The sequence below is a fragment of the Eretmochelys imbricata genome, chromosome 6 (assembly GCF_965152235.1).
Source record: "Eretmochelys imbricata isolate rEreImb1 chromosome 6, rEreImb1.hap1, whole genome shotgun sequence".
Taxonomy (NCBI): domain Eukaryota; kingdom Metazoa; phylum Chordata; order Testudines; family Cheloniidae; genus Eretmochelys; species Eretmochelys imbricata.
Genome location: NC_135577.1, coordinates 69,580,483 through 69,724,661, shown reverse-complemented (window position 1 = coordinate 69,724,661; position 144,179 = coordinate 69,580,483). Strand labels below are relative to the sequence as shown.

At 42.9% G+C, this 144,179-nt stretch overlaps 3 protein-coding genes across 8 annotated transcripts; 1 reads left to right on the top strand and 2 right to left on the bottom strand.

Moving 5' to 3' along the window:
- Positions 1–17,341: 17,341 nt before the first annotated feature.
- On the bottom strand, positions 17,342–50,439 carry VPS39 (VPS39 subunit of HOPS complex). Its single transcript, XM_077818836.1, has 25 exons — positions 50,246–50,439; positions 45,967–46,032; positions 44,397–44,461; positions 43,508–43,550; positions 42,460–42,554; positions 40,193–40,291; positions 39,295–39,387; positions 37,783–37,966; positions 37,053–37,173; positions 34,974–35,094; positions 34,425–34,554; positions 33,279–33,421; positions 32,278–32,421; positions 31,465–31,606; positions 30,994–31,080; positions 29,030–29,103; positions 28,208–28,306; positions 27,783–27,900; positions 26,478–26,606; positions 25,766–25,868; positions 23,198–23,243; positions 22,435–22,584; positions 21,243–21,377; positions 20,853–20,944; positions 17,342–19,581 (listed from the first exon to the last, which is right to left on the bottom strand). The coding sequence occupies exons 1-25, from the start codon at positions 50,316–50,318 to the stop codon at positions 19,506–19,508; spliced, it is 2,628 nt and encodes an 875-aa protein (XP_077674962.1). The 5' UTR covers positions 50,319–50,439; the 3' UTR covers positions 17,342–19,505.
- Positions 50,440–58,871: 8,432 nt separating this feature from the next.
- TMEM87A (transmembrane protein 87A) lies at positions 58,872–88,284 on the bottom strand. 2 transcript variants are annotated; one of them, XM_077818834.1, is made up of 20 exons: positions 88,081–88,284; positions 86,977–87,037; positions 84,499–84,596; positions 83,060–83,176; positions 80,936–80,989; positions 80,774–80,827; positions 79,585–79,720; positions 78,646–78,707; positions 76,435–76,618; positions 74,515–74,614; positions 73,043–73,136; positions 71,649–71,717; positions 70,280–70,388; positions 68,424–68,482; positions 68,021–68,124; positions 67,497–67,567; positions 65,205–65,266; positions 63,887–63,939; positions 62,186–62,216; positions 58,872–60,093 (listed from the first exon to the last, which is right to left on the bottom strand). In XM_077818834.1, the coding sequence occupies exons 1-20, from the start codon at positions 88,204–88,206 to the stop codon at positions 60,052–60,054; spliced, it is 1,686 nt and encodes a 561-aa protein (XP_077674960.1). In that variant the 5' UTR covers positions 88,207–88,284; the 3' UTR covers positions 58,872–60,051. The 2 variants fall into 2 exon arrangements, with proteins under 2 accessions (XP_077674960.1, XP_077674959.1); XM_077818833.1 differs by having other exon boundaries at positions 63,887–63,942; positions 88,081–88,283.
- Positions 88,285–90,010: 1,726 nt separating this feature from the next.
- On the top strand, positions 90,011–143,734 carry GANC (glucosidase alpha, neutral C). 5 transcript variants are annotated; one of them, XM_077818829.1, is made up of 24 exons: positions 90,011–90,133; positions 94,576–94,638; positions 96,236–96,344; positions 97,882–98,009; positions 98,572–98,754; positions 100,660–100,708; positions 105,317–105,383; positions 107,904–108,000; positions 109,624–109,804; positions 110,454–110,607; positions 112,148–112,383; positions 116,496–116,622; positions 118,780–118,859; positions 119,980–120,123; positions 120,556–120,652; positions 120,992–121,093; positions 121,601–121,844; positions 123,979–124,043; positions 128,286–128,362; positions 135,356–135,430; positions 136,265–136,378; positions 137,117–137,229; positions 138,144–138,256; positions 139,720–143,734. In XM_077818829.1, exons 1-24 carry the CDS (start codon positions 90,105–90,107, stop codon positions 139,827–139,829), a joined length of 2,757 nt encoding a protein of 918 aa, XP_077674955.1. In that variant the 5' UTR covers positions 90,011–90,104; the 3' UTR covers positions 139,830–143,734. The 5 variants fall into 5 exon arrangements, 4 of the variants coding, with proteins under 4 accessions (XP_077674955.1, XP_077674956.1, XP_077674957.1 ...); XM_077818830.1 differs by lacking the exon at positions 98,572–98,754; XM_077818831.1 differs by lacking the exons at positions 96,236–96,344; positions 97,882–98,009; positions 98,572–98,754.
- Positions 143,735–144,179: the final 445 nt, after the last annotated feature.

Genomic DNA, 144,179 nt, shown 5'->3' with positions numbered 1-144,179 from the left:
CCAGATTTCACGGTCCATGACGCATTTTTCATGGCTGGGAATTTCGTAGGGCCCTAGCAAAGAATGAAACTGTCATTTTAGGCCTTGTCTAGGACAGAAAACTTGCTAACTAGAAAATGAAAAATCAACCTAATTACACCCCAATATAGACACATTTAAACCAGCTGAAATGGTGTTGAAACAGACTTAGTTTGACATGGTAAGCTGAGTTTCTCAGGCACCAAGCCAACAAAGGGACAGGAAAGAGGCATTCTTTCCCAGTTGATCATCACGACCTGCACTTACAACTGGTATTTTATTGCAAGGGCATCTATTTTTGTTTAAATGACAAAGTTTGCTTTTTCCTTACCCATCCACCTCTCCTCTCCAGGAATTTTATTAAAGTGCTTTTATATTTCCATAGCCCCTTTCACTCAGAAAGATCCCAACAGGCTATAGAAAATTGAACATGTGCAGAGGGATCATTGAGGGACTAACATCTGGGGGAATACCCAGAGCCGTCACAGCCTGTCCCATAACCTTGGGGTACCTTTGTGCTGTGCATCTATGGCTCAGAGCAAGGGCATTAGAACATTCCCAAAAGTGGGTGTGGACTGAGGCCCCCACTCCGAAGCTCTGCCCCTCCTCTTTCCCCCAAGACCCGGACCCTGGCCAAGCCGGAAGCCATAACAGGGCCAGGGAGTCTGCCCCTTCCCCCAACCAGAGTGAGATGGGGGCCAAAAGCAGCCCCGTGCCCGTGTCCCCACCCCCAGCCTCCCTGCCCAGAGCAGATGGAGGGACCCACTCCCCACGTGGCTCTCCCCGACCTGGCTCTGGCCAGGGGCAAGGTCTCGGAGCTGCAGCCCGGCCAGAAGAGCTGTGCAGGGTTGGGCAGCTATGGGGAGCTGCAGCGATCCCTCCACCTGCCCACAGCGCAGGGGGCCCAATGAGCGCAGCTCCCAGGCCCTGCCCAGGGCAGGTGGATGGTCTGCAGCTCCGCACAGCAGCCCACATGGCTCTTACCATGGCTGGGCTGCAGCTCCGAGGCACCGGAGCCAGGTCAGCGCAAGCCATGAGGGCAGCTGTGGGGAGCTGGTGCGGAGTCACGGACCATCCACCTCCACCTGCTGTAGACCAGGAGCCCGGGGGGCTGGGACATGGGCTGGGGGACGTGCAGCTCCCACAACTGCCCTGGCTGCCTGGCCAGGGGGTGGAGCCATAGGGGTAAAGAGGTGGGGAAGGGAGTGGGGTCCACCCCGGCGAAAAGGTGATGGGCCAGGCTCGTCCATTTTCAAAAAGTGGGAGGGTCCTGGGCCCCCCCATTCCAGCACCACTGGCTCAGAGCCCTGACACCAGTAGCCTGCCCCCAAGGATAGGTCTCACCCTGGGTCTCAGAAGCCTACTTGTTCATTGCAGGGTGACACCAACAGCCCTCCCAATCCAAAGTCTCCCCAAATCTGTCCTCACTAAATACTTAGCTACCAGACACTGACTTTTCCACTCTGGTTCCTCATCCCAAAGGAGGGAGACTAACCCCTACTCATCAGTTTACTTTGGCCCCCACACTCCAGACAGTTTGCACACCAGAGTCCTGCACAGGGTAAAAATAAACAAAGTTTATTTAATAGAAAACACATATTCAAAGATGAAATATAAAGGAAAAGCAAACAGAAAAGTTACACAAAAAACAAATATACAGATGTAACCTCAGGTTTTACACTTCTATATTAGATAAAATCCCAAATCTCATACTAGTTATCTATTGTCTTTAGACATTTTCCCAGCATACCACCTAGCTGCAGGGGGGATCCAGCATTTCATGGATGGCTGTCCCTCAGAACTTGTCTACACTTAATGCTGCTTCAGTGTAGACATTACCTAGACCGATGGGCGGAGGGGGTGGGGGGAGAAGGGTTCTCCCCTCAGCACAGCTACCAAGAGGAGGTAGCTAGGTGGATGGAAGAATTCTTCCGTCAACCCTGCGCTGTAGGGGTCGACTTAATTTCCTAGTGTAGACCAGCCCTTAGTTTCTGGATGCTCTTCAGTTCAAAACCTTAACCATGTAAAAGCATTTGAGGTGGGGGGGAGCAGGGGGAGTTGTTAAGTCACTATAGATACTCAACGTGGGGTAAACTCCGTCCTTTCTTAGGCCAGTGGCTCTCAACCTTTCCAGACTACTGTACCCCTTTTAGTAGTTTGATTTGTCTTGCATACCCACAAGTTTCACCTCACTTAAAAACTACTTGCTTACAAAAATCAGACCTAAAAATGCAAAGTGTCACAGCGCACTATGACTGAAAAATTGCTCACTTCCTCATTTTTACCATATAATTATAAAATAAATCAATTGGAATATAAATGTTGTACTTACATTTCAGTGTATCATATATGGAAGCAGTATAAACAAGTCATTCTCCATATGAAATTTTAGTTTGAACTGACTTTGCTAGGGCTTTTCATGTAGCTTGTTGTAAAACTAGGCAAATATCTCGATGCGATGACTGGTGCCTCCCCATACTTGGGGAGCACCAGCTAAAGGGGAGGACACATGACCTCCTCACATCTCCTCCCTGCCCCACCCCCAGCCCAGGGCCCCAGTGCTCTCCCCGCCCCCCATTACCTGCTAGGGGGGGCTCTGTCCTCCTGCTGCGCCAGCTCCCCCTCAGCACATTCAGCTGCTCTCCCCGGTAGCGAAGCCCGGGCAGGGAGAGGAACGGAGCTAATCCTGGTTGCTGCTCTGTGCAGTGTGGCCAACTACCTGGGAGAGAGCCTGGTTGGGGAGGAACGGCGGCAGCCGCCTGCTCCCTGCCTGGGCTCGACTTCTGGGGACAAGAACCAAACGTACTGAGGGGGCTCCAGCTCACTCAACCTTTGTCCCCAGAAGCTGAGCATGGTCGGGGGCAGCCTGCCGCTGCCGCCGCCGCCACCACCACCACCAGGCGCTCTTCCAGGCAGCTGCTGTGCTGTACTAGGCAGCACCCCAGCAGCTCAAAGAAGCTCTGGCCCCACCCTTCTGCTCCCCAACCCCAGACCAGCTTCTCAGGGGCACATTTGACCTTGCATACCCCCCGATACGTTGCCTTAAGATGTATCCCCTTGACGATCTCTGCTTTACTGCAGGGGTACATGTACCTCCTGGTTGAGAACCACTGTCTCAGGCCTTGTCTATAGCACAAAATTAAGTAATTACTGCAATTTTTCATGTCCACACTAGCACCTTCTGTTGGAGTGCATCCTCGCCAGGAGCGCTTCCACTGACTGAAGGGGGGCACTGTGCGGCACTGACAGCTGGAGCCTCCCCACCCCAGGGCTGGCAGCCTGAAGGCCCAGCGCCACCTCCCAGTGAAGGACTGAGCGGGGGAGCACCTGGCTGCCTCTCACTGAGGGATTGGGAGTGTGTGTGGGGAGCGGGGGGGGAGGGGGGGGAAGGAGAGGCAATCCCTGACCAGGAGGCGGCAATAGCAAGATACCTTCCATAATGGTCACATCCTGTGGAAAGTGTGGGGACAGGAATGATTATCAGCCCCCCCCCCACAGTGCTCGCTCTCCCCAAGAGCCACATGCCCAGTGTACAGCAGGGTCCAGGAAGAGTGATTTACCCTGTGGCTCCTCACCATTTTGGGGGTCTTGTGGCTCATGGGTGTTTGCCTGGGGTCAGCCAGTTAGTGACAGGTGTGTGAATACTGGCTGAGTTTTAAATCACTGAATCAGTGTTGTGTGTATTGCAAACAATACTGCTTCTGTAAAATGTTGCATTTAAAAACTTCACAGAGATGACCTTGGGAGCCTAGCCTCTCTCTTTGTTATAGGTGGCTGAATGGCGAGGCAGAATTAGAAAGTGGCCAAGAAGAACTAAGGAGGACTTTCTGCGTGATGTTATGATGCACTTTGCCTCCGAGAAACAAGAATTGAAGGAGTGGCAAGACAGTGAGAAGAGGGACAAAAAGGAGAACGGGGCTCTCCAGAAAGAAGCCATGGAGCAGGTCTTAAAGGATATGGAGCACCAAGAAGACAGGTCGAGGCGATATTAGCACTGCAAACTGAGCAGCTCCACGCCCGCCCTCCCTCCCCTGCAACTGCTGTCACAAAACTCTTTCCCATTCGCCCCCCCAGACACCACCAACACGCTCCTGGCTTCAGTCTGTACCCGTGACATTCCACTCCTCCCTGCACTGCGGACTCCCACTACCCACTGCACTCAACACCCATCCCTCTGCAGTTTGGCCTCGTTGAAGTACAGTACCCACTGCATTGTAGTCCAAAGGAAAAGGTTGGATATGATCCCTGGACATACACAAATCTTTAGCCGTCCCGGGACCCCTCCTCCTCCTGCTGGGACCTTCCCTTCCCCCATCGCCCTTGCTGCTGCTAGGTTTTTTTTGTTTTTATTTGACTCTTTCCTCCGGTTGTCTTTAATTAAAAGAATTGTGTTGGTTTGAAAGCAATCTTTATTCTATTAACTGAAAGCTAAGAGCCCTGCAAAGCAACATACAAATTATGTTAAACCCCCTTATTGCATTATGTGCACCAATCACCTCCTAACAATACAAGCACTGCAATCCTGACGTAGCAACAAATATTAGTGGCTTTCAGCTTCAAATTGCTTCCTCACGGCATCCTTTAGCCCTGTGCTGTGCCCCTCTAATAGCCCTGGTCTCTGGCTGTTTGAACTCAGGATCCAGGCGCTGAGCCTCTGCGGTCCAGCCCTGAGTCAAGCTTTCACCCTTCCTTTCACAAATATTATGGAGTGTACAGCACACAGCTATAAGCATAGGAATATTGTCATGAGCCAGGTCCAGCTTCCCATAGAGGCAGCACCAGTGGGCTTTTAAACTGCCAAAAGCACACTCAACAGTCATTCTGCACTTGCTCAGCCTGTTGTTGAACTGCTCCTTGCTGCTGTCAAGTTGCCCCATGTATGGATTCATAAGCCACGGCATTAAGGGGTAGGCAGGGTCTCCCAGGATCACAATGGGCATTTCAACTTCCCCTATGGTGATTTTCTGGTCTGGGAAAAAAAGTCCCTGCTTGCAGCTTCCTGAACAGGCCAGTTTTCCAAAAGATGTGTGCATCATGCGCCTTTCCGGATCAGCCTGTGTTAATGTCTGTGAAATGTCCATGGTGATCCACAAGCACCTGGAGAACCATTGAGAAATACCCCTTGCGATTAATGTACTCAGTGACTAAATGGTCTGGTGACAGAATTGGAATATGCATCCCATCTATCAGGAATGTCCAGTTACTCCCCAATTAGGGAAGCCTATTTGTGCAAAGTCATTTATGTCATGCACGTTGCCCAGAGTCACGGTCTGTTGGAGCAGGATGCGATTAATGGGCCCTGCGCACTTCCGTCAACATAAGTCCAACGGTAGACTTTCCCACTTCAAACTAATTAGCGACCAATCGGCAGCAGTCTGGAGTAGCCAGCTTCCACAATGCAATCGCCACGTGCTTCTCCAGTAGCAGGGCAGCTCTCATTCTCGTGTCCTTGCACCACAGGGCTGGGGCAAGCTCATCACACAGTGCCATGAACGTGGCTTTCCTCATCCAAAAGTTCTGCAGCCATTGCTCGTTATCCCAGATGTCCATCATGACGTGATCCCACCACTGAGTGCCTGTTTTCCAAGCCCAAAAGCAGCGTTCCACTGTGGTCAGCACCTCCGTGAATGCCATAAGCAATCTCGTGTCATAACTACTGCACATGGCAAGATCAATGTCGCACTCCTTGTTAGGGGGCTTATTCCTTCACCCACTTACTTCCCTGGTCCTTCTCGCATGAACAGAGAGCAACAATACCCGAAGTCCAAAGGTGCAAACAATTCGATGTTTATTGGGGTGAACTTCCAGCAAGCATGATTCCAGTTTCCTTCCTTAGTATCCTCCTTCCCAGCTCTGACACCACAGAGCCTTACACCTGTGTCCCTGTTCCCATTCCTACCCTTAGCCAAACATGATTCCAACTTCCTTACTCCCATTCCCTGTTCCCATTTCCCCCTTTAGCAAAACACGATTCCAATTTTCTTACCCCCATTCCCCTGTTCCCATCTCACACACCCACATGCCCATGCCCACCTACTTCCTGATTGACTGCAGACTATATAGTAAAACTTGAGTTCTGCTTTGCTATACCTTAACCAATCATTTTCCTGAAATTTAACTAACCAATCCTAACATATTGTAACATGATTATGTACCCAATTATATCCCACCACCTTAATTAGTTTACACCCAGCAAAATTAATTATACAGCAGACAGGAACAATCACAGAACCAGACAGAGATTATACAGACAAACAATAGCAAAGTGGGAACTATAATGACAAGACAATACAGAAGTGAGGATTTCACATCCCAGCTATTGATAAGCGAGTTCTTGCCAGACAGGATGCTATCAAACTAAGTTTCCTTTTACATTTTCTAGGCACTTCCCTTTCTCTGGAGGTGATAGGAATACAATCCTGTCCTGATAGTGCCTAACAGCCCAATAGCACCTTATTTCAATGTGACTAGTTTGGAATGTGAGGATGTGACTGTTCGCTTCCCAGCTTATGGCTGCCTCTGCTGCTTAGCCAAAGGCCTTAGCCTAAGAACAGGGCCTCAGACTGTCACAGTAAGAGAAGGCCCTTACACCAGCAGACAGTGATTTTGATTCTTTCTTTTATACCTCTATAATTAGCCAAGTGATAAGAATACACCTAAATTCTTAGAGTATAGGCCTTTACAGACAGGCCTGAATATCTGTATCCTAACACTCCTCTTGCCTCTGTAGTTTAAGGAATAACTCCACTGCCACTCATGACGTGTTGGTCAGAGTGAGCAGCGTACTGGTCAACAGTTCAGAATCCATTCCTGCAGACCGAAGAGGCAGAGCACGCAGTAAACAAACCATTGAAAGACGGCGCCAAATGTGGACGGAAGCACACGGATTGCTGGGATGCAAAGCAATGCATCACGGGTCATTGGAACAGGACCCAGGATGCCCCACAACCCCCTCTGCCTTCCCACAAGTCTTAGCAGCAGAAGAGAAACAAGTGCTCTGAGGGATAGCTGCCCAGAGTGCACCACTCTGAATACCATTGCAAGAGCCGCAACTGTGAACACGCTATTGCGCAGGCAGCTGACAGTGTGAATACACAACAGTGGTTTCCCCTCAGCGCTCTCTGAGCGGTGCTGTAACTCTGCCAGTGTGGACATGCCCTTACATTGGTGGGAGCATCACTAGATACTCACAGTTGGGTGGACATAAGCTTGTCTACACCGGAGATAATCTAACTCTGTAGTATAGATGGGTCATTACTTTTCCAAAATGGTTTTGGTTTTTTTCAGTTTCAAATTGTTTCAATGTCTTTCAATTAACTCCAATGGTCCATCAGTGTCTTTTCCTGGTCTGTACAATATGTGGGTACTTGAAGCTAGTTTTGTGTAAACAACTGGCTTGGGAGGTAGCTCTGCCTGACTGCTTCCCTGCCCAGCTGGGTGATGATGCTAAAGTTGCACCACAGATACAATTTTCTATACATACCCACCCCCGCATTCATAACCATAGTCTGCAGACATAGCTCATGACTATCAAGTTCAGAACATTACCATCTTTCACAAAAGACCTTACTCTACACATTTTAAACTACAGTAATACAGTATGCAGTTGGTTTAACAGCTCATTTGGGAGGGCGGGGGAGAAGTCTGAACCTTTTCTTCTCTTGTAGCATATGGACCCGATTGTCACTGGGACCATCTATAGAGTTTCACAGAATACCAGGGTTGGAAGGGACCTCAGGAGACCACCTAGTTTGCACAGCAGAGACCAGCTTGGGGAAAAAATAAACACAAAGTTTATGTGATAGAAAAACCACAGATTCAAAAAGATGAAATAGTAAGGGAAAGCAAACAGAAAAGTGACACAGAAAACACAAAAATGCAACCTCCAGTTTTACTCTTTCGCATTAGATAAAATCTCTTTTCTAATATTAGTTATCAATTGCCTTTCAACAATTTCTCAGCGAACACCCTAACTATAGGAGGGATGGCAGTGTTCATGGACAGCCTTCTGTTGTCCCCCAAGCTCTAGATAAGAGACTTAAGTCCCCAGTCTGCTTTAAAAGACTTTTTTTTCCTGTTCATTCCCCCCCGCCCCTCAGTCCATGGTGACTCATGGTTATTCAGAGTGGGGAAATTGTCTTTCCATTAATCTAATGATCCATCCTTGTCTTTTCCTTGGCTGGACAATAGGTAGTTATTTGAAGTCAGTTTTGTGTAAACACCTGGCTTGGGAGGTTCCCCTCTCCATTTGACTCCTCACAGCCCTTCTGTGAGGTGTAGTTGAAGTTCTTGTATAGATTATGAACACAGTTTTCTACAACACAAATATACAGATTCATAACCACAGTCTGTATCCATATCTCATTACTCAGACTTCAAGGCCAGAAGGGACCATCATGATCATCTAGTCTGACTTCCGGCATGTTACAGGCCACTCTGGCAATAGGCCCATATCCTCTGGCTGAGTTACTGAAGTTCTCAAATCTTGATTTAAAGACTTAAAGGTAAACAAAATCCACCATTTACTCTAGTTCAAACCAGCAAGTTACCCATGTGCCCTGTACTGCAGAGGAAAGCGAAACCCCCCTCAGGGTGTCTGCCAATCTGACCTGGTGGAAAATTCCTTCCTGACGCTAAATATGGTGATTAGTTGGATTCTGAGCATGTGAGAGAGACCCACCAGCCAGATAGCTGGGAAAGAATTCTCTGTAGGAACTCAGACCCCTCCCTCTCTAGTATTCCATCTCCAGTCATTGGAGATATTTGCTAATAGCAGTCACAGATGGGCCACACACCATTGTAGGTAATATCATACCATCCCCTCCATAAACTCGTCAAGCTGAGTCTTGAAACAAGTTAGGGTTTTTGCCCCCACGATTCCCCTTGGAAGCCATACCATCAAGTTCAGAACATTACAAATTTTCATAAAAGACCTTACTCAATACACTTTTATAATACAGTACCACCATATGCAATCAGCTGGGCTAACTTCTCATTTTGGGGGTTTAAACCTGCTCTTCCCATGGGGTGTCACACCCCTCTTATGAGTTTGGTGCTGGAGTTTTGGCCACTGGCCATAACATAAGCTTCACCTTTGCCCCTCCTTTCTAGGTAAGATGTCAGATACCTTGTTCTCCTGCCACAATACGTTTAATCTCTGTATCATACTCCGGCAAAGCTATGCTTCAGCATAGCAATCTGGAGTTGGTTCCTTTTGTTCTATGGAGCCATACGAATGGCAAATGGTCTGTTAACACCATGAACTAGTTATTGAATAGGTAGCATCTGGGTTGTTTTACAGTCCACACCATAGCATAACACTTTTTCTGTGACAGAGTAATTCTGTTCAGTGAGAGACAGTTGATCAGAAATGGCATGGGATATTTCCTGTTGTCCTCTAGTTTGCATCAGTATGGCTCTGAGACCCATGGTGGATGCACCAGTGCAGAATTTAAACATTTTCCTAAAATCTGAACTGGTCAAAATGGATTTCTTTGATAAAACTTGTTTCATTGTATCAAACTCTTTAGACAGGTGTCTGACCAGAGCACTTTTTCTGGCACAGACTAGTGATAGCAACAATATCACTGAAACCTCCCACAACATTTTCAATAATAGTTAGCCAGACCTGTAAAAGAGTGGACTTATTTTTTTAGTTGTAGGAACAGGTCAATGCACAATATATCCACTTTCAAGGGATATAGGTGGATTTGGCCCCCAGGTAAGGAAACCTTGCTATCCCCACAGTAGGCTGACACATTTACTGTGGGCATGTCTACACAGCAAACAAAACAAAAAATGCAGCAGCAAGTCCCAGACCCCAAGTGAACTGACTCAGGCTCGCGCTTTGCGGTTAAAAATAGCAGTAGAGATGTTTCCACTCAGGCTAGAGCCTGGGCTCTGAAACCTGGTGAGAAGGGTGGGTCTCAGAGGCTGGGTTGCAGCCCGAGTAGCAATGTCTATACTGCTAGTTTTAGTCCTGTAGCATGAGCACTATGCGTCAATTGACCTGGACTAGGACTCGCTAGCATCAAATTTATGTACTTTGCAGTGCAGATGCATGTAGTGAGGGCTGCCTCCCTACAAAACCTTCCTCACATGTGTTTAGTGTTCCTCCCAGGAGTCGCTAAATATAGCAATATCATCTATGTAGCTGAAAGCAAAGTCGTGGAACCCATGTAATACCCGATTAACCAGGCTCTGGAATGCAGCACCTGTATTAATTAATTCAAAGAATAGCACTGTGGCACAGAGGCCCATTGGTGGTTCACTACCCTGTGTCAGCAACTCTTGTCAGGCCTGATGCACTCCCTACAACTAACATGCTGTAATGATATATACTCAACAGGTGGCATGTAAAGTATATCCCCGGAAAACTAACAACTCACCCATCATTAATATTATTGCATGGTATATGTACAGGTAACATTCAAAATTACAAACATTCTGAAATTATTTTCCTAAAATGTGGGACAAGCAGGATATAAGGTACCCTATCCTAGGCAAAGAATGTGGTTGTGCCTGCTGGAGTCACTGTGCAAAAACTAACTGGGTGGTGAAAGCCAGGGTGTGACCTGCATGCTTGTAGGCTGGCTGCTGGTGTCAGTGTAATGAGTCACAGTGGTATAGCATTTAGAGCACCCACAGTTACAGGGCAGGTTCAACCTCTTACTGGTCTGCGTTGAACTCCAAAGAATCATGCGTACCTTTAATTCAAAAAGTCTAAAATCAGTAATGAATGCAGACTTCTTCCGTGACTCAGTGTCCAAAGGAATTTTCTAGTATCCCTTGGTTAAATCCACAGTAGTTAGATACACTTAGCAGAGCTAAACATTTAATATACCTCCACACAAGGCATAGGGTAAGTAACTGAACTATAAGAGCATTACGTTTTCTATAATCCACACACACACACTTATGGTACGGTCAATGTTCCCTCTAATTTTTGATAGGCCATGTGCGCAAAAAATTTCTTCTGTGCAAATTTTTGACAGGCCGTGTGTGCAAAAAATTTCTTCTGTGCAAGTTGTGCTTCTGTGAAAATTTTTGTGCACGCAGTGTTTTGCCAGGTGGCCAAGGTTTAGGATCTGTGTGCAAACGCACACGCGCACAGCTTAGAGGGAACAGCGGGTACGGTCTTCCTTGGGGACTAGGACAACTGGGGAAACCCAAGTGCTGTATGACTGCTACAATTCTATGTCTAGCATGCTTTCTTTGCACCTCCCCCTTGATCCATTCCCTCATTGTCCTTGGTGTTCTGTAAACCCTGTTAGTTACTGGGTGTACCTTATTGGTATCAATGTGATGCTCTCTCAAGTGAATTTGTTAGAAAACATCCTTTTTTGGCTTTGTAACACAGCCATGACTTCCTTATTAGTGGGGTTAACTCTTCACTTACATTAATCCTCTCTAAAGAGGCGTCCCCCCTATTCTCAGAAATTAAGTCTAGGAGAGGTGATACGTTGTGGTCCTCACCTGCACAGCATAGCATGTTCACCACAGCCTCCCTGTTATGGTAAGCTTTCAATCTGTTAATACATACCCTTTGGGGTGGGTCTTGACCGTAGCGTTTCTGTACTTTGTAAGTGACTTCATTTCATCTATCACCTCAAAGAGACCCTCCCATGAGTTCTACATTTTAATGCTTTTTTACAGGGGTTCATACCAGAACCACATCACCTACATCAAAGACTCTCTCACTAAGCTTTTTGTACAGACTTTCTCCAAGGTGATGCTGTTCAATATCTCTGCCCTGAACTTAGATACAAATTCAGTCACTGGTTCCCCATCTGTGTCAATGTTACCTTCTCACAAATCTCTGACCAGATCTAGGGGGCTTCTCACCTTCCTTCTATATAAGAAGTCAAATGGGGCAAACCCTGTCAATTCTTAGGGTACTTTTTTGTAAGCAAACAATAGGTAGAGCAGTAGCACATCCCAGTCCCTTGCCTTCCTGTATACATTATTAGCACGGACAAAGTGGGTTTCAACTAGGTCATTTGTTTCTGGATGATATGAGACAGGCTTTAATGGATTTACCCCACCCCTTTTCCACAATTGAGAGTATATGTGGGACATGAAATACTGTCAGATTGTGGGTCAAATTTCTTTTGGAAAACCAGCCTAGTAAATATGTGAAGGACTTGCACAGTTGCCACTGTTTCTGCTTCTATATTAGCTAGGGCTGCTGCCTCTGGGTATCCGGTAGCAAAGTTAACTACCGGCAATATATATTTTTCCTGTTTTTGGATGGCTTAGGGACTGGACCAGTAATGGCCATTGCAAGCCTATGGAATGCTTCTCCAGTTACAGGTAACAGTTGCCATGAGGTTTTATAAAGACCTGTAGCCTTTTTCCGCTTTTGGCACACGACAGGTCTTAGAGCAAGGTTGCACAACTTAGGGCCTGTGGGCCGCACAGACCGCACCAGAGCAGCGCAGAAGCCCACAGCCTGTTCAGCAAAAATATTAACTGCCGATTCATTAGCATTTTGTCATGTTTACATCATTTTAGTTTACACAAGTGTGTAAACAGACAATACTATACATAGGTTGTTTCTATCTAAATACATACAAAACAAGTTGAATTTAGAATATAAACTAATACAGGTGACTTTAAATCTTATTACAATATGTAGAATCTGTTTGGCCCACACACGCTTGTGCTTAGGTTTATGAGGCTCTTCTGTGTAATACGGTTGGGCACCATGGTCAGAGTATCCCTTTATTTCTAGATTTAAACCATGCCAAAAAACAACGTTTTCGGAAGCCTTTCAAATGTCCTCTATACTCCTGGATGTCCAGCAAATGGACCAGGGGTGGCCAACCTGGGGCTCCGGAGCCGCATGCGGCTCTTCAGAAGTTAATATGCGGCTCCTTGAATAGGCACCGACTCCGGGGCTGGAGCTACAGGTGCCAACTTTCCAATGTGCCGGGGGGGAGGGGGGCTGGCTCACTGCTCAAACCCTAGCTCTGCCACAAGCCCTGCCCCCACTCCACCCCTTCCCGCCCCCTCCCCTGAGCCTGCCATGCCCTCGCTCTTCCCCCCACCCTGAGCCTCCTGCACACCATGAAACAGCTGATCAGCAGGTGTGGGGAGGGAGGGGGAGGCACTGATCAGCAGGGCTGCCTGTGGGCGGGAAGCGCTGGGAGCAGGGGCGGGGGGCGGAAGTTAATGGGGGGCTGCTGACGTATTACTGTGGCTCTTTGGCAACGTACATTGGTAAATTCTGGCTCTCTCTCAGGCTCAGGTTGGCCACCCCTGAAATGGGCAATCATGGGCTAAACACAATAATGCTGCCCTGTATTTACCACTCACCAAGAACTGTTTGGTGTGCAGTAAACACAGGGTCCCTGTTCTTAATCACTGGGGCTTCCCTATATATCCTACTCACTTCCATAAAATACCCACCCCTATTCTCCTTTGTAGGGGCACTGCTGTGAACTGGTTTCCTAATGCACTCCCTAGGGAAGGGTCTGTGTCCCGATCTTTAACAAACACTACTCGTCTCTGGCCGATCTGGAGACTCCATTCCCTGCAATGCAGGCAAAGCATCCTTCCCTGTTCCCTCTCTCTTCCTCATCTGGGGTAGGCAAAGGAGATTCTGGGGTGCACACTTTCCCACTGCAGGGTACCACATCACTAAGTTTAGGCACAGATGTGATATAATTTCTAATCAAAACATCTGCAGGAATACCATCCCAATCATATTTCACCCCCTCCCACTGCAGCTCTAAGTGAGCAAATTTATGCCACTTCTCAGGCATACCTCTGAAAGTGGTGCAAAATATTTCCACCATCCATTTCATCAGATTCAGGTCCTGGAATACCTTAAACTCATCAGCTGAGGCCAATGGTAGATGGCTTCACAGTCTCACAAGGGAGGAGACAGCTATTCCAACAGGGTTTGGCTGCTCTTCTCCTGGTAGCTGTTTCTCTTCACTTCTCCTGCCTCTGAAGTATTTGTGACTAGACCAACACACTTATCTGAAGTAGCTTGACTTTGTTTTGAGGAACTGACCTAGCCATGGAAACAGTAGAAGCAGACTTCCTGTGTCATACCAATAAAATAAAAACCAGCAGGATCTTATTAAAGGGGATAAGACAAAATGTCACATTTACTATGAATACAAAAAGAATCATAGTAGGCAGTCAGTTATAGCTATAACATTTCATTCAGTTTCATATTCATTCACATGTTCATTCACACACACACACAGGTTCTGCATCTGCTGTATAGTTACCAGTCCTGAATGTAGCTTGAGTTCGTGGCTTGGGTTCATAGCTTGTGGCGGCTAACTAGCCAGGAAACCGGGCACAAGGAAGAGCTGGGTCTCTGTTGGGCATGCACCAATGCCCTTCCATGTTGGCAGCAGAATGTTCCCCTCCAAAATCTTCCATTTCACCCATCCTTTTTGTAGGCTTTAGTTTGAATCCAGAGTCTATAGGTCTTGCTGCGTCACGTTGCCTCTGGGTTCAGTGTGATTGATCACCCGTCAATTGCAGACATGACTTTCAGCCTAGGACCTGGCTTTGATGTTTCTTCAATTGTACTTTTGTTCTTCTCTTTTTAGGGTGGACTGTTCTTGCTTTGTCAGGGCTGTTGTCTGCACCTTCAGCCGTAGGTGTTTACACTTTATTTCATCAGGACAGGCTGGTGCTGGAGGTTGATTCCATCATCCATACATACCTCATTCACACATCTAAACTAAACTAATAAGATTACAGCAGGGTTTTGCAAAAATGAAGGTTGCAGGAAGCTTTTACAAAATGGAGTTTGGGACAAGTTAAAATGGAGTTTGAGTTACAATATGGACTGGCAAACAGTGTAAGGAATGGCAAACAAACAGTGAACAGAAGTTCCAATACAGACAAGTATAATGAATGACAAACAGTGAGCAGAAGTTACAATGTTGAAACAGTGTAAGTTTCCACGATTTAAGCAGCAATTGGATTGCAAGTGAAACTCAATTAGCCAGTTATTGGGGTACCTGGTTTTATGAACGAATGTAGTTTCATTCATAAAACTTTACTTATGAAGTTATATTAATAAAGTGAACAATTAAAAACAATTTCATTGATCAGTTCTACACCTGGAGTACCGTTATACATCCCAGGAGGTCCAGTAATACCACAGCATGAATGGGCCAGAGTAGTGGGGTGGGAGCATATGGTGGTCCCTATGAAATCCAGGCCTCTTATCCCACATGAACTCTCTCCTAGAAACACTCCCTGACTCCCAACACGGGGTTGGTAGACACATAGAAGTTTCTCTGCTGTGTTCAGCAGAAGAGGACGAAAGAGTATACATCCCCCAAGGGAGGGGCAGCCCTATCAGCGATACTCTGTTTTTGTATTGGGGAGCTTGGTAGAGGGACACCTCTCTAGCCTGGCGTGCTGGTGACTCCAAGGCTGGTGCTTTGAAAATCAACTCTGTTTTCCCTTAGAGGTGACTCCAGTATCAGGCCTATCAAAAAGTCCTTCACCACAGGATAAGGTTTCAGTGCCAAGATAATATGAAGGCAGAAGATACCACAGAGCAGTCAGTACTTGGACCACAATACACACACACAGTGCAGAGGAGTCAGTACCAAGGGCAGTGTGATCAGCAAATTTAGAAAGTACTACGTAAACTGCCTTGGCTGTCAGTCCTGAACTTTTCAGGCTTATAGCCCTTAGATGTATGAGCCTGAGACAAGTTACGCAGGTGACGACCCTTCTGTCTCTTGCTTGCATCTGGGCTCATCTTTGGCTTGGTGCTCTTTTCCACTGGTCAGACAGACACCAATATAATGGTGGATAAATAGGACCTGAGTGGATACAGAATGGGAGCTTGGAGTGGAATCACAGCTCTCTAAGAGACGGACCCGATGACTGAGTCCTGGTTGTAGCTCTCCTCTGAGTCTGAGGAAGTTTGCATCTGCTTCTCTAGGAGGAAAAGTTTCAGCCTCAAGTCCCTTGCTCTCTGGTATGCCTGAAGAAAATGCAAGATGGAACATCTTTCCGGGACATTCTCGGAGACAAAGCAAGCGGCTTTGTGTCTATATTTCTGGCTTTGCCACAGATGGGCATCAAAGCATATAGAAGAGGCAGGTCTTAACTCCTAGCTACTTAGTGTCTGCCATGATTCTAGAATACCTGTACAGAAGGGGTCTAGGTTAACTAAAAACTTATCTATGTACAGTATATGAAATATATATAAACATTTGCCAGGCACAAAAAAGAACTGCATTAACTACACTGCCGCCAAGTATACTAACTACATTATACAAGGGTAAGTAAATTGGCAGTATGCAAAGTAGACACTTTTACTGATTCCGGCACTAAGACGGAACCAGTAGAGGCAAATGAGGCACATTCGGACCCATTCTGCCTTTACGTGGTGGTGCATGAGGGCATTTAGGGTACAGGTTGGCTACAGACACTGCTGGCCAAAAGAATCCAATCTCATGTGCCTGAGGCACGTGTAAACCAAGAGTGAAATCTATGTGGACAGGCATGTGTAGTAGTAAGATTACAAGGGACGCTGGCAAGTTTAAGTACCAGCATGCTCAACTTTACACAAAACATGGAGAGACAGAAAAATTTCTCAGAACACATTTCTTTTACATTTGCTGACAGGACTTAAATGTATTTTTCTCTCCCAATGCCTTTACATATGTTCACCTGTAAAAACATTATGCCACAGAAATATTGTCTATTTCATGTAAAAAAAATAGCATCATACAAACAATGTTAAGGTAGAGAGGGGAAGAATAGTCTTGGAGCTAGGGCACTGGAATGGGGAAGTTCGTAGACTGGGGTCCTATCTATTTCTGGCTCTCCCAGAAATTTCTTGTGGGACCCTGGAAAATATCAGCTTTAACCTATGTTCCCAAACTGTTTTGTAGACCTCAGCAAGAGCTAAAAACAAAGTCTTGCTCAAAGAAAATCACGTCAGGAATTAAGTTATGAATGTCTGACATTAGTAAATGCCACTTGAATGGGAGCAACTTTCAAAGCATAATTAAAAAAAAACAAAGGATAGGAAATATGGAGCTTTAAAACATTAAAGTGAATAGTAGACCCTCATAGCTCTCTAGATAGTGCTCAAGTTTCAGGAACCAACACGCAAGAAGGGCCTTAGCCCAGGTTTTTAAAAACAGGATAGCGCCACCTGCATTATTTTCAGTAACATGAAATGACTTCTGAAGACTAACAGGTAAATAGGAATAATACCGGGATCTCAACCTTGTGTTACTGACCCTTAGAAGACCAAAGGAAAGAAATATGTAAATCCAGAGCAGCTCAGCTAGCTACTATCATCCACACAATAAAATGAACAGACTGGTTCACAATATTTATTATTACAATATATTGCTTTAAACAAAACTTCCATATGGTTAGTAAATCCAAACCATAGTACGAGGACAGCAGAACTGCAGCGCAAACCACACCTCTGCAAATGTATGCAAAAAAGCCGAACAAAGGCACGTAAGCGTCACCATGATAGAAGAGTAAACTACAGACCCCAACTGTGGGAGTGCAGATTTACAGGCAGCAGATAGTCTGATTTACCCATCCTCCTTACCAATACCAGAAAGGTCTCGTCTTCTGTATGCAAAAACTGTAGGGCCTTGATAGATACCCTTCTTTCACTGTCAGCTCCCAAACATCTTCCTCTTGTACCTGAACTAGTACATAAACACGATACAGAATATGTGCAAATTGAACACAAGCATGAATTAGGTTCTCTTGTTCAAATAGAAGGTTAAAAAAGTAAGTCCAACTCCCCTAACCTCTACAGAAAGGCACCACCAGCAGTATTACCCAAGACATCCAAGGTTAGTGGCAACCATGGCCTTGAAACAAAAAACAGATGGCAGAAGGAGTAGGCTATATGACCACAGTATGGTATTTGCAGAGTTTGAAGGTGAGGTAGGATCAGTTATATCCTACAGAAGACCTGTTGCTAAAAGTGTTTTTAAAAAAGGGACTTAAATAAACATGTAAACAGTGGAATTCAATGACATTGTGGGCAGATGGGTTTTTGTTTTTAAAATTTATTTTCTCAACTCCTTGTTTGGGGAGTAGAATAGATTTTAAAGGAAAATGTGTATGATAATTGTGTGCCATGCTCCATATCATTTAATACTTAATTTTAGAAGTATGGCTAAACCGGGATGTTATTACCCACATTCAATTACGCTGAACCATGTGCTACTGCTGACTTTGTTCACTGCTGCTCAGATTCTTTGTACAGTAAGTGAACATGCAAGTACCCTTATATCAACTTTGCTATAGAGTAAAGTTCATGGAAAAATAAGAAAAATATTACAGACTATGAAGTATACTGCATCCAGTTTTGTGTATTTTGAATCCTCACGCCAAAGTAAAAATTTAAAAAAACAAAACAAAAAACCACCAACCTGGGCAGAAGGGAGTTGATCTAATACCCTCAGAGACATCGAAATGCAGTCTATATTTTACTTTAATGCTGGAGAGAGAACTATAGACCGAAGAGCTATTTACATGCATAGGGATCTCAAATGTTCTCTAGAAGCTCAAGCAAGAGATACATTTCAGTCCCTGTCAAAAATGTTACTTTCAGGGGGTGCTCTTTTTGGTACAAGTGCAAGTGATAACTTCCCTTCTTCAGATAGTCATTGCTGCTTCTCAAAAGCATCCACTCATGTTGGAAGTGACTGTACACAGTGCAAACAGTGTGTGAGCTAATTCATATTTACATACCTCTAAAGTCAAAAAGGGAAAAATAAATGCTTACCACTGAAGCCTACTGTGTATGGCTAACTCCTGTGGAACTTCTGTATATCAGAAGATGAGTTGATAAGCACTCTAGGCATCAAAGATAAAAGTTCCTTTGTTCAACATCTAGTTATTCCCAACATTGGGAGAAAGGTGAAGTCAGACAATTGTTCAAGTATTAAGCACAAGAGCCTCATCCTCTTGCTTGCTCTCCCTCCCCCACCCCCTCACGCACACAACTTGGTGGATAAAAGTAGATTTCAATACAATGTTAATACAGTTGCAGTGACTTTTCAAGGATTTTACCTTTTGAGGAATATTAGAGTGAGCCACAAACAAGGTCAGATCAGGAAGTTTTTACCTTAATAGAAAATATTTACTTTAAAACATGCCCTCATTGGTAAACACCACAGAAGTGTTCAGAAACTAGCCTGCAAGGTTTGGAGCACAATACTAGCTCATTGCTGGTCAATTTCCATTCTTCCTCATCTTGGTGTGTTAAGAGGTATATATAGTTGCCAGCAATTTAACAGTTAAAAGTGTCAATTTTCAAATAAGTCAGTACTGCCAAGTTGCAGGTAGAGTCAGTCCAGAGACATGCTGGGTACAAGCTATTTATAACACGTTCCTAGCAACATGCCTCAAAACTTCAGATCATCAACTTTTCCTAAACAAGTCTTCACTTCTGTATTTCATGTGAGTGTTGTGGCTAGTGCAGTCCGTCTAATATATGGCACCATGTTTCAGGTATCTGCCGTACTGACTTCTTTGGAGCAGAAGTAGTGCACAACTACTGCATTAGGGTATCGGGCAAATGCACTGTGAAGAAACAGAATAGCATACAAGATCAAATGTCAGTATAATCAATACCCAGTTTTCCCTGTTCACTATACAAGCTTGATTTTTGTTACAGACAGAAAAGTGACTACATAAAACTGCTACTTTCTTAATGAAGAGAATTCCTGACTGAGTTTCAATTATAGCATCAGTTTTATTGGAGATGCCCCAAGCAAAGAACTCAGCTGGACTTTGCAGCATCGTGACTCAAAAATGAAGTACACAGTATATACTAACCCTACCTTCACCCAGTACTTCAAGATCATACTTAACAGGGAAAACTGAATCAATGCACACCAATAATTCAGTGCTCTAAGAGACAGTGACTGTATTCATTAAAGCAGCAAGCAGAGAGAGATCTATTCCCCACTAGATTCTGAGTATCAGTCATGTCTTAAGAGGGGATTAATCCCACCACCAGTAACAGCAGCTAAAAGTTGTTAGGTGATATAAGATTTAGTTTGGAGCTGATGCACTGAAAGGGGTGAGGGAAGGGAACGTCAAAATCTCTGCTTCACATCAGACTGATTTCTTCCTGAAAACTCCAGGGATGAAAATGGTGAGAGGAGAATAATTATTGGAAGTTTTGACACCAAACCATTGCTGCTGCTCAGATGCATTAATGTGATTGGCACATAAGGTGCAGGTTGATTTGGGAGCACAAGGTAGCCATCACCACACTTAAGGTTTCAGATTTACAAAGCCTTTATATATTATATACATTATACTTTCAAAACTGAGAGACCACCTATAAAAATGTATATAAAGAAGCCATGTGCAATCCTAACGAGGGCCACTCCACATGGACCAAACTGTGCTGTGTTTACAAAGAGCTTTCCGATTCCAGGATGCAAAACTACTTTTTATAGTGATCTTCATCCACTCTGTACAGAGTTCTGAGCTCTGCAGTCAACATCTTAGGTGATATCAGCATATCAACTACTTGCTCCATCAATCTTGGAAGAAAAGCCCCATGAAACTTGAAATTGTTTTATTGTGTCTGTGCTGGAGGCTTGAAAAGCCAAGAGAAGTTATTTTTGCACTTCATTTTTTTTTTTTTTTTTTGTTATAGGCATCAAGAGGTTAGCCTCTCTGCTAAGATTACAGTTTCCAATTCATTGTACACTTCTGAAAGTTCTCCCTCAGTTGTCGGCTCCTGGATTTACATATCCTTACTTCTCTGCAAGAATAAGCCAGACTAATTTGTTTTTGTACCACAAGCCTCTTTAGGAAGAATGCTCTGTATTACTCACCTATTTCCTATCTTCTTTTTACACACAGTGCACACTTTTTCCTCTGTGATGATACACTTCACCTGCTGATGCAAAATTCTCTCCTCCTGAACCTGTAGGAGAATGGAAACATGATAAGCAGTGCAATGCTACACCTCAGCCATCTTTCTAGTCTGAACAAACAGAAGAATAGTATTTTTAATTACCTTTAGTTTCCCACTATCCTGAAATGCAAGAGTTATGATTCGCTGATTAGTGTGCATTTAGTAATCTTGGCTATGCTACAATACCATCTAGAGCACAAGTTTCCTGTACTGGTAATGAAGAGCTCACATTTTTACAGTCTTTCCATTTAACAGAACTTTTGAAAATCCACTCTGATAAACGAGGATAAAAGAGGTGGATACAAACCCTCAGGAATTCTGCATGAAGAAGATTTTTTAGTACTTGGTTGAATCGCTTCTTCTGGGCATTTTCTTCAAGGACTTTTTCTAGGAAGATTCGAATCTCACTAATTTGAGTATTTGCTGGGAGCAGGTTTATAGCCTAGAAGCGACAAGGACAAGTTGTAAGAAAGACGAAGGGGTATGGAAGGAAAACAAAAAGCAATGGGATTGAGACATTCATTTTCATCCGGTTTCAGAGCGGTAGCCATGTTAGTCTGTGTCAGCAAAAAGAACGAGGAGTACTTGTGGCACCTTAGAGACTAACAAATTTATTTAAGCATAAGCTTTCATGGGCTAAAACCCACTTCATCGGATGCATGCAGTGGAAAATACAGAAGGAAGATAGAGATACACATACATACACAGGGAGAGGGAGAACATGAAAAAATGAGTATTGCCATACCCACTATAACGAGAGTGATCAGTTAAGGTGAGCTATTATCAGCAGAAGAAAAAAACCTTTTGTAGTGATAATCAGGATGGCCCATTTCCAACAGTTGACAAGAAGGTGTGAACAGTAGGGGGAAAAAATAAGCATGGGGAAATAGTTTTACTTTGTGTAATGACCCTTCCACTCCCAGTCTTTATTCAAGCCTAATTTAATGGTGTCCAGTTTGCAAATTAATTCCAATTCGACTGTTTCTCATTGGAGTCTGTTTTTGAAGTTTTTTTGTTGAAGAATTGCCACTCTGAAGCCTGTAATTGAGTGACCAGGGAGACTGAAGTGTTCTCTGACTGGTTTTTGAATGTTTTGTTACTGTTACTCACACCTTCTTGTGCACGGTTGGAAATGGGCCATCCTGATTATCACTAGAAAAGGTTTTTTTTCTCCTGCTGATAATAGCTCACCTTAACTGATCACTCTCGTTATAGTGGGTATGGCAATACTCATTTTTTCATGTTCTCCCTCTCCCTGTGTATGTATGTGTATCTCTATCTTCCTTCTGTATTTTCCACTGCATGCATCCGATGAAGTGGGTTTTAGCCCATGAAAGCTTATGCTTAAATAAATTTGTTAGTCTAAGCTGCCACAAGTACTCCTCGTTCATTTTTGTCGAGATACTTTTAGGATCTGCTCCCAGAGCCTACCCTTAACTCCAGTGTTTTTCACTGTAATTCAAGATATAGCAACTATCCATATGGTAAGGATTCCTTACCTTAGTAGTATCTAATTTGCTGTGGTGCAATTCTAAAACCTGCAGGGCAGCCTGGAGATTGGCTTGAGGCTCCAACAGCTCCATCTTGATTGGCCCCAGGCAATGTACACTAGGTGGGGATAGATACATCCGGAGTAGAGACAGATACACCTGTTTCACACAAACACAATAAAGACTGAAGCATAACAAAAACAGACACCACTGAACTCTAACCGCTACAGGGCTAACTCTGCAATACACCATGGCACTGACAAGTAGGGATTTTGATATAGACTTAAAATCTATTAGCCTTAAGCAGCTTGTCTCCTGAACAAGTTTGTGCATTGATTAATTTTCAAGCCTTCAGCACAGAACAAATTTTAGATATTAAAATTTGCACCTCCTTTCTCTACAGCTCTGCTACATGTATTCAGACTCATCTGTTGTCTTAAGTAGCAAGTTTTACTACTTTTTATTCTGGTTAGCAGCAACAAGATAGCCCAGAGGGACACAGCTGGATTCTATTCCTACTTGTAAAACAGAACTGTTGGCCAACGAAAAAGTTCAGTCATTTCCTACAACCCAGCAACATTCCAAACAGGAGAGAAGTTGTGAAAAATGTACGACAAGTTCCTCAATAGTAGAAGATGATACAGAGGACCCTGCCCCCTGAGAAGTTCTGAGCAACCATAGGTCTCCTTTAAATTTGCTATATATGGAGACAATAGTTTAATTCATGTATCACTCACATGAGCAACAAGAATATGGACATAAAGCTACTCACATCTTTGTTGCCATCTTTGCTTCTGTCATAGTGTTTATGGCAGTACCTACAACAGACGTGAAATGAATGAAATGTGAGATTGTCTTTGTCATAAATATAAAGGGAAGGGTAAACCCCTTTAAAATCCCTCCTGGCCAGAAGAAAAATCCTCTCACCTGTAAAGGTTTAAGAAGCTAAAGGTAACCTCGCTAGCTCCTGACCAAAATGACCAATGAGGAGACAAGATACTTTCAAAAGCTGGGAGGAGGGAGAAAAACAAAGGGTCTGTGTGTCTGTTGGTATGTTGCTTTTGCTGGGGATAGAACAGGAATGGAGTCTTAGAACTTTTAGTAAGTAATCTAGCTAGGTATGCGTTAGATTATGATTTCTTTAAATGGCTGAGAAAAGACTTGTGCTGAATAGAATAACTATTTCTGTCTGTGTGTCTTTTTTGTAACTTAAGGTTTGCCTAGAGGGATTCTCTATGTTTTGAATCTAATTACCCTGTAAGGTATCTACCATCCTGATTTTACAGAGGTGATTCCTTTACTTCTATTTCTATTAAAAGTCTTCTTGTAAGAAAACTGAATGCTTTTTCATTGTTCTCAGATCCAAGGGTTTGGGTCTGTGGTCACCTATGCAAATCGGTGAGGATTTTTACCAAACCTTTCCCAGGAAGTGGGGTGCAAGGGTTGGGTGGATTTTGGGGGGAAAGACATGTCCAAACTATGTTTCCCAGTAAACCCAGTTAGAGTTTGGTGGTGGCAGTGGATATTCCAAGGACAAAGGATAAAATTAATTTGTACCTTGGGGAAGTTTTAACCTAAGCTGGTAAAAGTAAGCTAAGAAGGTTTTCATGCAGGTCCCCACATCTGTACCCTAGAGTTCAGAGTGGAGGAGGAACCTTGACAGTCTTGTAAATCAATAAATCCACACAAGCAATAAGTATTAAGTTTGGACAGCCTCAGCAATACAGAATATGTACTAAAAGTAGAGCAGAGCATTTACAAGGGGCACTTTTCATTCTCAACTATGTGATACTGGTGAAAAGGGGAGTTTTTAAATGGTATTTTTAAAAATACCTGTCTCAATCCAAGATATTTAAATTTGAAATAGCATTGAGTTCTGGGGTGTAAACAAAAACAAACAAAAAAATCTGAGAAACTTATCTTAGGTTGACTATCAATGCAGCCAAAGAAATAAATGGATAAATCCTGGGGTAACAGGCCAATGAATGGTAACAGACTTTAAAATATAAGAAAGAGGTGCCCGATCAGCACACAGCAGGGTGAATGCCTCCCAATAGGCGTTACCTGAAGAGGTATGCACAAAGTTAGGGTTTAACAGCCCCCATGTCTAGCTACAAAGAAACCCTTGGAAGCACACCTGCCAATATCTAGGTGCTGGTTAGTTGTACTTTCACCCAAATGCTTTGAATTTGTTAAAAAATACAGGGAGGAATCAGCCATAGACTCCACTTAGTAGGAGCAGCTGCAGAAGCAGACAAAGCAGGGACTACTGCACGGGGGTGAGGGAGAGGGTAAAATGTGGCCCTAGCTGGGCCATCCCTTCCATAGCACCATCTGGACTCAAATGGGGACCTCCCCGTCACCAGGAGACCCCAGGGAAAAACTGCAGAGGAACTGCAAGGAACTCCAGCCACAGGAGCAACTGCAAAAGCAGCCAAGGCAGGGACCTTCAGTCATTCAGAGACCTTTCCACAGTTTTGACTGAAATTTCTCTGCCATGTGCTGATTGCCTCCCACTTCCCAGTCTCAGTTTCACTTCTTACCCTCTCGTCCCCTGCCATGTTCCCCTCACCGCCTTCCCTTTTCTTTTTATGCAACTTATCCGCCCCTCCCGACTAACCCCTCTCCTGCCTGCTGCCAAAAAACCAGAGCCATTATAGCAGTGCTTCCTCTGTTTGTGTTGTACCCTTTCCCCTAGCGTCTGTCTTGTCTATTTAGATTGTAAGATCAGAGCAAGAACTGTTCGCTGTTCTGTCTTTGTGAAGTGCTAGCACAATGGGGCCTAACTCTCATTTGTTTCATAGGCTCCATCATGACAAACATGTTGTTTAACTACCACCAACTTCTAATGGAAAAGAATCTCCTTGCTAACACAGTTCCTTCTAATTAAGGAAGAATATTGCAGTAGAAGATTAATATGTAATAATAGGGCACAAGCTAAGAGACAACAGGAAGTGCTTATATTACAGGGTGAAAAACTAAAAAAGCCAGGCAGTGACTGCTCTGCTATTTAAGACTAATTGGAGCCCAAGTAAAGAAACAGGCTTGAGGCACTGACAAATGCAACAGCATGGGAAGGCCAAGCCCCAAGAAACGTGGAGATGCTAGCTGTGATCAGAAGAGTTATTCATGCATCATGCACACAGGGAGAATCCCAACCAACAAGCGTGGCAGGTATGAGAGATCAAAAAGTCTACAATACCTATCATGTTCTAAGTGCACATATAACATTTAACAACCCCACCCCACCCACAGAGACATGAAGCATCAATGGTTGGAGAGAAGCTATTTTAAAAAACAACCTTGAAAAAAAATGGACATGGAGGGAGAAGAGGCTTACATTTCAGCCATTTTGGTATCCTTCAGAATGTGGACATAAATAATGAGGGCTTGTTCATGCTTCCCCATACGACCCAACAGCAAGGCACGTTCTTCTAGTAGACCTAGAGGGGATCATCATAAAAGTAATAATCAGTGCCTGCCACAGAAAAGGGAAAATTCAAGCTCCACTACAACAACAGACCAAGGAACTGGAAGAGATGGGAACAGGAGTGAAAAGCAGGAGAAAAGTATAAATTGCGGCATGAACAGAAGATCAGACATGACTAACTCGATGACCCATCGGTGGCATCCAACCACATCAAAACACTATCACTTTACCGGATCCTGAACTATTTTTGCCAGTACCCCCACCACCTTTTTTACTGAACATGCTTGGGATGCACGTAGGATGCTTCAAGGGCCATTGTTGGTCTGCAGCAACTGAAGTTCATCTACAGGTTACAGTATAAATTTAAAAGAGAAGTCAGTCAGCAGCTCATCTTATCCCACCACAGACCCAGAGAGGAATTTCACTGTACCACTCACAAAGCCCAAACAGCCAGCACTGGTGTATACAACAATGATTGGCAACAACTGACCTAATAGTTCTTTTCCATTTCTAGTTACTATAATTTTATAAACAGGAAGGAGAGCACAGAAAGATGTTGCTGTGCAACATGAAACTAAATAGGTCTCAAGCTGAAGGAAGCTAGAGCATGACTAGCACTCACCATCAAAGGGGAAATCACTGATGAGCCTACTAGGTTCATAGCAGCTAGAAATCTCAAGAAAACAGAGCAGCTTTCTCCGATACTCCCCCAGCTCCCCTTCCTCCTCTCCAGCAGGCACTGGAATTTTATCTGTGAGGGGGAGAAAGCTGTCAGAGTTAGTATCATGTGGGTTCTCCCACAGTAACAAAGGGAACAGGGAGACAGAACATTTTCACCAAACTATTTTGCAAGAAGTCAAATGTTGTTTACAATACCCCATGCACTGCAGACCATGTGCAATAAAAGATGCATGAATAACTCTTAAGGAGTTGAAGACGATGGTCTCCTTTTTTAGGCCACTTGATAATGAAGCAGATAAGACTAACTCTAGATAAGACTAGTAATGAAATTGAAAACCTCTCTTTCCCAAACCACAGAATTCAGGAAGCCTAGTCTCAACTCCACATAACCATGACAAAAAAAGTTTCTTGTTGCTACCCTAGAATTTCCTTTAACCCATGAAACTATAAGCTCTATATAAGTTCACCACTATTGTACTCCCTTCATCCTACATTAGAAGCATGCTGTGCTCTTTTCTCTAGTAAGTGCACTAGCAAAGAGAACCTACAATTTAAATAATTGATGACATGAATAATGGAGTGGACAATTTATTTATAAAATCTGTGGATAACGCCAACATGGGAGGGGTTGCAAGCATTTTGGAGGACAGGACTGGAATTCAAAAGGACCTGGATAAATTGTAGAATTGGTCCCACACTTTAAGAATGATGTGGATAAATAAGAGAGAGTCCAGAGGAGAGCAACAAAAATGATAAAAGGCTTAGAAAACCTGACCTGTGAGGAAAGCTTAAAAACCTGGGCATGTTGAGTCTTGAGAAAAGCAGACAGAGCCTGAAAACAGTCATCAGGTATGTTAAGGTCTGTTATAAAAAGAGGATGATGATAACTGTTCCCCATGTCCACTGAAGGCAGGACAAGAAGTAACAGGCTTAATTAGGAATGCTTTTAGCTGTAATAATAGTTAAGCACTGAAACAGGGTTTTAAAAAAAAAAAAAAAAAAGAGGCTGTGGAATCCCTGTCTTTGCAGGTTTTAAAAACAGGTTAGACAAACACCTGTCCGGGATGATCTAGGTATACATGATCCTGCCTCAGCAAAGAGGATGGACCAGAGGACGGGTTGAGGTCCATTTCACCCCTACATTTCCAAGAGACTTCTAAGACAACATCTAACCAGTGTGCTCTGCAATCTCCCCTTCCTGTATCACTGCCTGTTGCAAGGCAAGGCAGATCATGGTTAGAAGTACCTGCAGGGAAGGAGCAGAGATATTCCTTCATTAATCCTTGCACCTTCTCACAGTACAGCTGGATCAGACAATTGTGGAATTCTGAGCCTGTCTCCTCCCAAACATGGATGATGTGTTCCTGTGAATAAACACACAGTTCAAGAGCTCATCAAAGAGAAAAAAAAGCTTCCTCTTCCTTCAGAAAGCGAGTCCGTGCAGTCTAGCAACAGTTCCACACTTCTCTCCACTGACCACCACTTAGGAATGCCAAAAATGGCTCCTGAGTCTGACTCGCTTCCACCTCCTAACAACTGTATATTTTGTTTATTTCACCTCATGCTGAACTTAGTATTCTTTACAAAATTTCAGATTCTAACACTCAAGAGCAGAGGCTTAATAAATACATATGTTAAATTAGCAGCACTGTTTTCAATGTAAGTTCTTACCAGGTAAGGGATAGCCAGGCTTTTAAAGCTTTCTATCAAGAAGTTGAGTACTTTGTCTCGAGGCAGGGATTCTACTTCAGGAAGGTCTTCTGTAAATATCTGCCAAACAAAATTTCTATTCAGGGACTGATTTTTACATGTAGAGTGTAGTCTCGTTTTTCTGAAGCATAGGAGTCAGAGGTATTGCAACACACAAGCCCTCAAATCAAATGTGGGAGCTGTCTGACGAATGAAAGCAGCAGATTCACCCACTTGGTGCTGCCTTGTATCTGGAATGAGCAGCAATGTTCTCCATTGCTACCCTATTATCACATACATTACCTACTAAAAAGTGCACTTAAACTTGTGTTCTACCACCAGAAGCTGCAGCAGAGAAGGAATGAAAAACGAAGAGAGCAAGTTATAGCTGGTATTTCAATATACCATATGAAACTGTGTGCAACCACAAAATACATCATCAATAGTAACATTACACAGGGCCCTTACTGCTGGTTACAGCAAAAGCCCTGTGTACAGGGGGAACTGCATGGATGAGAAGCTTTAGTTGTCGTGAAATTATTCCCACATGCTCATCTTCAAGTAGAAGGCTATATAAGGAAACACGTAGGCATGCTCTACCTCCTTCCATTACCAGACAGGTAAGGTTCTTTAATTTCTGCACTGAATGTAAGTGAAAAACTAAACATTGCACTGGAGTTCAATAGTAATAACTGGACTCCGATCTCTGAGGACAAGGCTTCTGAGGACAAGGACAAACAACTGCTGCTATACTAATGGCATCAATAGCCAGATGAAAGATACATCTAATGTAGCAACTCTTACCTTCAATCCATCATCAGGAAAGTCTCTGAGCACCCATGTGGAATAGAGGAACACCAAGTGCAAGTTTTCTGTGCCTGGAACAAGAACCAAAGTAATAAACACTCACCACAATCTGAATTACTGGTTCCTGCACATGCAATGATTTGCATAGTGAAGTATTTTCACAACCTGAGGTGCTAGAAGTTTGATTTAAGAAAAAAAATAAAGCTTAAATTAGAGAGCAAATTCCGTACTAAGGCCCCAGTTTGCCATTCAGCTAGCTCCCACTTGCAAATCAAGTCAGCCAAATACTTGGGGGGCAATAGCTCAGTGGTTTGAGCATTGGCCTGCTAAACCCAGGGTTGTGAGTTCAATCCTTGAGGGGGCCATTTTGGGATCTGGGGCAAAAATTGGGGATTGGTCCTGCTTTGAGCAGGGGGTTGGACTAGATGACCTCCTGAGGTCCCTTCCAACTCTGATATTCTATGATTCTATATGGTACCATTAGACTTAAACAATCACAAGAAAAACAAGATCCAATGGCTGGAAACTGAAACAACAAAATTTAGATCAATAAGATGCTCTTAAAAAAACAGAGTAATTATCTATTGGAACAACTTGCCATGGGTTGTGGTGGATTCTTCATCACTGGAAATTTTTAAATCAAGATTGGGTATTTTTCTAAAAAAAATATTCTCTACTTTAAACAGGAATTATTTCATGGAAGTCCTAAGGCCTGTGCTATATCAGACTAGATGGTCATAACGCTTCTGACCTTATAATTTCAGAGATGCCAACCTTGCTCGGAGTCTTAGGAATGTTTATGAAAACAGTTAGGGAGAAATAGGGAAGTTGTTTGGACCTGTGCCAACTGCCAAAGTTGGGAAGCCAAATGAAGACGGGAGTCTGGAATAGCGCTTAAAAACGTCTAATCGATATTAGAAGCACTTCTGTGCATATCAGAGTAATAACAGTGTTTCAGGATGAAGTGACATTTAATAACAATAAACATCAATAGCCATGACCAGGTCAGACCATGATTTTGGGGACATCCTCACTCATTTTTAATCACCCACACCAATCATTTTGGTTAACAGTGGTGGCTGGTGAACTTTGGGGCAAGTCACTGCAGCATAGCAAACAAACAAACAAAACCACACACCAATCATGCCCACTTCCTCACATGGCAATATCCCCTCCATCAGGGGAGCAACCAGAATTAGGAACCTCTCCCCCAACCTCCATCTATGGTCAAGAGCTGCCCCCACCGGTTGTCTCCTTCCATCAGAACAGGCAGAAGGGGAATACTGGCCCTAAGAAAGCTGCCCTCTTACACCACCCTTCATTACCTTGGCCAGCCCAGGCCTGGACCTCCTTCCCAGGATGATCCTCCTGTCATGTACCCTCTCTTCCTCTTCTGCCCCTCTGGCTTCTCTCCCACAACTGTGCAGTAAGGGTCAGCCAGAAAACAAGCCATTGTCAGGGGATTTGGGGAGCTGATTCATTGCCCAAGCCTCATGTTGTGTATTGCACTCTAACTGCCCTATGTGAAATCCCCTGGTACATTCTAGAGCACATTGCCATAACAGCACCCTAACCCATTCAAAATCACCACTGTTTGCTTTCTATGAGGCCCTCACTGCACCACAGCGGCACTGGAGCAGAAAGCCCCTTGCAGCCATGGCACTACTTGCAGTGTTCGTCTGAATCAAGTGGTGGTGGGTGACTGACGCACACACACGCTTTCTATGTTATACATATAAAAATGTGTGTGCTTACAAAATAGATAGACTTAAGACAGAATTAGTGATTTTGTAACAAGTACAAATTGGGAGGATTACAGAAAATATGGATGGTTGGCATCTCTGAAATTCATGAAAATTCACCAAAAAAAAAGAGTTAAGTGGCATGCCAAGTCTAGGTAATGAGGGTTAGAGGCGTCCCTTTAAAAGGGAGATTCCCACTTACCCCTGATCTGCACTCACCCAAATGCTGTAGATACTGCACTGTCCTTTCATGGCCCTTCAAAGGAGAGTTGGCTTTCTTTGATTGATCCACTAGCACCTGCAGAGCTTTTAGTAGAAGAAAGAGGTCAATTCCATGGGGATTATACTTAAATTTAGAAAGCAGATTCCTGCATTCACTGAGAACTCATGCTCCTGGGAGAGCAGGACGACAAAGCATGCTCCTCCCACTGCAGCAGAACAGGAAAAATTATTTTTACATGTCAAATTTTTGCTACACAAGAAGCTCTTGGCAAGGACATACCCCAGGCAAACAACAGGGATAAATACTTAAGTCAAATAATTATTTAATCAAGAGACTGCTACAATGGGAGGCCATTCTGAAATACTGTTAGTTTAAGAATGAACAAACAGACTCTTGTCAGCAAGGGATGGGTTAAGATGTATAGCAGAGGTGTGCACTCCATTCACCCCTCTTCCTTCCTCACTTACCTTTTTCATGCAGCCCTTTCTTCTCATACAGTATTATCAGCTCACTGTACTTGTGTGCCTTCTTCAGTACATGCTCACTCTCTTCTATGTGGCAGTGATTATTCTCCAGTCGTAGCAATGGTGCTACCAGAGCTACATTTGTCTGTAAGCAAGGGAAGGGCATTCAGAGGTTTCAGATTCATGAACTGTGCACTCAGGCTCATAGTGTCCAACACTATAATCAAGAACACAGGAAGGGGAGGAGATCCAGAAAATATCCATTAGGGCACAAGAAGTGGGATTTTAACATTTGAAAGGGAATCCTCTACTCTTGTCAATCTTACATGCAGTTTAACTTTGGTGTTCAGTGAGCAAGCAGATAGCCAATGGCCCATATACCAGCACTTCTTTACTCACTATGGTGGAGGCCAGCTGTTGAGAAACATTAACTTCAGGAGTAATGGTCTCCGACAACTCTCTCCATCTACTTAAGCACAGCAATGAGAGAGAAGCATGCTTACAAATATGTAGGTATTTCTCTATACTTCAAAACAGAGCATTTCTCTTTGAGGAAAAGCAACCTTGCAAATCCAAGGAAGTAAACAGATATGCTTGCCAAGTTCAGTGAAGTTGTCTGTTGCTAATGAAGAAATAAGATGAGATGAAATTAAGTTCCACAAAGCACTTTAGTCCATGAAGGACAGATGTTCACTTGAATAACCTCAAATAAAACTATTCCTTATCCTGTCTTCCAATTTTCCACACCCCAAACTCCCAATGGAGTTTACTTTTTATAGATCTTTATAGGCTCGCTGGGTTAGGCAGGGAACTCACATGTAGGTAACACTTGAGCAAGGTGGTGTCAATGATTTGGAGCAACTTCTTTTTGGATTTGATGGTGGGTGTTCCTTCCATGAGGGGTGAGGTGCTGGACTGGTGGTCAGAGTCATTTAACTTCTTTACCAGCTGACTTCTTTTCTGCAGACAACACAATGAGATTTTAAAAGTATGTATTTTATTCCACCATCCCACAAATACCGTTCCAAAGGAAAACATAGGCCAACCTAAACCCTCTTAATTATAATCCATTACACACACCCATCAACTATCCCTCCGCAAATGTCTCAATTTAGATATAAGATGTACTCATCCATAACTCTGGGTGCATTTAGCTCTAGGGCCTCAACTAATTTCACCTTCCATGATATCACACCATGATAGGAGTAGTCCCCAATGTATACTAATTTTACACCCCAATTTGACAAGCCTATTATTAATCTACATTAACCAAGTTTTATGAAAATTTAAGATTTGACATTTGTTTAAGAAAAAAGCACAAATGTCCAACTCCTTTTGGTGGTGTCTTTCACCACCTATCCTTAATAGGCCAACATGTCACAAACTAGTGAGAATAAATCTATAAATAGAAAAAGTAATATTTAGTTACTACTTTTAATTATTTAAGTCTAGGAAAGTAAACTATCAAAGTTTGTCAGTATTGTAAGTACCTTATAGAAGCCAGCCAAATTCTCAGCTGATACAGCTCCATTGATTCCACGCTAGCTCAAGTTCTGGTCTTTTATCTTTAACTTGGCCCTATTAATCACTATGTAGTTAGGCTTTTTAGCTATCGAGGGAGAGAACAGTATAGTAGTCCATGGGAACCAGTGAGAGGGAAAGCATAGCTAACCAGACACATTTGGGGTATGCTCCAAATCCAGCACTGTATTCTTCTGACATCTCCCTGCTATGCAGTGCCCCCTTACTGAAGTCACCAGGTCAGGGCTGGGCATCAGAAGGCAAATTCCCTAGAGGTACATATTAACAGCATTTACCTGAGTTAGATAGTCTATGAGTGCTAAGTGTGCTTTCTCCAGCTCAGCCCCAGAGAGCACCGGCAGAGGATTAGGATACTGCAACTGTTTCCTGTAATCAGTGGGCAGCAAGTCAGGATACAGACCCATCACATGAGTGGGATCTAAGCAAAAAACAACCAGTATTTGTAAATTTCATAGCATCTTGTTTTTCAAAATACCAGTATTATATAGCTTTCTGGTAATTAGTGCAGTTTATCATAGACAAGCCCCCAGCACTTAGTAGTTTCATCTTCCTGGTGCTTTACAAATAATTGTCTCTACACTATTAAATTGCTAATCAAGTATCCCCATTTTACACATGAGGAAATGGAAGCAGAAGTTAAGTGAGGCAAGGGGGAGACAAAGCTGGAGCAGAATTCTTAAGTTCATGCCTTCCCCGACCCACAATATTCATTCTGTTGCTAGAGCTTAGTGCAGAGTCCCAGCACTAATAATGAGGTTCAATGGCAGGACTGTGAATTAATACTGCTGGTTGCAAAAGGCTTCTAAGAAAATAACACCATTGTAATAAATCCAATGAGCTTCAGAACAGATTACATGGACAGACCTGACCAGCAGTTCCCATTACTAATGAACATCAGTTTCATACAGTTTACAAACTCTAAAGTTCACTACTTAGATTAAAATCCTAGTTCCTGATCTGTTCCTCAGGTCCCAGGAGTAAAGTTTTCAAAAAGTCCTAATTCCCAAAAGTGACTTAGGTGCCTAAGACTCACTGAAAGTCATGCCTGAAGCTGAAAGTTGACTACTCAGGGAACTTCTGACATTCACTCACTTCCTTCTTATTCCATTCCATGAAATGTTCATCAAGCAGAAAAACAGGTAGCGGCTCACTGATTTTTAGCAGTGGCTGGTGCTCATAAAACTCAGAGTGAAGAAACTTTGTACAGGTGCCTCTTCTACTTCTATTCCAACTTGTGACACTTTTTGTAGAGTAGTGGGGAGGGTTTCAGGGTCTAACCAACAAACTAATCTTTGGGCTGCACAAGATGACACTACTTGTTCTCAGACTAAATCAAGTTCAGCACCAGCATCAATTTCTGGTGAGATTTACTGTAGTCTCCCCTCACTCACATTCTTCAACCCCAGGCTATACCAAGTTACCTGTACCGAGCTTGGCAAAAACCTGCATGGATTCATCGAAGCGCTTCTGGCAGAAGAGGTTAAAGGCATAGAGGTTCTTAATGTGATGAATCTGTTGTTGCTTTTCACTATCTGAATCATCTTTCATTTCCTACACAAATACAAACCCAGGAATAATAAGAAGAATTCTTGTGCTTAAATATAAAGAGAACAGAGAAGAAAAACTGACAGTGTTGAGCTTGAAATCCATTGAAAAGAATGGGAAAACCCAGGATTGAACAGGTGACCAAAAGCGCCTAAACTTCTAAAAACAGACAGTTTGTCAAGGATGGGCAGCACTGGATAGCAGAGTAGAGTCAGGAGACAGGAAGTTATTAAATGGCTAAGGGGTTAGTCAAGAGAAACTAGAGAGTTTGTGTGAAGTGGACATCAAGGAGGTTAAGACCTCAGGGCTTGCAACAGTGCTTAGTGGCAGCAGTTACCAAACAGACTACAGAGACTGGCCCATGATTCTATACCCAGCAATACAAATAGTGTATTCCACCCACACCACTAAAGATGACAACTTACCGCCAACTGCAGAGCCAATTCAAACTGCTTGTCTTGGAGAAGCTGCTGTATCTGGGTTGCTATGGAGACTGGAAGGAGACGCCAAACAAAATGATTGCTGGCCACATACACAATATTCGTACTACAATTGGAAGAGAAAAGGCCAGTTACCAAGATATAATAGTGAGGCAAGAACTCTAGCCCACATCTTGTTAGAAGAGTCTATCCTGGTTAACACACGTATGGCTTAACCAGATATACTAAAGTGGTGAGGTTACTCAAGTTCTCCTTTCCCTGCTCAACATAGCAGTGAAGGCAAAACAGAAAGCGATCAAACCACCACTGTGAATTCCTGAGGACACTTGGGGTATGTCTACACTGCAGTTAGATACCTGCGGCTGGACTGCAGGAAAGAACTTCAGAAAGGAATTAAAAGGAAGAGAAGCATAGTGAGGGAAGAGAACCTTATCTTGAGGTGCATATCAAAGGCTTGCTAATATATATTTGGGGGTACAAAGGGACACAGGCACCCTTCAGTGAGGAAGTAAAAGGGCCGCGCTTTTGCTTCATGCAAAAGGAGTCTCAACTATGCTTAGCTGAAAACACTGAAGAGAACTTTGAGTGAGAAATTTCTTTGGACAAGAGAGTAATTTTTTAGTTAAGATTAGTCTCTTGAAAGTATGTTACAATTTTGTTTTATACGTAACCATTCGTTTCCAATATTCTTACTCATTATTACTTTAATTTCTAGTCATTGATAATACTGTATATATTCATATTTACAATGAAAACAAGTTTAAGTGTACTAGTGTTAAGCAATGTGCTCATCTCGAGTTAAATCTTAGAAGCTGGTGTTTGGGAATAGCAGGGCCGGTGAGTCTGAGTATTCAATGGATAGAGGCTGGACGCTGCAGGGAAGATGCCGAGTATTTGCAAGTTGTGGTGTGCCTGTTGCTACCCCTACAGAGAAAGTGAGGTCTACAGAGGCCTAGCAGGCAGTGCTTATGCTCTCAGAGGCTGGTGGTGGTTTCAGGGAGCTGATCACAGAATACACAGACAAGACTACTTCACAGTAAGGGCAGGCAGCAGTGAGGTGCCTCACAATCCTGGGTACCCTCGTGAAGAGTCACAGTATTCCATTTCCACAAGAAGCTTGTCATGAAGGCACTACTGCAGCCACCCCAATAATCAAAACTTGAAACAGGAATCAAAGGGTCTACTAGAGAGCAAGGGAACCCCCCACTATGCCCTTAAAAGCCATGAGAGATCAGTTTATACATATTTACCGTCATCAAGGTCAAGTGATGCTGCCCTGAATAACATCTACTTTTCATATTCAGAGCGACTTAAACACCCAATCAATCCTCAACACCCACGTGAGGTAGGTAAGTATTACCTTTTACTTTTAAGAGGGAGAAACCGAGAAAGAATGTTTAAGTGGCTTAGTCAAGGTCAGAGGAAGTTGGAACAGAATTAAGGATTTTCTAGCTCCCTCTGTTGTGCTCAGAACATGAGCCTCCCCAGCCCCTGCCCCACAATCAGACACATTTTGTTAATCTTAAGCCTTTTTTTTTTTAAAAAAAAAATCCCAGGGAAAGTTTTGTGCAAACTTGTCAGTGCTTCTAGCTGCCTTCTACAAAAAAAAAAAAAAAAAAAACACCACACAGAAAAAAGGGCAGTTATACCCCCAAATCACCAGGTTAGTTTAAATCAAAACAGGTTACTTAACTAAGCAATCAGGATACAGGTATCCTGTCTATACTAGCCACTGCAGAATGAGGAGGGCTGTGAGAGGTACAGAGGAATTTAGTTCCAAGAAAGCAGCAGAACACAAGAGAACAGTGTCCCTTATCCAGTAACCCTAAGGTCAACACAGCATAGTGTAGCAACAAGAGGGGCAGATTATTAAGGTTCTGGCTATGAGCTGTTTACAACTTCTGACTCCACAGGTCAGAGAAGAAACAACATGATGATGGAACTCATGGTGCTAGTTTACCATAGTTATATTTCAGATTGTATGGAAGGGCACAATACACAGAAACTGTCGAAGAAAAAAGAGACTAGGTATAGGGAGAGATGAAAAAGGAAGTGCTCTTGTACCCTCCAGAGGTGATGAAGCGTGGTCTTTGCAGCTCAATACTCTGCACCAGCAGCCGGGGTTCAAAAGTGCGAATCTCCACATACCTTGGTAGCACCGCAATGATGTATGGAGGCTGATGTTCTGTTTGGGAGATGGAACAAGCATGCATCAGACAGATTTCTCCAGTATACCCTGGAAAGGGCCATGACACACACCATAACTTCCCTCCAGAAATGTTCAGTATGTTATGCCCTTCTCACCCATCCCCCAAATCCATCAATGAGCTTAATGCTAGAAATTAACAGCAATTCACTGATTACTATCATTTTTTCCCCCCTCAGTTTTCCTTGCCACTTCTCTCTCACCACACGCAAATTCTGCAGTACTCAACTTCTCACAAAAGCCAAAATCAGGTTTTAAATTACAAAAACAAGTGGCACATATGTAGTGTCTTATTTGCAGATCTCAAATCACTTTACAAAGATGGAGTTATCCCCACCATACTGAAAAAGAAACTGAGGGCACAGAAGTTGAGAGCAAGGAAGTAGAGAGAAATATAACCCAGGCCTCTCTGCTCGAATCACTAGGTCATGCTAGCTAGCACTCAGATGATTGTAATAAAATCAGTGTGACACAATCAAAGACTCATACATTAAGCTAGTAAACTTAAATCTGCTCCATTCATAAGAAACAAAAAGCTGACGAATCCTGGTTGGATTACAGCAAGGAAAAACTACTTCTAGTCCTCACCCATAGCTATGGGAATGTCTGTCCAATTCAAGGCACCTTTCTGAGTACAGATCCCTTCTTCGTTAAGTACTACCGTTAGATCATCTTGACCAACTGCAACTTTTCCATCTGCTAAGGGAGCCACCAATGGTTCAAGCTGCTTCCCTGTGGGGAACAGTTCTTTGATGGACCCTTTTCCATCCACCTGTGAGAGGAAGGGGGCAGGTGGGAGGGGAAAGGTCATTCAGTTTTCACTGTGGAGTTGTCATCTCAAAACTGTAGAAGACTACTTGATGAAAAGACAGACTTTATAGCATATTTTTTTGAAAGTGATACATGAGTCTCAAAATATCCACTAACACATGAAGGTAGTTTTGAAGGCTATTTGTAGGTCATCTTTTGTATGTATGTATCAAAATATTACTTGTTAGAATTGCAATTTAAAAATAAATTTGTATTTTTCTCTTAATTTGAGGAAGCCTGTTCCTATTGCTAATAGACTACTGTAACTGGATGATCTTGTTATTTAGCCACTAAGGCGTACAGTCTGTGTAGCACGATAATACTGATGTCAGTAAAAGTGTGCCGTAGTCCATAGATTTTCCTTGGACTCCCTTCTCATTCATATATGGGCCTTATTTAAGTGACAGTACCATAGGAATGTATTTCATTTTCCTAAAATATCAACATAAAATGATAAAGATGGAAAACTATAGTAATGGTAATAATTATGACTATTGTTAATGTTGCTGTCAAATTAACCAACGACAAATAATGTTGCTGTCAAATTAACCAATAGAAGGCACTATTTCATTTCAGTCCTGCAGTGGAATCTGAAATAATTAACAGTGATGAATTTAGATATTTAAAGGGATGTTGTCAAATTGAAACTGTTTAATTTCAGCTGAAGCACTAAAATAATTTTGGTGAAGTTACTCTGCCCCTCGAATAATCTCACTTTTAAAAAAACCCTATTGAATAGGTTTCAGAGTAGCAGCAATGTTAGTTTGTATCCGCAAAAAGAAAAGGAGTACTTGTGGCACCTTAGAGACTAACAAATTTATCTGAGCATAAAGTGAGTTGTAGCTCACGAAAGCTTATGATCAAATAAATTTGTTAGTCTCTAAGGTGCCACAAGTACTCCTTTCCTATTGAATAGGTTATTTTTAAAATATTTTCCCCTCTTATGTTGAGGTGTAAATACACCAAACAAAAGGGAAACTATGAAACAGAGTTAAAGTGCTGCCCAGCTGAAAAAATGTTTTCTTAATTTAATTCAGTTACACTAATCTTAGGCATTACTTGCAACAACTAGATAGTCTGTTTTTCAGAAAGACAAGCAAATTAAAGGAACATGCATGCTTTTGCGGAAGGAGGAGTAAGCTGAAAGACAGCATGTCAAAAATGGCACATTTTTATAATAAACAATGTCTATCTCACACTCTGAATCCTCCCTCCCTGGGAGCAGTCTATATCTTCTCCTTAAAAGGATTAACATCCCCTTACATACTCAGTTCAAAGTCCTGTTCTTACCCTTATCAGATAATAGTCCCTCTTGAAACCTACACAGATAGAATTTTCACACCATGCCATAGACTTGGGCACATCCGGCACACTGAAGTCCCCCTGAAGAATGAAAGGAAAGTAAGTCACATTGGCTGCTTTAGGAGCTAACTGTGCCTTCCCTGGGCTCCTTTTAACCTGTGGTCTGGAAAGCTTGTTTCATATTTAATTGTGGGGAGGCAGTACAGTAACACTGAGCACATTACCCTTTCTTCACTCTTACACAGTAGTAAAGGTTTCTTTTAAGACTGAGCACCCTACTAGCTACAGAACTGCAAACATTAGACATTACTGCAAAATATTGATCTGCTCATTGAATAATTCTCACTAACATCATGCTTGCTGCAGGAAAGGGCAGACTACATCTGTTTAAGAAGTGGAGTCTACTTTAGAATCACTCCCAACCCTTCCTGGCCAGGGAACGATAGCATTCAGCTAGAATGTCCCAACTCCATATTCTGCACAGCAGCATTTTTCTGTAACTAGACTGTGTGACCTTCCTGAACGGTTATTTAATTGGGCCTCAAAGTGGACCAGAGCTAGAATGCAGAGGACAATTAGGATTGTATACAAATTGTACCTTTCTATCACTACCCATAGTCTTCAAGAGAGGAGTCAGTCTTCTGGTTCCTGGTGATTTTCACCCATAACTAGCTCCCAATCCATTATTTCGATGGTAACAACACTTTGCTTTCAATTGCTGCTTCTTTGTTAAACCGTGCAGCACCAACACTATCAGTGCACCCTGGAAGCAGAATCTAACACTAATTCTGAATTATACTGCTGATTAAACTGGGGTATTAAAAACAATTTGATACTCTGGCAAGGGCTCTCGTACGGTCTAGTGGTTCCCACAGCACTATCTCACCTGTAGCTCATAGAACTCCCTGTCCTTCCAGAAATACAGCTGTAGCTTCTTCCGCACTGCCACGCACATCCTCAGCACCTCCTCCCCTGTATCAGAGTGCTGTGAAAACAGACAGCCTCACATGCGTTACAATTAGAAGGTAAATAAGGACAATAATATCGGGCCATAAATAATCCTAAACCTATAGGACAACTGGTCAATGGAAAAGCTGAGTAAATTTTCATGCTCCCATCAGGTCACCATGGACTATTTTCTTCACTGGGCCAAACCCAAAGTGGATGTCAATCAAGGTGCTGAACTTGAGTTCAGATGTGCATGTGGCCAGAAGAAAGATTCAAGATGTTTTCTGAAATAATTAATGTAAGATAAATCTAGGCCACAATAGGACTTGTTAATGAAAGCTACCAGGATGACAGCCCTGGAGACTGAAGTTGTGTGTACATGACAGAAATGAATTGTGTAGCAGCAGTACAAGCTTACTCATATTTGTCACTGTACCTCAACCTTATTTTGGTGAGACCACCTCTATACAGAAAAAGATAGGCCAAAGCCTCAATGAACAGGCATAGACTGACCTTTCTGCAGAGACCAAACATTGGGATGGTGGTTTATGCAATGAGGACACCTGTTCCATTTCCCTGTAGACAAGATGCACCAAACCCTTTCATGTAGTCATCCAGCCAGCCTTCAAGATGGTAATGGCTCAGTCACTACTAGCCTGAGCTAGACCTGAAGAGGTGAAAGCCACCAATTCCCATTGCCCATTATTGAGCCACCTACTCCCACTATTTTTCCTGTAGCTCTCATAGTGTGCTAGGTGCTGTACAAACGAAGAAAGGCAGTCTTTCCCCAAGACCCTTCAGTCAACAAGAGAAGTTGTTTGTACCTTTTTCTCCTACTCTAAGTGGTCAGTGGTGCTTTGCTGTCCCCAGTTGCCCTTCCACCTCATCATTAGTTAATTAATTTCTTGACAGCGTCATGGTAGGAATATGACTATGGAGAGGGCAGTGCTTTACATATCAGCTCCAAGAGGGGTTCCACATGTAGTCAAGCAGTGTGGGAGGAAAAGACAGCAGGTGGAAACTATTACTACTGGTGAAGTGGAAAGGACTGTGGCAATATGAAAAAGACAAGGACAGGTAAGCATTAAAAATTGGCATTAGTCAGGACCTTGAATGTAAAGATGAAATGCTTGACACTTATGTGCTGAAGGAGTGGGGAACAAGGGATTCAAAGAAAGGGGGATATGATCATATTAATGAACTAATATGATCTAAGGGTCTATGTTTTGTATTCTAATTAATTAGAACAGTTTATTGACAAGAGGCACCACTGCAAGTACACGCTAAGTCAGACACCCACACACAAAAAGTACACCCAATTATAACAAGACATTTTGTAATGCTTGGATTTGCATGTTTCATATGATTTAGCATTAGCTGTATGTTAACACTAGAAGCCCAAGACTAAATAACTATGAGAAAATGTTTACCACTGGGCAAAAGTTTCAGCTTGCCTAATTACAAAGACCAAGCTCCCTTTCAAGAGTAAATCAAAGCACTAGAGGTACACCATTAACTTGAGTCTCCTCTAGCTATAAGCAAGGCCTGGGGACCAAAGTACCGGTAAATTGATTAACTGATTTGTGTGTAAGTAAGAGACCATTTTTATAAGACCGTAGGACCCAGATGAAGGACCACCTTATCCTTATGGAACATTATATAAATTGAATCAGCCATTAGTGTCTCCAAGACACTCTAGGTTAATGTAACTGTTACCAGAAACAATTTTCAGAGAAAGATGGTGAAGTGAAAATTCGAAGAACCACTCTAATGGTGGTTCCATTACCTTTGTAAGCCCCATTGTAAGTCCCAAGATGGGGATGGCTTCCAAACTGAAAAAAGCACTTGAAGAACCACCCTTTAAAAATCTCATCACTGAGGATGAAAATTCAGTTGAGTCTTGAATCAATGGGTGAAAGGCCAAAATTACAACCAAGTGTACTCTTACAAAGTAGAGGAAGAAACCAAGACCAACATTTTTAAAACTTGGTGCCTGGAGTGAACTTCCTAAATCCACTGTTAAACACGCAAATAAGCAGTCTGATTTTCAGAAGTGCTGAACCACAACATCTCCCAATTTCTCACATAATAAATTTAAAATGAAAATAACTTTGTAACATACAAAACCCTCTGAGCAATTTGAAAGTTAGTCTTTGTTATGAGACTTTGTCAGAACACTTACAACATTAACCTGCCTCCACTTACCTGTAAGTCACACGTGAACAGAGATGCACCTTTTGCCTTAGAGACTGTGGTGATTTGTTGAAATGTCAACAGGTCGTGGACATAAATGTTATTTTCTGTTTTAGACAAAATTCCTAATTATTGTTCAATAATTTAAAAAACATGCAACTCATTTTTAATTTACAGAAACTATCACAAGACACTTTACAAAGCAGATCCAAACTAGTGAGAGAAATTTAAAGTTTCAGGATAGGAAGGAGACGGGTTTTTTTTCCCCCCTTCACAATTTGAAAACAATCAGTGAGGCAGAGACAAAAAGGTTTCTGGGTTGCAGAGGACTTTCACACCAACTGTGGCAAGACTGTATGAAGGAACCAAGAACAGGTGCTAAACAAGCAAGCAAAGTGGAAGACAGACAGAAGAGAAAGCAGGCGACAGCAAGTTCATGATGGAAGCTCTCATTAAAAAAAGACCATTTTGAACTGGCTCCTGAAATTTGTGGGTGGTGAACAGAGTTGAAAGTTGGAGCTGGTGTGGTCAAGTTTTTGTACGCACGAGAACGCAGGCAGCAGCATTCTACACATGCTGGAGTCGGGAGAGCTGGGACTTGGAGGTCAAAAAGGAAGGAGTTGTACCATAAGTAAAAAGAGACAAGGAAGATCATAATTCAAGAATAAGTTCACCCAACATACAGTACTCAAAATTCTTGCATAAGTTATTTGAATATTAGTGGTCTGTTCCCCAAATGTCTTTACTGGCTTAAGGGTAGCCAGCTGCTTCTTAACCTATACTGCACAACACTTCCCTGCAAATTAGAGGGCAGAATTCTAGACTCAGTGACTTTTCAACAACTAGACTGCCATGCAGTGTGAAGGACCGCCCCAAATCAAGATGGTGGCAAACTGTTTTAAGAATAAGCCTTAGAGTAGGTGAGGGTATGAATTATTCACTTTCCTTGGTACAACAAACAGACAGTCTATATGGGGGTGGGGAAAAAGAGATGTCATGCTCAGCCAAGTAATTGCACCAAAAAAAAAGAACTAAATACTGAAACATATTCTTCACTTACCTAACAAACTGACCAGAATTTTAAATTGGGAAACAACATGAATCTGAAAAGAGAATTGTATTAAAGCAACATCTCTACAAGCCAAACACTATTCCCTGCCCCCACACCCAGACATGGACAGAGATTTAATTAGTCTATGCAAATAGTTTTATTTACCCACACAAGGCAATGAAGATGGAGCTACTGTTACTTTCTATGCAACATTCCTCCAGCTACTGTACAATCCCATACCTATACTCATGAAGTGTCTGATAAAGCTAGCTTATATTTTTTATATCCTTTCCGAGTGAGAAAGCTTAACAATGCAGATCCCTTTAACAAGATTTAACCATGTTCTGGTGCTTCACCAATAAAAGGATGTAAATGATTCCTTAAAAACTACTCTTCTTCTCCAACGAAAAGGCAAGGTGCTCTACTGCAGTGATACATTCAGTGTGCTAACATCTATCAAAATTAAAATGATACTAAAACTGAAAGCAAGTCAGTACACAGCTATTCTAGATTCCAGCCTCTAATAGCCAAAACAATATTTGCACTTTAATAGCATGTTTCATCAAAGGATATCAAGTACCATGTCAGACAGCAATGTATTATCTCCATCATACAAACATGTATGATTTGCTGGAGGTCACAGCGATTCAGTAAGTGAGTCCTAACACCAAGTCATCTACTGTAACCACCAACCCAAGTTCCTTCCTACTGTAGGAAGGGACTGTGGACAAACTCACAGTCTAGTCTGTGCCACTCCCAACAAAGTTTACTGTTTAACAAAAAAAAAAAAAAAAAAAAAAAAGCCTTCTGGGGATTCCAGATTAATGTATTTCACATTGCACCCTCTTAGTGGAATCACCAGCAATTTTCCCCAATGTCAGCAACTGCCATTTCCTACCTGCTGAATCTTTTTTGAGAAGTTCTTGTTGGATTTCTCTAGTGTCACTTCAAATCTGTTGCAACCTACCAAGCAGAGATTAAAGAGTGACATAAAATCACAGTTGCCTTCAGATTTATTACTGCATAAACCCTTACTGTAAGTCCCATAAATTATAGCAGAAATCAAATTAAGTATCTAATGACAGAAGACTGCATGTCTTGTAAGAAGTGTGTGCTTCCTTTTTCTTAAACCAGTTTGGGGGATCTGAGGTTGTCATACATATCTAGCTGGGGATTCCAAAAACATGGTTTAACTTCATGAAGTCAGCAAATCAGAAGGTCTCATCTTTAGCTAAATCCTTGCCTTGGAATCTCAGATCCTAATATAATTTAATTAAATATTTAAAAAAACCCAAGCTATGAAGACAGCCCTAAAGCACCTTTTTTCCCAGCCAATCAAATACCAGCAACTCAAATCTCCAGGAAGCACATCACTGCAAGATGGAGAAAGAAAAAAACATTTCACTACAAGGGTTTAAAAGGAGTTTTACGGATACAAACTTACAGCCACTTTCTGATGATGTAACCTCTCCTGGTATTGATGCAAAAAGGGGGAGAAATTTACCAAGTGAGACAAAAGACACTAGCAACTCAAGTCAGCATGATCTATTGAAACAGACTGCCTATGGAGGCTGGGAAAGAGCTGGAATTAGGGTTTAGGAATCCAAGTGTCTACAATAGAAAGAGAATCCTTCTGAGACCAGGTGCAATTGGGGGCAGATGTGCCACACCTTTTAACGTTTTCCTTTGCAATCCAATGAGCTATTAAATTAAAGTACATTTAATAGTATGGCTTTCTGCACATTATAACTGGTAGATACCAGAGATATAGATCTGCTTAACATGAGTAATTTTATATATGATTCTAAATATAATAGGCGCTCTTTGTGGCATCACCAGAATGCACTGAGGCCACTTGTGACCGCTTCCTCAAAAGACAGAGAGGGGAGTATTTTTTGGTCTAGATTAGAATGTTCGGATTCTGAACCAGGTTTAATTTTATTATGTATATTGATCAAGATGGTGGGTCTCACCTTTTAATTAAGTTGCTTTTTTACTGAACCACCAATCTGATCTATTCGCTAGGTTCTGTTAGAGTTTATGCATGGTGGGTATTGTATTCATGCAGATTACACTAATTTACTGTAAATACACATGTGGAAACCATTATAGTTCAGATAGATAACCAGAAACTTCTATGCTTAAACTCTGTACCATTTTCTTTTTATCATCTTAATACAATTCTTAACTTTGGTGGAATCTTGTGAGAAAGGGTAATTTTTAAAGCAGATGGTAAACTCTAGAAGACAGATAACAGAGTAGAAGGAAAGAAAAGGTAAGATCTATACATATTGCAGTGGCCCTGTATAAACATTTTCGTAAGCTACAGGTGATAAAAGCTGCTGTTCAGTATACTAAATGTACCAGGGTACCAGTATTATTAGAGTCACTGAAGAGTGGAGAAGAGTGGAGAAAGATACATTGTCATAATATTGCACAAAAGCTTGGGGTTTTTTGTACAAGCTCACCTATATCCTTCCTGATCCTGTAAAGGAGGAGATGCCCTTGTTTGGTGCCAACAAGCAGCCATTCCTCTGTAAGATAAGAGAATTCTTATCAGTACCAATAAGAATACCCCTCTCAGCTAAAAGTAATCTGAAAATTCTTCATCTTCTTAAACTGAAGCCCACTGTTGAATGGTCCAAAACATATTATGGCAAATTTCAGCTGGGGAATGTGCATGGCTCTTGCACGGTTTCCCTAGAGCAGGGGTATGCAAACTTTTTGGCCCAAGGGCCACATCTGGGTATGGAAATTGTATGGTGGGCCATGAATGCTCACGAAATTGGGGGTTGGGGTGAGGGCTCCGGTTGGGGGTGCAGGCTCTGGGGTAGGGCCAGAAATGAGGAGTTCAGGGTGTGGGAGGAGGCTCCAAGCTGGGGCAAGGGTACAGGGGTGAGGGCTCGGGGTGCAGGCTCTGGGGTGTGGGAGGGTGGGATCAATGGGTTCGGAGGGTAGGAGGGGGATATGGGCTGGGGCAAGGGGTCGGGGTGCAGACTCTGGGCTGCGCTTACCTCAAACAGGTCACAGAAGCAGCTTCATGTCCCCCCCAGCTCCCATGCAGAGACACGGCCAGGCAGCTCTGCGTGCTGCCCCATCTGCAGGTGCCAACCCTGCAGCTCCTATTGGCCCTGTTTTCTGGCCAATGGGAGCTGTGGGGGCAGTGTGCAAAGCCCACTGGCTACCCATATGCTTAGGAGCCGGAGGAAGCCGCACAGAGCAAGCTTCCAAACCTGCTCCCCAGCAGGAGCTTGAGGGCTGGAATAAAAGGTCTGAAGGGCTGGATGCAGCCCCCAGACTGTAGTTTGCCCAAGTCTGCCCTAGAGGAAGTGCTTACATATAGAGTAACCTTTGTTTTGGGAAACAAACATTTCCAGGGATCAGGAAAGAAGTATGAAAACATGGCCCCAATACAGGAGCCTACTTGCTCATAATTAGGGCCCTACCAAATTGGTGGCCATGAAAAACGTGTCATGGACCATGAAATCTGGTCTTGTGTGCGTGTTTATCCCATACTATACAGATTTCACAGGGGAGACCAATGTTTCTCAAATTGGAGGTCCTGATCCAAAAGCCAATTGCAGGCACAGGGGAGGGGGGAGAGTGTCGCAAGGTTATTTTAGGGAGGTCATGGTATTGTCACCCTTAACTTCTGCACTGCCTTCAGAGCTGGGTGGCTGGAGAGTGGCAGCTGTTAACTGAGGGCCCAGATCTGCAGGCAACAGCAAAGAAGTAAGGGTGGCAATACCGTAACATGTTGTCTTTACTTCTGTGCTGCTGTTTGAGGAGGCTCTGCCTTCAGAGCTTGGATCCCAGCTAGCAGCTGCCACTCTCCAGCTGCCCAACCCTGAAGGTGGTGCTGCCACCAGCAGCAGTGCAGAAGTAAGGGTAGCAGTACTGCAACCCCCCTACAATAACCTTGCAATCCCCCACAACTCCTTTTCATGTCAGGACCCCTACAATTACAACACCATGAGATTTCACATTTAAATAGGTGAAATCATGAAATTTATGATTTTTAAAATCCTATGATCGTGAAATTGACCAAAATGGACTGTGAATTAGGTAGGGCCCTACTCATAATGAAGTAAAAGTAAAAGGGAGAGAGCTCCGCATTCTTCATAAATATACATAAACTACTTTTCAAGCATTGGCTGCTGCATATAGATGCCTCGTGTTCCTCCCAACTTATTGGTCTACACAGTGAAAAATTGGAGGGAGCAAGACAAATTTAGATACTACCATTTGTGAGTTCTGACTTTGAACACAGTAGTCGAACATTTAGAAGCCACAGTTGTCCCCAGGAATTATTCAGTTATGTCTGAAATTATTACATTAGTTACAAAAAAAAATGGTATTTGAGTTGCTGTGACACGTAAAAGTCAGTCATTTTGGATTTACAAAGTAGAATACTTGAGAAATCCACTGTTTTTCCACACACACACACACACTTTCGTACATTGCATATTAGAAGGCTTTGAATCTAAGTATTACTGTGCAACTCATCCACAAAAATCTTTGTTCATTAAATTTCAATTAATCTTTAGCTTCATAACAGGGAAAACTTTACTAAACATATGAAATTTACCTTTCCCTTTTTCACACCATATTTCTCAAAGCTACTTGTGATTTAACAAGATCTTGCTTCCCCGAGCCTCCTTTTTTCCTATTTAATTAGAAATTAAGTCATAAAACTGGAAGTACATCTCCCCTCTTCCATGAGACTGCTGTGCTCAAAAAACCCACAGGATTATGACTTCAATGAAACAAATAAATTTGTTTTGCAATGAAGTTTCTCAGTTTCAATGTTTTCTCCACTGTATCAGTGCCACTGTAAGGAATATATTCAATTTAGCTACAGAATTTAAGTCACAGTGTTTTGTTTTTAAGGCTTAATTAAAAACAAGCCAAGTTTCTGACAAAGTTACTCTTTTACATGAAAGTTTTTGTTCCATAACATAACATTTATTTGAAACTGCTCCAATGGTTTAGTATTAAAAAGAGTCCCAAAGAAAACTGATTAGAGCATAGATGAGGCAGTCAAAGGTGCATGATAAATAAAACCTATTCACCTAGGTATCACTAACACAAATTTGCTATGAACCATCTACTTGCTAAACTTGATTTGTTAATATCACAGCTTTACTATATTAACAAGCAATCTACAAGAAAGAAAGTTACAGGGAGAAACTAGCTAACCCATATTTATAAATATTGAAACATTTTATACTACTGTAAGTAATCACTGCTCCATCTACAGTAATAACAGTTACTTGAATTGTCACTTAGGCCTGATCTACACTTAAAATTTGAGTCGACATAGGTTGGCATAGCCCTGAGAGACATAGCTAACTCCCATGGTAGATGCTGCTAGTTCAATGGAAAAATGATTCTATCCTCAGGGGTGGGGGGTGTTTACCTACACTGATAGAAAATCCCCTTCTGCCAGCACAGACTGCATCAGCATAGCTATGGTGCTGTAGCTATGCCTGTAGTTCCAGAGTATACACACAGCCTTGGATAACAGTTCTAACCCACCAGGTCAGATTGTTTTGTATTTAAGACACAAAGTATGGGTTTATTCACAAATAAAACACACCAGGTAGGGAAAGGCAAAGTATCACTTCTTATGCTACACAGGAACACATTTTCTCCCTCTCTACCATTCAGACTCACACTTAACACACAATGGGAAAGAAAAACACATAGGATACACAAGACCAGAACAAAAAATTTCATCCCACAACAAACAAACCTATTCAAGGTTTCAGAGTAGCAGCTGCATTAGTCTGTATCCGCAAAAAGAAAAGGAGTACTTATGGCACCTTAGAGGCGAACAAATTTGAGTATAAGCTTTTGTGAGGTACAATGGGTGTTACAATGGATGTTACCATACACACCATAACAAGAGTGATCAGGTAAGGCGAGCTATTACCAGCAGGAGGGGGGGGGGGTGTTTACAATGATAACACCCATTTTTACATGTTCTGTGTGTATATAAATCTCCCCACTGTATTTTCCACTGAATGCATCCGATGAAGTGAGCTGTAGCTCACAAAAGCTTATGCTCAAATACATTGGTTAGTCTCTAAGGTGCCACTAGTACTCCTTTTCTTTTTACTTTGTGTAATGACACATCCACTACCAGTCTTTATTCAAGCCTACAAACTGAGTGCAACCAGATCAGACAGATCACCCAAATGTTTAAAAAACAGACCCATACACAGACCAAAGTGGGTCACTTCCACTACCCTTCAAAACTGCATCTTTTTAATGAATGGAGGCTACAAATCACACTTCAGCCCAATTCCAGTCCCCACTCTATTCCCTGAAACGGGGGCTCAATCCCCGCTAGCCGCTGCCCTGGGCTACGCTCAAGATGGGTCACACAAGCGGCTTGTAGAGACCCCAAAATTCGAAGTCTGGAGCGTGTGTTTTTAGAAAGAGCTTCGAGCCCTTCCCGCGAGGAACCCACCCCGCGGACGGGAACAGCCGCAGCGAGCCCGGAGGCTGAGGGCAGCGCTGTGTCACAGGGGTGCCTGGAGACACTGGGCTCAGGGGCAGCGGGCTCAGCCGCGGACACCAGGGCGCGGGGCCACAAGCGGGCCGCGGCCTCGGAGCTGGTCCCGGGGCAGGCGGAGGAACCGCCGCCCCACCGCCGCGGGGTCCCCGGGACTCCTTCGCGGGGCCCCCGGGGAAGGGGCCAAGGCCCGTGGGGAGGAGTCCGGGGGCAGCCCCGCCGCTCACCCCAAGCCGCCAGACAGTCTATCTGCAGCGGCAGCTTCTCCAGGATCGGCACCGGCTCGAAGGCGTCGTGCATGGCGGCAGCTCCCCAGGCCGGTAGCGCCACCTCACCCGCACCCCCGGGCCGGCCAGGCTGGAGAATCCTGCGCCTCCCCAACGCGGGGCCCCCGCGGCCCCAAGTACAGGCCCAGCTGATCCCCAACCCTTCCCAGCAGCCCCCGCGCCCAGCCCGTTCCGCTTCCCCGCCGGAGCCCGCCCATAAGCTCCGCCCCCTCCGCAGGGCAAGCTCCGCCCTAGGCCCCGCCCCCTCCCCGAGTCTGCGGCCTCGCCCTATAGGTCCCGCCCGCTCACGGCTCCACCCCGACCCGCAAGGCCTGTGCCCCTTAGAGGCGCCTCGTCCGGCCCGAGGCCTCCCGCTCCCACCTCCCCTTGGCTCCGCTCCAGGGCCCGGCCCTTCCCTACCCCGGCACGGGGCGAGTCCCCCCTACTGCCAGCCCGGCCTCCCTGCCCTGCCCCTCGCCTTTCCCCGGCCCGGCCCATGCGCGTGGGGCCCGCTCGCCCCCAGACCTGTAGCTCAGAGCTCCCCTGCGCGCCGTGACTCTGCCGCTTCTGAGCGGCATGGCCCTGAAGCAAACGCGCTGTGCACCAGGAGTAGTGTGACACCTGCTCTCTGAAGCAGGACCCCAGGCCCCGAGAGCTGTGAACGTCCCGTCCCTCTTCATAGGTGGGGTGGGGGGGTAGAAACAGCGAAGGCTGCTGCCTCCTTAAATAGGTACAATAGTCGCTACTTCACGGCTGCTCAGCTTGGCAGAATCATCCAGCCACCATGCTTGCAGCCGGGGGCCATGGAGCAGTAAACACTGGCGCACGCAGGAGGGCATCCAGTTAAAACACGAGCGCTGGCCCAGGGAGTTCAAGCTGCTGTTCACTTCCGACCGTTCCCCCAACATTTAAGGTACCAAGAGCCTGCCCGGAGAAGGGGGGGAAAGGAGTGCGTATCACCCTGTAACAGTAGCTATTAGAGTCACCTGTGTAAGCATGACCCATCTCACAGTGACTAGGACCAAACTAAAATTAAAAAGGGCAGTTTCGTTCCAGCACTCGCAGACGTGTGCGTTCATGACCTCAGCTTCATCTGCTTCCTTAGGGCTAAAACACCAAGGGGCAGCCAGGGCGTATGCACCAAAACCACAGCTTATCAAAGGAACCGTTACACTTGCTAAGACCAATTGGGCATCTAGCCTAGGAGCCGGTCTCCTTTCCTTGACAGTTTACAGTAGAAAATGAAAATGAATAAAGCTTAAGATTATGAGGCTCAATAAAATGAAGCTTACATTTTGATAAGATAGTTATGTCATGCCTTTGCAACCATTTGTCAGCCTACTTTTTACTGCCTCTCACAGTTAAAGTGAGAAGAGTAGTGGTTTCAGAGTAACAGCCGTGTTAGTCTGTATTCGCAAAAAGAAAAGGAGTACTTGTGGCACCTTAGAGACTAACCAATTTATTTGAGCATGAGCTTTCGTGAGAAAACCTGGATTTGTTGGTCAGTTTGGACGAGCTATTACCAGCAGGAGAGTGAGTCTGTGTGTGTATGGGGGTGGGTTTCTGGAGGGGGGTGAGGGAGTGAGAGAACCTGGATTTGTGCAGGAAATGGCCTAACTTCATTATCATGCACATTGTGTAAAGAGTTGTCACCTTGGATGGGCTATCACCAGCAGGAGAGTGAATTTGTGTGGGGGGGTGGAGGGTGAGAAAACCTGGATTTGTGCTGGAAATGGCCTAACCTGACGATTACTTTAGATAAGCTATTACCAGCAGGACAGTGGGGTGGGAGGAGGTATTGTTTCATATTCTCTGTGTATATATAAAGTCTGCTGCAGTTTCCACGGTATGTATCTGATGAAGTGAGCTGTAGCTCACGAAAGCTCATGCTCAAATAAATTGGTTAGTCTCTAAGGTGCCACAAGTACTCCTTTTCTTTTTAAGAGTAGTGGTGTTACTGTACTAAAACAAACATATTGCTCTCTTTGACTTCTGTACTATCAGCAAGGATGTATTAACATTGTTTTATGCATGTACAGTATTTATGATAGAATTGTACCCATTACTTCATGGGGTGAAGCCAAACTCCGTCGTCACCCTCTTCAGCAACTGCATGTGAGCCTTATTCATTCTCTTTCCATCAAGGCTGATGGTTCTTCCCTTCATCACGTGACCCTAGTCTCTCCCTCATCTAAGTCTACCAAGCTTCTACCATCCTCATCAGATCCTGACTCCTCATGGGGAGGAGTCCAGGGGCCGCCCCGCCCTTCACCCCAAGCTGCTAGACAGTCTATCTGCAGGGTAGGGGCAGCCTCACCCCCGAGTCTGTGTCCTGGGGGAGCTTCACAGGGATCTCCCACCTGTGCTCCCAATGCCATGCTGGAGCCTCCACCTTTAACACATAAAATTTGCATAACTTTAAAATAGCGTGCAGAATTTTTATGTTTTTGGTACAGAATGCCCTCAGGAGTAACCACCTGCACTGTTAAGTACCCTACTGCTCATAAGACTACTCTCAAATATAAAAAGAAAAGGAGTACTTGTGGCACCTTAGAGACTAACCAATTTATTTGAGCGTGAGCTTTTGTGAGCTATAGCTCACTTCATCGGATGCATACTGTGGAAACTGCAGAAGACATTATATACACAGAGACCATGAAACAATACCTCCTCCCACCCCATTGCTGGTAATAGCTTATCTAAAGTGATCATCAAGTTGGGCCATTTCCAGCACAAATCCAGGTTTTCTTACCCTCCGCCCCCCCATACACAAACTCACTCTCCTGCTGGTAATAGCCCATCCAAAGTGACCACTCTCCTCACAATGTGTATGAAAATCAAGGTGGGCCATTTCCAGCACAAATCCAGGTTTTCTCCCCCCCCACCACCCCCACACACAAACTCACGCTCCTGCTGGCAATAGCTCATCCAAACTGACCACTCTCCTTACAATGTGCATGATAATCAAGGTGGGCCATTTCCAGCATAAATCCAAGTTTAACCAGAACGTCGGGGGGGGGGGTACAAAAAAACAAGGCGAAATAGGCTACCTTGCATAATGACTTAGCCACTCCCAGTCTCTATTTAAGCCTAAATTAATAGTATCCAATTTGCAAATGAATTCCAATTCAGCAGTTTCTCGCTGGAGTCTGGATTTGAAGTTTTTTTTGTTGTAAGATAGCAACCTTCATGTCTGTGATTGTGTGACCAGAGAGTTTGAAGTGTTCTCCGACTGGTTTATGAATGTTATAATTCTTGACATCTGATTTGTGTCCATTTATTCTTTTACGTAGAGACTGTCCAGTTTGCCCAATGTACATGGCAGAGGGGCATTGCTGGCACATGATGGCATATATCACATTGGTGGATGTGCAGGTGACCGAGCCTCTGATAGTGTGGCTGATGTTATTAGGCCCTTTGATGGTGTCCCCTGAATAGATATGTGGGGATATGATATAGATATGAATAGATAATAGATATATAATAGATAGATATTTGTTGCAACAAAGCCCGTTGCCAACTGTGCCCACATATCTATTCAGGGGACACCATCAAAGGGCCTAATAACATCAGCCACACTATCAGAGGCTCGGTCACCTGCACATCCACCAATGTGATATATGCCATCATGTGCCAGCAATGCCCCTCTGCCATGTACATTGGGCAAACTGGACAGTCTCTACGTAAAAGAATAAATGGACACAAATCAGATGTCAAGAATTATAACATTCATAAACCAGTCGGAGAACACTTCAATCTCTCTGGTCACGCAATCACAGACATGAAGGTCGCTATCTTACAACAAAAAACTTCAAATCTAGACTCCAGCGAGAAACTGCTGAATTGGAATTCATTTGCAAATTGGATACTATTAATTTAGGCTTAAATAGAGACTGGGAGTGGCTAAGTCATTATGCAAGGTAGCCTATTTCCCCTTGTTTTTTCTACCCCTCCCCCCCAATGTTCTGGTTAACCTTGGATTTATGCTGGAAATGGCCCACCCTGATTATCATGCACATTGTAAGGAGAGTGGTCACTTTGGATGAGCTATTACCAGCAGGAGAGTGACTTTGTGTGTGTATATGGGGGTGGGGGGTGAGAAAACCTGGATTTGTGCTGGAAATGGCCCACCTTGATTATCATGCACATTGTAGGGATAACGCTTTGGATAAGCTGTTACCAGCAGGAGAGTGAGGTTTTGTGTGTGTGTTTTTCTGAAAAAAAAAAAAACGGGGGGGGGTGGGTGAGAAAACCTGTATTTCTGCTGGAAATGGCTCACTTTGATTTTCATACACATTGTGAGGAGAGTGGTCGCTTTGGATAAGCTATTACCAGCAGGAGAGTGAGTTGGGGGGGGAGGGGGAAGAGGGTGAGAAAACCTGGATTTGTGCTGGAAATGGCCCAACTTGATGATCACTTTAGATAAGCTATTACCAGCAGGAGAGTGGGGTGGGAGGAGGTATTGTTTCATGGTCTCTGTGTATATAATGTCTTCTGCAGTTTCCACAGTATGCATCCGATGAAGTGAGCTGTAGCTCACGCTCAAATAAAGTGGTTAGGGTCTAAGGTGCCACAAGTACTCCTTTTCTTTTTGCGAATACAGACTAACATGGCTGTTACTCTGAAACCTCTCAAATATAAGTTATCCAGAGTGATGGTACAGCTGAGCCCATAGCATTAAACTATTTCATGAGAGGAAATAGACTCTTGCCCCTGAAAAATATATGAAACCCATGTCAAAACAAAAAAAGGGAAAGTAGCTGAGAGCCAGAAATTGTGTAGAATACATACTGAAACACAGTGTGCATTTTGTTGATTAGGTATAGTATCCGTCCACAGGATGGAGAGACAGCTTCAATATTGAAATCAATTTACTGCTTGAGAAAAGTCAAGTAACAGCATGGATCAAGAGCCCAGCATAGCTGATGGCTGATAGTATCCGATCTCTGCTATGTTTATTCTCCTCTCAAACCTCTTGCACACCTAGCCAGTTTTACCAGTTTTACCTAGCCAATTTTACCAAAATTTTGAAAGTTGTTTGAAATACCTCTTAATCTTAGATTCAAAATTCAAATATATGTCCTGGACAACCATCTCAAGAGCTTTTCAACCAGCAAGTGACATCAAGCAAGTGACGATTATTGCTGAGCTTAATTTATAACAGGGAATAGGACAACTATTAGAACGGAATCAGAGAGGAGGTAAGTAAGATAGCAGGCATCTGAGGGTTAAAAGGGAAATAGTAAACTAGAGCTTGATTATTGTTTAAAGAAGCCAAGTTCCTTGCAACTCTTTTGAAGAACAAAGATTATTTTCTGTCCATTCCCCATCACAAAGCAGAGCTGCTCAGCAGAAGGAATCCAGCTGAGTTAGGTCCTTACTGTGCCCTGACCTAGGTTTTATTAAAAACACACACATAACCATCTCCACATTGCAGTTCCAAGGCAGGTGATGATTCTTTGTTCTATTCACCTCTAATATCAAACAGGAGTTAAAGAAAATAGCACAGAAGAGCCAGTTAGCAGCAGCAACTGCTAGCAACCGGAGCCAGAAAACAGGGGAGTTTGAGTGTAGAGCTGTTGAAGAAGAAGGGAGGCAAGCCCCTCTTTCTTAAGGGCAGAGAGTAAGTTCTTGGGAGTCTGTTTGCTTGCTGTTTTGCTTTCTGTTTTTCAGTTTTTAGAGGCTGGTGGGGCAGAGTACTGTGAGAGAAGCAGAGCCTTTGATCATAGCAGAGCCCTGATTAGGGGGCCTATAAAGGCAGCCAAGCAGCCAGCCAGCAACAGGGGCACAGGAGACAGCAAGCAGAGCAGAAAATGGAGTCTAGAACAGGGAGTGTGGTGTTCTGAACTTGCAGGGTTTTTCCCCCTTAACAGGAGCTTAGGCAGGAATGCTACGACAGACACAAAGGCAGCAGTGGTAGTGATCCAAGGAATGGAAGAAACAGTGAAGATGACTAGACATGGATGCTATGGGATGTACGTTATCCTGGAACAGGTACCCAAAGAGCCCAAAAACTTCATTTGAATGAAGTGGCGCCTGATAGAGCTAATGGAAGAGAAGATCCGAGGTTTGGAGATGCAGGTGGAAAGCATGCTTGAGTTTCAAAGGGTATTCAAGCTGATGATGGAGGGAAGACGAGGGGAGGCAGAAGGGAAAATTCAGGACTCTCAGATGGAAGCTGGACTAAAGAACTGTGAGGGTAGACTGCTGGATGCGGAAAGTGGCCTATGGAAGCATGTGACTGTGGTGTTACAAAAAACGTGAACATGGTTTGATCTCTAAGATAATCCATTTTCTAGACAAAGGAAATGCAGTAGATCGAATCTACCTGGATTTCAGTAAGGCATCTGGTACAGTTCCACATGGGAAATTATAAGTTAAATTGGAGAAGACTGGGATTAATATGAGAACTAAAAGGTGGAGAATGAACTGGTTAAAGGGGAGACTACAATAGGTCATACTGAAAGGGGAACTGTCAGGCTGGAGGGAGGTTACTTGTGGAGTTCTTGAGGGATCCATCTTGGGACCAAATTTTATTTAACATTTTCATTCATGACCTTGGCATAAAAAGTGGGAGTGCTTTAATAAAATTTGCACATGACAAAGTTGGAAGGAGGACCAGAATATCATACAAGAAGATCTGGACAACCTTGAAAACTGAAATAGAAATAGGATGAAATTTAATAGTGCAGAGTGCAAGGCATTGCACTTGGGGACTAACAACAAGAATTTCTGCTGAGCATTTATCAGTTGGAGGTGAAAGAAGAGAAAAAGGCCTGGTTGTAAGAATTGATCACAGGATGACTATGAGCTACCAATGCAATGTGGCCATGAAAAAGGCTAAATCAAACCTAGGATGCATCAGGTGAGGCATTTCCAATAGGGACAGGAAAGTGTTACTGCCATTATACAAGGCACTGGTGAGACCTCATCAGGAATACTATGTGCAATTCTTGTCTCCCATTTTTAAGATAAATTCAGACCAGAACAGGTACAGAGAAGAGCTACCAGGATGATCAGAGGAAGGGAAAACCTACCATATGAAAAAAGACTCAAAGAGCTTGGCTTATTTAGCCTAACCAAAGGCTGAGGGGAGATATGATTGCTGTCTATAAATACATCAGAGTGATAAATACCAGGGAGGGAGGGGAGTTATTTAAAGTTAAGCACCAATGTTGACACAAGAACAAATGGATATAAACTGGCCATCAACAAGTTTAGGCTTGAAATTAGATGATGGTTTCTAACCCTCAGAGGAATGAAGTTCTGGAACAGCCTTCAAAGGGGAGCAATGTGGGCAAAAAACCTCATTGGCTTGAAAGACTGAGCTTGGTAAGTTTATGGAGGGGATGGTATGATGAGACTGCTACAATGACATGTGGCCCATCTGCGACTGCTAGTAGCAATATCCAGGGACGGGAGCACTAGATGGAGAGGGCTCCGAGTTACTACAGAGAATTCCTTCCCGGATGTCTGGCGGGTGGATCTTGCTGACATACTCGTGTCCAAATTATTTGAGCATGAGCTTTCGTGAGCTACAGCTCACTTCATCAGATGCATACCGTGGAAACTGCAGCAGACTTTATATATACACAGAGAATATGAAACAATACCTCCTCCCACCCCACTGTCATATTCTCTGTGTATATATAAAGTCTGCTGCAGTTTCCACGGTATGCATCTGATGAAGTGAGCTGTAGCTCACGAAAGCTCATGCTCAAATAAATTGGTTAGTCTCTAAGGTGCCACAAGGACTCCTTTTCTTTTTGCGAATACAGACTAACACGGCTGTTACTCTGAATCGTGTCCAAATGATTGCCATATTTGGGGTCAGGAAGGAATCTTCCTCTTGGTCAGATTGGCAAAGACCCTGTAGGTTTTTTGCCTTCATCTGCACCATTAGGCATGGTTTACTTGCTGATTTAAACTAGAGTAAATGGCTGATACCCTGTAACTTGAAGTCTTTAAATCATTATTTGAGGACTTCAATAACTCAGCTACAAGTTATGGGTCTATTACAGGAGTGGGTGGGTGAGGTTCTGTGGCCTGCAACATGCAGGGAGGTCAGACTAAGGCCAGAAGGGACCACTGTGCTCATCTAAAGTTTGAGTCTGAGATTTTAGTAAAAACCAACAGGAGTACTTGTGGCACCTTAGAGACTAAATTTGTTAGTCTCTAAGGTGCCACAAGTACTCCTGTTCTTTTTGCGGATACAGACTAACATGGCTGCTACTCTGAAACCTGAGATTTTAGTGCAGTTCTCCTGCACAAAAGCAGCTCTATCAAGGGCACTTTGAGTGTTACATGTTATCTCATCAATTTCTGAAATAAATGTGCTCAATTTACAAGTAAAAACCTGCTTAACTAGTGGTACTGCAAACTCCACATGGTATGTAACAGTCAAGCTGTTGCCTCCTGTGTCATTATCAGTAGTAAAGACTCTGCAGGCCAATTATAGCCTCACTCACACCCGTGCAACTTACACATGCAAACCTGTGGCCTACAATGGGCATGCACATGTAAATTATTGCCAAGTGAAACTTCCAGGCTAGAAAGTATGAAAAATGATTAAAAAACCAAAAGCAAAGACATTTTTCCACTCTTTTAAAAAATGAGACGACCATTCTGTACAGAATAGAAATCTGCAACTCTGACATTGATCAAATGAACAGAAAGCACTTGTTGGCCCCAGGGATGGACTAGACAGGAAAAAATTGATCACTAAACCACTTACATAACAGGTGACTTTTTAAACTCCCCATTGCTCCCCCCCCCGCTTAACTTTCCCCAGGAGCCGAAGTATCCCAGCAGAACATATTAGGATCAAAACCAGCAAAGCTTTTGCCTGCAGGGAAAAGAAGAACCTGCTCCCTCTGGGAGGTGGTGCCATCATCTCATGGGTAAGTACGGACCTCGAGGCAGACAGGTCACTTGCACAGAGTAGAGTTCTACTGAAATATCTAGTTAATATTTGCTTAACTTCATAGACAAACATTAGCAAAGTGTTGTAGGAAGTTTTTATTAGGCCACGCAACACTTTGAAGGTATGGGTAAGTCATTTTTAGGCATCCATCACATTGCCGGCAATGAGATGTGCCACAACAACAAATGCTGAAGTTATGCAACTGTTGCTCCTAGGTCAATGACATTTAAAATAGAAAATCTTTCCTATACACAGTGTTGTTAATAAAATTGCACTTGGTTTTGTTAAAAACATCAATATCATTGTAACTTTTTCAAAATATTTCCTTTTTGGTATCTCAATTGATTTCCTTCAATTACTGGGGCTTCTTACTCAAAAACCTCCTCTCCTTCTAAGCCAGCTGCGCAGTCTCCATCTATTAGCCATTATTTTCAATAAAATGGGAAGGTTGTTTCTAAAGTAACTCTTCACCACCTTCTTCTACCCTCCACCAAAAACAGGTAGTTGACCTGTGGAAGTTAATTGTAACATTGAATTCATAGTCCCTCAGTCAGATGTTAGGACTTTTAGTTTGACAGATTAAATATCTGAAGAAAGTTACAGAAGGTGCTGGAACACACATTTAAATCACTTAAAAATCCAAACTTGTAAATTCACTGTAAATTCAAACATTTTTCAAAGGTTTATCAATGTCCTCGTGAACCTCTTCCACAGTGAACTGCGTAAGATGCCCTCGCTCAAATACAGGGTCCAGTTCCAACGGTGAAGATCGAGAGAGAGAAGTAGGATGCGCCTGATCCACTGGGCAGCCTACGGGAAACAGAACTTTCAAGAAGCTGCTTCTTCACTCCATTTTGGATCTTTCAAAGTGTGTAATCATTCTTTCCTGCAAAATTCAAAAAAGGTCATTGAAGTTCGTAATTTTTGTCTCTGTGTTTACATCACTCAGTACTAAGAGCCCACTCTTCACATGTTTATAGATAACGCACATGCATTGCAGAACAGTGGTTATACACGGAATAACAGATATATAAAGAGTGCTCAAATTTTGATAAGATATTAATTTGTCCAGTCAGAAATCTAACTGCACATATAGGGGAAAAGTTACCTTTCTGAGTATACACTGCTACTCGATCTCTGTTTAGGTCAGATCATTACATGTTAACTCTGAATGTGTGAAGATACGTATCATGTACACATTACAGAATTTCGTATGCTGGTTAGAGAGAAGCACACTCAAATACTGACATAATGCGTTTCTCCCTAACTAGCAGGAGGTTTGCGTTTTGTCACTCCCAAATAGGTGAAAAGGAACTCTTAAATCAAACCTTAAAGTTTGGAACTCATCTAATACTACAAAAAGCAGAAAGAAAAATATGTGCTAAAATCAAGGAAAAAACTATTCACTAAATAATTTGCGGAGTGCTATAATAATCCATCGTCTCTCTCATTAAATTCTCTTCAGCAAGAACAATTTTTGCCTAGTGGTTCCAGATACAGTAGAGAGCACACTTTGTCAAGAATTTAATCAACTCATCAACATTCATAGCATTGGACATCATCAAATTAGGCTTGAATAAAGACTGGGAGTGGATGGGTCATTACACTAACTAAAAACTATTTTCCCATACTAACTTTTCCCCCTACTGTTACTCACACCTTCTTGTCAGCTGTTTGAAATGGGCCATCCTGATTATCACTACAAAAGTATTTTTTCTCCTGCTGATAATAGCACACCTTAATTGATTTGTCTCATTAGAGCTGGTATAGCCACGCCCATTGTGTGTGTGTGTGTGTGTGTGTGTCTTCCTACTGTATTTTCCACTCCATGCATCTAATGAAGTGGGTTTTAACCCACAAAAGCTTATAACACATTTATTTGGGCAGTTTAAGATGCCACAAGTAGTCCTCATTCTTTTTGCTGATACAAAGTAATACGGCTACCACTCTGAAACCCGTCAGCATCATTTAGGTGACTGATTTTATTGTAATTCAACATGAGGCACAGATTTCACATATTAACCCTTTATTTGGCCCAAAAGCAACATGCAAATGATGGTATTAACCAAAACTCAACTTCTAGAACAGTGGTGCACAAACTTTTCCAGTCGCACCCCCACTTACCATTAATGGAATCTGTCTGCACCTCCCTCCATTACAGCACCACCAAGGCTTCCCAAGCTTGGGCTGAAGGCAAAGCTGGGGGCGGAACTGTGGATGGGGGAGGAGCTGGGGCTAGAGGCAGAGCTTGGCTGGGGGCAAAGAGGGAATCACAGCAGAGCGGAGCTGGAAACGTAGCACTCCCTCCCTGCCTCCCATGGGGGCTGGCCCAGGCCTGGAGGCAGAGCAGGACTGGGGCTGAATGAGTTTGGAAAAGAAGTGAAGCTGGGGGCAGAGTGGGACTAGAAGCACAGTGCTCCCTCCCAACCAGGGCTGGTTGACATCCCACTGCATCCCCTGCCCACAAAATGCCCCCCCCCGACCAATTTGGGGACCACTGTTCTAGAAACAGCTTCTAATTTATGTACCAGCATCTGCAGAGCCAGAGAGCCAGAAACAGCACTGTTTTGCTACAACATAAGTTACTGGAATTCACACAAACGTGGAAGGAGACAGGGAAATGCAGCTTTACTTTGAGTAAACATGCATAGCACTACTACATGAAGGGAGCATCTAGTATTTTAAATCATTTGGATTTAAAATAATTGTTTCATGATAAATTGCAATCTGCTGCACAGGTTCTACCATTCTTGAAAGTCTTTCGGCTGAACACTAGTTTACACTGTTCATATTTAGGGCAAATTATTGTATTTCATCCAATTAGAACATCAGTACTTCCTCCCCTCCCCTTTCCTGCCGCATTTATAGGAACATAAAGCTCAGTTCTAAAAGGCCAAGTCAACCTCTTTAATGAAAGACTCATGACTCCCTTGGCATGTCATAAGACTTCAATTTGTGCTGAAGGCTTGTTTACTGACCTCATCTGAATCCAGAAGGGCTGGGAGAGCACTGCAGTAAAAAACAAACAAAGATTGGTACACAGACCCAAGCACTAAATGACTGAAAACATCAATGTCAGTTTTAACACCTCCAGCTTTTTGACAGGAATAGGTTATAATGGAGAAGACCACCAACCCTTTGCTAAAATTAGAGAACTGGAGGAAGACAGAGAAAGACATTAACAGAGTGAGATAGGACCTATGTAGTATTATCAAATACCAATAACAAAATCAGTTCCTAAGTTCTGCTTTAATTGTCCAGCTCTCAAATTCCCATCACTTGAAATCAGCCAGAAGATATCAACTTTCAAAAACTCTCAAGTAAAATGACAGTGTCTTTTATAACCTCTTATTTACTTTATGTGGTGGAGAGGAGTATCTTGCCTTTTACTAGCTTTCGGTACCCTCTAATTAAAGACAAACCCCAGGCAAATGAAGACAAATTTTCACAAGATACACCGGTTTTCCTCAGTGTAGTATTCTGAAACTGTACTTAGTATCCTATCATGTATAAACTGAATTGTATTTTTGTTAAACAGAGTTGTGTATTTAAATCCAGGATCTGAGTTTTCTGCTGGAATGCCAGTATCAGAACTATAAGCCAGTATCCATCATGGTTTACATATGATTTAAAAAAAGAAATTTAGGCACAGAACACCAAAGTATAAACTGTAAAAATCACTATTAAGGCAGAAGTGATACCGGTTGAGTACAGTGGGCTTCCACACTGCCAATGTCAAGTATCATTGAACTAAACTAAACTAAACAGCCACTAAACAGAAGGCCCAGACATTCTGTCTTAACTACCCAACTTAATAAAAATTATTCACAATTTATATTATATTAGGAAAAACACTCAAATGTACATCCAGAGCACACTACTGAGGGAAGCTAATCTGATTTTAACTCCACAAAAAAAAAGCAAGTCATTGGACATGGGATTCAAAACACAGGTGGCTAACACTGACTTCAGCTCATTATTCATAGTCATGAGATGATATACAGAAGCCACAACAGGAAAAAGTTTCTTTCATACAAATATCACTACTCATTGTCAGAATCACACTGATTTCTCCATCCACAGAGCACAAGAATATGTCAGCTCTGTCCTGTATCTTTTAAATGTCTTGGTCCTTTAACTAAAAGGACTAGGACTTTACCTTGTGTGATACCTCTAACTACACAAATGTTGAACGCTTAAAACCAAACATGTCACCAAAATATTGAACCAGAGACTTACTTATTCCCAGTAGCCTCACTTGTAGTACTGCTGATTTTCAACTTGAGGTCAAATCCTCATAAGGGACCATTTGCACCTACCACTACCAACTGCAGTGACTATTTAAGAAATTCCCAGTCTACATTTCAGCAGATGCATTACGTTTAAGGATAGTTTCACCACAGCAGCAAGAGAAGGACAAACACCAAGATTTAAAGAAGGTGCAGTTTTAGATTTTTTTTAAAAAACCACTTAATAAACCCTATCAACTACTACATATGGCTATATATTTACACTTAGCATGCTGCACAGACGTACTCTTAAAGTCAGAGGCCAACTCCAGAAAGGGTTCAGCACTTGCCCAGCAGAGCCAGCACCACAACTGCTGGCATTCTAACTATACTTCCAGCGCTTCTGACTCCAGTGCAGCTGCTGCTGCTTGTCACAGCACAGATACTCACACATCAGTCACTGAAGAAGGAACATTCTCTTCTACCCACTTCAGATCATCTTCCTGCTAGAAGCACAGAAACCAACATTAAAATCAAAAATGACAGGACTCTGAAGGGGTTTGCAAATGAATACATTTCCTCTAGCCTACCTGAAAAGTTCAGCATTAACTATAGTGGATGCCCACACAAGAAATGCAAATTGTTATTTCTGGATTAAGGAATCGAATTCAGAGGAGCAGGGAAGTCAAAATAAATGTTTAAAACATTTTTCAGCCATTTTAAGCCAGTGCCTACTCAGCCAAGAATGAACTTAAAATGCTACGATAATGTATAAAACATTGTATTAAAACACAAAAATAGGATTCAGAATGTGGCATTCAAAAGATTAAAGAGTACACCCTATGTTAATGTAACCTTCCTAATTTTTGTTGAGACTCTCAGCACTTTCATAGCACTAGGAGGACTGTTGATTTGTATGAACTGACATTTTGATTTGCGATACATAATATTACGCAGGATTTTTGAGCACTGAACATATTTCTACTCTGCTTTTTTGCTGAACAGAAAACAATGGGCAGTTTTATCTTTATATTAAGGATATCTGTGAATTAGAAGTCATCTTTATTTGAATGTCCTTGCTGCTGACTCAAGAGTTTGAGGAACTCCTTGCTACTGCCAAAGCAGAACAGAGATTTCAGGGAGCAACAGGGTTCTACAGTTTATGCATGCTTTAGACAAAAATGAGCTCGACCCTGAAGGCTTTAGAGAAACAACTTTGGAATGCATTTTCTACCTACTCGTGAATAAATCCTGAGTTTTACAGGGTCACATGTGGAAAATGCAGACGTCTTAAATGCACTCACAAAAGATACACATGTACCTCAGGTGGTTGTGCATCTGACTGAAAAGCATACAGGATTTGGAAACATAGGGTAAGCAGTGTAAATGCCCTCTGAATCCAGTTCAACTTCCATGTATTTTTCTGTTTTGAAGCAATCTTAGAACCTGAGAGACTAGCTACACAAAGGCTAAATTAGCCAGTTTCAGAGAACTTGGTGTAATATGAAACAGTTCTGTCTCTAATGCATTATGTGCAAGTTCTCAAAGCACATACTGAATTCTGATTTACCAGAAAGCTAAAACACAAAATCTGTTCACAAGCACCACGATCATCATGTTTTGACCCAAATCACTCACTTCTTGGAAAGGACAAACACAGATACTTGGTTTGCTCCTGTTACAGAGCTCCTATTTAAGTGGCAGCCAACTGAGTGATCTGGCATTACTTTACCTAGTGATAGGGCCAAGGTGGGAAGGGCATACTCACAGCTTTGTTTGCTTTCACATTTCCATTTGGTTCTTGTTTTGTACTTCTCATTTTCATTCCCTCTGCAAAGGGGAGACACGACAGACATGGGATATTAAACTATGTCAGAATGTAAACTGTAGATGGCATATCTATTAGGAATACTCTACTGAAGCCAAAGGTCATTATTTAGGGGAAAGGGCATGCTACCTATTTAAAAGCAGAGTCCCCTTTCCAGGTAGCAAAAGTAACTTCTCAGAAAAATTCATATACATTTTTAACAAACAATACTAAGGGTTGGTCTGCATGGTGCAACAATGCACCCTAGGGGTGTGTGGAAACAGCACTATGTTGAAGTGCTACAGGAAACTTTTAGTGCACACCACATTCACACACTTTAGAAATCACTCCCCCCCTAGTGTGCATTGCTGCACGATCTAGGCAAGTCCAAAGTGAAGCTCAGTGAACACCTATGATAACTATAACTCTAAGAGGAAAAGGATCTTTCTTCAGTGTACTTTTATGCATGATCCATTTCACTGTTCCTGTAAGAACCAGCTCCCCCACCTTTTCTGTGAGCCTTTCAATCATCATGTCAAATCCATCTTAATTTGCTGTCCAGCAGTAGCATCTGAAAGTCCCCACTATCTGAAGGCTAGTTGCCTACGAAGTTGAAGATCTCAGACCAGTTCCTAGTGGACAAGATTACACACGAGTGCCCCCATTGGCAGTTTCATCTGAGAAGTCAGAGACTGAACAGGCCACGCAGAGACTGAACATTTAGTGGTGGTGTTCCTCTAAGGCTAGGGTTAAGTCTAGTGGCAGCGTGGAGGAGTTTACGCTGCTGGTGACAGTGCTGCTATACCTGTCCTTGATTAATTCAGCACTAAGATTCCTTTCCCACCCCCACCCCCAAAGAAAGGAAAATCAGAAAGATTCTGTTCCTGTCTTTAGGCTTAGTTATGAAATTAAAAGAATTAAAAAGTTAGCTTAAGTTTGGTTGAGAAAATAATATATTTGCTTTCTGGTTTGTGGCCAGTAAGGAAGGGGCTCTAATCAGCAAGTAAAGGAAGGCCATGAGAATAATAAATAGTATCACTTGTAGTGTGGAAAGGACGTATGGTTCAAAAAACTAACTAATAAAATAAAGAGCTGCAGTAACAAGACAAAGAAAAAATGGTCTTAAGAGAAACAAACACAAACCTTCCCACTCTTCTGCTGGTGAGCGGTTGGGGGAGGGGGAGAGAAGGAGATAAAGGAAGGCCTTGGAGGAAGGAAAGAAGCAAGGAGAAACTCCTTCAAACTGGACTTTTGCTAAAGCTAGTGAAAGGTATAAAAAAAGCCATGAATCTGAAGCTTCTTTGTCAGACCCCTACATGATCATGCTGGAGCACACCAGGATAAGATGGTTTTCTCTAGGTCTGGCCTATTTGTAAGTATACTGATCACAGGCTTACAAATACTTTGGTACTGTATTGGGTGTAGTGACTGCTTATTTCAGAGATGGGCAAACTACATCCAGCCTGCGGGACCCTCCTGCCTGGCCCCTGAGCTCCTGGCCCGGGAAGCTAGTCCCTGGCCCCTCCCCTACTGTTCCCTTTCCTAGGCAGGCTCAGCTCACTGCGCCACCAGCGCAATGCTCTGGGCGGCCTGACCCAGTGCTCGGTGCTGCACGGTGGCGTGGCCGGCTCCAGCTGGGTAGCACGGCTGCCTGTCCTGGTGCTCTGGGCAGCGCAGCTGCAGCGCCACCAGCATTCCAGGCAGCACAATAAGGGGGCAAGGAGCAGGAGGGTTGGATAGAGGGCAGGGAAGTTCGGGGTGGTGGTCAGGGGGTGGGGGTGTGGATAAGGGTCGGCGTGGTCAGAGGGCGGGGAACAGGGTTGTTGAGTGGGGGCAGAGGTCCCAGGGGGGCAGTCAGGGGACACGGGGGATTGGAATGGGCAGGAGTCCCGGGGGTCAGTCAGGGGCAGAGGTTCCAGGGGCAGTCATGGGGCAGGGGGGAATCGGATGTGGCAGGAGTCCCGGGGGGGCCGCCAGGGGGCGAGAAGCAGGGGAGGTTGGATGGGGCGGAGGCCAGGCCACGTCTGGCTGTTTGGGGAGGCACTGCCCCTCCTGACCAGCCCTCCATACAATTTCGGAAACCCAATGTGGCCCTCAAGCCAAAAAGTTTGTCTGCCCCTGGCTTATTTTTAGGCTGTTAGGTATGTTTAGAGCAATTGTATAAAACACCATTTGGCCTTTGGATTTAAAGAATGTATGGTTAAAAGAGTGTCTGGCAGTCTCCCATATTAATATTAATAATTCCAACATTACCAAAGCTTTCCTTTAACATGGGCTCTTTCTGTTCATCCTCATCTTCCTCAGACAATGGTGAGAAAGCAAACCTTTTGAGAACAGGAAAGAATGAAGACACCATGAGACAGATGCACAAAGTCAAAATATCTTACATAAATGTCATTTTGAAGAGATTGATTATCTTGCCATTTTTATTATTTCACTATTCTGGACAGCTCCCTCTAACTGTAAGTTAGATTTTTGATCAACCACAAGCTGAGATAATTTAAGTACTCATACCATTTCCCTTTTTTAAATAAATGTTACTAAGGAGAGCCTATAAATCTACAAATGCTACTTCCACTTTCTGTGGTCAGGATATACAACATGAACTATACTTCCTGCTCAATCCCTATACACACACGCACGCACGCACACAGCTCACAGAGCCTGCAGAAAAGTTTAGCAAGTGACCATGCAGTACACCAGGACTGCTGGAAATGCTCTTTGGATAGACTTGACTTTAAGAAGTCAAGATTACTTTAAGGTAAAACGCGTTAAACCTTTGGTTGTTGGCAGACGGCCTCCATAGAACCATGATGACAAAAAGGATCATTGAGAACAACAGTCGCCAGATGGCATCATCCACCCACAGCTCCTGCCAGTCCTGTCAAGAAAACAGAGAATCCATGCCCTCAGTCTTTTTTTTTTTTTCTTTTAAATACACTGGTGAACTAGAAACACCTGTGACAAGGAGTAAAGTTGCAGTTCTGTTCTAAATGGCTCCCCAAAGGCTGTAAGTTTCCATGGATTAAGACTTCCCTTCATGTGGAGGAGCATACAGTGGACCCTACAGGAAGAGCATCTGCCAGCTTCCCCAACCTTACTTCCTCTACCTCCAAATCCAGATTTTAAGGAAGGAAGTCGTAATCAAGGAAACCACTTAGGTATAAGATGCAAACTCACCAACTGACAATCCACCAGCCTGAACTTCATGGTGGTCCAGATGATAAATACAATAGATGCTGAAGGCAAAAAAAAAAACAACTTGGTAAAACCACTAAGTCAGAGTTTTTCTACCACTAGAGTATCTAAGAACTAAGTAATCATGCCCCGGGACTTCAAAGGCAAAAGCCTTTTACAGTAAATTGTTGATGGTTTAAACATTTCCTGTTACATCCTTTTCTTCCAATCACAAAGGGACGATGATTCTGTGGAAGTCATCTCACATCAGTTAATTCAGCCACTGAAATTGAGAGCCGAATTCAATGTTCTTGTTTCCCCCAAAGCATGCTTGTCCAAGACATGGCAGGGAATGATCCCCCACTACTTCCTTCTTCTCCATGGGACTATTTTTTGAAGAATTACATAACTTAATTCTAGCAGCATTCTAGACAATGTAACAGTTTAACATTTATGAAATCTATAGTTCTTTACAAGCTACATCCACAGCAATGGAGAAGAAGAGTCACCTCAAGCAAGCATACTTGCAATCAATTGGCACACAATACATTGCATGACAGATTGGTGACTTACACAAAGAAAACCCATTGATCTTATGAAAAATGCCAAGGAATCTAATGATTTTAAAAACAAGGTTCTGCTGATACTGTACAAGGTTTCATTCCAAAGACCTTCAGAGTGAACTGCATGTAACTCAATTTATCAGCCTTTGGAAAAAAATAAAAGTTAAGTTAAGGTCAATTTCCGACTGGTTATGACAAGAAGTCAAGATATTTCAGATCAGAGGCTTCAAATACTATACTCTCTCTCTTCAAGTAAAAAGGTCTGAGCTAAACCTCAAAGCTGCATTTCCCATTCTCATCTTACTTTCCTTCTTTTAGAGAGACAGATTAGGATATTGGCATTCAAAGACATCAGGCCTCTTTAAAATATTTTGTACTTGTAATCTGATCATGAAGTAACCAAGCCTCCCACCTACCATTCCTGGAATTTAGATCTTATTACCCTGGGCCAAAAGCAAGTTTTAATGCAGAAGCTAAGCGTTCCCCATAGTGGGCTTTAAAGGATGGAGTTTTTTTTAATACTGGTTGTATTTTGGAGCAGCTTAGTTTCAGATGCTGCCAAGAATGTCAACCAAACCCACCTATTTAATGGGCACATATTCTAAAACAAGTTTCAAACATCTCTGTCCCTTATGGGAGTTGAGTTAATAGCAATCTGCTCACTGCCTGGATAGGGTTTTTGGGTGGGTGAAAAAAATGGAGTCTGGTAGCATTATTAGGTATGTCCTTGATGTTAGCTGGATTTTATTTGATGCAAATAGGTACAAACTTTAAATTCTAATTTCCCGTCCAAAAATAGCCTGCCCTCTCTTTTCTAAAATGAGCAGATGTTCTTTTTCGCAAAGCCACTCTGCTCAAAGATTAAGCTGTCAGCATGGTGGAGCCATAACACATTTTAAAAGCCCCCATTAACCAGCACAAAGTGGTACTGAAGTCTTGGAGGAAGCCACTACCCATCTGAGCAGGAGATTTCAGCATGGGATGCAGCTGCTAGTGAAGCATGAGGATGTCTGGGGAGAGGAGGTGGGAGAGGAAAGGGGACCATAATAAAAGAAACTTCAAAAAACTATTAAGCTTAGCTTATTCAGATAAATGCTAATTTGAAGCTACTGTTTATGGATAGTCAGAAAAAAATCTGGCAGAAGCCCACCACTATGCAAGTCTGAGTGTTCAAGAGCAAACACTGAAATGCCAAAGGCCAAAAAACTGACCCAAAGCAGAGCTTTAGTAAACTAAACCAGCCCCATAATACCTGGAAAGTGCACTATTTAGTGAGGAAAGGAACCCACAGCTCACCTGCTACTGCCAAGATAAGAGTGTTGGTGAAATGCCGGTAAAGAGAGAGTTTCACAATGTTCCTCCGCAGTTTTAGCAGCTTCATCGTTTGAGTCAGGCTGATGAATATGTATGGCAAGTCAAGGAAAGCAAGCTTAAGAATCAAGTTCTTGACAACAAGTAGGATACAGCTTTTGTACACATCTCAAGCAACACTGTCATGCCATACAGACATAGCGCCCCTGCAACCCTCCCTAACAGCAGCACAGCCACGGTGACCCAGCCCTCCTGCACTGCAGAAGGTCATCCAGAGGCAGTGCTCCTGAACAGTGGTTTACTACAACTGGTTTTCCATACCCATCCTTTTATGTCACCCCACTCCATCCAGGCCTAGTACTCTGATATCACCACATCAGTAAGCTAGCCTGATGCAAAATTTCACAACTACACTACAGTAGTTCATACCTGCAGGAAAACTTAACATGCATTTTGAGAAGAGAGAAATAGGTTTAAAACCTGGTCATGTGTTTAATATAAATGGACAGCACATCCATGCTTGTCTTTACCTACTTTCCTGCAATTTTAATTGTACAATAATCAAACATGTGTTTAAGACAAAAGACTGACATCATTGTAAGAGGAATAAGGGGGTTGCCCTGGCCTGGAAAGGGAAAGGTGAACTTTTTGGCATATCCTAATTTTTCAGGTTTGGTAGTTTCAAGAGCTTATACTAAACCTAGTCAAGTCCTAAACTCAAAGGGTCTCAGCGCAGCAGAAGACAAACAGTAAATGTGGAAGAGGAGGCTGGGAAGAGGTTTAAACAAATGACTGAGAAAACTGCTTAAAAAGTTAACTCTTTCTTGTCCCCAAACTACTTTATGAGACCTGTAAGTTCTGAGAAGAAATTTTAGCACTAGTGTTAAAATAAAGAGTTTTCTACCAGTTTAAAACAAAACCAAAAAACTCAAAACCACCCCTCCCCACCAAAAAAAAACAAACCACTCCCAAACAAAAACACTCTCAGTAAGGTCAGGACAGACCGTAGTCCAAAAGCTGCTGTTCTGAATACTGCTTCAATACAACTTTAGAGTACACTCACATCAATAAGCAGAGACCACCACAACACAAAAACTACATGTTCACTATGGTAAGGGCTAGGACCTGTTCCAAAACCAATTCACAAACCTCTGTTGGCAATTTAAAATTTGTTACATGAGTTATGGAAATAGAGCTTACCTGAACCCTTAGGCCACAGGGCCTCTGGTAGCTGTTCGACAAAAAGATGGTATGTCATTCAATATGGCAAAAAATGTTTGCTGCGGAAAGATTCCCTGAAGACCAAACTCCAAAGAAAAAACACTGCACCAAATTAAACAGTGAAGAAGGATATCCACCAGCAGAGGGCAGTATCTAGGAAAGCCAGGGGAATAAAAGCCAAGGAGGCAAGATCATTCTGTGCCTAGAGATAAAGAGAAAGACCCAGTGAGAACAAGATGAATGGGAAAGCAAAGCACACACCAAAAATCATCAAGCATTCAGTCCCAGGTTATCATTTTACCATCAGAGAACATAAATACAGAACTGGAAAGTTATTAAGCCCCTATGCCTTGCTGTTGAAGCAGAGGGTTTGAATTAAGTGTTCAACACAAGGGACAGAGTATTTTATTAAAAGCAGAAAACGCCACACAGTTCTGATCCCCACAAGCAACTGATATGGCAAGAAGTAAGTTTTTAGAGTAGGTAAGTAACTCATTGAGCAGGCACCCCTAATGAGCAGACAGCCTTGATGGTGCTGCGCTGCAATAACACTTCTTACAGAAAGTTTGTTATAGATCTTTGCAGGTAGGCTTTTACTGTGTTGGTGCCAAAGACTACATGTTCCACTTTTGAGCACTAAATTTAAACAAAATGGCATAAGTTGATGGAACCCACTAGGAGACAACATACAAGATGTGATCAACAGTCCTCTCACACATACACAAAAATTCATTTAGGATGTTATTTTGTTAAGAAATTCACTTGTACTGGTCTCCGCACCAGGCACTGAACATTTCCTAGAAAAATTAGCCATATTGTGCAACTTCTGAAAGGATATCCACAAAATAATACAGGCATCAATCACTGACAGACCCAAGTTTGCTATCAGAGCCATAGCGCCATAGAAAAACTGAAAGGGTACCAAATAAGAGACTGAAAGTCAAAATAAGCTATCCCAAGAATTCTATCAAGTCAGGTGCAAAACCAAATTAAAGGATCAAATATTGTCCTTGTGAAGCCAAACCCCATCGACCTCAAAAATGACTACAATAAAAGCTTTTAAGAATTAAAATAGTCTTCACCGGGCTATTAAAATATGCAGCTTCAAAAATTTGCAAGGAGCATCCATTTCTATTTGCCAGCATGTTTTTCCCCCTGCACAATGCCCAATGAAACCTCCCTTGACTACTAGGCACAAATTCTAAACCTTGTCAGTTCTGGACCCGAAAACTCCACTTATTTTCAAGTATTCCTATTTCAAAGCACCAAAATTATTTTCCATTGCAGAGAATTACATTTTGGGGAGGAGACATGGCAAGAAATTGGTAAAATAGCTGGAAAAATAAAGCCTTCTCCACAACTGTCTTCTCTCCCCCCTAAGGCACTGGGAATTTTCATTCTCCAAATTTCCCTATTGTAGCATAGCCCAAGGATCCTTCACTACATTACTGTATACGTAATCACACATAAGACCAACAATTGCTACATCCGTGGCACACATGAAAACATAGGTAAGTGTCTACTGACCCCTGTGACTCTAAGGACACCTTCCATGCCAGAAAATAATAAATAGAGCACTCCAGCCGTAACTACTTTGTGAAGAGTGACTCCAAGACGAGGCCTGCAGGGAAATATAAAAAAAAGTGAAAAAAGCTAAAAAAACCACACCTCAGCAAAAGGCACATGATTCAAGGTTTCTCATCACAAGTTACAGATCTAGGAAGTTATTTTGTTATGGTATTCTAGGCTCATGGTGTCACGTTAGGCTTTGTCCAGGCTTGAATTTAAAAGGTGTGATTTTAAGAGTACAGTACAATGAAAGTTTCACACACTATGTGTAAGATAAAAACCACTTCAAGACCCAGACTTAATTTCAGACTTAGAAAAAGTTTGTCTCACGCTTCATGGGAATTTATAATATACATACAGAAGTGGTCTTCTCTAACCGCTTTTTGAACATTCAAAAAAGTTTTAGACTTCCATTGTGAGAGATAATGGATTAATCTCAGTCTAGCCTAAGAACCATAACATCCCCAAAATCTAGTTTAACATTTTCCTTTCTTGGCTTCCTTTAATCTTGGTTCTATTGTCTTCTGAAATACTTTTCTTCATTTGTTAGAGTTATTCTGATCTCTATGCCAAACTTTGTCCCCCATGTTCTGTCCCCTCTAGATTACACACATTTTAGTGCATTTGGTCCTTCCTCATAGGTCTTATCCTTTAATCCTTTTGCATTTGTTGCATCCTCTCTAGTTTTTCCATATCTTTCTTTAAAAAGATCAGAACCAGAACTGCATATTCCCCGAAGTGGGTATCTAAAGTCGTCCCCACCCACTCATCTCCATACTCCCTCCCATCTCAAGAAGATTCAGCAAATGCACTTAAGAACAGTTATCTCTACCTGTTTTAGTCCCGTTACTATCCACATTTAAAGGGTTTAAAGAAAATATTTTGAATGATCGATCACACTTCTACCATTCCCCATAACTCACCCACTTGCTGATATTTTCCTCTCCTGGACACTGAGCACTTTGTACTCAATTATATTCACTGCACAGTAGTATCTGATCATGCATGCACACAGCCTTCACACGCACCTGACTACATGATGGAGAGCGACTGTGTTAACAGAATCCATTACTTAGGGCTGTCAGCAGCTATGTATTTTTTAAACTTTGGGTTAATTTTTAACACTCAAGAAACATTTATTTAAGCTCATATGCATTACGAAATGTCATTTTTCAGTAGATAGGTCAGCTTCCTCACTGACACGGTCTCCAATCTGAGAAGAGTATTGAACTACAGAAAGATTTTTGTCTTCTCTCTCTTTAAAATGCTCTTTCCATTTTTGGTTCCAATAGTTTTTTTATTTAACATTTGACTTCATTTTGTCCCACTGCAGCATCCATTTTCCAAGTTTGCTAATAACATTCAAATGTCGTTTAACCACTTTAAAGAAACGTGTTGAGCCTGTAACATGAGATGAGGTTGTTACTTACCTGACTATCCCGTATCCCAGGCTGACAATGATTACCAGAGTTCGAGCCAGTGAACGTTTCACTGCAGAAAGCAGCTCTGCAAGTATCAGTGCACCTTGGACTACCAAGAACAAAGCACAAGAAACTTGGTTACTAAACATGTAATTCGGGTTCTGAATAAGTGCTGCAGGTAATAGCAACACTACAGCGGCCAAGACTATTCCAAGAAATGCAGGCACATTAAAATGCATCAATCTTTTTATGATCTACTGTTGGAGCAAGCTTCCAGGAAGAGCTGAATACTTCATTCAGCACCAAAGGAGTTAATGAGAAACCTTTTTTCTCAGAAAATGTCTGTATGCATATGGTCTACATAAAGTAGATTAGACAAAACCTACCTTTAAGTATCTTCTAGCCGAGAGATGAACTGAAGAATGTTATTTCCGTCTCATACCTCACCACAAGGTATATACAAATAATTAAATCAGATTGAATACTGAATGATCTTAACTCATGCAGAAACCAAAATATAGTAATGCCCTTCCCCATTCCTTCTTGCAAATACTTTGAATGTAGCCCTTAAGCATCTCCTGGGCATTAATAGCATCCCAAGTAGCCAACCAACAAGATCCTCTACGTTGTGGATCAGGACGGCTGCATGTAAAAATTCTGTTAGACCATGCTGTAGTTTCACTCACTTAGATCCTTCTTTAAGATCTTGGTGGGAAGCCCTGTGCTAGTGCATCCCACCTAGAACCCAACACACTCCGATCAGTTTCAACTGCAATCCGACAGTGAGTTGGTACAGTAATTAATTTTGGTTCCTACCAGCGTGAGCCAGATTATAATTAGTGACCTAGATAGGTGAAATGTCACATATCCCAAAGCAAGTCACACAACCCATTAATTCACAATCCAGCTCTGTCTATAACTCAACTTGTTGCACCTAGCTTTGGCATTTGTGATCTATTACCTTGTGTTTTAAGGCTTCCTGATGTACTATAGCACAAACTTCTCTAACACATAAGAATGTAAGGGTGAGCAAAACAGCACAAGTATCAGCTTTAAATTAGTTTAAGTCAGATCCTAAAATGTTTTTGAAGCATCTTCTAGAACACAACATTATAGATTCATAAAAATGTAGGGCTGGAAGGAACCTCAAAGTTACCTAGTCCTTCCCTCCACACTGGGGCAGGAAGTAGTCTACCTAGACTGTCCGTGATGGTTATCTGTCTAATCTGTTTTTAAAAACCTCCAATGACAAGGATCCCACAACCTCCCTAGGCAACCTGCTCCAGTGCTTCACTATCTTTATTGTTAGCAAGATTTTCCTATACAGACAAATTCAATGTGCTATGTAGGTTAAGTCTCAGAGAACGTCAAAGCACTTTAGAAACAAGATTCAATTATCCCTATGAAGTAGGTTTTACTCTCTTTTTACAGATGGGACAATGAAGACTGAAGACTTCAGTTTACTAACTTTGCAGAGGTCATCCAGAGAGCCTGTGGCATAATTGGAAACAGAACTCAAAAACGTTGACTACTTATTCCTTGTTCTGAGGTGCCCTACTAATCAAAGAGTTATTGCATATACATTACCTAATTAGTTATATATTCGAGTAAGTCATTACTACCTTACCCTGCCCAGGACAATGGGTATGACTACACTACAATCAGAGAGGTGACTACAGAATATGTAGAGCTAGTTTTGATCTAGCTAGCTCAAACAATAACAGTGAGGCCACAGCAGCACATACTAGTTGATCAAATACGTATGTAGGGCCCCGGAAGAGCCTGTACAGCTCCTAGTGTCGCAGCTACACCGCTAGAATTATTCAAGTGGCTAAATCAAAGCTACCTTAGGATGTTGACATGTGCCGAGTCACACTTCTGACTGTAGCGTAGATATACCCATAACTGAAAGTTGTTCTTGGTACATACCAGATTCTCCCGTGTAGCGGATATTCTGGAATTCTGCATAGAAGACTGCTTTCTCCAGCATTCCCAGGAAGATAACCGCACCAATCCAGAACTGGATCCTCAGGAGGTCCCGCCAATAACAGGCTGACCACGCAAGCCACAGAACTCCAAAGAACACATACACGATACACATCACCATGAAAAACTACCATATCAGGAGGGAAACAAGGAAGGGATTAATAGAATGGTTAGACCCAATACCATTTCCATAGAAGGACAGTGCATGGATTATAAATACAGCTACATTTTCTTGGTAAAGCACAGCAGCTTTTGAAATGTCTATATCCAACTACGCTGGAAAATAAAAAAAGGTTCACTTCACATTTCTTTCCTCAGGTTCTGTAACAGTCTGGAGGCATGGTATAAATTTCTCACTGCCAGCAGATGAATCAATTAAATTGAGTTTGAGTGATTCCATTCTTATGTTAGAGGCACTTCCCAGCTTATTCTTGGCAGACTCTTCCAAAGGAGTAAAGCAAATATCACTAGCCTCAAAAAACTCCAATCAGAATCTGCACTTGTACAAATCATCCCCCAAACACCAAGAAACATTACCCTCCTTGCACCGGTTTGTTCTTGTAGTTCCAAACTTCTCTGCCACCCTTAAGGGACATTTCAGAAACTTCCCTGAATCTATCGTGGAAAGATTTAATGTAAGAGGCAGGCTTATCTCTCATACCATTCTGTAAAGCACAAGTTACGGGGTGATTATTGGAACCCTCCCCTCCCAGGTAGGAAAGAGACTTGCTTTTCATTACAGATCTGTTTGGTCATTTCCCCCAGTCCCAAAATCACCTTCAGACACATGTAGCCAGCAAACAAAACAGTTTTTGACCAAATCTGAGATCATTCAAAAGAGGCGAGTAAGACACAGGACCTAGAAAAAGCCTCAGAAATTTATCACAAAAGGATGTTCAAACTAACATTCTGCTATGTTTTAGGTCCAAAGTGACTTGTTTAAGAGACTTAAGTAAAGTCGTCAAGATCTTTCAGACATGCATTGCATAGAAGCAAACTTGACATGTTGAAAAACAGATTTTGTAAGTTATTTGATGGATTAGAAACATCAGAACACCACACCAGATCATGGTGAACTTCCAATAGATCATTGAGGCTTAATGTGCAAGAAAGAGGAGGATGAAGACCGTAAAGCACATAAAACAAATGGCCACTCAATATGGATCAGCTACACGGCCAGAACGAAGACGTGGGACAGCATGGGGACAACTGCAGTCTCTCCCTGCAGTGAACTGGTTTTTAAACTAGGCCATTGAGAGACTAACTGCAGAATCTCAACGCACTTCCTGATCAGGATAGGATTTTCTTCCCTATACACCTCTGTGTCCAGGTTACTCATACAATTCAAACAGAAGGACCTAGCCACAGCAGCTTCACCCTCCATCAAAGGTGCCCTCTAGACTTAAAGGCCCTTTTCCTGGATCGCTCACATTGGGTCACTCACACAGAATAAATGAGCCTTAGAAAATTCTGCTGCATGCTTCCTACTTCTGCAGAAAGTGAAGTATGCAGCATCTCAATCACAACCAGAGACTACTGCTTACTCCCGCCCAGTAGCAGAGACCATTGCATTAAAGATATTACTTTTTGTCAGTCTTTTCCCAAGGTCTCTATAAAGGGAATGAACATTTTGTTTAAGTCTCTTTACTTCTTCAGCCATTAGGAAAGCACTTCACCTCCTGGAAAGAAACAACTAAGAACTGAGTCAGCTAGAAGCTGAGTTATTCTATCACTGTCTGATGGCAGCGAAGAACAGTAGGGGGTGGCTACCACAAAAGAGCAGAGAAAGCAAGGACACTCAAAATGGTAACATAAAGCAAAAATAAAGAATAGTGAGTTTCCTCAGATGAGCTAAGACAGGAGAGTATGTACTGAAAGTTGCAATTCATGAGTGGATAACTATACTAATGATACTGTTGCCCTCTGGCATGACTAGTCTACAGCAGCTATGTTATAGCACTCAGACAAGAAAAAAAAATTAATACTGGAACATGCAAATTCCTGAACTTTGCAGAGTAGGGAAAAATACATGAAAAACAATGTTCTTTATTCATGCTGAGCCACTAACTCACTGTGGTTGACTACACTGCTCAAGAAAAGATTTTACTGGGATTTATGTCAACTTCGTAGGCAAAGAAAGCCAGTTTTACTTACAATCATGAGAGGATAGTCTGCAAGAGAGAGGTACTCATATGGACCCTTCAGTTCCACAGTCACTGTCAAAACACAATCCAACTGGTTTGAACAGGAAACAACGCAGGGAACTGGAATAACCACCTAATTCTGACATCAACACGATAACAGAGATATTCCAAATCTTTACATAGTGCAGCACCTCTTAAATGTAATTTGTACTTCAATCACAATAAAAGATTAAGCCTTATATAAAACAATGAATTACATGCTTGTATTCAAAAATGACATGCCCCGTTATACATAGCATTCTTCTTTAGTGAAAAGTAAATTATATTAATTTGTGCTATGAAGAGCCTGTGCAGACTAGGGCAAGTTCAAGACTACATTTAAGTCTTAATTTTGAATTTCCTTCTTTTTCTTAATTGCCTATGCACTGTAGCCACTTTGAAAACAAATGTCATGCCAATAAACATTTTAATTTAAGATATGCTAAAGAGTTTAGTATTTCCCTCAAAGATGTGCACATGGTTCCAAGTCACTGCTAGTAGCAACTGCAAGGTGTTAATTTTGATCTTGCAATGCTCTACACTACTTGAGGCCTGGTTACTTAGAGTGTTACTATAAACAACTATATTAGCTGGGTGTTCTTGCAACATCCTTACGTGGAGGGACAATACTCAGAACTGAATTACTGAGGACTTGACAGTTTCTACCATTAGTTTGACAAAGCCCAAAGCTGTTATCCTCCTGATACCACGCATGGCTCATCTATTGCCTTAGGCTGAGGGGAGCTGTAATTGGGAATATTATGGTGTGTGAGATAGAAGATGGAAGTCTTTAAACTGACACTGGGCTGCACAGTGTATATTACATAAAAGCACATAAAGAATGTCTGAAAAGAACATTCAATAAGTCAAAAATAAATAAGAGAATGGAAGATGGCTATATACAGCTTACTTGTAAAGAGACTCTCTTTTGGATCAGAGGAGGGTGCCATTATCTCCCTCCTTTTCATGTTCAAGGCTGAAATCCCAATTTGCACAATGAAGATATATGGCCCATCTTTCTGGGTTTGGATCACAGCATTCCTTGCCTGAAAAGGAAGTTTCCAGATGTACGTACAGACCAACACAGAGCAAATCAGATTAATGCAAAACTAACATCTTCTGATAAGACTCCTGAAAAGATTTTAAGCAGGCACAGTATTCACAGATGAGGCTATAACCACGATGTTCTCCCCCAAAGCCCTTATGCTGGGAAATATATGAACAATATGAATGTATAACACAGTGGGAGCTGTCCACCTAGTGGACCTGTATTAATACTTTTCATTCAATCTCCAACCTGTTCTCACAGTTGTAACACACTAGGGCCAGGCTCCTAAAAATTGTGGTTTATATGCAATGCACTAAAAGTTAGTAAAGCTAATCAGACAGACAACCACAAAAACTACAGTGATGTCAGGAAAAAGACTTTCCTGGATTCAGTTCAACGAACACACATTCACCAAGACTATTTTGCTTCTTACTCTCTGAAAGCAACAGCAACAACAGAACTATACAGAGTTCTTTGGCTTTGATAGCAGCCATTCAAATTGTATAACATGAAACACCAAAGGTTATTGAGATGGAGTAAGAATCTTCCATATTGATCATTTGCTGTAGAAATTACTGTTGCCTGTGGGACATCCCTCATGCTTACAACTCATATCTGCCAATAAATCAGATATTTGATAAGACAAAATTATCAATGATAAAATCTGTTAAGGTTGATTGATATATATCAATCACACACACCAATATTTGTGTGTTGAACGTTTAAACCTAACTATTGTATTTAATTTTATTTCTGATAACACCAGTCTGACCTTTAATGGAATCCAGAGAGAACATGGACTTAAAAACTAAATGTTTCATACAAAGATTGTGGAACATCTAGAACTATTGCCAAATTACCTATGTTCCACATAATTATTACACTATGACAAGGCTGAAACATATCTAGCTTCCATAAGATTCAGTGTAGCAAAAATAATAGCAGTACCATTAATACATACTAAAAAGAATTTGTGCAAATATAAAATCATTTTTATTTAGAGCTGCTATATTCCACACCACCCTTATGCCTAAAATCCTCAGATACTTACAGTTTTCTCTGCCACCATTGTGTGGTTTGTTGCATTCGCCTTATCTTTTAAGCTCTTAAAGACATAAAAAGCAGCAAATCAATCAAGATTCCAAAAGCTTCCCCACCACACACCACCATCACCCCCATTTAAAAATCATGTACACCAAAGAAAAGTAATTACCTCTTGTTTTTCATCTGAGAGGCGTTCTAGGGGAATATACTCTTTATAGAAAATCTTTAGGATAAAAAAATATAAACATTTATTTCTAAGAAAGTGTTTAAAGACAAGTTATATCAGCACTCCTTCTGCTGTTAAAATTAGATTACAAGAAAGCACATTCTGAAACATAGCAACAGAGGGTTAATTTACAGGGAGAAGCCCCTCTCTCATTTCCCTAACCCAAACTCTCTCCACAGCGGAGACAGAATTACTAAATACAACAGGTTTCATTTTCATAGAATTGGACCCACAGATTTAATTTGAGGAGTAAAGAAGTTAATTTCCATAATAAAGTGTGCACCACTTAGAGAGTTCTAAGCACCTCCCTATTAGAGGTAACTCACAAAGAAAAAAGTTGGACCCAAGCTGTTTTATTTCTTTATGCATAAAATAGTCCTGAAAGGGTGGGTTTAGTTGGGTTCTATTTGCAGACTTTTTTCCTGCTTGTTTTTTACATAAGAAATTCAGATCTTAACTACCCAGAAAGACAGTACAGTGACTGGAGAACTAATGAAACTACTACTTCAGAAGATTCTGAAAGCTAAGCAACTGAGTGGGAAAGAGTCTTTGCCAGACTGTTTATAATAGTTTATTAGCTGATACACATTTGGAGAAAGGAGGTCTTCGTTCAAGATTTCGGTTGTGATTTCAAAGGCGCCCAAGGAAAAGTCACATAGGGTATATGTCTATACTGCAAGACTACAGCCACAGCCGGTCGTGTCAGCCAACTTGTGCTTGGGCTGCAGGACTACAAAACTGAAACGTAGATATTCCAGCTCAGCCTCCAACCCAAGCCTGAGGATCTACACTGCAATTTTATACGCCCTGCAGCCTGAGTCAGCTGACATGGGCCAGCAATAAAGTGTTTTACTGCAGTGTAGACATACCCTTAGGGTCTTCTGAAAATCCCACCCTTACCACCTTGGCAATTCTATTAATATATGGCCTCCTAATACACAGCTGAGATGCACAAGAGCTCTTCCAGTAAAAGCAGAGAAAACAGTTGACATTTCTAATATTTCTAAATGTAAAAGCAGGCAACGTATTTTAAAATGTGTTTCAAGCCATTTTTATACATCAAAGTAGTTAAAAAGGAGCACAAACATGATTTTTAAAAAATCCTTTTCCAGTCATCTTTAACTATGCCTCATTGCTTACTTAGTACGCCAGATTCAGGAGTTAAGAGAAGTTTCCTGGTGTTCACAACCCAATGTCCTTTGTTTCAGCTAGTAACAGCCTAATACAGATGCCAAGCTGTACATTTCTCCTTGAATTCTCTATGTACAAACTGTTAAACAAACAGTACGTTTACTGACATTTGGTATTAACAGAGTTGTGCAGATTCCCGTGGCAAGATACAACTGGTGTAGGGCGTGTATTTGTACACTCCCCCTTGATTCCTTTCCACAAAGCACATACCTCCACGTGTAACTGTCCACTTTGGCCCTCCTCTTTCCCCTCTTGTTTGGTCTTATGCTTTAAGTACTCTTTTGCCCTTTCACTATGTGGACTTCAGTTGCTTGAAGTTTCTAATTTATTGACAGTGTGTTATATAATCTACCTATCCACCTAGTCTTTAAATTTATGTTCATTTAAATGTTAGTCTTGAACACTCACCTGGCAAAAAAGCTGAGGGCATTATTCAGCAGGGAATGTAAAGCCCAGTTTGCTGTGTACTTCCCACAGCCCCCCAAAAGCAGTGCCCACTCTGTGTATGGACACACCCACAAGCTTCCCAGCAGAGAGCTCTATGCCATTCCCCAATATGAAGTAGACACAATGTTGCCAATATGGAAAACTCCACCATTTAAGTCTGCTTTTTGGGGCCAGATTTTGAACAGTAAACATTAAATAAACCAAAACAAAGAAATCATGGTTATAATTTGTTTTGTTTCTGTTATTTGTTACACACATATAAAGATACATTTTCTCCTCTTTAAGGTAGGGGATATGTACTCATCAGCTAAGGCAGCACCCGTAGTTGCAACAAGCCCAACTGTTCCAGTAGGAATCATCCCAATCCTTTCCTCTGTACATGGTATGAGAGAACATGGTGGGATTACAAAGCCTTCACCAACATCATACCTGTGGTTTGAAGAGCTCAGAACAGTTGGGGAAGAAGAGCGAAGCCATGGCATAAGATCCTGACCAACCCGTACGTGCTTCAGAAGTAGCTCCAAAATAAGACATGGCTTGATCATCCTGTCAGATACATAATAGAACTTGTGTGGCATTTGATATATCAAGTGATTTTTCTCAGCAGCTAGAAAAAATGGAAAGCAACACGACTTCCCTTAATGTACAAACATCCACGAAGAGAATAGGACATCTAAAACAAAAGAAGTATTTCCCATCCTGTCCATACAAAATGAATCTACCCAGATTAATCACAAAGATGTTCATGATAAAAACCCCTTCCATGTAAATTTAGAATGGGGATCAAAACACATCTTATAATTGAACTCCCTGTTCTCTAACCAGAGAGTGGCAACTAGTTCTTCCATGATTTTTAAACATAATCTTAGACAATTATATACGTACATAACTGAACGCCAGTCAGTCCACAAAGTTATTTTCATGAAAGTTGCACTGTAAGCTATAAATATACGGCATATATTATACAATACTAATAGTGAACATTTGTTACCATATAAAAGGAACCTCAGTTCAGAGCTAACTTGCTTAATAGTCAACTGCACCTGAAATAAGGTTGTACCACTGGTTTAAAAAAAAAAGTCAACATGTCTGTAAAGGCCTCAATCCTGCAAATATTTACACCTGTGGTTAATTTTAAGTACATGTGTAGTTGGGATGAAATCAGTGGGATTACTTATATGCTTAAATTTAGGGGAGAAGCATAAATCAGCAACACAGAAGCCTAAATTATTAAAAATACCTTGGACAGAAGAGTTTAGTATAAGACGTTATATTCAGTACATTTTATGAACCTGAGAATGAAAATTAAGTAAACTATCACAAACTGCTACACAGAAGTATCTGAAGTTGTAGAAAAGTTGTATGTTCTACTGTATTTGAGAAACAGTATGCATTTATACAATGTACAGACTTGTAAGTAGCATATACAATAGGGGTTTGAATTAAGGTTGAATACAACCTCAGTTTAGGTATTTGCTGAGCTTTGAGTGCCAAATTCTCTAATAATTTTTTGTACTGAATATTAAGTGTTTGAATTTTTAATCAGAGTTGATCGGTTTGTTTGGGTTTTTCTCGTTGCTTTTTTATCCTCTGCATCTAGATGAAGAAAATTAGTGTAAACGCTCAAGAGCTAATGGCCTGATCCAAAATACACTGAAGTCAATAGAAAGACTCCCCTTGCATTCAATAAGCTTTGGATCATGCCCTCTGCATTTCCCAGTTACCGCCAGAGTACAGATGCCCTCCTCAGAACAGCAGACAGACAGGAATGAGATATAAATGAAGTATCCAAGCTCAAATCCACTAAGACACCATGACTTAAAAAAAAAAACCACACACACCACCATGCAGTTCCGGATGATTCTTACCCCGAAGTTGGAGACTTCATCGTAGCAATCAGAATGTCTAAAGTACCAGGTAACATTATAACCTTGCAAGGGATCACAAGCCTTCTCATCTCCTTCAACTACAAGGAAAACAAGACAGAAAAAAAACGTAACAAGTCCTCATATGCCAGGTTTTCCCCTAGCTATTAATGGACTAGTACCATATATAATGTTACTCCCCTGCCCAACTACAACAAACAATGAATAATATGCTTATTCAAAGAAGGGACCAGCAACAGAAGAGCAGAAAGTATGTTCTTCTGAGACAGTCACTATTGTTCAAAAGAACACAAAGTGACCCATGTGGAGACTAGAATTCCATTCATTCTGATGTTACAAGTTTCCACTTGGGGGTGTCTGAAGATGTTTGAAATTATTCTTTAACACAGTGAAGCAGGGTGCTAAAGCAAATGACAATTCTTGTAAAGCAGCAAGCACCAAACTAAATGGCAGCAGTACTAACCCCTCACAAAGACTACAAACTCAAAATACACAAGATAATTTAACCCTTAGGTACAGACAGTGTAGCTCAGGGTAAGCTCTCTCCCTCAGTTTACCCATCTGTAAGACAAGAGTCCTCACTGGGGAATTGTAAGGCTTTAATTTGTGTTTGAAAAGATACAGCGCAGTCCAGTGGACAGGGCATTGGATTTGGAGTGAGGAGATGTGTCTTGGGTTCTACTGACAGCTCTGCCACTGACCTGTTGTGTGACCATGTACAAAATTTCATTTCTATGTGCCTCTGTTTCCCCTCCTGCCCTTTGTCTGCTCATTTATTTCAGCTGCAAATGCTTCACAATCTTACAACCCTTACTTACAGCCCCAATTTCTACACACTACTGTAATGCACATAATTATAATAAGATTTATACAAAAATAAAGAGGGTCAAGTATTCAGGCTCTAGACGCCCGTGCCTTAAATTTCTAAAACACCAGCCATCCCTCTCACCAACATAGCTGATTTCTTTCCAAGGCTCTTTCTTTCCATAAACAGCCATCTTGCAGGGTGCTGTAAAGTTCAATAGAACTTCGGGCTATTTTGAACGAGTGGGGAAAACCTATTCCTGAGCTGATGGCCCCTCAAAGAACACGATCATCAGCCACCTTGTTTAAATCAAAGTGGAGTCACATAAAAGCATAATTTTTTAACTGTGAGAATAATTTAACCATTGGAACAATTTACCATGGGTTGTGATGGAGCCTCCATCAATGACCATTTTTAAATCAAGACTGGATGTTTTTCAAAAAGATATGCTCTGTGAATTAGTTTGGGGAAGTTCTATGGTAGACCAGATGATGATGATGGTCCCTTCTGGGCTTGGAATCTACGAATCAAATGCCACCATTGATTGCAAATGTAGCCGTATGGCACAAGGAGAGGAGGTCTTCTCAAGTAGCAGAGTATCAAGTCCTAATTAAGACTTTATATATCAAAACCAGCATCTTCCACCTGGAAACCAGTAGGTAGCCAGGGCACATCATGGAGCACCAGTAACATGTGCTGCCACCAAGTACCACCAGTTAATAGGCAGGTTACTACACTCTGCACAACCTTACATTTCCAGATTGACCTCAACTATATCCCCTTGCAGAGTCAACTGGAATAATCCAGTTTTGAAGTGACAAAGACAAGGATCACTGCAAGAATATTTGCATTTGGGAAAAAAAAAAATTGGTCACAGTCTCCTGGCCACACACAGATGGTAAAAAGCTCTCCTGGACACTGTTGCTATATGATCATCTAACAGCAGCTGGAGACCCCATACGATTCCCAATGAAGGTGAGTAAACAAATGGTGAGAACATACCCTCAGTCAAAAGGCGAGGGACCATCTTCACCACATTATCCAATTGCTTCCCCCAACTCACCAACTGTACCTGTCTTATCTAGATTGAGCATCAGCCAGCTGGCTTCCACCACTGCCCCAGTCTTCCTCTGACACTGGCCTAGACTTTCAACAGCATGGCTATAACTGGAGACAGTGACAGAGCTGAAGGTCATCAGCATACTGAAAACACAGCAGCCCCTATCTTCTGACTAACCCTCCCAACAGCCCCACACATTGAACAGGAGAGGAGACAAGACAAATCCTTGCAGAAGTCCATATTATGGTACCCAAAGAAAAGAGAAGCAACTTTCCCATATCACTTTCCGGAAATATTTAGCCAAGAACGAACGAAGCCACCCAAGAGTAGCACCATTCACTCCTACTACAATGTGCAGTAAGTGAACACCACCTCTTAATCAAAGGTGTCAAAGGCTGCTAACAGATCTAACAGTATCAGTATGGGCACATGATTTTAATCCATAGCTAGCAGATCATCTACCCATATAACCAGTTTTATATCATTGGAGAAGTCACAGTTTTACGAGCACTTTCATCCAAGTATTACTACATTGTGAGGACTACTAGATTGAGTAGAGACTAGCATAACAGACTCATCCACCAAGAGCACTTACACTTCAGGAAAATTGTGGTGTTGCTGAAGAGAACCTTTCCAAAATGAAAAAATTTCTTCCCCTGCAAAGACAAAAAAAAGTAAAGAGATGAGGAAGACAATTGGGTAACATTAGATCATTTAAATAAGTAAACACTGCTTTCTTTCACCCAGAATTTCAAGCACAATAGTCAAGAGAACCCAAACTCTTAAGCAAGAGCTCGCCTAACTGATTTAGTATTTGTGATTCTTCCACCTCCGATTCTAGCATATCCAGCCAAACCTACAAAGGAGATCTTGCAAAAGTGTTTTATTTAAATCAGACTTTGTTTCTTTGTGGTATATAAAAAGGGTCTAGGTTTTGTTTTTTAAAAAGGAGTTTTACCCCTAAAAGTAACAGGAGCTGTGATCCTCTCTAATTTTGCTGGAAGACCTCAAGGATTTCTCAGAGGATGTGAGCTGTTAGTTTTCACAACTTGGCTGACAGTGGAGAGAAGCTGATTCTTTAACAGATGTCCTTTCACCAAAAGGTTTTAATCACTAATGTTAAACAGCTATAAAACACAGTTTAGCAGTCTGATAAGAAAGCCTTCCTCTTCTCAAATGCAGTTTTCATTTTCTGTACTCTTTTGAGGTTAGTTCACTAGCACTAAAGGCATCAGAGTGTCTTCTGGGCTATACAAATGCAAAACATGAGTCAAAAAAATTACAATAAAAGTTTCCAGCCCTTCTACACAAATCGAATGAAAAAGGGGCCCAACAAGCCCAACTTTGTTCCCTTTCGAAGGTCACCTTAAAAACTCTAGGACCATGTTACTGAGCAAAGACGATGGCAAGAGTCTCATGCCCCAGGAAAATCCCAACAGTGCAGGGAGCAAAGGAGCAGACAGCCCTGCGCACACGCCGCCCTGCCAGACCACTGCCACCCTGGCGGCCCGTCGCCGGGGCGCCCCCAACGACACCTCCGCCTCTCCCCGCGCCGGGGCCCGCCGCACCGCAGCCCCCTCCCGCCTGGGGATAGGGCGGGGCAACATCGTCCGTCCCCCCCCCGGCTCCGCGTCCCGGATCTGCCCCACCCCCGGGATCCGGGATGGAGCGGGGAGCGGCCCCCCCGGCTCGCACTCACCAGAGGCACCGGCAGCCGCCACTTGGAGAGCTGGGCGGCGCCGACCGGGCCCGGGAGCAGCAGCAGCAGCAGGGCCGCCACCGGCACTAAGCGGAGCCTCCGCCACCAGCGCCGCGGAGCAGCCATCCTGCCGCAGCGAGCGAGCGAGCGCTGAGCGGGCCTCGCCCCTTCCGGGCCTGGGCGGCAGGGCGTGCCCGCTGCGCTGTGTCACTGCCGCCAGCGTCGGGGATGGGAACGGGGGAGGAGCGTCTCCACGTAGTATTCATGCGTCATCACAACCTTATGACGCAGAGATATGACGTCCCTCTTGGGGCAGGTTCTGTTGATGTGCTGAGTGGCATCGTCTTGTTGCGCCCCCACCAGGGGCTACAGGCGCACACGCAGTATTGCCTCGTCCTGGCGGTGTCGTGACACAACTTCACCTCCTTGTATTGTGACATGAGGCGGTCACAGTGCTGGCCTTCCACCAAAACTTCATCGATTTGGAGTGGTTTTGTCCCACCCTGATAGAGTTACTATATCACAGCAGGTGTCTGTATTGTTACAGACATACTTGCTGACAGGTATTTTGAAATAAATTATCACAATAATTGAAACTGGCATGATTATATAGTGTTATTTTGACAAATAAAACATGCAGAATTTTAAAATAATGGGTGTAGAATTTTTAGGCACAGAATTCCCCTAGGAGTAAGAATCTTATAATTCTGCATACAATGCTGATACACATATTTTATCAGAACAATAATGCACAGCAGATTGTGAATTTTCAACTGATACCTCACAGTGCATATCTTGTACAAAATTTATCATAAAAAGGGTGAACATCATGCGGTAGACTGTCACTGTCATCTAACTGTGTCCCATGATGAGGCGATGCAAAAGTTAGTCCAAGTACACAAACTAAAAATAGGTGAGTACAATGCTATCTGAGGGCATGGGCAGATTTTATCAGCATACTTTTCCAGCCTTTGAAGCCTTTTTCAGATTGTACTGGGGCACAGCATTGACACACCATTGTGTTGCATATTTATTTACTTTTATTAGATTTCACTAAACAGGGCCTGGTTTCCTACTTTATAAAGAACAAAGCTTAATAATAAGCTAAAATATGAAATCTCCATATGCAGGTCCGTTTACAGAAAATGGTCTCCAGAAGGGTAAGAATTGCGTTTTAGTTATCTTAGAGTGAGGAGATGAAGTCTAACTTTAGATCCCATTATGAGGCTTTTGACTACATCAGAAACTGTCACAAGAGTCAGTCAAACCATTAAAACGTGGGAGAAATTTGCCAATCACCACCACATTTTCTTTTTTAAAGTATAAACCTGATACAGAGAACTGAATCCAACCCAGGTCAGTAATGACCAAACTTGTTACACTCTGAAAGAGGTTTGGTGGCTTATGTGAAATGAGTTGTTGGTAGGGACACAGTCCATTTCCTAGTGAACAAGTGACCACATCATAAGAACTACCCCAAATATAGAACTCACTGGTAATCACAGCAGAGATACTAACAACTGGATGATCATGTGAACTGAATTCCCATCTGACTGTAAAGGAGGGGCCTCTAGGGCAGGCAGGAAAAGTTTGCCTCTAGTGTAATTGCTCTATAAATAAATTGTGGGTTTGCCCATAGGATTGTCAGCTGCAAGTCTGGTGATGCTGCCAGCACTTTAAAAAAAATGCAGGCTTGTAGATGTTTGCCAGTTGTTTGTTTTCTAAATACCTTCTCCATCCCCACCTTGATACCAATTCTTTGGGCACCACACTAATAAACATGTCACGCCATATTGTCATTTGCAGTTATTCTTTACACGCAAATTGACATTCAGACGAACTGCTGACTAAAGAAGAACTCAATTTCCCAGAATCCTTTCAGAGAAGGTGCAGTCAAAGGCTGTCATTGGCTGAAGGCTTCCCTCTGTCATTGGTACTGCAGGATCAGTAGTGAAGGTGAGGAGACATTTACCGGCAGACGTAGATCAGGTCAGAGCACTGTAGTTCACAAAATACTGAGTTTAATGGAACCAGCTAAGGAAGAAGAAAGCAGGTAAAACACAAATAATTGTGCAGTTGCTACGTACAGATCTGAGCTGACAGGAGAGTGCTTGGCTGGGAGGAAGGGGAGAGAAAGGCACTTTTTCTTCAGCATAGCCCTTCCTCATCTTCAATTTTACTTTGCAAACTTAACAGCTGTCATCATTTGAGGACATTGTTTCTTTAACATACAATAAGAAACATTATGGGTCAAATATTTACAGAATAATATTGAGAAGGCACTGAAAATAGCAGGCAAACATTATTAGAAAACAATGTAATGAGAAAGAACTTGACACTCAGATTTGTAAAAGCCTACATTTTTCCATGTTGATGTCTAAATATATTGAATATGTATCAAGTAGGTTTGTTAACCAAAATGGTCCACTTCCATGGAATTGACACATAGAATGGTACAGCCCTTGCCCCAGTAGTTTACAATCTAATTTTATATGATACCCCATTTCGTCACATTACAAAGAATGAGAAGTGGATGGGGTGGAAAAGGTCAAGGGTGACAGCAATAGGGTTGTGCAGTTACTCGGTTTAGGCATGTGCATCGCTAGGTGGTTAATTTTAAGAGTTGGGTTGTTGTCCAAACTTTTGAGTGCTTGACGACTTTGCAACCTAAATAACGTTCTTTTAACATAGGTATTTTATATGTAATTTCCTAAGTTGTTTTTTTTTAATAGGAAAAAGGTAAAAACAAATTTTGTGATGTGCAGCTGTGTAGTGAGACAGACTGGCCTCCCTCTAGTCCCGAAAGGGAGGAACCCTTACATCAGGGGTTCTCAAAGTGGGGGTCTTGACCCTCAGGGGGTCACGAGGTTATTCCATGGGGGGTCACAAGCTATCATCCTCCACTCCCAATGCCGCCAGCATTTATAATAGTGTTTAATATAAAAAAATCGTGTATTTAATTTATATGTGGAGGAGTCATACTCAGAGGCTTGCTATGTGAAAGAGGTCACCAATACAAAAGTTTGAGAACCACTGCCTTACATTCTCCCTGGTGGGCACAGCTAACCCGACCCCACCTCTCTTACAAGAAGTGCAGCAGCGAGGCAGGAAGAATAGAAATGTAGGGCCCTGCAGCTCAGTTGCAGGCAGATGTCCTTACTAGAGTGCTGAACCCTCAGTAAGATCCAGGACCAGCCACACAGTAGACTGGCACCCTACAGTCCCAGGAGATGGAAGACACTGGGGAGATACCAGAGGAAGGGCTGTGAGCCAGAGTCTGGCGGCGACAGAGCAGCGTCAGCAGAAATGTGTAGGAAGTAGCTCAGGGAAACCAGACCTGGGTACAGTTGTGCTGTCAGGACATGGGGCAGCGATTTTATGTTCCCTTGCTGACATCATAATAGGATCACCTGCCATGGCTAGGACACTGGGCTGGGACCTGGCAGAGCAGGATGCACAAAGTCTCCCTACCCCCCATTGCTGGCCCCCACAAGAGGCTTGCTGCATCCTCACCTCAGGAGTCCTGCCCCTGTTGTTGATTTCCTCCACCAGGAGGCAGAGGATTATAGATTCTGGGCTTGAGCAAGCAAACATCTTGGTGCTTGCCCCAGCGGAGGCTGTGGGCCATAGATCATGGGCCATACTCAGCCTGCACTCAGGAGACCGGAGTGCTAGACTTTTGGTGAGTATTCCATCCAGGGGCCCGGGCTACCAGCTGACAGGCTGAGTGCTGGGTCCTCCATTGGAGATTGGAAATACAGAGTGGGCAGTGCTGGGACCACAAGTCAGGCCTCCCGACAACATGCAGCTGACCTACTGACTCCCCCACACACTGCTGGAAGGGAGTACCCGGACCCAAGATGGAGGAACCCTTACAACCTGGAAGAATCTTTCCCTCATGCATTGCCATGAGGGTTTGAACCAGAACAAATCAGTATAGACTTCCACCACTTGAGCTAAAGAACTAAGGGCTAGACTATCAAAGGGGACTTAGATGTTCCAGCTCCTAAGTGCTCTGCCTCCCAATGGACTTGGGACCCAGGCCCACCCTACTCTGCCAGGTCTTGACCCAGGGCCTTGTAGAACCAGTAGTCCTGATTTCAGATTCCCTCAACAAACACATTGCTTGGGCCACTTCCTACCCTTGAATCCAGCTCCAACAGTTTCCCCAGGGGCAGCAGCCACCTGTCTCCCTCTGTCTCCCATTGATTGGGGTCCTGCAGTGGACTCAGCCTCTGCAGTCTGGGGCCCTGGCAGGAGCTCACAGCCTGCATCCACTCTCCTGCTCAGTCAGCCCATACGGAGCTGAGCTGGTTTCTTTTATACCCTGCTTCCAGCCGGAGCATGCTCAGCAAGGGTGAGGAGGCATGGCCTCTGAGCCCCCAGTGAGTGGTTAACTCCCGCTGGGCCAGTAGGGGGTTGGTATACCCCATCATAATGAGACAAAGAAAAAGCACTTCTCCACCCTGAGGTTTCTCTCCCTGTGGAAATCCAAAGACTATTGCAAAAAAATGGAAGTGTTCAGACTTCTCAAAAAAAGGTCAAAAGAATGTTTTATAATGAAAAATTTTAAGCAGCCTAAATACAAGGGTCACTGCCAACTCTCTCTGTAATGATACAGATTAATTAATACATTTGCCATTGTATTTGTTTATTTCAACCAGCAGTTAGGTCTTGATTCAGGAATCATGTGTAGTTCTCTGGCCTATATTATGTAGTAGGTCAGACTTGATCATAATGGTCCCCTCTGATTTACAATGTATGAATCCATGAATTGACTATAATATTCTTTGTAATCAGGCCATAGTTGCATAGATTGCATTTATCTGCAATTTTGTATGTTGCATGTATAAGCACAGCCATCCTGAGTCAGAAAATGGCCCATTTAGCCCAGTATCCTGTCTCTAGCAGTGGCTAGTATTCGAGTTTCCATGGGAGTGTACAGAACAGGGCAGCTGAAGTGATTCATCCCTGTTTTCCCCTCCCAGCTTCTAGCAGTCAGAGGTTTAGGCTCATCTCAAGTATGTGGTTACATCCCTGGCCATCTTGGTTAATAGCCATTTATGGACCTATCCTCCTTGAATTAATCTAATTCTTTTTTGAACCCAGTTATACTTTTGGCCATCACAACATCATATGGCAATGAGTTCCACAGGTTAATTGTGCATTGCATGAAAAAATACTTCCTCTTATTTGTATTAAACCTACTGCCTACTCTTTTTGTCAGGTGACCCCTGATTTTTATACTGTGGAGAAGGAAAATAACTCTCTACTTTTTTCCACTCTATTCATAGACCACTGCCATATTCCCCCTTAACTGTCTCTTTTTTGAGCTAAGTAACCCTAACCTTTTAGTTTCTTCTTGTGTGGAAGCCTTTCCATACCCTTGATCATCTTTGTTGCCCCTTTCTGAATCTTTTCCTGTTCCACTATATCCTTTATGAGATGAGGCAACCAAACTGGGCACAATATTCAAGGTGTGGGCATACCATGTATTCATATACTGTCATTATGATATTTTCTGTCTTATTTTCTATCCCTTTCCTAATATTTCCTAGGATTCTGTTCGTCTTTTTGACCACTGCTACGCATTGAGCTGACATTTTTCAGAAAACTATCTGAATTTGTTGGATGTATGTTTTATACAGTTATTAGATATTGACAAAAAGTGAGATCAAAATCTGTTGGAAGATGTAAGACACTTCTGTTTTTAGAATCGTAAGAACTTCTGGCCTTATTTTCCCTTGGATAACGTAGGTATTTAGTTATTAATTAGCCATTAATTAAAGCACAGTACTTAATTACTAGCATCTATTTTTCTGAATTCTTTGGGCTCAGCTATGATACTTCAGAGGGCTGACTCACACAACCCAAGTTGTGCTGTCTGGAAACTTTCAGCCTGTTCTTGAAAGGCTTGATCATCTGTGGATGAGAGTTGCATGTGCTCAGTACCTACTAGGATCAGACCCACTATGCCTTTGGGAAGAATAATTACTTCGAGAGATAATGGGGTAGAACACAATGGCTAAGCAGTAGAATTTATTACATCTCTTCAACAGGCATAGCCAGCACTGTCCTCACCCTGCCAGCTATAGGGGAGGCAAGAGAAGGCATTCCTGAGTTTCTCCCTCTCTATTCCCACCTCTAGAAGTGGACCATGAACTGAGTTACTGAGACTGCTGTTGGACAACTCATCTCAAACTGCAGGATCCCAAGTAGTTATTTGTGCTATCAGCTCTTTTAGTCACTGATTTAATGATTTGTGTCTAAATATCAAGGTTTTAAATGGAAATCATTTAGTACTCAAAACCATAAGAATAATTCATGTATTTCAGTACGAAAGCTCAAAATGGTTCAGTTCCAATACTCTTTGCATTTCAATGCTATGTAAACTGTAAGCATTTTCTTTAATCCCCCCTGCTCTTGTGCTGTCATTATTTGATCATTTAACAGGTGTTTAGAAAACAGACTTCTTAAACGTTCTGTTTTATTTAGTGTTCAAGATGAGGCTGTGGACAAAAGCAACTTTAAGAACTGCAACCACATTGCTTTCTACAGGTAAGGATGTGGGTTCCAACCTACGTGTATTTTTCACACTCGGCACGATTGATTTATTTCATTATATTACATGGACATCTATAACGAGGATTCTAAATAAGGGAGGTTTTTTTTAAAGCCAACAATACTGAAGTTAAAACAAAAAATGAATTACAGTTCATAATCTTACCTTAGTTTAAAGCAACCAAGGAATACACAAAGTTTGAGAATGAATACGACTTTCAAGGAGAGCTTTCCACTCAAGAGCAATACCATTTTTGGAAATAATTAGTATATTCTAAATAGAAATGGGGTCAAACTGAAATCTCAAATGCAGGATCATCTCATCCTCCCCCAAAATTCCAGAAAAGTCTGAATTTGAATCTCTATATCTTAACAAGCACCTATGCTATTTACCTTTGGATAAGCTTGTAGGGGGCTTGTTTTTTGGATATTGTTCTTCTGTGTCCCAAAATGTGCAGAAATCTCACAGAGATCAGTTGTTCTCTGTGAGATTTCTGCCCTTTGGGGCCAAAGTTTTATAAGACTAACTCAGAGGATTTCAGTGGTGCTGAACCTGAACGATAGCCCTAGTTTAACATCAAACCTGAACTCCATGCCCTATTATTCTGATTAAATTACTCCAAATATAAACCTTCCCTTCTCCCGCATCTACCTGGAATCCATTTTCCAACTATTATCTGATTTTATGTGGAGAAAAGAAGTAACTGTCTCTAGTTGTACTAATTAGCCAATTATACATCTGACTAAGGTTTTAACCTCACATGTTTGTTTCTCTTCTGCAGTGAATTCCATCCTAAAGGCCCAGTTATGCACAGCAGGATAGCTTTTCTTGATTTGTAGTTTTTATGTTAGTTCCCCTCTTGGTCATGCTTTTAAAGACACCATTTTTAAATGAGTCTATATTTCTCCACCGTATTCTAATCTATACAAAATACATATAAATCTTACATACACACAAGGGAATTGGTTCACCCACCAATGAAATGCAGCAGCTATTTACCATGACATCTGAAACCAGGAATGTGACAGGAAGTGAAGTAAACTTTATCCATCTGAAACTGTCTGCAGGGGGAAGTTAAGGAGGCAGAATATGATTGCCAAACTTGGAATTTGGCCAGGGCACTTGGGTTAACCCTATTATTGCAAAAACAATTGTACTGATATTTTTAGTGATTGTGAACTCAAAAACTCTCTTTTGTAACTCATACACATGATATATTATAAACTTTTCAGGACAGGAACCATGTCTTTTTCTATCTTTGTACAGCACCTGATACAGCAGAAACCTAATCGCGGTCAGGGCTTCCAGGTGTTATACATAATTAATAATAATGTCTTAACATAATGAAAAAATAGCAAGTAGTGAATGTAACTGGATTTCTGAAGGATGCCAACTAACAGTTTGTGAAGGAAAGATGCAATTAAAAGTAATGGCATTCTTTGAATTCCTTCTTCTCCGAGAACTGCATAATACGTATATGAAAAATGCAAGAGAGTTATCCTCAGTAAACAATTCCTATTTAATGTAGTATTCCCTAACATCATGTAAACCATGACATTTATAGAGGCCAACAGCAATTGTCTGTCTTTGCAGGCGTCAGAAACTTTTGCATCCTGGGAAGTCCTTGTATCAAGCATTGTTGGATTCGGTTACATTATGCAATGATAGTGTCAAACTCCAAATAATTAATGAGGAGAATAAGGTGAGATCTCACACAATAAGGGAGGTAATGGTAAAAGAAGAGACTGTAAATTGGAAAACTGGGTCCTTTCTCTACTGGCTCTCTTTAAAATGAGACTGATAATATTTGCCCACATTTGTAAAGTCATTTGAGATCCTTCGATGCAGGTAGTTCTGTGATATAATGAAAAATATTATCATCACAAAGATGTCCTTGTTTTTACAGATAATTTATATGAATATAAAGAGAGGCTTATTTAAAGAAATTAATTTTTTTTTTTTTTCGTTTTGGTGACAATACAAAAAACCTAAACAGACGTCTTTTTACCTGAAAAAGGTTTTTTAGATTTAGGGCTTTCTCCCCCATTCCAAAATAACAAATTCAAGTCTGAGTGAGAGCAAGGTGATTTCCTTTGTGTGCTGTAGTGCATGCCAACTGAAAAACTTTAGCAAAAATGATAACTCCTGTAGTTTTCAAAAAAAGAATTTTGCATCCTATAACATTTTGTCTTGAAAGTTTTCCTTCCCAAAATTTCACAAAAAAGGAAGTTAAATGAGCAAAGACATTCGCTATCTCGTGGTCCTAGTGATTTCCTATACAAAAGATCCAGGATCAGACAAATTCAGCCTCTCACACTAACAGGAGCATAAAGGGGCTAGTCTATGAAGTTAGCATATTAAGCTCTTAGGGTGAGGAACAGCCTTACAGGAATCCCTACAGCCTGATCGAAGGAATGACAATGACATTCCTCCTCACGTACAACAGATTGACGGCCAACATTCCAGGTATCATCCTAGAAGAGAGGGGGGAAAAACGGGGCGGGGGACAACGACATTGTGAAGATCTTCAAGGTCCCTGCATGTAGCAGACACTACACATTGCGGGGGGTGGGGGGGATAAGGAGTTATTTGGGGTGAGAGAGAGTTATGTGGCTTCCACTCCACTTCACATACCTCTGAATTACCAAGATTACAAAGATCAATTATAGACCTACTAGGTAGGTAATACCTACAACCTTTTTTTTTTTAAAATTTCCCACTGTGCAGCGCCACCGGTGTAAGCACCATTGGGAGTACTACTGTAGATAGGGCATTGACATTTTTAACACAGTGCCACCTAACCTGGCTCACAGCAGTTCTCAACAGCACGGCAATAAAAATGCCTGAGCCTCAAGCCTTGTCTACACTAGTGCTCTCGCGGTTGTTGGTATTGGTGGAGTTGCACCAAGACAATGGTGGCAATTTCCTGAAAAATGCTAAACAAAGCCTCCAGCTTGGCTTTTTGTAAAAAATTCAGTCCAGTTTCACTTACAAACTAAGAATATTTGTTTCTTAAAAACAGTGAAATAGACCTATCTGGTACAAATTCAAATGCATAGTGACTGTTTGTGTGCAGTTTTGTGCCTACTAAACTGTACTGGATCAGAAGGCAGACAGATTTTTTTCAGAAAATAAAAGTCTGGTGATATGAGATCCAGAATTTCTGAATTAAAATATAAATCGATGCCTTTATCACAGTGTAGCACTAGCTGCTACTCTACCTGTTTGTTTGTTTCCAGGTTCCTCTCCTAGTGGAAATCTATGCAATAGAAGGCAACATTTTCAGGCTTAAAATTAATGAGGTAGCTCCTCTCAAATCACGGTATGAAGTCCCTGATGTTCTCATAAAAGAACCTACCACTCAGAGGTAAGCTCTGGAAGGTGATATAGTCTATTAATTGCTTATACCCCTTCCCCCTCAACAGCGTGTGCTGATCCCTCTCATGAATATCAGGAATTTATAGGAATAGAAAAAAAGCAATTGGCTTATGAAGGCGAATTTGTGCCTGAGGATAAATGTTACACATTGAGGAAGATGATATAGCCTCATATGTGAAACCTGTAACTATATGAGCCAGCCAGAAAGTGGGCTAGACCTTAGTATGCATCATTTTGACCTAATGTGTTGTCTATTTGTATTGAGAAAATAAAAACTGTTGAGAATGTTGAAGGAATCTTTGTAGCCAGCTATTGCACCATTCAGTCTGTGGGCCAGATCCAGGAGTCCTTAGTGCTTACTCAGAACCCACAGTTATTTAAGAGACTGGAGTTTTGCTTCAATAGCAGTTTCAAGATTTGGCCTTATGTTACACAATTATTCTTAAATTATCTTTTGTCTAATTTGTTGTTTATCTACAATTATCTAAAACCTATGGAAATCCATTACCTATCCTTTTTTTTTTTTTTTTTTTTTTTTTTTAATTTGCCAGGCTCTCTATAGCCCAGAAGGAGGCAGGTATTCTGGTACTGACATGTGTCGGTGAGGACCGCAAGCTTCATATCACAGCAAATCCATTCCAGATAGAACTAGAGTCCAAGGGTGAGACTATACTGAGTGTGAACACCAGTGGCCTGTTGTACTTCGAGCATCTACAACTGCCACCCCAAAACAGGTGTGATATCTCTATATCCCACAGTGTGCAGTGTTTGTGATGCTGCTGAAAATAAACCAACAAGAATTCAGATCAGCAGAAATACTGCCGTGCCACCATTTGTAATGCTACTGTCAATGTGCAGTGCTCTTGGCTCTGACATTCAGAAAAGTACCAGCACAGCAACTAAGGACAGACTCTCTTCTGACTTACTCCCTGTGAGATCCCACTGAAGTCAGGACAGAATTTGATCCTGTGAGGCCACATCCATCCTATCTCTGATTGAGGGCACCCCAAACATTGAAACCTGCTCAACTAGAGCAGTGGTTCTCAACCAGGGGTACAGGTACCCGTGGGGGTACGTAGAGGTCTTCTAGGGGGTACACCAGCTGATCTAGATATTTGCCTAGTTTTATTACAGACTACATGAAAAGCACTAGTGAAGGCAGTACAAACTAAAATTTCATATAGACAATGACTTGTTTATACTGTTCTATATACCAGGAGTGACTAAACTGCAGCCCTTTCACAGTAAAAGTACTGCTCTCGGGGGCCCCCCACAATCTCCCCCACCCCACCCCATTCTCCACCAACCAGACTGTTTGAGGGGAGCTTGGATCTTCTGACCTGTGACGGGATGGTGGGACTAGGGACTTCTGCCTAGAAGGGGGGAGGATCTCGGGGCTTCAGCCCCACAGGAGGCACCTGCTGGGGCTCGGGACCCTGGCAGGCACACCCTACAGGCCCCGAGACCCCCCAATCCCGCAGGGCAGAAGCCCCTAGCCCAACCACTATGCCTCAGGTCTGAAGTCCTGAGCCCCAGCAGGCATGTCCCTGCTCTCAGTCTTTTGAAGATTGTCGTATTCGGCTCAGAAGGTTAGTAAGTTTGGCCATCCCTGCTACATACTATACACTGAAATGTCAGTACAATATTTATATTCCAATTGATTTATTTTATAATTATATGGTAAAAATGAGAAAGTAAGCAATTTTTCAGTAATAGTGTGCTGTGACACTTTTGTATTTTTATGTCTAATTTTGTAAGCAAGTAGTTTTTAAGTGAGGTGTAACCTGGGGGTACGCAAGACTAATCAGACTCCTGAAAGGGGTACAGTAGTCTGGAAAGGTTGAGAGCCACTCAGCTAGAGCATTTGCCAAAGGGGCTCTCATTTCCTTGAATCTTTGATGAAGGGATTCTGGACCAGTTTAACTTAAAGCTGTTTGAACCCATTCATTCTGCCTCTTTATCCTATTTCTGGGCCAATTCTATAAGATGCTGAGCATCCTTAATTCCCCTTGACTTTACTGGGGAGTTGAGGGGGCCCAGTATCTCATTTGATCAGGTTCTTAATTTTATCTACGCATCCTCATTATAGCTGAACCAGCTTCTTATGAAGGCATCATTCATCATATAGCTGCAATATTTAGCACTCCAGCCCGTTGCAAGATACTGGAAGAATGAGGGGTCATAAAGCAGGGGAAATGGGAATGTGGGGCTAGTCTGCAGAGCTGAGAAAGCAACATGGTAGATAACTCTACCCTAGGGAAAATAATTACTTTCAAAAAATTCTTGTAATTGACAAAGAGCCCTCTGCATGACAGAACACACAAAAATATCTAGTCTGAAAATCTTCTATGCGGGGATAAAAAGGGGAAAATGCTGACATTATTAGAAGTAACTGTAGAAACCTCAGGGACCAGTTCAACAGAATAACCCAAACTAGCTCTGGTTTGGAAAGAAGATCACTGTAAGAAATTAAACACTAAAATCACTTGTCAACTACAGATCTCAACACACATGATTCCTTTTCAGAAAAGTCGAAAGCTAAAAGTTCCAGATATTGTAGGAGGTGTTGCAGTTTTTAAAGTTTTCTATCTGAAATCCTCTCAATTAACTGGTTATTTCTGCTCATTTGTTTTCATTAGCAAAACTACAGCACAAAAGAAAGAGGACACATCAATTGACTCCTCGCAGGTAACCCAAGCTTGGTTTGATTCTGGCATTAGTACCCCGTGGGAAGGATGGATCAGTTGTCATGAATACAAACTATGTGTTTCTATGGCATGGGCTGGTGTTATGGCAGGGGTTTCCAAACAGCCAAACTGAGGCCACACCGGCAACTTGCCAGGAGCCTGAGGCCCACGTTTTACCTGTATAAAATTGTGTTAAATAGGCCAGAGGCATATTCTCATCCAAATACATCCCTGGTACTGTTGCAGGATTCTCTTTGAAGAGAGTCCTGGTCCTGGCAGTGGATAAAGACACACATCTGTTTCTGAGTAGGCTGTGTTAGTACAGTGTGTGCAGATGACTGTTTGCTCCACCATGTTGTGATAATTGACAAGAGGAGAGGCTATAGGAGGTTCCACCTATATCCTACCTTGGAACCCATTCCAGGTCAACCTTAGATGTGGACCAATGAGAGTGCTCCTAGGATGTCATAGGAGGTCAGAATTGGTGCAGGAGGATGTGACATTACCCAGAGTACAAATCTGGACTGATAAACAGCTATGTCCCCTCAATTCTCCAACTTGGGGTGTCTTTTACACTGCTTTGCTGTGACAGCAACCACTCTTGATCAGCTCACACACAGCCTCCAGGATGTAAACCACTCCGACCTATATTGTATGAGTGCTATGATCAGCCACTCTTGAATCAAACTGCGGAGCAACACTAGCAAATTTTCAGTCCCAGACTTACCCCAGAAATGTGCGTCTTGTACTGCCTAGTATTCTCCTGGACAATACAAGCTCATATGAAGTCTGTCCTTTATTAATAGAAAATGATATGCCCAAATCTTATTACCCCAAATGGAGTTTCCCAAACACACTGGTTTAGGTAAAACAATAAAACAAATTTATTAACTACAGAAAGATAGATTTTAGGTGATTACAAGTAATAAGGAATAAAAGTCAGAAATGATTACAAGGAAATAAAAGGTAAAATGCAACTAACACCTAACTTAACAAGCTAAGTGAATACAAAGCAAAAGTCTCTCACCACAAGTTCCAGCAGCCTTACTGGCTGAACCTCTTTCAGTCAGGATCTCTTCCCCAGTCCAATGATGCTTCCTTTGTTCTTCAGGTGTTGATGATCCCCTGGGTAGAGAGCAAGGGAGAGATGATTTGGAAGAGATGATCTCCCCTTATAGCCTTTTCTCTTGTGCAACAGTCATCTCCAGCTGAGATTCAGTAGACAGAAAGTCTGTGGGGGCAGGAACCTCAGGTTGCTTCTTTGTCAAAATGTAGGGTTTTTTAGCCCACATCCCCTCTCCTGCCAAGGAGTGGCCACTCAGGTGATGGTCCACTTAATCTCATTGACACCTAGCTGAGGCGTTGGCTAGCCTTTTGTCTCTGGGGAACTGGTTTGTGGCTGCCCTCCAGAACATGTTAGAACCTGTCTTAATATCATACAGTAGAATCTTACAACTGTATATACAATGTTGCCACACATTTTTTACCAAGACAATAATCAACAAAGCCTGAGTTTTCAAATGATACCTTACAAAGTATGCTTTGTACAAAATTTATCCTAGTCTTGTAAAAGGGGTGAACATAAGGGAACAGACTGTCACAGAGGGCAAGCTCATTTTATGCTGAAGTGAGTGTGAAAAAGAAAACCAGAAAGAATATTACAAAGATTAAATTCAAGGAGATTGAATAGTAGGGCACAGGGCTCAAGAATTGAGGGAGGCCATTAACAAGCTCAAGACTCCTATAAGGGCTGCAGACTCTAGGAGGCTTATCCATTGCCTGGCTTGTCCTGGGAGCTCAGGATCAAATATGTTGAAATAGTATCTGTATTGCTTTGTGAGTTTTCAAGATCTTTTTGTGCAGTACCAAGTCAAGTGTTGTCCTTCTGTAAGGCAGTTGACTTGGTACCTCACATTTTGACTAAAAAACTAGAACATAAAATTAACTTGGCACATTAAATGGATTAAAAGCTGGCTAACTGATAGGTCTCAAAATGTAACTGTAAATAGGGAGTTGTGATCAAGTGGCTGTGTTTCCAGTGGGTTCCCGCAAGGCTAGGTTCTTGGCTCTACATTATTTAATGACCTGACCTTCAGTGACCTGGAAGAAAACCTCAGGTCATCACCAATAAAGTTTTCACATGATGCACAAATTTAGGAAATGGTAAATAATGAAAAGGGCAGATCACTGGATCAGAGCAATCTGGATCACTTGGTAAACAGGGTACAAGCAAACTAAGTGTTTTTAATACCGCTAAATGTATGCATCTAGGAACAAAGAACATAGGCTATGTTTAGAGGATGGGGGACTCCATCCTGGGAAGCAGTGACTCTGAAAAAGATTTGGGGTGGGGGCATGTGGATAATCAGCTGAACATGAGCTCCCCATGTGATGGTGTGGCCCAAGATGCTAATGCAATCCTGCAGATGCATAAATAGGGGGATCTTGCATGGGAGCCCAGAGGTTATTTTACCCCTATGTTTGGCACTGGTGCGACTACTACTGGAATATTGTGTCCAGTTCTGGTATCCATAATTCAAGATGAATAAACAGGAGAAGATTCAGAGAGGAGGCACAAGAATAATTAAAGGATTAGAAAACATGTCTTACAGTGATAGATAGTTTGTTAGAATCTACACAGGGAACAAATATTTAACAGGTTTTTCAATCTAGCAGAGAAAGGTATAACACGATCCAATGGCTGGAAGCTGAAGCTAGACAAATTCAGACAGGAAACAAGATAGACATTTTTAACAATGAGAGTAATTAACCATTGGAACAATTTACCGAGGATTTTAGTGGATGTATTTTTTTTAAAGCTATGCTCAAGGCATTATTTCAGGTAAGTTCTGTGGCCTGTGTTATATCAGGAGCTCAGACTAGATGATTACAGTTGTCCCTTCTGGCCTTGGAATCTATGCTGCTCTTTTGTACTGCAGCAGAGAACAGTAGTGTTCCACCAGAACATCAGTTCTTCAGGGTTCACAGGCCTGGCCCAAACCTGAAGTGTTTTTTGGCCCATATTCCACCTACATTCAACAACATATCAAGTAAATAACCATCTCAAGAGAAAAGGAGTACTTGTGGCACCTTAGAGACTAACCAATTTATTTGAGCATGAGCTTTCGTGAGCTACAACTCACTTCATCGGATGCATACCGTGGAAACTGCAGCAGACATTATATACGCACAGAGATCATGAAACAATACCTCCTCCCACCCCACTGTCCTGCTGGTAATAGCTTATCTAAAGTGATCATCAAGTTGGGCCATTTCCAGCACAAATCCAGGTTTTCTCACCCTCCGCCCCCCCCCCCCCCAACACAAACTCACTCTCCTGCTGATAATAGCCCATCCAAAGTGACAACTCTCTTCACAATGTGTATGATAATCAAGGTGGGCCATTTCCTGCACAAATCCAGGTTCTCTCACCCCCTCACCCCCCTCCAAAAACCACACACACAAACTCACTCTCCTGCTGGCAATAGCTTATCCAAAGTGACCACTCTCCCTACAATGTGCATGATAATCAAGGTGGGCCATTTCCAGCAAAAATCCAGGTTTTCTCACCCCCCCACCCCCACACACAAACTCACTCTCCTGCTGGTAATAGCTCATCCAAAGTGACCACTCTCCCTACAATGTGCATGGTAATCAAGGTGGGCCATTTCCAGCACAAATCCAGGCTTTCTCACCCCCCCCCACCCCTTTCCGGGGGACACACACACACACACAAACTCACTCTCCTGCTGGCAATAGCTCATCCAAACTGACCACTTTCCAAGTTTAAATCCAAGTTTAACCAGAACGTCTTGGGGGGGGGGGGCGGGTTAGGAAAAAATAAGGGGAAATAGGCTACCTTGCATAATGACTTAGCCACTCCCAGTCTCTATTTAAGCCTAAATTAATAGTATCCAATTTGCAAATGAATTCCAATTCAGCAGTTTCTCGCTGGAGTCTGGATTTGAAGTTTTTTTGTTTTAAGATAGCAACCTTCATGTCTGTGATTGCGTGACCAGAGAGATTGAAGTGTTCTCCGACTGGTTTATGAATGTTATAATTCTTGACATCTGATTTATGTCCATTTATTCTTTTACGTAGAGACTGTCCAGTTTGACCAATGTAAATGGCAGAGGGGCATTGCTGGCACATGATGGCATATATCACATTGGTGGATGTGCAGGTGACCGAGCCTCTGATAGTGTGGCTGATGTTATTAGGCCCTGTGATGGTGTCCCCTGAATAGATATGTGGGCACAGTTGGCAACGGGCTTTGTTGCAAGGATAAGTTCCTGGGTTAGTGGTTCTGTTGTGTGGTATGTGGTTGTTGGTGAGTATTTGCTTCAGGTTGGGGGGCTGTCTGTAGGCAAGGACTGGCCTGCCACGGTATGCATCCGATGAAGTGAGCTGTAGCTCACGAAAGCTCATGCTCAAATAAATTGGTTAGTCTCTAAGGTGCCACAAGTACTCCTTTTCTTTTTGCGAATACAGACTAACACGGCTGTTACTCTGAAACATCTCAAGAGAATACATGTGTATCACTCATAAATAAAATGTTCTGTAAACAAGCGCAGTTGGCTAAGTTAATTGCTTATTTTTATACATGTAGGAAAATCAAGAGGATGTGGGTCTCTGGCAAGAGGAATTTGGCAGTTTTTTAGACATCAAAGCTAACGGTAAAATTAAGCCTAGAATTGAAAACAACTTTACCGGTTTGCATAAGAATGTGCTCATATTTCTATCTGCCTTTTTGTTTAACTACTTAATGGTTATCCATCTCACTCTTTTTTTCCTACTGGAAGGCTCAAGGGATACATTAATAATATTATTAATGGATTATAGACCTCTCTAGGTCACTGGTTCAATTCCAGCCTAAATTAGTAATGAACAAATTCATAATAACCTGTTGTGTTCTACATGAAATGAATGGGTTAACTCAATCCATTTCCTAATGGGCCAGGCTCTGCATGACATAAAACATTATCACATAAGCCTTTATCACAGTGGGCACTAAGTTAGCAGACCCAGTAGAGAGGCTAACGATTGATTGGGCCTGCGGTGCAATCCACAAAGGTACTTAGGTGCCTAAGTCCTATTTTTAGGTACCACGGTGATCCACAGAATTCCCACGCAGCTGCCACCTAACCCTGTAGATGGCTAAGTTTTTGCCTCTGGGCATGCAGACTGCAGCCTCACGCTAGGTGCCCAGGTGCCTATCTCCTGCCTGAGCATGTGCACTGCCGCCTCATGGTAGGCGTCCAGATGTCTGTCTCCTGTGTCAGCCCCAGAGCAATTCACAAACTGGGAAAGAGAGACATTCAGCTGTCTAAGTCCCGTACAGGAGCCCAGTCCCGTAGGCATGCTCAAAGGCTGCAGGATTGGGCTCCTCAGCTGAGTTCACATAAAACAGCCTGGGAGGGAGGGGAAGAAAAGGAAGAGGAAGGTAGCTCCCTTATAACTGTTAGCCTGGTGGCCACGGTACTCACCCAGGCTATGGCTAACCTCTGCTTCAAGCTCCCCTTCCTCCTGTGGGGGAGAAGGAATTTGAACTGGGATTAGCCCCCACTGTGGGGAGGGCCCTAGGCAATAGAATATTCTGATGTAGGGCTCCTTCAGTCTCACCTATTTAATTTGTTCCACTTTAATTGAACAATTATATATAAATTGGGCCAGAGAAAGAGTTAGAATGACTGTATGGCCTAGTGGTTAGAGCACTCACCTGAACATGGACAATCCCTGGTCAAATTCCTTCTCTCGCTTAGGAGGAGAGGGAACTCAAACCAGGGATCTTTTACATCCTGAGTGAGCACTCTATCTACTAGGCTAAAGGTTGAAGGGGAGATCCTACACCCAGCTGTTTTGTTGTGGGCCCCACACACGATTTACGGGGATGAATACCTATCTTCCCTGGTTTGTGGATTACTAACAGGGCAAGGCACCTCCCTGCAGCCCAGACTTAGGTGCCTTTCTCCATGAGAGGGGCAGTTCTTAGGACAGCCTCCACCTTTGGCCTCATCTCCCACTGGCTAGGTTAGGCAGCTCCCCACCTACCACACTGGCTTTGTGGACTGCAGTCTAAGGTGCCTATCTCTCATTCACTGTACAGGAGCCCAGGCTCCTAACTCATGCTTTGTGGATTGCAGTGTTGTTCCTGAGATTTGCCAGGCCCCTAAAAGTTAGGAGCCACGATGCTCAGCATCACAATGTCTAAGTCCTTTTGTGGATCTGGTCCATGGAAACTAAATTGCTGCAACCTCCCTTCTCTAGAGGTTGTCTAGGTCATGGCTGAGGAGGCACACAGGTGGCACAGTATGGGGAAGCTCTGACTCCTGTTGCCTGTGCTGTACCTGCTCTGTGGAAAGAAAGAGAATTTCAGTCTCCAGGACTTGCAACCCAAAATCTTTCAAAGGCACGAAGATCAATATACAATGATTTTGTTTGTTTGGCTAAAGCTCGTCTAAGAAGTGATTAAAGTCCCATATCTTATCCTTGGTGAAATATAAAACTTGCGATCTAAAGAATGTTGCATGAACTGGTATAAAATACGTAAGGCTGCATTTTTGTAACAGCTGCCACTGAAGTCATGGATTCCCTGGGGAATAAAGTCCATACGGTCAGATTTTTGTGTGCGTCACTCTGAAGTAACCCCATTTACTTTGTTGGGGTTGCTCTGGATTTACACAGATAAAATAAAATCATTTAGCTGACAGAGTTGATATGACTTGTTTAAGACATGTGTGTGCTCTGCTGCTGCCTCTTCTGACGCTAAAACAGGAAAGCAGTGCTGGAAAAGAGGGAGCACTGACTTTCTTACTTCACCTTGTTGCACTGCTTCTGCCGCAGGGCAGAGCTTGCAGGAATTGAAATAGAAATTGTAAACAGTTTTATTGCATAATAGAGACTAGTTTGATAAAAATAAAGTAACCTGCAAGTTTTGACATTTTTTACTATAAATTAATTCTTTTTGCCCTTCATGATTAGATAAAAATTTATAAACAACAAATTTACAAACAAGTACCCCTAGAAAACTTTCCTATATAGTAAGTATATAATAATGGAGGTGACCCTCAAATCAAGTTTGAAGCAATTAGTAAACAGAACATTTTTATAATTAGTATGTTTTGATCTATTTCTTAAAGTTAGGCCATGATGAGAGCACAACTCAGGGATGTTGTATTTTAATACTGTTCCTACAGGTCCCACTTCCGTAGGCTTGGATTTTTCTTTGCATGGATGTGAACATGTCTATGGAATACCAGAGCATGCAGAAACACTTCTCCTCAAAAACACCAGGTAAAAGACTAACTGATTTGCTTCTAAAGAAGGCTATAATTCTGATTTTGGGAATAATTAGGAGGGGTAGCACATCTGAAACTTGAATATCCAATGGGAACAAATGCCGATCATCTTTGTCCTGATGTCACCTTTGAACATTTAGATTTGCACAACAGTTTAACTGAGCACACCGGATTGTTGTTCGGAGGGCCATTGCAAGTCATAACAGACATATCAGTGGTGTGATGTGAGGAAATCCAAGACTGAATGACCACAAGGAGTGGGATCCTTTTTCCCCAAATTAGAGTGGTTACTGCAGTTTAGGTGTTAGGTGGATTGGTGAATAACTAAAGAAAACTTTATAAGTTCTGTAATGGAGAAGCCATAAAGTTTTCCAGATGATTTAATTCAAACAAAGCTTGAGATGTGTATGACATATACCAGTTGTGACAAAGTTCCTCCTCTACCTTGGTGGGTCTTGCGCTTATTGGCAGATTTGCTCGCCTAGGAGCTTCACGGCAGCCCTCAGTTTGGCCGTTTTCGTGAACCCACAGTCCAGGCCAACTCCTCCTGTGTCTGACCAGGAGTTGGGAGGTTTGGAGGGAACCCGGGCCCGCCCTCTACTCCGGGTTCCAGCCCAGGGCCCTGTGGAATGCAGCTGTCTAGAGTGCCTCCTGGAAGAGCTGTGCGACAGCTACAACTCCCTGGGCTACTTCCCCATGGCCTCCTCCCAACACCTTCTTTATTCTCACCATAGGACCTTCCTCCTGGTATCTGATAATGTTTGTACTCTTCCATCCTCCAACAGTATACATTCTCACTCTCAGCTCCTAGCGCCTCTTGCTCCCAGCTCCTTACATGCGCACCACAAACTGAAGTGAGCTCCTTTTTAAACCCAGGTGCGCTGATTACCCTGCCTTAAAAGCAGCTTCTTGATTGGCTTCTTGATTGACAGGCTAATTGGCCTATCTGTCTTAATTGTCTCCAGAAGGTTCCTGATTGTTCTGGAACCTTCCCTGTTACCTTACCCAGGGAAAAGGGACCTACTTAACCTGGGGCTAATATATCTGCCTTCTGTTACTCTCCTGTAGCCATCTGGCCTGACCCTGTCACACAGTACAGTATACAGTACATTTTGTATTTTGTTCTAATGGTAGCAACACATAAAATGATGGCATCTGTCCCCAAGGTGTAGGCTGCTCTGCTTCCAACTCCACAGTGCTGCCGCTGACTCTTCCTGTTTTCTATTATGTTTCTGTGCAGCCAATTCTGCATGGGTATTTCTCAGGTTTAAAAAGAATATACTTTACTAAAATGCATAAAAGAGCAGCTCCAGACGGCTCTATGGGATTTAAGCAGAAAAATGGGGAAGGTGGGTGTTAATAGGGTAAGGATAAGACCACATCAGAAGCAGTGTCAATGACAGCAAGAGATATAATTTGATACAGCTAGCTTTGAGCAAAGCGAAAGAAATGGTCATCCATGCCACATGTTGTATTTTGCTGATAAATGATAGACAATAATAAAGAATACACCATATTAATCCATGCTGTAACGCCTTTGAGTTCAGTAGATTTACAGCAGAGTTTAACTTGGCCCAGTGAGTAATGATTACAAGTAACGTTTGTTTGTTCATTCCAGTGATGATGATGCCTACCGGCTTTTTAACTTGGATGTCTATGGGCACAAGATCTATGACAAAATGGGCATTTATGGTTCAGTGCCCTTTCTGTTAGCACATAAACCTGACAGAACTTCTGGGATCTTCTGGCTGAATTCCTCAGAAACTCTAGTGGAGATTAATACAAAAGCTGTAATGGAGGTGAGAGATGCATGGTATTGTGCCCAGGAGTTCAACAAGAAATTAAAATACTCCTGTACAGGGCAATCTGATAGTGTAATTTCATGTTCACCTTTTGCCTCAGTGAATCAGGAATTGTAACTCTGTTTTCTCTCCTTCCCCATTTATTTTAGTGAACTTTAGACATGATCACAAGGATGCATTTTTCAGAAGACAAGATGCAGGAATCACATAATAAATTCCATATAAGAAAAGAAAATGTTGAAGTACTTCAAATCCTGCAAGAGAAATCCACAAAAATAAATATCCGACACAATCAAGTGCAGAAAACATATTGAACGTTTTTTAGCTAGCATTTATCAAACCATGGAATTTAGAAATTCTTGGTATTTCGCACCCCCCACCCCCCCCCAATACTTCATGTGACTACATTGTTGATATTCAGGGAACAAGGATATAGTTGTGATTTCACATCCAACATTAGTTTTACTTATTAAAATGAGACAGTAAAATAAGATATTGCATTATCATGGTCAAAAATACACGATTTAGATTTAATTATATAAAAATCAGAGAGAAATGTTGAGGTCTGGACAATCAATGGAGAGATTGTAAAATTAATCTTTGGTAGAGAGAGGGCTTCAGATTCTACTTTTTGTTTCTTTCAAAGCATGTACCATCCAGATCCCCTCCAGACATAACTAAGCGGAGAGTGGTGCCTCAAACTGATGTGCACTGGATGTCAGAAAGTGGAATAATTGATGTTTTCCTCCTAATGGGACCCACCCCTTTTGATATCTTCAAGCAGTATGCACAATTGACAGGTATTATCTTGCATCAGTGAAGAAACAGTATTGTACTTTCATCACTGAGGTTCCCTGTCATCACCTAAATAATGTGGAACAATTACCTGCTGGACATGTTGTATCAAAAAGTGCACTAATGTTTACTTATCTCATTGAATGAAGTAGGACAGCCGTTCCCAAAATGTGGTTCACAGAGCACTTATTGGTGTTCTGTGAAAAGATGGCTTTCATCCTTGTTTTCAACAGCATCTACAGGTGTCCAGGCTTGGCCTCTAAACATATCTGGAAACGTTAAGCCAATCTATTTGTTACTATTTGAGGCTGCTCTTCCATGAGGGAAGAGAGAAAACAGGAGAAAATCCTAGCAAGTGGCGCTACCAAGCACCAGTGGGAGAAAGGAATTAAGCAACTGGATAGTACCTCTAAGGGAGCAGGAGGAGGAGATGGTAGCTGGCCAGTGTGTCCATGAGAGGAGGTAGCAAAGTGACAGAAAAGCAAGTGCAGGGAATAGGAGACGAAAGAGGCCAGGTGGCAAAGGGTCATGGCCAAGGGGAGACAGAAGAGCAAAAGTGGAGACAGTGTGACTAACTTTTTATAAAGGAAAAATTACTTACTACATCATTGGCAGTGTTGTTGTAGCCATATTGGTCCCTGGATATTAGAGAGACAAGATGAGTGAGGTAATATGTTTTATTGGACCAACTTCAGTTGGTTGAAGAAGAGCTCCATGAGGTAAGCTCAAAAGCTTGGTGAAAGAGACAACAGAAGTTGGTCCAATAAAAGTTATAACCTCACCCACTTTGTCTTACTACATTTAAGACAGTTAAGAGCACACAAACTTTCCTAATGTTACTTTTCCACATAAGCAATTGCCACTGGGATATTATTTGATCATGAATAGGAGGAGAAGTGGTCCATTTGGTCATGAATGGGAGGGCAGATAGTTCACAAGACTGTCTCTCAAAGCTGAGGTCCACAAAATGAAAATGTTTCAAAAAAATGTGACCCACTGGTATTGTTGCACCTAAAGAACCTGTTTGATTTTCTATTACTAAACAAATATTAGTTTCTGCTCAAGTGCCAGAATAAGGGAATTACAAATCATTCTTGAGGTGTACTGGTAGGAAGATTACAATGGCTTTCTCCACTAAGCCTGATCTTGTTAGTCATTCATGTTAATGAGAATTAAATTCACCCACAATAGTTTTAAAACTTCAACAAAAATTTTAGCATGGAGAATAATAATAGAATAACACTGCATTGTTATGGCACCCTGTAACAGTATGTTTTCTCACCAATATGATATAAATAATTACAGCAGCTTCTGCTAAAGTTAAGCCTGTCCATAATTTTTGTTATGATCTTAGTTTCTGGTGTTACAAACTCAAAATGTGAAAATTATGCTCTGGACTGAACTGTATGCTTCAGTTTCAAACAGTTGCATGTGATTTCAGCCATGCCAATCCCATTGACTTTTCCAAAGATTCAAGGTAACCCTGAAAGGAAATACCATTATTATGCTTATTGGCTTAGTTTCTAATTTCATATCTGTTCCTAGGCACTCAAGCCCTGCCTCCACTCTTTTCCTTGGGCTACCACCAGTGCCGTTGGAACTATGAGGATGAGCAGGATATAAAGGCAGTAGACGCTGGCTTTGATGAGCATGACATCCCTTATGATGTTATATGGCTGGACATAGAGCACACAGAGGGCAAGATGTACTTCACGTGGGACAAGAAAAAATTCCAACACCCCGAAAGGATGCAGGAACTGCTCAAGAGGAAAAAACGCAAGGTACACTGTACAGAGGGAAGAAGAAAAATGTCATAATACAGCATAATCAAGGGAGGCCCTAAATACTTGAGCAAACGTATCTCATTCCATGTCCCCACCAGCAGTTACTATTGGCTGTAGTGGGTCAGTTCTTACTAGTGTTTGCTTAGTTAGCATAAGGCGGAGAACAAAGCTTTCTTGGTCTAGGCTGCACTATGTGAAAGTCATCTTACAGGAGGTTTCACTGCCGTCCTTTTGGCCGTGTTTAGGTCATAAAGGAAGGTCTGTTTATTTCAACAGGGCAACCTGGAACCATTGTTAAGCCCCTTTCTCTGTTTTTGCTTTCTTCTTCATATTGACAATCCTTTTTCTCCCCTATTTATGTTAATTGGGAATTGTTCCTTCTTGTTTGGTGGGATTGGTTGTCTAAGAGCTACTGAGTTTGCCCTTGTGTCAGATCCTTTGGCTGTGGTTGGCAGTCTGTTCAGGTTGGTTAATCTTGATTTCTGCTTTTACTGTATAGTCCTTAGATGTATGGACTTATAAGTGTATTAAATATACAAGTGCAGGATCTAGAGGATATGTAACCAACTAATGAACTCATACAATAGTTGATCTCAGCCAAAAGCCAATGATAGTTGGAGCAGTGTTAAAGTAGTGAAGTCATAGTAAGTTACATAGTAGCACCTCTTCCATCCATGGATTTAATGGCTGCAGAAGGCACCTAAGCAAAATAAAATGGTCAAATTTTTTTAAAAGTCAGGAAAATTTTATAATTGATATTTGTTATACATGTTAAGATATGGGTATGACACCCCCCAAAGTACAATCCAGCTCATAGAATAGCTGTGCCCCCTTAATTCTCCAGTCTGGCATACAATGTGCGCTGCTTTGCTGTATGAGTTGCCACTCTGCCCACTCACCCAGTCTCTAATATGTATTTCACCCCCAGACAACTAGCTACCAGAGTTTTATGCCCAGCCACTCTTGAATTACATATAGAATGACACCCGTTTATCCCTGGTCCCAGCCTTGCACCCCAGAAATGTGTGTCTTACACTGCTCAAGACCCGCTTAGTCAGTGAAAGCTCTTAAATTAGTCATTTTATCAAACAAAATTAATATGGACTGGCCCTTGCTAATTTGCATAGATTCCCCAAACTCTTCAGCCAAAAACACCTGGGTTTAGATAAAACATTAAAATAAGTTTATTAACTACAGAAAGATAGATTTTAAGTGATTACTAGTGGAGTAGGAATTGAAGATCAGAATTGGTTACAAAAATAAATAAAAGATATAAACTACAAGCTGTTTCTTAAACTTTACCAAGGCTAAATTTGAAGCAACCAGTTTTTCTCATCCCTCTGGCTGTTGCAGGCAGTTCAATTCTTAGTACACTGGCTGGTTGCCTTTCCCAGCCTGGGGATCAATCTTCCCCAGTTCCAAGTCTTACAATCAATCTTGTTTTAGTAAAGATGAGAGAGAAGAGAGGTGGCCAGGGGCCTTTGTTCCCTCTTTTTATATTGTGACCAGGTGCCTGGATGGGCTACACTGAGAATGCTATATTCAGGGCAGACTGCAAGGAATAGGGCAGACAATCTCGCAGACTAGTGGTTTATTCTATTATTAGATTCACCAAGCCAGTAACAAAACAGCTTCTGCAATATCACACTGAGTACCAAGAAGCCTGAGAGAGCCTGGCTGGGAGTCAGCAGTGAACCCAGGGCCTGGGCTCAGCTGCCAGGGACAGAGACTGAGCAAGCCAGAATCATACCGGGCGGGAAGGGGGCTCCAGGTTGCTTGGCCCCGACCCCAGCAGCTGGGCTGGAAGTGGGCTGCCCCCCACCCAGGTCTTGTTGCTGGGGACAGGGGCCAAACAAGCCATCTCCCCCTCCCTACCCCTGGCATGCTCAGCCTTGTCCCAGGCAGCCAGACCTGAGTAGGAAGCAGGCTGCTGCTGCCTTCCAGTCAGGCTCTCTCAGGCGGAAGCCGCTGCATCATGCTCCCTTCCCAGCTGCTGGGGAGAGCTGCTGAATATGCAGAGAGGAGACACAGGGAGAGAAGGACAGAGCCCCTCTCTGCCACTCCTCCTCCCCGCAGGTAATGTGGGGCAGGGAGAGTGCCGCAGCCCAAGACTGGGCAGAGGGCAGGGGGGTCACTGGGCAGAGGAGACATGTGGGGCGGTCATATGCAATGTTCCCTCTAATTTTTCCCATTCATGTGCAGAATGAATTTCGTTATGTACACCAATATTGAGATGATGTGTGGTGGGGGTGGGGCCGAGGGGTTTGGCATGTGGGAGGAGGCTCAAGATTGAGGCAGAGAGTTGGGGTGCAGGGGCTGAGGGCTCTGGCTGGGCGTGCGGGCTCTGGGGTGGGGCCAGTGATGAGGGGTTCTGGGTGCGGAGGAGACTGAGGGCTAGAGCAGGGAATTGGGATGCGGGAGAGGGTGAGGGCTCTGGCTGGGGGTGCAGGCTGTGGGGTGGGGCCGGGGATGAGGGGTTTGAGGTGCAGGATGCCCTGGGGCTGCGGCGGGGAGAGAGGACTCCCCACAGCCCTCTCCCCACCACAACAGTTCCGCGGCTGGGCCGAGGCTCCTCTCCCTGCCACAGCAGCTCCAGGGCTGGGGGAGTTAAGTGTGTGCCTCTTGGTGGCCTCCTGCGTGGCCATGCAGGCGCGCACCTTGGAGGGAACTTAGGTCACATATCCTCCCGAGTATGGGGAGGCAGGAGTCCTCTATGGTCTCTTGTTAAGTTATGGATCATACCCAACTTGACCACTCTGTCAGTTTCACATGTATCTTGACCCTTTTCACTGGAAAAGTTCTTGCTGCGTCATGAGGTCAGGCAACTCCATTGCCTATGTGCTCTGCACTCAGATTTCCATATGAATTGCAAATTCTTGCTTGCACCTTCTGTGTGCATGCAGCTTGAGGTGTCTCTGGGGATGACATGCCAGCCCTTTGTTTATAGGTCTTTTGTTATTTCTAAAGAGCTAGTCTGTGGGCATTCCTCAGACTCACAGCGTGTTTCAGTAGCAAACATACAGCAAAATCTCATAACTCCGTATTCAGTGTTGATACACACATTTTAACAGGGCAATAATATTCAGCAGACTATAACTTTTCCCAATGATACCTCACAAGGCACACTTTATACAAGATTTATCATAATAAGTGGTGACCATAATAGCATATGCTGTCACAATGTGTAATGTGGCAGGGCACTTCTTCCATCTCACCACGCTTAGTGCTTCCCCCTCTGATGATGGTGGGGCCTGAAGTAAATCAGCCCCATTCTGGGTAGTGTTGGGCTTCCCATTCTGGGTTTATTTATCAGTATTTTCAAGGAAGGCCCAAGGAGTACTCCTCTACCAAACAAAAGAAACAAATGCATAATACAAAGTATGGGGGAATACCTTTTTCTACCCCTTCTTGACGGGGGTGGTGTTGCCTTGTTATTGGCCGCCAGGGTGTCCATCCTTCTCCTAAATAGGCAGTCTGTTTGGTGGTTTCCCCTGGAGGGAGAAGAGCACCCTCTCACCCTGGAGAAGCCTTTTTCCCTGCTACCACTAATCCTGCAGCAGCTTGTCTCTCCTCCCGCTCTCCCACCAGGAGAGGGGTTTTTAAATGTCCCAAGCAGGTCCCAGGTGTCCTTAGTTGACCTGAGATAATTTCTTTTCAGCTTGCACGAAAAAGGGCCTTTTTCATTCTAGGCCTAATATCCCTGCCTTCCATCACTCCAATTACAACAGTCCAGCCTGACTTTGTCACAGTAATTAAATGTTATGGTTTAGGGAAGAAACTAGTCACCAAAACGATCAGGGAGAAATTTATTTTCCCACCTCATCAAATGTGTAATGTTGTATTATATTGTTTTTAGGGGTGGGGAGGTTACTATCTTCTGAAGCATGTGGTATAGTACTGACCCTTATTTCAGGTAGACCAGCATGCACTGCTACTTGTCTTGTGAAATCAGCTAGTTTACATATGTATAGTAAGTATGCAGAAGGGCCAGTAACTCCTTTTTAAAAAATGTGACTGCCCGGGCCTTAACCTGACTCAGGACTGAGCTCTTTCTGTAACATGCTGAACAGTTGATGCTAATGGTGTCTTCTCATCTCTTTCGGTGGCAGCTTGTCGTCATTATAGATCCTCACATTAAGGTTGATCCCATGTACACCCTATACTCTGAGGCCAAAAAGAAGGGGTATTTTGTGAAGGATAGGAAAGGCCAAGACTTTGAGGGCATCTGTTGGCCAGGTAAGAAAACCCACTGCTTATAGTTTATACATTACAATTTGCTTATTTTGTAATGTGTAGCAGAATAGCATGAGTCAAAAGTGGATGGTCTAAAGGGAAAAAATGTTGGTGTAATTCTTGGATATTCATGATTCCAAGCCTTTAATAGTTCTTTTGACAGTTCTAATGCATCTCCTAGTCTTCTCAGCTCTAATTCCTCCACCACTAGTTCTATTATCGCTGTACACATGGGCGCTAACTCTGTGGGTGCTCCACAAATAGTGGGTGCTCAGCACCCACTGGCAGCCCCCCAATCAGCTCCACCCCCTCCCCCCAGCACCTCCTGCCCACCAGCAGCCACACTGATCAGCTCCTTCCCCTCCCTCCCAGTGCCTCCTGCTTGCCATGGATCAGCTGTTCAGCAGCATGCAGGAGGCACTGGGGGAAAGGAGGAGGAGCTAGGGTGGGGCACACTCAGGGGAGGGTGCAGAATGGGGCAGGGCAAAGGTGGAGGGGGATGGGAAGAGGCAGAGATGGGTGGGATCTTGGGGGAAGCGGTGGAGTGGGGGCAGGGCCTGGGGCGGAGCGGGGGTTAAGCACCCCCTGGCAATTTAGGAAGACAATGCCTCTGTCTGCATATAATCTAGATGCATGGCACCATAAAGTTACTGAACTTGTGTAAAGATCAGTACTCTAAGTTGTCCAATGTTACGTAAATCCTACTCAGCCTGTTACATGAAATTGTTTATAAAAGTAAGCAAAAGTTGAGTCAAATAGACTGGTACAAACTAGATTGTTAAAAGAACTGTAATAAGAGGTCTTCAAGTTTCCTGCTGAAGTCACTGGTTGGTATAACAACGAGCTGAAAGATTCTAGAAATAGGAGGAATTGTTCATAGTTAAAATCACTGAACTGTGTTAATTTTAATGAGATGAGATTGCTATTCCTTCTTGTATTTTTAATGGTGGTTGTTACAATGGGAGTAAACCAGTGATAACATAAAACCCAAGACCACGCTTCACTGTTTAATGCTGTAAGAATGAACAAGGGTTTCATTAACACGTTCTCCCTAGTGGGTCCTGAAACACCCCTTTGAAAACACTTCAAACTTCATGGAGTGTGGCTTGCATTCTTCACTGTATAGTGTGTGGCTGGAGGAATCCTTTCCACTTGAAGTTTGTGGGACCATGCAGGGAGAGACAGTGGCCATGGCACTGTGAGAATGAAACAGTACCAGAAAGATCCTTTTCAGCAAAGGTGGGAACAGCAAAATCGGAAAAGGGTTAGATCAGATGGCGGAGGAAAAGTCTGAGAAGGGAAAAGGGAAAGTGAGATAAGAGTTAATAGGATTTGGACGCCATTAAGGTTGGCAAGCCCCAATTTTATATTTTAAAATATCCATCTAATTCCAGAAAACATGAGTTTTGAAGGAGTTGCCAGTCTTAAAATTCTATCTTCAAGCTGGACAACCTAGCAACAAATAAACCAGGGAGTCATGACGTGGGTGAGGCTCTGAAATAAGTATATAGATGAATTTTGTTTCATTCCTGACTATACTTGCGAGTGCCTGCACTTCCGAAACTACCACTACGCTGTTGGTGAATAGTGCACTATTGGCGCACGGAGAGCAGAGGTCTCTGTAAACAAGGAAATATATGAGGATCAGTGGGGTTCCAGAAGGGACATCAACTGACAGCAAATCAGCGGTCTGTGTGCAATGTTTAATCACTGTGGCTCAGTCTATACTATATAATGAACATAGCACAACCATTGCAGACCACTTGTGTACGTCAGAACACAGTTGCCCACCTCCTGAGTGACACTACCCCGTAACATCAAGGCTTTGATTCCTTCCCTGGCTTCCAGATTGCTGCTAGGTGCCATTCAAAATGCTGGTCACCATCTTTAAATGATGTGAAACTTAGCCCACCAGAGCCCAAGAATAGTGCTCTTCAGATCACAGTGAAAGGTGTACTTGTTTAGTTTAGCACTTGGTTACACTTTGCTCAGGTTTTTGTTCCTGGCATTTTGGGTTATGTATTAAGGTTACAGCAAGGGCAGAAGTCTCGGTGCGACTCATTGTGGAGATTGTTATGTCGACATGTCACAATGCTTGAATGCCAAGGCAATGGATGCTATAAAAGTTAACATAATCAATGTGATGGTCCACACCTGCAGGTTCCTCTTCTTACCTGGATTTTACCAATCCTGAAGTCCGAGAATGGTATGCAGATCAGTTTTCCTTCAAATCATATAAGGTTTGTGTTTCTTCTCTTTGGATCCTACAGAGCACATCAAAAACCTGGAAATTGGGAAGAGATAGTCAGAGGAGATAAACTACTAGATAAGTAAGGTAGTGGGGCTTTGTATTTGTAGATGGTCATTAGACTGTAGAGGCAAATATCCCGAATATAGTGATAACCATATAGACTGCAGAAGGAGCCTCACCATGGCCTTGTCAACACTAAGAAAAATAGGAGCCTAATTCATCACAGATGCAATTTCCCCAGCGATAGCAACAGTGGAGACTTTGGTGTGGACAGGGAACAGGCATTTTACCACCATGTCATCTAATGCAGCTGCCCCATTCCCAGCTTCTCTCAGTAGGAGTCCACACAGGGAACGATGTGAGAGTGCTGCCTCTGAGGAGCTCACAGTTGTTCTCATGTCATTCTCCCCCACAATGAGTCCTTTTAAGTGAGGAGAATAGTGTGGAAGTACTGGCTGTTCATAGCCTAGAGTCACATCACTCCTAGCCCCTTCCAGGCTGTACCCAATATTAGACATGTGTGTCACTGAAACACTGCCCAGCTCCCAATCATTTTTTTGTTGGGGCCCCACTTTGCAAGGGGCAGGTAAACTTGCGCTACTTATGGCCCCTCACTTCATGTCCCAAGGCAACTTTGTCTCCCTGGTTTCTTTTTCCTGTCCTTTTCTGCAGTTTTCCTCTGGGCTTTTTAATATTTTAAAATTCTCTTATGAACTTTTATGCTCCGCTGCCTCCTTCCCACAATCACTCATGAAAAGGCAACATTCTGCTTGCTGTGAGGCTTGAGGCATCTATTGGTTGCACATGTGGACTCGGCCCACAGAGCCATTTCAACTGAGTGCTATGAGAGCTGAAAAGCTCAGTTACGCTTGTGGACTGCAACCCTGTACACATAAGCTGCTCCTGTGGCCAGATGAATTACAGGCTGTCGGAGAAGACAGATAGCTTTCAAGAAGTTGCCCTCAGCTTTACCTGGAGCCATGAGAGCATATTTGCAGCGCCACCGTTCTGTTGCTTCTCTTGCTGTGCATACCCTACCACTACCGTTTGGGTAACACTGGAGTAACCTAATGACTTAAATGTACCCTAAATGCTACTTTGTATAACAGGGCTCTACTGACATCCTGTTTGTATGGAATGATATGAATGAGCCTTCAGTCTTCAAAGGGGCAGAACTAACCATGCAGAGAGATGCGGTCCACCATGGCAACTGGGAGCACCGGGAGGTTCACAATCTCTATGGCTTTTACCAGGTAGGGCAACTAAAGACAAAAATCAACTGCCAGAGATACACTGTCATGGATGATTATGGCTATTATAATATGTACCGCGGTAGCGCCCAGATGGTCCCATCAAGATTTGGCCCTGTTGTACTAGGTGCCCATATGTTGGAATCAGCTTCTCCATGATAAATCAGACCCGTAACAGTGATAGCACTCCTGCATATCTTTCTACTGCAACGGTGTAATGACAGCAATCTATTACATATGCAATGTTAGTATTTCTGTATTTTCCCCTGTTCTAGTGTCTTCCAGCAAACTGTTGGTACTTAACTAATAATAATTACTATTATTTCTGGACATATATTTCATATTGTTCCTGCCTTTAATTGGCTACAACAGGAGTGTGGTATATACGGTTTGTAATTAGGTTATCTCCTTGTCAGTTATTCTTATGCTTTGCAGCAAATGGCAACTGCAGAAGGACTTATCAAACGCTCTGGGGGACAGAACAGGCCATTTGTCCTCACGCGATCTTTCTTTGCTGGATCACAGAAGTATGGTAAGCATAGACAAGCTTCATGAAATCACAGAACAGTGCTGTTTTTCTGTAAGGCTTTATTTATGCATGCTAGGCCTGGTACTTGGTACTAGGGCTGTCATACAATTAAAAAATAATTGCAATGAATCACAAGATTAAAAAAAGTTGTGATTGATTAATTGCAGTTTTAATCACACAGTTAAACAATAATAGAATACCAATTTAAATTCAGCAGAGTACTTGAAGCAAATTTATTAGCTTGCCACTTTCTTCTTTCTTTCCCCCTAATTGCAAGTATAAATTAATGTTGGGGCCTGAATTCAGTATGTAAACTTGAAACTATGCTTCTGGTGTTTCCAGGTGCAGTATGGACAGGAGACAACGTAGCAGAGTGGAGTTACTTAAAAATCTCCATTCCAATGTTGCTCACAATCAGCATTGCAGGAATTTCATTCTGTGGAGGTAAGGAGTTTAACTGGATTCTTCACTAAATGTAGGCCACCAGATTTACTGATCTTGTGTCTCAAGATAGATTTAAACACACAACCAGCAGAACAACCCACTTCTTTCCTACACTCCAATCTGTTTCAAAACAGTTTCCTATATTTAGTCCATTTACAGCTCCCAGTAGCATTCTTCTCTCCTTCCTTTGGCATATTTATCTTTGGTAGCATGTGAGTCCCTTGAACTGACAGCTTGGAGTTGTCTTCCACGAGCATCAGTATAATTTTCCCCTGTGACAAGGAAAACCACTCACTGTGTCTCTAAAAGCTATCAACCCATTTCATCATCAAATGAGAGTCCGATAATTTTTTTCACTTTGTATGGCCAAGCAGCTGCCTTTCAGCAGGGTAGGAGGTACCATATTATATTAATGTATTTATAGATTTGTAATGTTTGTAATAAGAGAAATTCATGTTTTTTCAGAACACTTTCAAAAACCAATTAGCATGTCTCTTTAAATTTTAGCTGATGTGGGCGGGTTTATTGGGGACCCAGAACCAGAGCTACTTGTTCGCTGGTATCAGGCTGGTGCATACCAACCATTCTTCAGAGGCCATGCAAATATGGAAAGCAAACGGCGTGAACCATGGCTATTTGGGGATGAGAACACACAGCTCATCAGGGAAGCCATTAGAGAGCGCTACACCCTTCTGCCCTACTTGTATTCACTGTTCTACCGGGCACACACCACTGCGGAACCAGTCATGAGGTAAGATCATAAGGGGCTACATTAAAACTATTTAAACAACAGGAAGTCCGGTGGCACCTTAAAGACTAAGAGATTTATTTGGGCATAAGCTTTCGTGGGTAAAAAAAACCCACTTCTTCAGATGCATGGAGTGAAAATCACAGATGCAGGCATTATATACTGACACATGAAGAGAAGTTGTTTTTGTGGATACAGACTAACACAGCTACCCCTTGATAATTAAAACTACTTGTATTGCTCTTTATATAAAGGCCCTTCTTATGAGCCAGGAAATTTAATAATTGTGTCAAGATGGATGTTTCAGAGGGGGAAATTAAATTACTCCCTCTTACTTTTGTGACTTTCAATTTGAATTTTTAAAAGCAAACAATATATACATTCATTTTCTAAAAGAGAGTAATTGAGCACATCACTTAATTAAACCATTACCACATACAGTCTTAGATAAATTTATAAATACAGTAGACCCCAAGAAGAATGTTATCACTATTCTTATCCATATCTGAATACTACCAGTGGATCCCTAAGCTGACCTAAAAGTTTCAAAGTCTGCCTTTTCTCTCTCTCTGGTAAATGCTTTTGGTTCATTTGAAGAAACTGGGCCAACTGGGTTACCTTTCCAGAGTTCATTTCATATAGATAATTCAAGTATGAGGTATATGCTATGCCACATTTCCTATAATCATTTTTCTTTTAGTAATGTAATATGGACGTTAAATTAGTAAACTAGCTTCCATTGTGCTCCTTTCCAATCTATAATGAGAGGTCTCAGTGGAGCTGTGAGCAATGGTCACATCAGTAGAAGATAAATATTACTAATCTCTCTTGTATTTTTGTCTCTTATAAATGGCACTGGAATTGCTGTCCTTTTTTAAAATTTCTCTTCACTAGTTGTAATGCAAAATCATTTCAAGATAAGGCCCAACTTTTAATAGGGCAGAAGCTCTGGGATGCACTCAGTTGTGAACCTGATTTGTGCATGCAGGCACTATAAGAGCCAGTCAGTGAGGGCATCTGTCTGGCCCTTTGCATATACAAATGTCCCATTTGTATACAATGTCCAGCACCTAATCATGCCCTGAGCTTCTACCTTTCTAAAAATCAGACCCATGTTGACTATATACGATAATAAAATACTGCCAGGGTTATAGTTAGCTATTGTGGCAAATTCAGAAACTAAAAAGGAAGTGTGGTATTTTCTTCACTGGTTTATGAAGGCAAGCAGAATGTAAAATCTGCCTCTTTAGCAAGCCAATAAACAGTGGTGTTGCAGCATTCAACAGGATGCCTATTAGTAAGCAGGTCAGGCAGGCATTGTTTGTGAGTGAATCCACAGAATTGCTCCAGTTCTTGTCTCTAACTAGAAAGAGCTATTGTTATCATAACATTTGGAATTATAAATAAGCAAAAGAAGGCCTGTGCAGTGACCATGTGATTAGTGTACCACATTACTATGCACTTCATCTTCTGAGTCAGGTTTCTCAATCCCTGACCAACAGGATTGCTGTAGAACCAGCAAAGTCAGGTGCTGAGAAGAAAAGAGACTGTCCCCGCAAGAAACTAGCCAGTGTAGGAGCAATGCTGATGGACTCTGAAGAAAAGTCCCGTCCATCTCTCCTCTGCTAGAAGAAAGATGAATGCTATATGGGTTCATGAGGAAAGGGGGGCTTCCCAGGGTTGCCAAGGGCAAAACAAACACACATGCCAAAACCAGAGCAAAAAGAAAAACAAACAGTAGTTAGAATGAGCACACACATTGAGAAGCCCAAATACTGATCTGCTGAGGTCCCTTCCAACCCTGATATTCTGTGATTCTGTGATACTGTGATCTGGCCTGCAAGAGCCTGCGGAGGAGGCTGAGTTAGACCAGCTTTTTGCTTGCAGTAGATACACTGGGAAGTGCCTTAACTCTTGTTCAGCTGGGAAACATAATGCTTGCATAAGAAGTGGCATTTAAAGGGACAGATGAGAAATGTGTCCAGTCATCCTTGGATGGATGGAGATAGTCACAAAATGGGCCTTGTAGGAGAGCAGAAACGTAGAAAATGGTTGGGAGCCTGCAGACTCCAGCTGAGTCACAGTGGGATCCAATGGGAAAGAAGAAACTGACAAGACTCCACTTTGCTTTCTACAGGCCTCTCTGGGTAGAGTTCCCCAAGGAACAAGAAACTTTTGGTGTGGAAGACGAATACATGCTGGGTAAGTAAATCATTTCCTAAATCCAGACATCAGCTGGTGTTTAAATTTCAAAATAAAGCATAGAATCATAGAATATCAGGGTTGGAAGGGACCTCAGGAGGTCATCTAGTCCAACCCCCTGCTCAAAGCAGGACCCATCCCCAATTAAATCATCCCAGCCAGAGCTTTGTCAAGCCTGACCTTAAAAACTTCTAAGGAAGGAGATTCTACCACCTCCCTAGGTAACGCATTCCAGTGTTTCACCACCCTCCTAGTGAAAAAGGTTTTCCTAATATCCAACCTAAACCTCCCCCACTGCAACTTGAGACCATTACTCCTTGTCCTGTCATCTTCTACCACTGAGAATAGTCTAGAACCATCCTCTTTGGAACCACCTCTCAGGTAGTTGAAATCAGCTATCAAATCCCCCCTCATTCTTCTCTTCTGCAGACTAAACAATCCCAGTTCCCTCAGCCTCTCCTCATAAGTCATGTGTTCCAGACCCCTAATCATTTTTTTGCCCTTCGCTGGACTCTCTCCAATTTATCCACATCCTTCTCGTAGTGTGGGGCCCAAAACTGGACACAGTACTCCAGATGAGGCCTCACCAATGTCAAATAGAGGGGAACGATCACATCCCTCGATCTGCTCGCTATGCCCCTACTTATACATCCCAAAATGCCATTGGCCTTCTTGGCAACAAGGGCATACTGTTGACTCATATCCAGCTTCTCGTCCACTGTCACCCCTAGGTCCTTTTCCGCAGAACTGCTGCCTAGCCATTCGGTCCCTAGTCTGTAGCGGTGCATTGGATTCTTCCGTCCTAAGTGCAGGACCCTGCACTTATCCTTGTTGAACCTCATCAGATTTCTTTTGGCCCAATCCTCCAATTTGTCTAGGTCCCTCTGTATCCTATCCCTACCCTCCAGCGTATCTACCACTCCTCCCAGTTTAGTATCATCCGCAAATTTGCTGAGAGTGCAATCCACACCATCCTCCAGATCATTTATGAAGATATTGAACAAAACCAGCCCCAGGACCGACCCTTGGGGCACTCCACTTGATACCGGCTGCCAACTAGACATGGAGCCATTGATCACTACCCGTTGAGCCCGACAATCTAGCCAACTTTCTACCCACCTTATAGTGCATTCATCCAGCCCATACTTCTTTAACTTGCTGACAAGAATACTGTGGGAGACCGTGTCGAAAGCTTTGCTAAAGTCAAGAAACAATACATCCACTGCTTTCCCTTCATCCACAGAACCAGTAATCTCATCATAGAAGGCAATTAGATTAGTCAGGCATGACCTTCCCTTGGTGAATCCATGCTGACTGTTCCTGATCACTTTCCTCTCGTGTAAGTGCTTCAGGATAGATTCCTTGAGGACCTGCTCCATGATTTTTCCGGGAACTGAGGTGAGGCTGACTGGCCTGTAGTTCCCAGGATCCTCCTTCTTCCCTTTTTTAAAGATGGGCACTACATTAGCCTTTTTCCAGTCATCCGGGACTTCCCCCATTCGCCACGAGTTTTCAAAGATAATGGCCAATGGCTCTGCAATCACAGCCGCCAATTCCTTTAGCACTCTCGGATGCAACGCGTCTGGCCCCATGGACTTGTGCACTTCCAGCTTTTCTAAATAGTCCCTAACTACCTCTTTCTCCACAGAGGGCTGGCCACCTACTCCCCATGCTGTGTTGCCTAGCGCAGCAGTCTGGGAGCTGACCTTGTTCGTGAAGACAGAGGCAAAGAAAGCATTGAGTACATTAGCTTTTTCCACATCCTCTGTCACTAGGTTGCCTCCCTCATTCATTAAGGGGCCCACACTTTCCTTGACTTTCTTCTTGTTGCCAACATACCTGAAGAAACCCTTCTTGTTACTCTTAACATCTCTTGCTAGCTGCAGCTCCAGGTGTGATTTGGCCCTCCTGATTTCATTCCTACATGCCCGAGCAATATTTTTGTACTCTTCCCTGGTCATCTGTCCAATCTTCCATTTCTTGTAAGCTTCTTTTTTATGTTTAAGATCTGCAAGGATTTCACCGTTAAGCCAAGCTGGTCTCCTGCCATATTTACTATTCTTTCGACACATCGGGATGGTTTGTCCCTGTAACCTCAATAGGGATTCCTTGAAATACAGCCATCTCTCCTGGACTCCTTTCCCCCTCATGTTATTCCCCCAGGGGATCCTACCCATCAGTTCCCTGAGGGAGTTGAAGTCTGCTTTCCTGAAGTCCAGGGTCCGTATTCTGCTACTTACCTTTCTTCCCTGTGTCAGGATCCTGAACTCGACCAACTCATGGTCACTGCCTCCCAGATTCCCATCCGCTTTTGCTTCCCCTACTAATTCTTCCCGGTTTGTGAGCAGCAGGTCAAGAAAAGCTCCCCCCCTAGTTGGCTCCTCCAGCACTTGCACCAGGAAATTGTCCCCTACACTTTCCAAAAACTTCCTGGATTGTCTGTGCACCACTGTAGTGCTCTCCCAGCAGATATCAGGGTGATTAAAGTCGCCCATGAGAACCAGGGCCTGCGATCTAGTAGCTTCTGCGAGTTGCAGGAAGAAAGCCTCATCCACCTCATCCCCCTGGTCCGGTGGTCTATAGCAGACTCCCACCACTACATCACTCTTGTTGCTCACACTTCTAAACTTAATCCAGAGACACTCAGGTTTTTCTGCAGTTTCATACCGGAGCTCTGAGCAGTCATACTGCTCCCTTACATACAGTGCTACTCCCCCACCTTTTCTGCCCTGCCTTGTTCTTCCTGAACAGTTTTTGTCCTTCCTGAACAGTTTATAACCATACATGACAGTACTCCAGTCATGTGAGTTATCCCACCAAGTCTCTGTTATTCCGATCACGTCATAATTCCTTGACATCACTAGGACCTCCAGTTCACCCTGCTTGTTTCCAAGGCTTTGTGCATTTGTATATAGGCACTTGAGATAACCTGCTGATCGCCCCTCATTCTCTGTATGAGGTAGGAGCCCTCCCCTCACAGACGTGCACTTCTGCATATTACAGTAGCAAAAAGTATGAAAACCCTGGCCAAGATTTTTAAAAGTGAGTGATATTGGGTGCCCAGCCTGAGATATTGTAAAGAGATTGAGGTGAAAAAATTGAGGCACTCATCATTAGTTGCTTTTGAAAATCTTGGCCCCCATTTCCATATGGCAGAGATGGAACTTAGTTCCAGCATCTAAAACCACAACCTGCATCAGGTGTGACAACATCTAATAACTAATTATCGAGAGCTGATGGAGAGGTTGGAGTGATTTCAGTGCCTCTGATGGAATTCACCTTCTCTGTGGATTCTAATAAATCACCCCTGCCAGGGTTGAGTTACCTCTAGGACTAGAAAATACATCTTGAAGAGCAAATTTTTAGCATTTTTGAATGTTCCAAATGTTAGAACTTCAGAAACTTTTCTCCCACACACCCTTGTCAGTTACACATCTTTGAACAGTGCACTATGCAATCAACCTACTCAATATATTTTTCAGAAAAAAGTGTAAACATTTCCAATGAAGAGCATTGAAAAGGAGTTTGTTTGCCAAATGGGGTTGCCTTCTTTCTTGCTTCTGGTTGTAAGAAAGTGTTTTTTGTTAAAATACAAAAATATATTAATAGATTCCCCAGTCCCTCACCAGTCGTGTGTGCAAGCACATTAACCCATAGGACCCTGGATTTTATCACCTGTGAAGGGGAAACATTTTTGTGGGAGTCCATTGTTAACATACTGGTTATACACCATAGTTTTGGATTCTGTACTGGTGTTTAACATTGCATGGTGATAACTCTTATAGACATTGAGTACGACTTTCAAAAGCACCTAAATGAATTAGGCACCTGCCTAACTCCCATTGCATTTCAAAGAGATTTGAACATCTGATTCCCTTAGGTGCTTTTGAAAATCTTATCCAATAATTCTGTAGTCTTCAACCTTAAATATTAGCCCCACAATGGAATCTTTAGGTAAAGGCAAAACAATTATACAAGAGCTAGATATTATTATTAACTTATACAGCACTTTTCATTAGTATATCTCACAGTGCTCTCTTTACAAAGGAGGTCAGTATCATTATCCCCTTTTTACAGATGGGGTAACTGAGGCACAGAGAGGCAAAGTGACTTGCCCAAGGTCACCCAGCAGACCAGTAGCAGAGCCACAAATAGAGCCCAGGTCTCCTTGAGTTTCAGTCCAATGCCCTATACACAGGCTATGCTGCGTGTTCTCATTTCTTTTTGTATCTCTTATTCCAGGAAACGCTTTACTGGTGCATCCAGTCATTGAACAAGAGGCCACTACAGTGAACGTTTTACTGCCTGGGTCAGATGAGGTGAGGGTAACTAAGAACCCACTCCAATGTCTGAATCAAAGAAAGTGCATTAACTCCATTCTCTTCTATCCCAGGATAACCAATAAGTGATAGTGCTACTAGTGGCAACCCAAGTCCCCTTCTCAAGGCCTCCTTTTCCCATTTCTATGTGTCTTGCACAGCAGTCTTTGTACTTTCTACACATAGACAACCCGCCCTGGGCCAGCACACAGAGCCATTACTCTCGTCTAATTTAAATCCCTCCTCAAGCCCCGTTCCTTCTGTGACACCTTGTTGGAATTATTAATATTAATATGGGAACCCACCAAACACAAATTTAATCATAAATTCCTTTATTAAATCCAAAGGCCAAATGATATTTATACAATTGCTCTAAACATGCCTACAAAGCCTAACTAATAAGCAATTTACTATATCCAAACAGTAACAAAATATTTATAAGTATTTGATCAAGATACTTACAAATGGGCTAAACCCAGGGGTATTTAGATCCATATTGGCTGACTCCAATATGGTCAGGCAGGTATTAGCAATGAATCCTTTTAAGAGTTTACTTTTTATGCCCTTTTTACAAACAAGCGATGTCATTGCCAATTGCTGACTTCAGCTAAAAAATAATTTGACACAGTTCACCCTTATTGCCAGTCTTAATCTAGATAAGATTTAGCACCTCCTTTCTTCCCAAGGCCTTTCCTCCCTTTCCTCTAGCTGTCCAACAATTTCCCCATTGCACCTAGGTTTACACAGGCTTTAACACTGGTCTGTGAGTTGGGGAAGGGCTATGTTGGCCCATTTTAAGACAGATTCTCTTTATTTTATTTAAAATCATCTGCAGTCATCCCCTTCGGTCAGAGGCCTTCTTTCTAGAACCCTTCTTTTTAGAACTTATCTCATTAGTTATTCTTTGAACCAGACATCCTCCCTACTTCATTCCTTCTTGGCTTATTACTTATTATTTTCAAGGCCTTCCTTCTATTTGCTACTCTGGGCCTTTTTTTACAACAAATATGTATTTCCTTAACCAAACTTAAGCTAAATTTAGTTCTTTAATTTTATACTTATCCTACACCTCTGCAACACATTAGCTGACTTAAGTTATCTCCTTATTTATTTAATTTCCTTTTCCTAGGGTTAATTTCTCATTTATGTGGCAAGAAGGGGTCAAATGTTGGGACGGAGGATAGGAAAGACATTTGAGTTGAACCTGGGGGAAAAGACATGGGGGATGGATGGTAGAGGAAGGATGCAAGGAGAGGAACTTAAACAATTTTTTCTTATAATCTTGCTGTGTTCCTGTCACTGTGATCACTTTCCTTGTACATTATATTCTTTTTATCCAAGACTGCATTCTTCAGAGCAGGTATTGTCATTTCATCAACTAACACATTTTGGCCACTAGGCCTGGTCTACACTGAGGGGGGGAATCGATCTAAGTTACGCAACTTCAGCTACGTGAATAATGTAGCTGAATTAGACGTACTAAGACCTACTCACCACAGTGTCTTCACTGCGGTGAGTCAACTGCTGCTGCTCCCCCGTCGACTCTTCCTGCACCTCTCGCGGCGGTGGAGAACAGGAGTCGATGGGAGAGCACTCGGGTGTCAATTTATCGTGTCTAGACTAGATGTGATAAATCGATTGCTGCCCACCAATCCGGCGGGTAGTATAGACATACCCTTAGGGTATGTCTACACTATGAAATTAGGTCGATATTATAGAAGTCGATTTTTAGAAATTGATTTTATACAGTTGATTGCGTATGTTCACACTAAGCGCAGTAAGTCGGCGGAGTGCGTCCTCACTACCGTGGCTAGCATCAACTTACGGAGTGATGCACTGTGGGTAGCTATCCTACAGTTCCCACAGTCTCTGCCACCTATTGGAATTCTGGGTTAAGCTCCCAATTCCTGATGGGTCAAAAACACCTGATGGGTGGTTTTGGGAACATGTCGTCAGTCGCCCCTCCCTCTGTGAAAGCAACAGCAGACAGTCGTTTCGTGCCTTTTTTCCGTGCGGACTCCATCCTGCTTTCAGCAGACGGTGCAGTAGGACTGCTAACCATCGTCATCCACCACTTCCGCTGCAGCTCTGCTCTCCTGCTCTCATGAATCCACCTCGCAGGTCCTCTCGTTGTTCTCTATAAATATCTATTTTCATGGCATCCGTCGTCAGCCACCGCTTCTGCTGCAACTCTGCTCTCCTGCAGACGCCATACCATGGCAAGCATGGAGCCCACTCAGATCACCGTGGCAGTTATGAGCATTGTAAACACCTTGCCCATTATCCTGCAGAATGTGCAGAACCAGAACCTACAAAAGCAGGCGAGGAGGTGACAGCAGCGCGGTGACAAGAGTGATGAGGACATGGACACAGACTTCTCTCAAAGTACGGGCCCTGGCAATTTGGACATCCTGGTGGCAATGGGGCAGGCTCATGCCATGGAACACCGATTCTGGGCCCAGGAAACAAGCACAGACTGGCGGGACCGCATAGTGTTGCAGGTCTGAGACAATTCCCAGTGGCTGCGAAACTTTCACGTGCGTAAGGGCACTTTCATGGAACTTTGTGACTTGCTTTCCCCTGCCCTGAAGCGCAAGAATACCAAGATGAGAGCAGCCCTCACAACTGAGAAGTGAGTGGCGATAGCCTTCTGGAAGCCTGCAATGCCAGACACCTACCAGTCAGTAGGGAATCAATTTGGAGTGGGCAAATCTACTGTGGGGGCTGCTGTGCTGCAAGTAACCAATGCAATCATTGACCAGCTGCTATCAAGGTTAGTGACTCTGGGAAATGCGCAGGTCATAGCTGATGACTTTGCTGCAATGGGATTCCCTAACTGTGGGGGGGGGGCGGGAAGCGATAGACGGAACCCATATCCCTATCTTGGGACCGGACCACCTTGGCAGCCAGTACGTAAACCACAAGGGGTACTTTTCAGTGGTGCTGCAAGCACTGGTGGATCACAAGGGACGTTTCACCAACATCAACGTGGATGGCCGGGAAAGGTACATGATGCTCGCATCTTCAAGAACTCTGGTCTGTTTGAACAGCTGCAGGAAGGGACTTACTTCCCAGACCAGAAAATTACTGTTGGGGATGTTGAAATGCCTATAGTTATCTGCAGGGACCCAGCCTACCCCTTAATGCCCTGGCTCATGAAGCCGTACACAGGCACCCTGGACACTAGTAAGGAGCAAGTGCAGAATGGTGGTAGCATGTACTTTTGGACGTTTCAAAGCACGCTGGCACAGTTTACTGACTCGGTTAGGTCTCAGCACAAGCAATATTCCAATTGCAATTGCTGCTTGTTGTGTGCTCCACAATATCTGTGAGAGTAACGGGGAGACATTTATGGTGGGGTGGGAGGTTGAGGCAACTCGCCTGGTGGCCAGTTTCGCACAGCCAGACAACAGGGCGATTAGAAGAGCACAGCAGGGCGCACTGCGCATCAGAGAAGCTTTGAAAGCCAGTTTCATGACTGGCCAGAGTACGGTGTGACAGTTGTGTTTGTTTCTCTTAAAGTTACCTGCCCAGTATATATATGAAAGGAAATAAAGTCACAATTGTTTAAAAAACGTTCTTTATTATTTGTTGTACAAAACATTGAAAGAAATCAGAAGCTAGACTGGGGAGGGGGCAGTATTGGGTTCGGGGGATGGAGGAGGAGGAGGGAAGGACAAGTCCAGAAACCAAATCAAAATTTAGGATATGCCAGATTTCTGCTGCTTGTGCAATCCTCTGGGGTTGACTGTGTGCATCCCCGTAGCCTTCCCCCACTGTCCCCATGTTCTTGGGCGTCTGGGTGAGGAGGCTGTGGAACTTGGGGAGGAGGGAGGGCGGTTATACAGGGGCTGCAGCAGCAGTCTGTGGTCTTGCTGCCTTTCCCGCATTAGATCCACCATACATGTGGATCTAATGTCATGTGAGTTTGCTCCCCAGTGAGCTTGACCGTAGCATCCTGCCTGCTCTCATTGCGCAAATTCCTCCTCTCTTCATATTCATGTAATGCTTTACGCGACTCCGCAATTGTTTGCCTCCATGCATTCAGCTGGGCCCTATCAGTGAGGGAGGACTGCATGAGCTCGGCGAACATGTCGTCCCAAATTCGTTTTTTCCGCCTTCTAATCTGGACCAGCCTCTGGGACGGAGTAGATAGGGGCCATGTTGAAACATTTGCACCTGCTGCGGGAGGAGAAAAAGGGAGGGTAGTATTTTAAAAGATACATTTTAGAGAACAAAGGGGACACACTTTCTCAGTGAAACAGGCAATTCATAGTACACAGCACATGTTCTTTCTGTACAAGGTCGCATTTTGCCTCTTATACTGAAGTGCCTGCCACTTTGGTGTGAGTAAGCCATCATGTGCGGCTGGGCAACAGAATTCAGCTTGCAGGCAGCCATGGTAAGCCCTAGGGGTACGTGGGTTTCTGCTTCTTCCGCATTCATTTCAATGCTTGCAAACTGCCGAGCCCCCTTTTCCCATAGCAAGCAATGCCTGGTGGGTTTGCCATATAAAAGGAGGGCCTGTGGGCTCTCTGGGATGATCGCTTCACACACCTCCCCTCCTCCCCCGCACCGCGTGGCTCTGATGAGGCTCTGAGCAGGGAAGAGCCCTTTAAACTAAATGCGAACAACCCAGCGTGACTGGGTTTTCCCCTACCCCGCACTGCGTGGCTCCAATCAAGCTGTCACTCACCAGAAGTGCCTTCTCCAGAGTCATGGTCCGGGAGCATGCCTTGGGAGTGCGGGGAGGCTATTGGCTCCAGCGTTAAGAATAGTTCCTGGCTAGGGGGGGAAAACGGATTCCCCACTTGCCGCCTGTGCGCTGTCCTCCTCCTCTTCATCCTCCAAAAACTCATCCTCCTTGCTCCGTGCTACTCCCCCCTTGTAAGTGTCCACGGACAGTGGTGGGGTAGTGGTGGCGTCACCCCCCCATAATTGCATGCAGCTCACGGTAGAAGCAGCACGTATGGGGCTGTGACCCAGAGCACCCGTTCGCCCCCCTGGCTTCTTGGTACGCTTGCCTGAGCTCCTTGATTTTTGTACGACACTGCTCTGTGTCCCTGGAGTAGCCTCTTTCCGTCATGGCCTTGGAGACTTTAGCGTACATATTTGTGTTTCTTTTTTTGGAACGTAGTTCTGCCATAACAGATTTGTCTCCCCAACATGCGATGAGATCCAGTACCTCCCATTCGGACCATGCTGGAGCTTGTCTGTGAATCCGGGACTGCGTGGTCTCCTGTGATGGTGGACTCTGCATGGTCGCCTGTGATGGTGGACTGTGCTGATAGTCACCTGTGCTGAAGGTGACCAAACAGGAAATTCAAAAGTTCCCAGGGCTTTTACTGCCTACCTGGCTTGTGCATCAGAGTTGAGAGTGTTGTCCAGAGTGGTCACGAGGGAGCATTCTGGGATAGCTCCCGGAGGCCAATAACGTCGAATTGCGTCCACAGTACCTGTAACCCGGAACTGCGATCTGTGATCTTGCCGAGGTGGAGTACAGAAATCGGATTAAAGAGTCCTTTAAATCGAAAAAACTGGTTTGGTCATGTGGACGGAATCAGTTTTATTTCAAAGTAACTCAGCTAATTCCGAACTAACCGCGTACTGTAGACCAGGCCGGTTTCAGAATCAGAGACTGTGAGGGTGGTACCTTGGGAAGAGATTTCTTCAGCTTCCATGGCTAAGTGTTGACTAAAATTTTCTCAGCAGTTCAAGTAACTAGATTTCCCACATCACAGGAATCAGCTCTGACAAATGCAACTCATTGCACTGAGTAGGAGCTTGAGATCTAATTTTGGAGGCAGATGAACAGGGAGAAAAGGAGAGGAGGGAATAGCCTTGAGTATGAAAAGTCAAGTAAAAGCCTGTGGCTCTCCCCAATATGTCTCAGGAACTAGGAGTTCTTTGATCTCTTTGCTTGAGATAAGGCAGAGTATAGAAATATGGGAGAGATTGCTTAGGAAGCTTTGACAAACACTTATTTTTAGTTAAGATTTGTATAGGAATTCACTGCCTACCATGGCTGTAACAGCTAATCTGGTCAGGGACTAGGTTGCAGAGGCACAGGGTACTTTGTATGGTCATTTTTAATGACCTGCTCTTACAGCATGCTTTGGAATATCCCAATAAATTCAGTCCCAAGTCTGACGTCTAGGTTGTAGTTATTTTGTTTGCCTTATTTTAGTTCCCAGATAATAGAGAAAAGTCCACATTGACCTGCTTTATACGGTTTACAGCATTTACTCAGACAACATCAAAAACTGAATAACCTTACACTGGGGGCATGATCTCTCAAGGACAATGTGAAAATCACATGCTGTTGTGGGTGCCTAAAAATGCATTTGGCTTTTGGTGCATGAGAAGGTTTCAGTTGTCAGACCAGCCTAAATTTAACCCTTCACATGTACTAAACACTGAACTGAAAAGCCCTTTTACTTAACATAAAAAGACTGAAAATTCATGAGAAATAGACAATGTGTTCCTGTTGTCTCTCATACTCATGCCAAAGGCCCTAAAGCCAAAACAGTCTAGCAATGGGTACTAAAGAGGTTTGGTCTGTAGCACATACCTCAGGACACAAGTTGGAGGCCTGTAGAAAACTTAGATTATTTTAAGGTACAAATGTGCTTACACTGGATTTGTTTCTCATAAAGTATTTTTTAAAATAATTTAATTTTAAAATATTTAATTTTAAAATCATTTTGTGAATGACACTGTTGCTTAGCACCTGCAGCAACTTTGAAACCTATTAGAGCAAATGCAACTTCTAGAAAAGGTCATTCTTCATTTTGCGTATCGCACATTTACTAAGTGTCTCGGAAAGCTCTTTGGACTCAGCACACTAAATGCTATTCCTTGCATCACAAGAATACAGTAAAAGACACTGACAGCCAGAGATGAATTCACAAAGCAAAATGCCCCTGCGGAGTTATCAGATCTTTCCATAATATATATCTTATGTTTGTTTCTTCTGCCTTTTCCCCGATGTAGGTTTGGTATGACCTCAGAAGATTTAGACGACTAGACTATCCAGGGACTCTGAAGATCCCAGTAACACTGGAGAGTGTACGTTTTTATTCTGTAACATTGCTTTTATTGTGTTGACAGGTTAAAATAGATTTTCTCTCAAACACTCATAAATCAGAATAGTGACATTAGGCTGCAGTCCTGCAAGGAGAATTAAAATCGCTTCTGTGCAGGAAAAAAAAGCTGCTGTCTTAACTCAAGGCAACAAGGTTCAAACTAAGAAACAACAAAGTGATCCTATGAGCACTGCAGGCTCAGAGAGACAAAGAAGGGGCTAATTACAGCAGAAGAGAACTCCACAATGAACCCCCTTTCACCTCCAAATCACCTCCCACTTAGAGGGAGTATTTAGTAGAAATGCTGGAAGTGCAGAAAGTATTTCAACAGTGTTCGTAGCAAAGGAGGGGTTCACTTGGACAGCCTCACATTTCTAGGTGGGGCTTCCTACTATTCAACCACTACATGAAAGTCAGCACTGGACTCTCAGTGCCCATTATCCATGTAAGTTATAACAATTGTTGTACCAGAGGAGGGCAATGGACTGTCTTTGTCAGTATCCCGTGTCCTTCATTCATATGGACCCAGTTACACCATGGCCCCCAATATATGCTGCTGTTTGAGAAGACAGACACCGTACAGGGTGGGCACTCTCAGTAAATGTTGTTGGGATGATTTTGAGACAGGAAAAACACATGGGAAGATGACTTGTAAGCAGAATAGAGTTTATTCATCAACGTGCTGTCTGCTGAAGTTCTCTATAGGTAATAAAAAACAGCTGCAATTTTTCCCCCAAAAGGCTAAAATTAAATGATCAGAGAATAGCACTAAGATTTCTACACTTGAATTCTTCTACCCTGGCTTTGTTATTGATAGATTCCAGTGTTCCAGCGAGGTGGGAGTGTGGTGCCCCTTAAGACCACAGTAGGAAGATCCACTGAATGGATGACAGATATTTCTTATGAACTCCGTGTTGCTCTGGATTACAAGGTACTCTGGGATTACATTTAGTTTATACACCTGTCTTTTTATCCCTTCTTCCTGTCTCTTTTGGTCTCATCAGATCTGTGCTCCTCTTTGCTCTCTGCAGCCTCTTTCTCTAGCAGTAGGACCTGCTTTATAGGGAACAGGAGGTCTCCTTCTGCCAGTTCAACCAGCACAGTTCGGTCCTTGCCTACACACCAGCTAGAAGAAGAGCCAGTCTCCTCCAGATTGCTGTGGAGAAACTTGGCCCTCTTCTCACTTGTCTAGGCTCCACTCTTTGTGCTGGGCTTCATGCCAGAGCACACAAACTGTTCGTTCAGCATAAGACTAGGATTTCTGTACAAGTAGAGCATTTCCTGACCTTCCCCTTGCCCTTCCTCTCCTTGTCAGTCACCCTCCCTCCAGCAGCTTGGAGGAAGGAGAAGAGTGGTGGATTGCTTCAGGCCATAAACTTCCTCTTCAGAACCAGAAAGAACAAATTCAGCAACTGTCCTTTTAAATACAACCCAATAGCGGAAAGTACTGCGCAGACACCACAATGAATTTACAAAACCATAACATCCAGAATGCTCTTTTAGTAATGCTGGATTGTTCTTCAAGGGAATGTTTTAACTTACCAGAGATCATAACGGTTCTAGTGGCTTGTAACTGTTTACTTCAGCATATAGTGATGCTTATTTACAGTTTCATTGTCCAACACTCAGGCTTCTGTTAACTTTGTTCTACATCTGATGTGTTCCATAGGACTTTGCAGTAGGTGAGCTCTATCTAGATGATGGACATTCATTTCAGTACCTCCATAAGAAGCAATTCCTGCACAGGAAATTCACTTTCCACAAGAATGTTTTCTCTTCCAGGTAATGGCAGCTGTTGCAGGTAAAATCCCCATAAAAGGAAATCCCTTTTATAATTCACTTTACTTAGCAACAACTGTGTGTTATTCTTGTCCACTGCTCAAGAACCCCCAGGGACAGAGAATTTCACATGCAAAACTGGACAGGTAAGTGTTGCTCTACACAGTCAGACCTGGACTATGTAGAGCATCTGGTTCACACTGTTCACCTGGACTGTGAGTGCAGCTCTGTGAGTGTAGCACCATCATTAACCTACAGGGATTTTTCTTGCTCCTTCAGACCTCAGGTGTGAGTTAGAGATCATCTGTTCTACAAAACTTACCATAAAGCAGGATCATAGAATGGCTTGGCTAACAGGACTAAAACAGGTTTCAGAGTGGTATCCGTGTTAGTCTGTATCAGCAAAAACAATGAGGAGTCCTTGTGGCACCTTAGAGACTAACAAATTTATTTGGGCATAAGCTTTTGTGGGCTAAAACCCATTCTGCATCTGATGCGTCTGATGAAGTGGGTTTTAGCCCACAAAAGCTTATGCCCAAATAAATTTGTTAGTCTCTAAGGTGCCACAAGGACTCCTCGTTGTTTATGACTAAAACACAGATTAGTCCTCTCAGTGCAGGCACAACTGAATTACGTAGACAGGCCCTTCACCATTGTATCTATTTAAATCATTGTCGGATGCCATCCAGGTAACCAGGAGCTTGTGAAACCTACTTATGCACCCATTAGGCAGTTGGTGGTGGAGGGGAAAAAAATATCACACCTGCCTCAAGAAAAAGTATGTTAGGGAAAATAAACTATGTTTTGGATCCTGAAGTAAGAGACTAGTAGTGGTTTGTCCGTCGAAGTTTTATGCCTGGGTTGGCTCTCCAACCACAGGTAGAAATTACTGTGTCTGAGACTGTTTACTTTTTCAGCTGTGCTGATGAAATTGGGCAGTACCACACGAAATGTGTAGTTGAACGGGTACTAATTCTGGGAGTTCAGAAGCAACCCACATCTGTGACAGCCAGTCTCCAGAGTAAGAGAGGCAAGTATTTTATATTTCACTTCAATTTTTTAAAATGTTACTGTAATGGTAGCACTAATTACAGGTGGCAGATGACAATACTGAAAAGACAACTATAAGCATGGGGAGCAATAGTACAGGCTTCCCAGTGCTGTCCCTCCAGTTTATCCCACCCCTGTTCTTGAGGGACCGTCACTGTGGATAAGAGGGTAGTTCAATTTGCAAGCCTAGTTAATCCTTGGCCCCTCTACTGAAAGTGTCAACTAAAGCACCAGTTGTTGCAACTCGTGTGTAAACTGGTGGCTTGACTGGGCAGAAACCACAGCAAACAGCTGTAAGGTTCATTCATTAGGAGAAAGTCTCGATAAAGACAAAGCAAAACAAGGTAACAAAACTGCCTCAGCCTGGGGATCAGCCTAGCTCTCCGAGCCCAGAGAAGGAGCCCTGCCTTGCCCCAGGTGTTCTCCCCCTTCTGCCTCTCCTTCTGCCTGCTCCTCTTCCACGGAGCATCTGTGCAAGGCAAAGTGAAATGGAGGCTGGGGTTAACTCCTTTTGCTGTGAGGACCAGGTAGTGCCTGTGATGTAGAGGGAGTGATCATTTTTCATTACACCTGCCCACTAGGGAAATGCACTGAAACTTGGGCGCCAGTGTCTCCATAGGAAGATACCTTTCTGCTTTTGGAGATCAGGGACAAGGTTGTTGGCTGCTCCCACTGAAGGGCCCACCAGTGTGATAACTTACAGAGCCAAAACACACTTTGGTCAACAGTGACAATTGCCATACTTCAGGATTAACAAATTTTGATAACCTCATTTTACAGAGCATGCAGCTGGAGATACAATTTAATAATAACACTCTTAGACCCTCAAATAGGGTGGATCAGATTGATCCAAGAAAGGAAATTTTCAGGCAAGAATAAGAGTTTCTGTTCTCTCGCTCACGCAGGAGGGTTCACAGATTCTGACAATGCAGAACCCACTGAACTATACAAGGACCTGCCTAGGGAAAACTAGTGAAATTTGCACAGAGGACCTGTCTCTCCAGGCACCTTCCTTTCCCCTTTGGGAATCATAATGTCATTGTTCCTGCCTGCACCTGTCTCTACCCCTGTTAAGGCACAAAAAGTGACAGTTAATGCAGAAACAAGCATTCGCTTCTGCTGGAATTTCTGCAGGAAAATCCTTGGATATGTCAGAGGATAAGGGTTCAGAATGATAACTTCCCCCAAAAAACCCATGGAGCCCCAAGCACATTTGCAGAGTTGTAGTAAAGGAAGAAATGATACCATAGACTCTGATGCACCCTTATGAGCATACTGGAGATCTGGCCAGTAATTGCTCTCCTTTTATCACCTCCATGCCTAACAGAGGAGATAATCTGACCCAATGAGAGTGAGAGAAACAATGCAGTCATGTATAACTTTGTTCAGAAGAGGTTTTCTTAGAGTGCATCATAAGCTCTCTCTTGTCCTATTGCAATTCAGATGGGAAAGACAAAGAAGTGGTTTTCACATATGATGCCAAGACCTCCACGTTGACACTGGAAAAACTATTATTAAATGTTGGTGCTGACTGGGAAATTCACATCAAGTGAGAGAAGAAACTGTGTCTTCAGAGAACTGGATGGAAAGTTGAAAGGAAATGGTTTTGAAGGACTTAAATTGCTCTCTTGAATCTGACTAGTTTGAAATAATGAAGGCAGAACTATAGCAGCTCCAGGCTAATCTTTCTTAACATTTTCTTTTAAAAGATTGATTTAATTTAGATTTGACAAGCTCTTCCCTGGTCAGTACCTGGCAAAAGTAATAGTAATGAGATCGTGTCACTGGAAAAGGCTCATGGCTGTCCTGCCAAGGCTGGTTTGTTTTTGGCAAACAGGATTCTGCAGGCAGTGGGCTGAATTCTGCCCTCCCTTGCACCCATGCAATAAAGTCCTCCATTAGGCTGTGGAAGATACTGGGCCTGGTTTTCAAGGTCTTAAACCCAAGAATTTCTAGTTTTTAAATTTCAGGCAGTTTTCTAAGTGTCTGCAAATCACTGCTATCTTGACTGTTCAGCGAATAGGGAATTTCGGAGAGGGAGGAGGGGAGGAGCCCTGAATCAGCTCGATCAAACAGCATTGATGAATCTATGAAATGAAAAGGACTAAAATTTATGTCTAGGACACTGTGTGCAAACTACCTTGGGCAAAACCAACTTGAATGAGTGTGATTACTTCTGTTACAAGCATTCCCCTTCTGTCCCCACAGCACCTAGTCCACAAGACAAGGAACAGCCCTAGGGTATGTCTACACTACGAAATTAGGAAAGTAAATAACAGAGCTGGGTGAACAGTTCAGCAGTTGAATCTGAACTCAGCCCAAAGTTAAGGTTTGGGAGGACAGAATGTACCAGGTGATGTGAGTGATTAAAGGATAATATGGGAATGGGGAAATCCCATTAAATATTTATTTCTAGACTTTATAACATTTAGATTTTTAAAAGGTGCCCAATTTTTATAAAGGATAATATTGGGTTTGGGTATTAACTGGACTCCCATAAACACTTTCTATCACAACACTTTTTCCCACTCCCAATGTGTTTTGGTTGGGGGGATTGCCCAAGGTTTTATTTGAATGAGTACCAACTGTTTAAATAGAAGGCCTGCACAAGAGAAGCTTTGCTCTTACAGATCTTATAAGACATGTTCCTGCAGGGCTCTCTTCCTGCAGACTTTAGCCCAGGGGTGAGCAAAGTGTGGCCCGCAAGCCACATACGGACCTCCAGCTGGTTTAATCCGGCCCTCGAGTTCCCCGCTGGGGAGCGGGGTCTGGGGTTTGCCCTGCTCCCACGCTCCAGCCAGGGAGCAGGGTCAGAGGCCGCTCTGCGCACGTGTGCCAAGTCTCCCGGAAGCAGCAGCTAGTCCCCACCTCCAGCTCCTACGTTTAGGGGCAGCCTGAGGGCTCCGCGCACTGCCCGCCCCAACCGCAGCTCCCTTTGGCTGGGAACTGTAGCTGACGGGAGCTGCAGGGGCGGGGCCTGTGGATGGGACACCTGGCTGCCTGGCCACATCTCTGCATAGGAGCCGGAGGGGGGACATGCCGCTGCTTCCAGGAGCTGCTTGAGGTAAGCGCCGCCCAGAGCCTGCACCCCTGAACTCCTCCCATGCCCCAAGCCCCAGCCAGAGCCCTCCCCCCATCACCCCAACTCCCTGCCTCAGCCTGGTGCCCCCGCTGCACCCTGAACTCCTCATTTTTGGCCCCACCCCAGAGCCTGCACCCCCATCCGGAGCCCTCACCCCCTCCTGTACCCCAACCCCAATTTTGTGAGCATTCATGTCCCACCATACAATTTCCATACCCAGATGTGGCCCTCGGGCCAAAAAGTTTGCCCACCCCTCCTGCTTTAGCCAGTCCTTGGGCAGGGGGGCGGCGGGGGAGGTGCTCACACATGCCTGAATGCATGCAGTAGGGACAAGGTGCTTTTACCTTAGTGAGCTGAGGTTAGAAGATGGGAATGGAAAACTTTAAAATGTTTTCCATACTGTTCCATACTGAAAACTTTAAAATGCTTAAAGTTTTCATTTTTATAATATAAAAATGTTAAACATTTTAAAGTTTTAACATGTTTAAAAGACTCTGCTTTTACCGGTCCCCTCCCATGTTCCCTCCCCAATTCCCTACACCTCCTCCTATTGCCATCATAGTCTCCTGCTCCCACCCCTTCTGCACCCTTTGCTCCTGCCTTCCAGAGTCGCCTCTTCCAAGACCAGGTTACACAGCTCCATGCCACTGTACCCCCAAGTCTTTGCCTCTCCCAGCCCACTGTCACTGGTCAATGGTTAGTTTAAACTGTTTGCCCAGCCCTACTTAATAATATCCATTTTGTTATAAGTCATATGTTATTTAAAAAAACAAGCCAAAGTCAGCTCTGATGCAAACCTGTGAATGAAGTCAATTGGTTATATGGATGTAAGCAAGCAGAATTCACGCCATTCTTTTAGCAAAATGAAGAGGATAGTAAATAGTTTGCTTGCCTCTTCAGATATTCTCTTGTTGCATGCATGTGGGTGGTGGGGAATAGAGAGAGGATCTCTAACTCCACACTGACCAGCAAATACCGACAAGCTTGTACATGTGCCAGCTTTTCCCACTAAACCTACGCAGTGCTTAGTCAATCAGTTCCACCTGCTGCAGTTATTCTCTGTAGGGGATTTCTGGGAGTGCCAAGTTTCAACACACAGCATTAACTGTTACCATTATATTCTAAATGACTGACTGCAACTTATTCAAACAAGCCCATTCCACAAGGGACCCTGAGGATCTCCCTGTCCTTTATTCTGAGGAACTGTCTTTACTTTCCTCCCCCTTTAAAATTATATGCTCCCTTCAAGCAGATGTGATCCGTGAGACTTTGATCCAAGCACTAAATGTTGGGGACCTGAAGATTTCTGTTTAAATCACAGTTGAGCCAATCCATGTTGGGTGACCTGAGGTGAATCCTTTGTCTCCTTGAGCCTCAAATAGTCCAGTTTGAAAACAAGAGGATTTCACTGATCTGAGCTTTCCAAGGGACAGAAATGACAAAAACAGGGCCAAATTCTGGCCTTAGTTATGCCAGTGTAACCTTTAAGAGAGGGCAACATTTGGTCCATGCTAAGAAAATTATCTTCCTACCTCAAAAATTAGGTAAAAAGTACTGGTTCTCCTCTTCAAGGACACAAGGGGCCTGACTCTGCTCTCACATTGATTTTACATGGTGTAACTCCACTGACTTCAGTGGATTCGCTCCTACACCAGCATAAGTGAGAGGAGAATTGGGCCCTAGCTTTCTACCAGTGTGTGAGTTTTACATAAAATCTATCTCTAACAGAGTTCATTATTGCTTCCTGCTTCTGAACATGACTTGATTGCTGTTGCTGGTGTGGTTAACATTCCATTAGAATGCTACAGACATTTTATCTTGATCTTATGAAGTGTGAAGGAAGATGTAATAAATGAACAAAGATTGTTTTCATCATGAAATAAGTCTTATGCCTTATTTCTTCCATCCTTCTTCCCACCATGGAGATCCACAATTAAGCATCCTTTGAAATGCACCATTTTAGTACAAACTGGAGGCTATAGCGCTCTACTGCTAGTTAGACTGTGCCCGTCACTGTGATATCTGAGCACCGAGCAAATAATTTATTTGCTAAATTTACAAGTAGCAAAACCTTTAGGTCTGAGGACTTAGCTAAACTATGGTTCCAGGAGCAACATTCACATTATGTTTTTAATAACAGCTATTACTTGTTTTCTGTATATTAATATAATAGTGTGGGCAAGGCAAATAATGAACATTTTTACATGTTGACTCATGCTGTTAGCAACTGAAGACTGATAAATAATTCAAATAATATATTAAAACAAAACAAATTGGAGATCAAATGTAATGAAAATTAAATAGAAACATTATTACAGGTGTATCTGATTTAGTTGGTTCTTTGCTTGAGCAGTAAATTTATTTTATTCCGCCTGACTTTGTGTATGTATATATATCCAACATCTATATTTTAACCAAGGTTAGATATTATGGCATTTCTGTTTGCAAAGAAAACCTGTTGCAAAAGCTTCCTTGGGTCCAAATGAGCCCAGTTTTATTTAGGTCTATGTTATATGTAGTCATGCCAAACCTCTCAGTTTTTGTAATACATACATTACTTGTTCTTTTACTAAGAAAGCTGGTCCCCCCTCTACAGGCCATTCTTGCTTGTCCTTGGAAATGCTTTAAGACCAACTCCACAAAAGTACCTGCCTATTGAGAAACAGCACGGGGGGAAATTATTTTCTGAACAAGTTTAACAGGAAACACTTCAACTAATCTATGAAGAACAGGATGAGGTTAAAAGAAAGAAGAATCTGTCCACTTACCACTAACTACATGTGCAGTGGACCTGATTTTGATTTAGCCAATGGCCCACTGG

Excerpts from the sequence above, each read along its gene's own strand:
- TMEM87A (XM_077818833.1), bottom strand. The coding sequence starts at position 88,206 with ATGGCTGCTCCGCGGCGCTGGTGGCGGAGGCTCCGCTTAGTGCCGGTG. Across the intron at positions 87,038-88,080 it reads GGCGGCTGCCGGTGCCTCTG|GGGAAGAAATTTTTTCATTT; the intron begins GTGAGTGCGAGC and ends TTGTCTTTGCAG. Across the intron at positions 83,177-84,498 it reads ATGAAGTCTCCAACTTCGGG|GATGATCAAGCCATGTCTTA; the intron begins GTAAGAATCATC and ends TGTATCTGACAG.
- GANC (XM_077818829.1), top strand. The coding sequence starts at position 90,105 with ATGGAACCAGCTAAGGAAGAAGAAAGCAG. Across the intron at positions 98,755-100,659 it reads CAACTGCCACCCCAAAACAG|CAAAACTACAGCACAAAAGA; the intron begins GTGTGATATCTC and ends TGTTTTCATTAG. Across the intron at positions 121,094-121,600 it reads AGGAATTTCATTCTGTGGAG|CTGATGTGGGCGGGTTTATT; the intron begins GTAAGGAGTTTA and ends TTTAAATTTTAG.
- VPS39 (XM_077818836.1), bottom strand. The coding sequence starts at position 50,318 with ATGCACGACGCCTTCGAGCCGGTGCCGATCCTGGAGAAGCTGCCGCTG. Across the intron at positions 42,555-43,507 it reads AATTCTGGTCAGTTTGTTAG|AAAATAACATTTATGTCCAC; the intron begins GTAAGTGAAGAA and ends TGTCTAAAACAG. Across the intron at positions 34,555-34,973 it reads AATTGGCTCTGCAGTTGGCG|GAAATGAAAGATGATTCAGA; the intron begins GTAAGTTGTCAT and ends GTATTTGTGTAG.